The sequence below is a fragment of the Brachypodium distachyon genome, chromosome 5 (assembly GCF_000005505.3).
Source record: "Brachypodium distachyon strain Bd21 chromosome 5, Brachypodium_distachyon_v3.0, whole genome shotgun sequence".
Taxonomy (NCBI): Eukaryota; Viridiplantae; Streptophyta; class Magnoliopsida; order Poales; family Poaceae; genus Brachypodium; species Brachypodium distachyon.
In genome coordinates this window covers 17,916,657-18,052,480 of record NC_016135.3, presented here as the reverse complement: position 1 = coordinate 18,052,480, position 135,824 = coordinate 17,916,657, and the positions used below count along the sequence as shown (strand labels likewise).

At 44.5% G+C, this 135,824-nt stretch overlaps 18 protein-coding genes, 3 long non-coding RNA genes and 1 other non-coding gene across 32 annotated transcripts; 7 read left to right on the top strand and 15 right to left on the bottom strand.

Moving 5' to 3' along the window:
• Window positions 1-6,828: 6,828 nt before the first annotated feature.
• LOC100825179 lies at window positions 6,829-8,241 on the bottom strand. The gene is made up of 2 exons (XM_010241767.3): window positions 7,807-8,241; window positions 6,829-7,704 (listed from the first exon to the last, which is right to left on the bottom strand). Exons 1-2 carry the CDS (start codon window positions 7,869-7,871, stop codon window positions 6,969-6,971), a joined length of 801 nt encoding a protein of 266 aa, XP_010240069.2. The 5' UTR covers window positions 7,872-8,241; the 3' UTR covers window positions 6,829-6,968.
• A 14,005-nt stretch (window positions 8,242-22,246) lies between these two features.
• On the top strand, window positions 22,247-27,087 carry LOC100843315. Its single transcript, XM_003580008.3, has 7 exons — window positions 22,247-22,595; window positions 23,115-23,214; window positions 23,322-23,387; window positions 24,639-24,753; window positions 25,887-25,969; window positions 26,088-26,149; window positions 26,729-27,087. The coding sequence occupies exons 1-7, from the start codon at window positions 22,390-22,392 to the stop codon at window positions 26,835-26,837; spliced, it is 741 nt and encodes a 246-aa protein (XP_003580056.1). The 5' UTR covers window positions 22,247-22,389; the 3' UTR covers window positions 26,838-27,087.
• A 3,175-nt stretch (window positions 27,088-30,262) lies between these two features.
• LOC100843010 (transcription factor RF2a) lies at window positions 30,263-33,872 on the top strand. Its single transcript, XM_003580007.4, has 4 exons — window positions 30,263-31,183; window positions 31,968-32,100; window positions 32,696-32,780; window positions 33,126-33,872. Exons 1-4 carry the CDS (start codon window positions 30,663-30,665, stop codon window positions 33,503-33,505), a joined length of 1,119 nt encoding a protein of 372 aa, XP_003580055.1. The 5' UTR covers window positions 30,263-30,662; the 3' UTR covers window positions 33,506-33,872.
• A 167-nt stretch (window positions 33,873-34,039) lies between these two features.
• LOC100842400 (cytochrome b561 and DOMON domain-containing protein At3g07570) lies at window positions 34,040-36,753 on the bottom strand. Its single transcript, XM_003580005.4, has 4 exons — window positions 36,250-36,753; window positions 35,618-36,038; window positions 35,215-35,507; window positions 34,040-34,693 (listed from the first exon to the last, which is right to left on the bottom strand). The coding sequence occupies exons 1-4, from the start codon at window positions 36,421-36,423 to the stop codon at window positions 34,454-34,456; spliced, it is 1,128 nt and encodes a 375-aa protein (XP_003580053.1). The 5' UTR covers window positions 36,424-36,753; the 3' UTR covers window positions 34,040-34,453.
• Window positions 36,754-42,094: 5,341 nt separating this feature from the next.
• On the bottom strand, window positions 42,095-42,909 carry LOC100842706. The gene has a single exon (XM_003580006.4). It carries the CDS (start codon window positions 42,879-42,881, stop codon window positions 42,393-42,395), a length of 489 nt encoding a protein of 162 aa, XP_003580054.3. The 5' UTR covers window positions 42,882-42,909; the 3' UTR covers window positions 42,095-42,392.
• A 5,029-nt stretch (window positions 42,910-47,938) lies between these two features.
• LOC100841904 lies at window positions 47,939-49,920 on the bottom strand. Its single transcript, XM_003580003.4, has 3 exons — window positions 49,591-49,920; window positions 48,739-49,236; window positions 47,939-48,632 (listed from the first exon to the last, which is right to left on the bottom strand). The coding sequence occupies exons 1-3, from the start codon at window positions 49,667-49,669 to the stop codon at window positions 48,088-48,090; spliced, it is 1,122 nt and encodes a 373-aa protein (XP_003580051.1). The 5' UTR covers window positions 49,670-49,920; the 3' UTR covers window positions 47,939-48,087.
• Window positions 49,921-50,484: 564 nt separating this feature from the next.
• LOC100824265 lies at window positions 50,485-55,074 on the bottom strand. Its single transcript, XM_003581337.4, has 3 exons — window positions 54,881-55,074; window positions 51,202-51,699; window positions 50,485-51,129 (listed from the first exon to the last, which is right to left on the bottom strand). The coding sequence occupies exons 1-3, from the start codon at window positions 54,957-54,959 to the stop codon at window positions 50,585-50,587; spliced, it is 1,122 nt and encodes a 373-aa protein (XP_003581385.1). The 5' UTR covers window positions 54,960-55,074; the 3' UTR covers window positions 50,485-50,584.
• A 610-nt stretch (window positions 55,075-55,684) lies between these two features.
• LOC100823957 lies at window positions 55,685-57,408 on the bottom strand. Its single transcript, XM_003581336.4, has 3 exons — window positions 57,165-57,408; window positions 56,574-57,086; window positions 55,685-56,463 (listed from the first exon to the last, which is right to left on the bottom strand). The coding sequence occupies exons 1-3, from the start codon at window positions 57,253-57,255 to the stop codon at window positions 55,907-55,909; spliced, it is 1,161 nt and encodes a 386-aa protein (XP_003581384.1). The 5' UTR covers window positions 57,256-57,408; the 3' UTR covers window positions 55,685-55,906.
• A 2,192-nt stretch (window positions 57,409-59,600) lies between these two features.
• LOC100841598 lies at window positions 59,601-62,472 on the bottom strand. The gene is made up of 2 exons (XM_003580002.3): window positions 62,294-62,472; window positions 59,601-60,811 (listed from the first exon to the last, which is right to left on the bottom strand). Exons 1-2 carry the CDS (start codon window positions 62,370-62,372, stop codon window positions 59,751-59,753), a joined length of 1,140 nt encoding a protein of 379 aa, XP_003580050.1. The 5' UTR covers window positions 62,373-62,472; the 3' UTR covers window positions 59,601-59,750.
• Window positions 62,473-64,600: 2,128 nt separating this feature from the next.
• LOC100841292 (chitinase 5) lies at window positions 64,601-65,839 on the top strand. Its single transcript, XM_003580001.4, has 2 exons — window positions 64,601-65,050; window positions 65,156-65,839. Exons 1-2 carry the CDS (start codon window positions 64,642-64,644, stop codon window positions 65,560-65,562), a joined length of 816 nt encoding a protein of 271 aa, XP_003580049.1. The 5' UTR covers window positions 64,601-64,641; the 3' UTR covers window positions 65,563-65,839.
• Window positions 65,840-68,311: 2,472 nt separating this feature from the next.
• LOC100823655 (chitinase 4) lies at window positions 68,312-68,918 on the top strand. The gene has a single exon (XM_010241765.2). The coding sequence runs from the start codon at window positions 68,398-68,400 to the stop codon at window positions 68,665-68,667; it is 270 nt and encodes an 89-aa protein (XP_010240067.1). The 5' UTR covers window positions 68,312-68,397; the 3' UTR covers window positions 68,668-68,918.
• Window positions 68,919-69,068: 150 nt separating this feature from the next.
• LOC100840688 (protein NRT1/ PTR FAMILY 4.5) lies at window positions 69,069-73,256 on the bottom strand. 2 transcript variants are annotated; one of them, XM_024455453.1, is made up of 5 exons: window positions 73,091-73,256; window positions 72,865-72,947; window positions 70,464-70,904; window positions 70,244-70,368; window positions 69,069-70,115 (listed from the first exon to the last, which is right to left on the bottom strand). In XM_024455453.1, exons 1-5 carry the CDS (start codon window positions 73,176-73,178, stop codon window positions 69,308-69,310), a joined length of 1,545 nt encoding a protein of 514 aa, XP_024311221.1. In that variant the 5' UTR covers window positions 73,179-73,256; the 3' UTR covers window positions 69,069-69,307. The 2 variants fall into 2 exon arrangements, with proteins under 2 accessions (XP_024311221.1, XP_024311220.1); XM_024455452.1 differs by having other exon boundaries at window positions 72,730-72,947; window positions 73,091-73,252.
• A 645-nt stretch (window positions 73,257-73,901) lies between these two features.
• LOC112268533 (protein NRT1/ PTR FAMILY 4.5-like) lies at window positions 73,902-81,210 on the bottom strand. 2 transcript variants are annotated; one of them, XM_024455454.1, is made up of 6 exons: window positions 80,898-81,210; window positions 80,539-80,756; window positions 78,469-78,909; window positions 78,257-78,375; window positions 77,333-78,160; window positions 73,902-74,365 (listed from the first exon to the last, which is right to left on the bottom strand). In XM_024455454.1, the coding sequence occupies exons 1-5, from the start codon at window positions 80,983-80,985 to the stop codon at window positions 77,350-77,352; spliced, it is 1,677 nt and encodes a 558-aa protein (XP_024311222.1). In that variant the 5' UTR covers window positions 80,986-81,210; the 3' UTR covers window positions 73,902-74,365; window positions 77,333-77,349. The 2 variants fall into 2 exon arrangements, with proteins under 2 accessions (XP_024311222.1, XP_024311223.1); XM_024455455.1 differs by lacking the exon at window positions 73,902-74,365 and having other exon boundaries at window positions 77,060-78,160.
• A 9,416-nt stretch (window positions 81,211-90,626) lies between these two features.
• Window positions 90,627-95,279, top strand: LOC112269516. Of its 2 annotated transcripts, XR_002961379.1 has the most exons (3): window positions 90,627-90,941; window positions 93,964-94,848; window positions 95,072-95,279. It is a non-coding gene; the product is annotated as an uncharacterized LOC112269516 (long non-coding RNA). The 2 variants fall into 2 exon arrangements; XR_002961378.1 differs by lacking the exon at window positions 95,072-95,279 and having other exon boundaries at window positions 93,964-95,049.
• LOC104585367 (protein NRT1/ PTR FAMILY 4.5) lies at window positions 91,248-96,814 on the bottom strand. 2 transcript variants are annotated; one of them, XM_024456369.1, is made up of 5 exons: window positions 96,593-96,814; window positions 93,990-94,204; window positions 93,049-93,489; window positions 92,493-92,611; window positions 91,248-92,171 (listed from the first exon to the last, which is right to left on the bottom strand). In XM_024456369.1, the coding sequence occupies exons 1-5, from the start codon at window positions 96,678-96,680 to the stop codon at window positions 91,379-91,381; spliced, it is 1,656 nt and encodes a 551-aa protein (XP_024312137.1). In that variant the 5' UTR covers window positions 96,681-96,814; the 3' UTR covers window positions 91,248-91,378. The 2 variants fall into 2 exon arrangements, with proteins under 2 accessions (XP_024312137.1, XP_010240066.3); XM_010241764.3 differs by lacking the exon at window positions 93,990-94,204.
• A 2,689-nt stretch (window positions 96,815-99,503) lies between these two features.
• Window positions 99,504-107,008, bottom strand: LOC100822929 (protein NRT1/ PTR FAMILY 4.5). Of its 2 annotated transcripts, XM_010241763.3 has the most exons (5): window positions 105,435-107,008; window positions 102,520-102,734; window positions 101,293-101,733; window positions 100,736-100,851; window positions 99,504-100,478 (listed from the first exon to the last, which is right to left on the bottom strand). In XM_010241763.3, the coding sequence occupies exons 1-5, from the start codon at window positions 105,523-105,525 to the stop codon at window positions 99,686-99,688; spliced, it is 1,656 nt and encodes a 551-aa protein (XP_010240065.1). In that variant the 5' UTR covers window positions 105,526-107,008; the 3' UTR covers window positions 99,504-99,685. The 2 variants fall into 2 exon arrangements, with proteins under 2 accessions (XP_010240065.1, XP_024311195.1); XM_024455427.1 differs by lacking the exon at window positions 102,520-102,734.
• Window positions 100,389-103,661, top strand: LOC106866912. The gene is made up of 3 exons (XR_001408130.2): window positions 100,389-100,530; window positions 100,801-100,859; window positions 103,214-103,661. It is a non-coding gene; the product is annotated as an uncharacterized LOC106866912 (long non-coding RNA).
• A 147-nt stretch (window positions 107,009-107,155) lies between the features above and the next one.
• On the bottom strand, window positions 107,156-111,640 carry LOC100840379 (inositol transporter 1). 3 transcript variants are annotated; one of them, XM_014896028.2, is made up of 6 exons: window positions 110,915-111,640; window positions 110,339-110,421; window positions 109,924-110,259; window positions 108,893-109,000; window positions 108,632-108,817; window positions 107,156-108,271 (listed from the first exon to the last, which is right to left on the bottom strand). In XM_014896028.2, exons 1-6 carry the CDS (start codon window positions 111,060-111,062, stop codon window positions 107,600-107,602), a joined length of 1,533 nt encoding a protein of 510 aa, XP_014751514.1. In that variant the 5' UTR covers window positions 111,063-111,640; the 3' UTR covers window positions 107,156-107,599. The 3 variants fall into 3 exon arrangements, with proteins under 3 accessions (XP_014751514.1, XP_003580046.1, XP_024311196.1); XM_003579998.4 differs by having other exon boundaries at window positions 110,339-110,409; window positions 110,915-111,638; XM_024455428.1 differs by lacking the exon at window positions 110,339-110,421 and having other exon boundaries at window positions 110,915-111,637.
• Window positions 111,641-113,601: 1,961 nt separating this feature from the next.
• Window positions 113,602-114,419, bottom strand: LOC112269216. Its single transcript, XR_002960717.1, has 2 exons — window positions 114,283-114,419; window positions 113,602-114,114 (listed from the first exon to the last, which is right to left on the bottom strand). It is a non-coding gene; the product is annotated as an uncharacterized LOC112269216 (long non-coding RNA).
• A 1,860-nt stretch (window positions 114,420-116,279) lies between these two features.
• LOC100839878 (TBC1 domain family member 10A) lies at window positions 116,280-121,076 on the bottom strand. 3 transcript variants are annotated; one of them, XM_003579996.4, is made up of 8 exons: window positions 120,734-121,076; window positions 119,850-120,018; window positions 119,206-119,401; window positions 118,689-118,859; window positions 118,487-118,603; window positions 117,153-117,212; window positions 116,977-117,075; window positions 116,280-116,581 (listed from the first exon to the last, which is right to left on the bottom strand). In XM_003579996.4, the coding sequence occupies exons 2-8, from the start codon at window positions 119,990-119,992 to the stop codon at window positions 116,426-116,428; spliced, it is 942 nt and encodes a 313-aa protein (XP_003580044.1). In that variant the 5' UTR covers window positions 119,993-120,018; window positions 120,734-121,076; the 3' UTR covers window positions 116,280-116,425. The 3 variants fall into 3 exon arrangements, with proteins under 3 accessions (XP_003580044.1, XP_014750911.1, XP_024311197.1); XM_014895425.2 differs by having other exon boundaries at window positions 119,850-120,013; XM_024455429.1 differs by lacking the exon at window positions 120,734-121,076 and having other exon boundaries at window positions 116,510-116,649; window positions 119,850-120,041.
• Window positions 121,077-121,278: 202 nt separating this feature from the next.
• Window positions 121,279-121,416, bottom strand: MIR7743 (microRNA MIR7743). The gene has a single exon (NR_127030.1). It is a non-coding gene; the product is annotated as a microRNA MIR7743 (primary transcript).
• Window positions 121,417-123,873: 2,457 nt separating this feature from the next.
• LOC100839573 (probable E3 ubiquitin-protein ligase ARI8) lies at window positions 123,874-134,419 on the top strand. 2 transcript variants are annotated; one of them, XR_001404886.2, is made up of 15 exons: window positions 123,874-124,349; window positions 126,017-126,141; window positions 126,782-126,884; window positions 127,371-127,461; window positions 128,135-128,307; window positions 130,346-130,450; window positions 130,529-130,617; window positions 131,194-131,301; window positions 131,386-131,476; window positions 131,570-131,659; window positions 132,969-133,016; window positions 133,101-133,172; window positions 133,269-133,354; window positions 133,433-133,559; window positions 133,751-134,419. XR_001404886.2 is itself a non-coding variant. In XM_003579995.4 (15 exons), the coding sequence occupies exons 1-15, from the start codon at window positions 124,185-124,187 to the stop codon at window positions 134,031-134,033; spliced, it is 1,770 nt and encodes a 589-aa protein (XP_003580043.1). In that variant the 5' UTR covers window positions 123,882-124,184; the 3' UTR covers window positions 134,034-134,419. The 2 variants fall into 2 exon arrangements, 1 of the variants encoding a protein (XP_003580043.1); XM_003579995.4 differs by having other exon boundaries at window positions 123,882-124,349; window positions 133,255-133,354.
• The last annotated feature ends 1,405 nt before the right edge of the window (window positions 134,420-135,824 follow it).

Genomic DNA, 135,824 nt, shown 5'->3' with positions numbered 1-135,824 from the left:
AGCTTGCAGAACATTGATTATGTGAGGATGCAGATCAAGTGTAGGGATGTCACTCTAGTTCCTACTGTGGCTGAGGGAATGATTGGGGATGAGTTCTATGAAATTTGAGTTTACAAGGGAGATCTTCAAACCTGCTGCTGAGAAAAATGGTACTGGAACTATAGTGGGGGTTGATAATGAGGGGCATGGGAATGTTGATGGCCAAAGTCAGTTTAAGAAATAGAAAACTGCTGGGAATTCTGGATCTGAGATACCACCATCTGGTTTCATGAAGGATGGTAGAGCAAGTTATCAGAATACTTACCACACTTCAGCCTCAGTGGCACAGGTTCTTGATCTAGTGGGGAAAGGCAAAAATCATGTTACTGAAAGTGAAGAGATTTCTAGTGATAGTGATTTTGAGATTCAGGATGATGATGTGCTATCTTTGAATCAGAGAGTGCAGAACCTTGGATATGGGAATCCTGAGATTGGTGATTGCTCCACAGCTATGACTGGGTTGGTCAAGTGTCATTACAATTGTCAGATTCTTCTCTCTAAGCAAGTTCATGGCCCTGTGTTTCACTGGTTGTCTAGACTGTCTTTGCAGGGGGAAGACATTCCATTTTCACGGTCTATAATTTCTCTGCTGAAATCTGGTTTTGTTCCTTTTACTTGGTGGTCTAATCCACTCTCATCACAGCAAGCTCCTTCCCTATTATCTGAGGTAGAGAATGTGGCTGTTTCTGGGGAGAAGGATTAGGTTTGCTGGGTGCATGTGGGCAGGGACAGTACAGCCGAAATTACTGAGGCTTGTATTGAGGTTGGAGCTGATTCTATAGCAGAGGCTCAATGGCATCAGCTAAGCAGAGAGGGTGTCATTGCCAATTCTGAAGTTTTGTCAGTACCTACCAACCAGGAGATGGGATCAGTTTTTCTGGCTCTAGAAGACAAGGTTATGGGAGGCCAGCAAGCTATTGTAAGGCCAATTCGTCAAAGTGCTAGGATCCAAGCTAAGTGAGATTTTCATATTCCAATTATGCAAAAAGCTCAAAAGGCCAAGGCATCTTCTGACTTCTCAGGTACAAATCTTAATAGCCATAATTCTTTTTCTGTTTTGGATGATGAGGTTATATGTCATAAATCTTTAGAGATGGGGATTGATTTGGCAAGTTTCCCTATGTCTCATGTTGATGTGAACTTATAGTAGGGATATAACACAGGAGGACCATGAGTTGGCCCCTTCTGAGTCTGGTGTAGCTTTATTAGATTGGGGGGGGGGGGGTGTTCTGGTGAGGAGGGTTTTACACCTGTGGTTTCTAGGAAAACCAAACAGGCTGGTAAATTAGCAAGGAAAGCTGGAGTAGCTGGATCTGTTAAAAAGAAAGGAGATAAAAGAAACTCCGCTGGTAAAAAGATGTCTGTTATCTATCGCATGAGTTGCTAATAGATGGTCCTAGGGTGCGTAATCCACCTGACAGATTTTCATGATTGGGGCTCCTGTGGAATTGTAGGGGGTTAGGGAAATCTGGGATTAGTTTCCACCTTTCAGAGTTGTTGCAGGATTATCAGGTAGATTTTGTTGGGATTCAGGAAACAATGAAGAGAGACTTTTCAGACAAATTTTTGAGGAAGTTAGATTGGCAAGGAAAATTCCAGTGGCATTGGTTGCCTTCTGTGGGGAAATCAGGTGGTATCCTTGGTGGGATTAGTTCTTGGAGATTTAACTCTTTAGGAATTTCTAAGGGTAAATTCCATATCAAAATTCATGTGGAGGATTTGCAAGAGAAAATGGAACTGTTTTTGGTTTTTGTCTATGGAGCTGCGTAGGAGGAAAACAAGGAGGATTTTTTAGTTCAGTTGGCCCAGTTGTGTGAAGAACAAACTCTCTCCATGTTGATTGGGGGGATTTTAATTTGATAAGGGAGATGGGTGATAAAAATAAAAATGTTAATTTGGGGAGACATTCCAGAACTTTTAACTCTATTATTCAGTCTCATGAACTGAGGGAATTGCCTCTGAATGGTGGAAAATATACATGGTCTAATCAGCAGGACAATCCCACTTTGGAAAGGTTGGACAGAGCTTTGAATAATGGGAAGTGGGAGGATTTGTTCCCCCTAACCTCTCTCAGAAAAATCTAGAACTATGTCTGATCATTGTCCTCTGTTGTTTGACACACATCAAGTTTTAGATAGAGCACCTAGAGGTTTCAGATTTGAGTTGGCTTGGTTCAAGGAAGAAGGTTTTTTGGACATGGTTGCTGAAATCTGGAGAGAGCCTGTAGTGGCAAGAGATTTCTTAGATGTCATTGTGCAGAAACAAAAAAAAGTGAAGAAAAAACTAAAAGGCTAGGGGGTTAATAGGAGGGGCCTGATCAAGGCCAAGAAAAAGGACATTTTGGCTGAATTGGCTGTTCTGGAAGCTTTAGAGGAGGAAACTAAATTATCAAATGTGCAACTTGCTCACAGGATTGAGCTGCAAGTACAGTTTGTTTGGTATGTATGATGAAGAAGAAGTGTATTGGAACAAGAGATCAAGTGAGCAATGGTTGTTACAGGGAGATAACAACACATCTTATTTCCATAAGATTGCTAATGGACGAAGAAGGAAACACATCATTTCTCAGTTGCACGATGGTGATGTGGAGATAAAGGGTACAAAACTGTTAGTGAAACATGCTACTGAATATTATAAGGGGCTTTTCAGCAATGATAACAACTGCAATTTGTTTTTGAGAGATGATATTTGGAGTGACAGCCAGAAATTATCTGCCGCTGAATCTGCTGATCTTGATAGAAAATTTGAAGAAGCTGAAATCAAGAAGGTTGTTTTTTCCATGGCTTGCAACAAGGCAGCTGGACCTGATGGATTCCCAGTTGAATTCTTCCAACATTGTTGGGATTTTTTCAAACATGACATCATGAATATGTTTCATGATTTCCATGCTCATAAAACAGATCTTTCCAGAATCAATTATGGTAATATCTCTTTGCTACCAAAAGGCAGTGATGCCAATATAATTCAGAAATATAGGCCAATTTGTTTGCTGCCCATCCTTCTGAAAATGGTTACTAAGACAATGACTTTAAGAGTGGTTCCAGTGATGGATAAGCTGATTGATAGTTGCCAAAATGCTTTTATCAAGGGCAGGAACAATATGGATGGGATTGTCTCCTTACATGAAATCTTACATGAAACTAGGCTGAAAAAGAAACAAGGATTGATTCTGAAATTAGACTTCGAGAAGGCGTATGATAAAGTTAATTGGATCTTCTTATTCAAGTGTCTAAGAGCTAGGGGCTTCTCTGACAAATGGTGCAGATGGTTTAAATCAGTGGTGACGGGAAGGACTTTGAGTGTCAAATTCAATGGTAAAGATGGTCCTTACTTTGGCAGTTTTAAAGGAGTTAGACAAGGTGATCCCTTGTCACCTTGTTTGTTCAATGTGGCAGCTGATTGTTTGGCGGTCATGTTTCGTGAGGCACAAGCAAACAATATGTTTGTGGGCTTGGCTTCTAGTGTTGTTGATGGAGGGGTGGCACTATTACAGTATGCAGACGATACTATTATTATGGTTGAAGAAGATGTGGAATAGGTCAGGAATGTGAAGCTTCTGTTATATCTGTTTGAACAGATGTCAGACTTAAAGATCAATTTTCAGAAAAGTGAGGTGTTGATGGTGCAACAGGATGATGTGAAGTTGCAATTCTATACTAATATGTTTGGTTGTCAGGCTGGGAGTTGGCCGTTGAAATACTTGGGTGTTCCTGTGAGTGGATCTAAAATTTATGTGGCTGATCTAAACATGTTGGTTGACAAAATTCAAAAAAGATTGGACGGTTGGAAGGGAGGATGTTTATCTATTGGGGGGAGAACTACTTTAATAAATTCTTGTTTGACTAGCACTCCTATATATCACATGTCCATGTATTTGTTACCTCTGACAGTGATTGAGAAATTGGATAAGCCTAGAAGGAAGTTCATGTGGCAAGGGGGTCAACAGAGGAAAAAATATCATTTGGTCAAATGGAAACTCATTTGCAGACCTAAGAGAAAGGGAGGTTTGGGGGTTAAAAACCTGAGAACTTTGAATGTCAGTTTACTATGTAAGTGGTGGTGGAGATTCGAGGCTGGTAGTGGGATGTGGCAACAGTTAGTTAGAAGTAAATATGGAATTGAGGGCAGTATAAGGAACTTGCAGACCAGTTCTCATGATTCTCCTTTGTGGAAAAATCTGATGAAAGTTAGAGAATTATATCTCAAGGGGAGGACTATGGTTGCTGGGAATGGGAGAGCTACAGACTTTTGGAGAGACTGCTGGATAAATGACCAACCCCTTCAAAATTTATTCCCTGATTTGTTCAGGATCTGTGAAGATCAAGAATCAGTTCATTACATGCATAATAGGAGATGGAATTTTCGTTTTAGGCGTTGGTTAGATTGCTCCTTGCAGGAGCAGCTTAGGAAGTTACATGACTTGCTGTTCCAATGGGGCCCCAATGCTGACATTGATTATCCCAAGTGGAGGTGGACCAAGGCAGGCACATTTTCTGTGAAAAGTATGTATACACACCTAACTAATTGGGGGCCTGATCGTTCCTTTAAACACTTGTGGAAAACTAAGATTCCTCTTAAGATTAAGATTTGGATGTGGTTGATCTGGCATGATGCCATTGCAACCAAAGATAATATGAAAAAAAAAAGGAAATGAGAAGGTGATTATAAATGTCGGTTTTGCTCCCAGGAGGAAACCATTCATCATCTGTTTATTCGCTGCACAGCTGCTAGCTATGTTTGGAATATAGTTGGTTTAATGATTGGTGCCAGGATGACACCAAGTTGCTTCTCTCAAGTTTTTTGGTGGCTGCCCCGGCATGTTTGTGTTAGTACAGATGAGATGTGCAGGTGGCTGGGGTTGCAGCAATTTGTTGGGCAATCTGGAAATGCCATAACAATGCTTGTTTTGAAAACAAATGGATTAAACACCCTGTAGATCTTATTTGGCATGCATGTGCTTTTATCAAATATTGGGCAGGTCTTCACAAGCAACCTGACAAGGACATACTCCTAGAGGGCGCGACTCTGCTGCAGCGAGTGGCGCTGGGCGTACATGATGGTGATGAAACGAACGGAGGGACGAGGATGATTGAAGACAATGGACCAGAACTTGGGGGCTGAAGAACACAAAATAGGTGCAAAAACGACATTAAGACAGGGGGCTGGGCAATGTGCGGGGGAAATTTCTCTTGATAGGCAGTTTCTGTGATACTCTCTGTAACGTTTTGAGTCGGGTCACAAGGATCTGGGCACCTGCTGATAAGTTCAGCGCGGGGAGATGTTTCCTTATTTTCTGTCTTTTTACTGCTTTCGTAAGAGACCTGTAGAGTAATACTGCTTTATTTCTGTTTAATTCCTTGTAAAGACTTTGTGTTCTGTTCGTGCTTTTGAATGGAATGCGGCTGTCATGTTGACGGGCGGGTGGAAAAAATAAAACAAGCATCTCTCGCAGATCGCCAAGAAAAACAGCACTTCCCGCGGAAAAATGAGAACCGAAGGTAGTGCGTAGTACGAGATTTGTTTTTGTTTTTTTAATTGAAGGTGTGAGATTTGTTTTTTGTTTTTTTGAGCCAATGTATGAGATTTGTTTGTTTTTTTTTAGCCAAATGTATGAGATTTGTTAACCCGTGGCTGCAGACGCCAAATGAGATTTGTCCAGCAGCGGCCGCAGAGAGCCGCCCCCGATTCCCGGGCTACAAAAAAGCCCACGGGCATGTTATACCCAGCAGAGGGCCCACATTATAAAAATCTAGCACCTCTTCTAATTCCCAAAAGAAAACGCCGGGAGCTAGGGCCCAGTCTAGGCGAGAAACGTCAAGGCTGGACGCAAAGCATGTGAGCCCGCGCCGGCGCTGCTGCGTGGTAGCTTTGCTACTCCGTTCTACAACTTCTCTGCACACAGTCACACTATTCAGAGCTCGGGAGACACTAGCTTCTTTTGCTTTTCCAGCCCAAAAGAAGGGGAACATCAATCATGCACGCCTACTTGTACTGCAAACCTTTTGTTTAGTTTAGGGACGTAGATTAGACCTGCAGGTTAGGGAAATAGGGAGTATGTTATTTGCATGTAGTTCTTGCTTTCCCGCAGGGCCGTTTGCTCGTGATTGATATTCCAGCCATCGTCTGTCGAACCGTACCCAAAAGAAGGACATATTGTTATAACTTTTCATGTGGTGATTGAGACGGCCGAACCTTTCCAATAAACAGCACGGCAGCAGTGGTTAGCAAGCATTTCGGCGGTCCAGCATACGATCCGCCACTCTTTGCTACCCAATCGTGGCCGATCACCTCTCGAAATGGTCTTCTCATTTGACGTGCGTGCGCGTCTTTGCGGAGCTGTGCGCATTGCATGAGCTGAGACGGGTTCGCTCGGCATCCACCGGCACTGTTTAATTCCGAACGTTTGTTCTCTTCAATTTAGGCAGCGCGTACCGGCGAGCGAAGCAGGCTGCAACGGTACCCAACGGTAGGCAGGGTTCGTCTCGTATTTATCCTTTCATGCTTCGTACTACCGGATCATACGACACGCGCGGCATGCCTGCATTCACAACGATTTTGAACGGACCGGATTAATTGCCCTGCCAAAGCACTCGCCGCCGTCACGCGGGCCCCGCGCTGGCGCTAGCCGTTGCGTCGGTTGCAAGTTCGTTCGTTCGTTCGTTCGTTCGTTCGTGGGCCACACAGAGTTTCGCCCAGGCGCCGCGGGGTGATCGGGTGACGTAGCAGCCAGAAGAACCCGCGTGGTGAATCGCTAGCTGGCTGCTCCAGAATTTGTTCTCAAGCGGGACATGGACAAGCTGCACTCCACGGCGAGAAGAGAACGCGGAAACGACAAAGGTAATTGCTGTAAGGGCAGAGCGAGTGAGCGAAAGCAACACGGTGGGGGAAGAAGAAGAAGAAGTTTCACGCTCTCCTGCCAGGCTGCCACGCTACGCTAGCAACGCTACTGCTGACGAGAGGCTCTGTCCGTTTCCTTTCCTCTTCGGTTGCGTCTCCGGTGCCGCCACCTCTTCTTCGGCCTCGGCCTCCGACTCCGGCAGGGCCATCCGGCGGAGCGGGCTGGGCCCGAGCCGCCGCCTCTTGGCGGCCGCCGCGTGGCGCCGGCGGATGACGTCCATCTCGTTCCGCCTCCTGGTCGCGCCCTCGTCCACCACGAACCGCCGCATCAGGATGTCGTCCGTCAGCGACTTGCCCCTGAACACCGGCCGCTGCAGCCTCGCTGCGCCCGCTGCCGTCTTCTCCCTCTGCGGCTCGGCGCGCGGCGGCGGGGCCACGAGCGGGCTGTTGTTACTGTTGCACCCGGACGCCGATGCCGACGCTGAGGACGCGCGCGGGTAGCTGTAGCTGCGGCGCGGGGCGGCCGCGTCCCCCCCGGCCTGGAAGTAGAGCGACTGCTCGTTGTAGGAGGAGATGGGCGCGCAGAGGCACACGCGCGTGAAGGACGCCGCCACGTTCAGCGACGACGACTTGCGCAGCTTGCCCCCCGCCTTGCCGTTTGTTCCCGATGACGACGATACCCCCGCCGCCGCGGCCGCCTTCGTGGTCGTAGCACTTGCCCCCGTCGCTGGCTGCTTCCAGATCAGGAGCAGCAGCTCCACCGCGCGCTGGTACCACGGGGACTTCTTCGACAGGCCTCTCGCTTTCGCCGTGCCGCCATCTTTCGATCTGCATCAACAGCAGCATCTTTGTCACCCCCGACACGTACGAAATTCACAATTGCACCAACGGGTGATCGAAGCTAGTACTGAAATGCAAGTAAAGGAGTACCTTGCTTCGGTTGCTTGCGGTGTGTTCTTGGCCATGTTTTGCAGCAAGAGGGAGTGGAGAAACATCTCTGGGCTGGCGCGCGCGGTGGTGAGAAGACAACAGGGATCAAGTGTCAAAGGGGACTGAGGTCACATCTGGTCTGTCACATTCCTACGACTCTGCGACTGCGAGAGAGAGCATCCATGTCGTGGAGGTATGTGCTGCTAGTCCGGGGTTAGTTAAGGCCTTGAGAGTTAAGAGGGCCAGGACGAAGGGGGCAGTTTGGTCATGTTGCCTTTGGGTTGTGCTGCTGTGCTCACCGGAGCCATGTCAAAGTTCTCTGGAGGGAATGAATAAGGCTGCGGGCATGTGCATGACCCAGCGACGAAGGCTTTTCTGAGGGACCCCTTCATAGACTTAACTACGGGACACGAAGGGCCCAACAGATCAAGCATATGTACTGTACGGTGGGGGAAATGAAGCTGAAGATTTGATGGGGTATATATAACATCACGCTGAAAGTGTATTTGGGTTGGCTGTCAAACTGATCTACTCTAGCCACCGAGATTGACATATCACATATACACTATTGTACATATCATGGCCGCTGAACTGTACTGTTGATGGTCGTGGTAGGCACTTGTTGGGTGCCCCAAGTGCTTATTAGCTTGGTCCAAGCAGTGGTCAAATTTTGAAAATACTATGCACTTACTGATCGTTGCAATTAATAGGAGAGCTCCTTTTTTTAATTGACATTATTGTTAATCACGATAATTGCTAACCGGATTCTGTCTACTAGGATAACCGACTTTGATATATTCAATTCGGTACGTGCCAAATTTCTTAATGCTGATTGTAAAACAAGTTCAGCAACCGCAACTAAACATTCATATATTATATATTACCAACAAGGTATATACTAATGCATTATCCTATCCTACATCCATGATTTCGGGAGAGACTAAACCAACACTGCGGAATTCCAGCGCTACATCTCAAAGAACAACCAAAATGATAACATATATTCAGTCCTAGCCTTTTTCATCGCTGCATGTTAGCCATGCATCTGCTTTTCCTTAGGCCATGATTCCTCCCAAGCATTGCAGCTAGTACTGATTTTTAAAACCCAATGGCGAACGATGGACCAAAGCAACACTGCAACCGCTAGCTTTCTTTTTGCATGCATATGGACCTGCATGATACTGGTATCATATAAACAATCAACGGGGCAACGGGCACTAATTAAAGTACAGGAAGCTATAGCTAGTAGCTAGTTAAGGCTCGATCGCTTTAAGACCTATTGTAATCTCGTCGTGTCGGCCAAATCGATCGGGTACGTAGTACTACAACGTATCGGCCGCATCGCTACAGCATGCACATCTCTGCACTTAATTGTACGAAGCCTGCATCACTGCAAAGATCTCTTCTAGTCCTTGTTATATGTATACTCCTACTAAGGTTACTTTAATATGTTGGTACAGAAATTAATAGGTGTCAGCGTCATTTCTATGTTCTTTCTGTACCGACTCAAAATTGAAATGGTTGGGTATGCAACATCGATCACCGAGGTTTTGTTTTTCTTCGATCAACTACCTTTGAGGTAAGCAAATTAAAGCTGATCAGTAACAGCATGATGTGACTAGACTTAGGCTCTAGCTAGTGCGCCTAAGCAAGTTGTGATCAGAACGACTGTGTTGGTGGGACTGAGAGTAACGGTGTGCCCTTAGCCGACGATGAGAGGGAAACAGGAACAGGGAGGGGATAGAAAGGGGCCGGCCGGCCACAAACAGCTGTTCCTACCGTGGAGGAGCACGTACTTACATGTATATTACACATGCTCCACAATGCCAATTAAGAACTAATCAACCTTTGGAGTTATGATATGTAATCGATCGGACCTTTTTAAATCGCCAATGGATGCATGGATCGACCGACGCAGCAGGGAGAGCTAGCCATGATGATATCCATGTTGATCGGAGGTGTAAAAGAGGGGGAAGAGGGGCAAAAGGCGGGGGGAAAGGGCAATGATCGCTTAGACCTTGATGCGTTAGGCTGGCTTCGCCGCTAAAGATGGAGGATCGTATCCATCATACGGGTTCATCGCGCTTTAATTAGCCTTTAGTTTAGACCCCGCTTGCTGCCGTGCCGGCCGGCTGCCGCGCCTTGCGTCACTCACCAGTCTCTTGAACACGCACTTTACAAAAGCAGAGCGTGGGAACGGATGGATCGATGCCGGATCACTGGACGGACTCCTTATCCTGGTCCACATCTGAACCTCGATCGATCGGCAATATTCTCTGCGGGTGCAGGACGGTGCGGTCTGCATCTAGAAGCTCTTCAATTGGAACGATTTGGTAACCTGCCGCGTAAACGGGTTGATTTCCGCACAAATTAACCTTCTCTGGCGCTCATGCGCAATCGCCCGTGCGAAGCCTTTGGCCTGCATGCTCATGATTCCATGAAACCGGGAGACGAGCGAGCGATGCGCGGTCAGGATCCCAGGGCGCTGGGCTGCGTGGCAGAGGCCGGAGCATCTTCAACCTGTTCTTTCAATGCAGGCATAAAACAGAGCTGAGCCTGTCTGCAGGCTTCTCTGCCTCTGAGGTTGCGCAGCGAGCGAACTGAACGTACTTTGGCCGGCATGCAGCTGGTCTCCTGGTCAAAAGTCCGGTCAGCGTAGGCATACAGTGCTGGAGCTTAATTTGCCGGCACATCATGGGCAAAGTCCTCCTCATGCTTCGGTGTTGGTAGAGAGGGTCCTTGCGTGTTCGACCATGGAGAGGGGACAGCAACAACAACCGACCCGAACCGCCGGCCGCATACAGTAGGTCCGAAAGCACTCGAGTTCGCCGTCTCCCTCCCTCCCCCCCTCCCTGTTTTTCCTTTCTTTTTTTGAACAAGCCTGCCGTGTTGCTTGCAGTTGCAGCGAGTGAGCGAGGCGACGCCACTGTGTGTGTTCTGTGCACGCGACTTGTGATCGATCGTGTTGTGCTCAGCTTTTTTTTTTCCAGCAAAAAAGATCGTGCAGCTCGGTTACTTTACAGGGCTATATATAAATCTCAGGTCGGATCGGTCCAGCTTGAACTTGGGCTAGAAGTGCGTTTGCGGTGGAAGCCCAGCCTATTTCAGAGAAGACATAATTCAAGGCCCCTTTGTAACATAGGATATACAAAACACAAAAATTGGATGTTATGTATTGTGGATTCATATGAGAATCCATAACACAAGAATTGTACAAAACAACAGTTTGGATGCTTCACACAAATGACATCATAGGAAAATGTCATGTAGAACTCATTTCCTTTGAAATTCCTGTGAAAATACTTTGGCCGAAACGGGGCCTAATGTTTTGGTTACAACCTTGCAACACAGGCGTCTTCTTAGTGTTTGTAGGTTTTGAATGTCGTGTATGGCTCGTTGGTTCGTCGAGCATTACTTGTATACTTTACGACATTCGGTTAGCCGTAATGTTAAAAGAACCCCCTTTTCAAGAATTTTAGAACACTTTTTCTTTGAACAAATTTTTATAAACTTCAGTTAACCGAGAACCACGAAACTTCTATATCTATATCTATATCTATACCTGTCTAAAAAGTACGGACCGTTCCCTTCACCAAAAAATTTCGTCGCCTGTCAAACTTTCCTTACCTCGCCCCACGCTCTCCTCGCCTGATCCCACGCCCCAGGTCCAGCAGGGCTCGAAGGAAGAGATCAATCGGGCCCAGCACCCCGCAGGCCCAGCAGTGCCCCAAGGAAGAGATCGATCGGCACGCTCGCCTCGCCTACCAGATTCTTCCGATCGATCTAGATCAGGCAGGAACTGCCATATACAATAATCACATAACTGAATCCAATACGGCAGCGGCCATAAGCGGACGCGCGCATGTATACATAACCCGTATCAGTTTAGGTACCGCCCAAAATACCCCAGGAAGAGATCGATCAGGCACTTTCCTTCCCTCAGGCCACGCTCGCCTCGCCCACCCCAGGAAGAGATATCCATCATCTGCTTTCCAGCAACGATCCACGCCCCCAGTCCCCGCGTCTCACCAATCAATCCATCTCCAACCATAAGGTATGATCCTTTTTTCGCTGCAAGTTTTTTACAGTTAAGATGATAGCATCAAACCAGATTTTGGCAGCTTAGATCTTGAAAATACCAACAAACATGGAAGAAAAAAAACATCTTTAGTGCTTGTGTACCTCCCAGTTAGCCCAGCGCTCCATCAATTGAGTTCTTCTAAGGATTTGCTCGGCTCTCTAAAGAAGATAACATGGATTACTGCCAATCATCATTATATATTCAGCTGTGTCATGCATGGAATTCAAACTATAGAGTAGAGGCTCGTAAAGGTCATATCCCGAAATCAAAGAAGAAATTTGACCTGTCTACCATAAATAATTCCAAAGCAATTCGCCATAACAAGTATCTGCAACAAGTCATCAAAATCACCAACTGAGTGGATGAAAAATAAAAAATAAACTATTTGGTGCGTTGATTCACAGATGCTGCATTGAGTTATTCACTCTAACAGCACAGAATATACATATTTTGTTAGAACAAAATAGGAAATATGCATAGTACGAATATATCAAAAATCAGCTTCTAACACTGGAACCAGATCAGAAAATATAATTTACCTCCTGCTATATATCTGATGTAGAGAAGAGACCAACCAACTCCTGTCTTTATCTTGCTGGTAATATTGGCCACTATGCAACGTACCACAAGATAAAATTGATGACTATATGCTAATGCCACGCTGAAATCAATATACCTTAATAAGTTGATGAAAAACCATCTGCTAATTGCATCTGACTATCTATGCTAATTCTATTTTTTTTTACTTTGTTGTACCTATGCTTTAACCATCTGTTGACTCCATCCTTTTTTTGTGCTTGCAGAACATGGATCAAGATTTTGAAAACCGGCCTTTAAAGAAAGCAAAAAATTGTGAATCAAGTGTTTTGGATGATCCATTAACGTCACCTTCCATCTCAGCATCATCTATGATTTCAGATCTTCAGATAAATAGTGATCCATTGGGATCACCTCCATCAACAACCAATTCGACATCATCTGCACTTCCTGTAATCATGAACGAAGAAAAAGCTTCAGCAGATGATGATAATCAAACTGTACCTCCATCAGCAACAAATTCGACACCGTCTACAGTTTCTGAATTTATGAACGAAGAAAAGGCTTCAGAAGATGATGATAATCAAACTGTTTCAGCAAATGATAATAATCAACTAGATGAACATGAAGAAATCACAGATGATCTGACATATGACTATCTACCACAAGGTATTATTTTTACTTTTGTACCTACGCTTTGCATTATAACTACAACCAATTCGACATCATCTACAGTTTCTGAAATTATGAACGAAGAAAAGGCTTCAGAAGATGATGATAAGCAAACTGTTTCAGAACATAAAGAAATCATAGATGATGTGACATATGACTATCTACCACAAGGTAAAATTTTCTTTCTTATTATTATTTTTACTTTTGTAACTATGCTTTTCATTATAACTATCTGTTGATTCAAACTTTTTGTAGATTATGCATTGAGCGACTTAGATGAATGTGCTCATTTAATAATAAACGACTCTTCAGAAAAAGAAATATTGGTGAAGATAGATCAAGTATTTGTCGAACAATGTGAATTGGTATGCCTGCAAGATAGTACCAAATGGCTCAACGATGCTGTAAGTACCTTTACTAACAATAAAAATGTTTATGATTGTTGTTAATATATTCATTAATATAATTTTAAAATGTTTATAGGTAATCAGCGCATACATATGTTGTATAAAGGAAGTACATGTGCAAAATAAGAATAACCCTATAGTTTATTTTGAGAATCCCTGTTTCACCAGACTGTTAAAACGAGATGGAGAAATTGGAATACATGGAGCTATCTTTCTGACAGATATTGTCGTAAAGTATCTCCAGCATGACATGGTAATATCCATATCCATAATTGACAAGTTTTCTAAATTACTTCAATTACTTCATTATTATATATTTATTGTAGATTAATCTTCCAATAAACATCGAGCGTTCACATTGGTATTTAGCTTCTGTAAATGTTAAAAAGTCCGAGATACAAGTACTCGACTCATTGTGTTGGGAGCACAACCGAATTGACCTCACTAAAACGGTTAGTTGCTTATAGCTCTTGTATGTTACACTGGTCTTAAGCTTATGTGTATTATCTTTTTTAGTAACATTAATAATTTTACAGCTGCAGGGACTACAATATCATTTGGACAATCTTAAAACTCAAAAAAACTTATGTAGTCATAATTGGAAAGACCTCGATGTTACTAATTGGGCGATTACGGAACAACTCCATAATCCAATTCAGGCTGACGGGTATACATATATAACACATTTATGTTTTATAGTAGCCATATAATAAATGTTGGTTTTCATGTCAAGTGTGATTTTTTTTGTTCGAATCATGCAGTTCATCTTGTGGTCTATTTATGCTTAAATTCATGGAATATTGGAACGGACATACACTATCACAATACATCACACAGGTAACTAAATAATTCTTCTACTTGATAATATAGTGGGCGCCCTTTTAATTGTTGATAGATGCTAATAGTTGCCTATACTTCGCAGAAAATTATTACTGATTTTAGATATAAGTTAGCTGCCATACTAATATGTTGGAAAACAAACACGGCACAAGCGAGTGCAATGATTGAAAGTGATTACAGTGAGGAATATCCGAACGATGTTATGATGTTGGAAAGCCTGGACTCATTATCTTCTGTGGAAAAAAAATACCGATCACTCATATCTGTTCTTTCTAACATGAGTGTACATGAGTTACAAGGTGGACTTTGTAGCTACATCAAATCAATCACGTGTGCAGAAACTTTAGAGTAAGCCATTAATTGCATATGATTTTATTTTAATAATTAAATATAAATGACAATATACATTATCTTCTTTTCTTTGGGACAATGATTTGCAGGAAAGTATGGGTACAAAGCTCTGAACCATATCCCATTAGCTTAACTCTCAAAAAGCTGCAAGGAATGCTAAATGAAGAGTTGCCAATGAACTGTGATTGCTTCAATTTGGTCGTACGAAAGGTTATGTTTGACGATATCCAAGTAGTGAAAAAAAGAAAAGGAATGATATCGAAACATTATCTTTACATGCAATTTTGGGTATTTTCTTACATTAATAACTATATTTTTTATGGCTATAATCCATACTAAATCTTTACTTATATGTTACATATCCTAGATGATTACTGATTTTGGAAGACATCCCAAATTCCGGTAAAAGTTAGACGTGGAAAAACTAGCATATTCCGTCCGTAGCTGGCCTGGTATCAAATATAATGTTTCATCCTGCAAAACGGTAAAGCAATACCGTTCCTACATATGGTTTTAAAATACAGCTAATGTCAATCTTATTTCAGATTCATATTCCAATAAAATCCAGCCGTGAATTCATTCTATTCATACTAGACAAGGATACAAGAACTGCCTACATTTTGGACCCTACTCCTATTGATCCCATCTATCAACGCAACCCACATGCAAAATATGTGTACAGACTTTTATGGATTGCTGAACATTTGCCGAAAGCCATGTCAGTGACATGCCCTGGGTCTACATGGAATGAAAATATTTTACTATGGCATCAAGAAATAATAAATAATATTCCAATTCAGAACAGGTAACATGTTTAATGAATAGAAATATGTACGACATTTATATTTTTTACACTGATTATTAATATATATTGTAGGGAATTGTCCGGATATCTTGTTACCCACTTCATGTCCACATGGGATGACGAAAAAGTGAATTTGCCATTTTTAAAGGTCAAAAATATCATAAGCATTTAAATCATTATCTTTTTTACACATGACATGCTGATCTCATTTGTTTACAATGTATAGGATGGATATGAACTCAGAAAACAAATTTTGGGAAAGCTACTAACATTCAAGGAAAATGAATGTGAGGACAACATGCCCATCGGTGTACTTGATTTCATCAATTGTATCAGGAAAATCAAACCAAATATAAATGTGAAGAACTGAGATCAATCAGGCAGGAAGAGATCGATCAGGCTTTCCTTCCCTCGCCCCACGCCCGCCTCGCCCACCCCAGGAAGAGATCACGTGAAATTCCCCTCTTTCGGTAACTCAAAGATAAAAGATGAATAGAAAGCAAAACTCACTTTGCTGTAATGAACTTGATTATGTGGTCGTGTTAATGCTATTTACCAATTCAAAACTGTTTTTGTTCTTTTGTTTCACACATTGCTTTTTTTTATTGCATCTATGGAATGGTTTGTAACTCAAATTGAGATAGTCTATTTGTCATCTTCTCCTGCCTAATCTTTGTGTCTATTTGTGTTCTTTTGGAAATTGTTTGACATGGGTTGGAATGTAGGTAGTTGTAAACTTGTAATTCCTTGTGAAGTTCAAGTTAATGTATTTCACCTGTTAGATCTGATCAGCATTTACATTTTGACGCCCCAGCCACAGCTCAAGTTCCACCCAGCCTGATGGATGCCCCGCGGTCACCAGAGCGTACTACCTCCAAAAACATATACAACACAGTCAACACAGGTAATATTTTTCAGTTCAATTGCAAAATTACTATGACACCCAACAAACAACTAATTAAAATTCTAATGCAGGAGAAAATGTGGGATATAATACACAACAAACTCCACCAGATCTGAATGAACTTAGGAAACAACGTGCTAGAGAGCGATACGCCCAGATGGATAAACAGAAGAAGGATGATCTGAACAAGAAGAAGCGAGAAGCCTACCATCGAAAGAAAACTACAGCAGCCCCTGATAAACTTAAGAGACAACGTACTCAGCGGTATGCCCAGATGGATAAACAAAAGAAGGATGATCGGAACAAGAAGAAGCGTGAAGCATATCATCAAAAGAAGCTAATCCATCCGTTCATTCGCAAGAACCGCATTCGGTGACAGCTTTAGGTGTGCCCACCCAGATACAAAGCACACCAATTGGTATTGATTCCCAAGAGTTGGAATTGGCGACAATTTCAGGTGCTCGACAAGACCCCACCCCTTCCACAGTACATCAAGAACCCACACCATCCATACTGCGGCAAAAAAAAAAGATGCCAAACAACGGAAAAGCATGCAGGATAGGGAAAGATATGCACATATGACTACCGAAAAAAAGCGTGCAAGGGATACGGGACGATATGGAAATATGACTCCTGTGCAAAAGCAAACAAAGAAATCTCGACGCGAGGATCGACGCAACGCTCTAAACCCAGAATCCATAGCATTGGAGAACCCCTTCTATATCCCAGAGGTTGTTCATGCGCATCACGCCTCCATACCCGCGTGTGATTGGTCCATTCCTGAGGTCACCGGTACCCCTGTTTTTGTCCAAACTACTTCGGAACAGATGGAGAATGAGGAGACCTCGAGCATGGATGTCAGTGACATGTCACGAAGAAAACATGTAACGCCTGGAGAAAGGAAGAAATTAATGTGTCGCAGAAACGAAGAATTTTATGCAAGTAGTAAGAAGAAAGCAACTAAAGCTGATGGTAATTTACCTGCATCATTGTCCTGCTCTGATATGAGACATCTCTAATGCTCATACTTCCATGTTTTGCTCACAGATATTGCCTTTCCAACACCCGAGGAGCAAGTACATCCAACGTGCCCACAGGCCAATCCTGATGGTAATTTAGTTGCTTATAATTTTCATTCTGAAACCTTTTTCAAGCGTGGGCCTCACAAATTAATTGTACAACAGGAGATCATGAGTACAAATGTTTCCTGTACTCATGTTCTTATAATAAAAAAATTCCATGTTTTCCTCACAGATGTCAGCTCTCCAACTCCCGACTGCCAAGTACATCCAACGTGCCCACAAGGCAATACTGATGGTAATTTACTTTTTAATATTCCTTCATAAACCACTTTCAGACTTGACCTCTTGAATAATTGTATGACAGGGGATGATGAGGGTGTCATATTAGAGGAAGACTCTAATGACAACGAAGACTACATGTTCGCTGGACAAGGTAATTTCTCATGTTCCAAATCATCGTGAGTATATATGATGCATGTTTCATGAACTCATGTTTCTAATAACCATTTTAGAGGAGGAGACCAATGAGGACGTCATAATGGATGAGCCAAGCGATGGCTATGCTACGACTTCAGACACACCAGATCCCTATGACATGGTGTACAGCAATATGCCTCTAGAAACGCACATGCTAAAGGATGTGACAGATTGCATACACTGCCACGCAAAGAGGTTCGAGTTTGAGTCGCCTGGGTTCTGCTGCCGTGGTGGCAAGACAAAACTAGCCAACCAAGATACACCACCTGATCTCATGAGACTATGGACGAGTGCAGACCCTGATGCAAGACATTTTCGTGACAACATCAGATTTTTCAATGGCCATTTCTCATTCACCTCGCTGTACTGCAACCTTGATAGTGATACCACAAACACATCAAGAAATCCTATCTACACTTTTCGTGCCCATGGACAAATGTACCACAGAGGCCATCATCTAATTGTCGTGCATACTCAAGCACAACAGAAGCTAGAGCTTGGAATTTTGGAGGTTTCAGATTGACATCCGATGCAACCTCTGCAAGATAGCCACCAATTAATTTGCAAGAGCAGTGATTGGTATCCTCGAAGGGGATGCCGTCACATCATCCATGCATGGGGAAGAACCACCATTCGCCTAGTCCATTGCCAAGAAATGCTCAAGAATCCTGTGCACGCACTCGACATTATACCGAGTTTCCATGGTGTAACAAAAATTTGGCAGCAGTAGTTCTTCCGGGCTGTCCGCCAGCGGCTGGTGGTGGCCCTGCTGGTTGGGGCGGCAAGCCATGGCGGCCGGATTCTCAGAGGAGGAAGCACTCCATGCACGCGCAGATCGAGAAGACGGGAGGCAGGGACGGAGAGGGAGCGGAGGATGGCGGCCGTGGTGGCCATGCCGGTCGGGGCGGCGAGCGTATCCGGCAGAGGACTTGAGGCGGGCGTTCAGGGGTGGAAGTCGGAGCAGCAGTGCAGAGAGGGGGGAGAGAAGGAGCGGCGCGCGGGGCGCAGGCAGCCGCCGAGCTCGAGGAAGCCGCCGCCGACGTCGCGCGCGCCGAATCATGAGATGGGGAGGCACCGGACCAGGAGATGGAGCAACGCGCCGGTGCAGGGGATGGGAAACGGCGGCAGATCTAGAGCCGACGAAGCGGAGAGAGCTCCCACGCGACCGGACATAGCCGAAGGGGATGCATGGTTGGGGGTGAGGGAGTGACGGCGGAATCGGAGACTGGACTTTTTTTGGGGGGGAATAGGAAGAGACTGGACTGGAGTACACGATGAGAGAGCGAGATATTTAATTTCTAGATGTATCAAATTTGTTAAAATATTGATGTATCTATGTTCAAAAAACATCTAGATACATGTAATATTTCGACAAGTAATATGGATCGGAGGGCGTAAATATAAGCTAACGAATCAGAGATGCTGAATTTAAATCGTCCGTGTAAAATCTTAGAGCACAAAACATATAAAAATGTTGAGAATCAACTTATCTTTAATAAAAATTTAGACGACTTATGGAGGGCCATAAATTTTATGGGAAGTTTGAAAAAGGGCGGTGAAGAGAACGGTACAAACCGTGAAAACAAGTTCAAAAAATTCTCAAAAAAAATTACACGTTAAAAATAAAATAACCAAGTTAAAAATGACGACAAAACGGACATACGCGTACGCGACTGAAGAGGTTGGACATGTGGTAGGCCGTGGCAACGCACGGACATTTCCACTGGTTAGTTACTGTAAAAATTTGAGAACCAAAAGTTAGGTGCGGTTCTCGCTCCAGACCAACTAACCAAACAGCGTGAATTTCAGACTTAATGCATGCATCGATGCAGATTTGTGGAGTAAAAACAACACCTTTCGGAAATACAAACAATGTAAATTCAGCCCGACAAGGCAACAAGTATCGCCCATATGACAGACATACTTCAATTCTTCGGTTATTTTCAGTTAACCGGATGCAGGAACTGATCCATCCAGGCATCTGGCCAACTAAACTTTGGTTCTTCAAATATGCTATCCGAAATTTTGTTCAGCTTCTCAGCTTCGGATCAATTAGTTCTGGTTCACGTTCTTCGTTTCGGTTTTTGTTTTTATGCTTGCCTACCGTCACATCGCAATTCATGAGACGACAAGACGGTCGTGCGCGCTGGACAAAAACGGCTTAGATTCTGTTGGGCCGCGCAAAAAAGATCTCACAGACGGCCTGCACGCCAACCAGCTCTCAAAAGGGCCAGGGCGTCCGTGTGTCACGGCGCCGCAGCGTGTGGGTGCCCAAACCGACGGACAAAAAGCAGCCATCATGTCACGTCGGCTATCTACCGCGACAGAACTTGGTTGTGCGGTTGTTTTGCTGACCGCCTCCAACCGGACTTGCACGTTGGTTCAGATTCCAGAGCTGCGCGCAAGCCCAGCAGCGCCTGGGCACGACATGCATGTGTGTCCTGGCTCAGACGAAGCCTTTTGGAGCTTCTCGCCGTCCGCCGGCTGGTTGTGCTGGATAAGTATGCCGGTGCATGCGTTACGTGGCGGGCACTTTAGCGTGCCGTGTTGAAAAAAGCGGCCGCGTCCGTTTCCGTTGGTGCCCATCTCTCGAGTTTGCTGTTTCGTAGGAGTACGTTGCATCGTTCATGTACCGCACGCCGGTGTTTTCGAGCTTCTTCTTGGTCTGTGCGCTCCTTTGGTCCGGACTCCGGACCATCGATCCATGGCCGGGGGATCGTGCTTCCGCTTTGTGTGCAAGCAACGATCGCGAACCCTTATCCGTCCATTTTTTTCTGTTTCACGCTTGGAGGTACGCTTGGGTATACCAACAATTTCATGACCTTTGCGTTTCCGTGCCCTGCTCCCTCCTCCCTTTACCTCTCCAGGTCCCTTTTTTTTTGTGTGTTGGCACCTGCTGCTGGTGGAGCTCGTGAATGGAACTCGGTTCCCATGGCACGACACCTCGATATTGCCACCACGATTCAACTTGCTTCTCCATTTGTCCTCTATCAATGGACGTGTATATATTTCGAAAATTTAATTGAGGAGCATTATCATGGCACCAAGTTTCTTAATAAGGCCCCTGCTAATTAGTTATTCATAGCAGGAAAAGAAACGGTTATTACGTGCTTCTTCAAGGGGCAAAACCTATTTTAGCCAGCTACCAAAGTTCGGTCGACAAGATGGTGATCGATCCGTAATTCATATGTTGTAATTTTTGTCATAGGTGTTTATGTTATGTACTCTACTTATTGATAACTTTGGCCACGTGACCTTGCATCAATTTTATCCATCGTGGTACGAATATGAAGTTATTGGCCTAGCACATTGGATACAAGGATCCAGATTGAACTGTCGTAGAAGACGACATAAGCGTAGAATCGAAACACGTGAAATGTGGCCCATCAAACCCACAAGAATTAGGTTGCCGTTCGTTACCAGTTACCCATTACGTTATCCATCCCCGTACGTTTGGGTCGGGTATGGCCCAAAACGTTTTACCCACTAATCCTATAAAGGAAGGCTCAATAGGTCGACGCAAACCGCGTCGTTGGATCTTTCTCTTCTCTAGATTGGCCGTCGCATCCCGTTCTCCTCCTCACTCCGCCGCTCGCCTACCCGCTTCACCATTCCTATTCCACGACGGCGGCGGCCCCTCTTCTCATCCTCGGCGCGGGACGGCTCAAGGGAGAGATGACGCCCCTCCTCCCTAGGGCCCAGGACCGGCACCACGAGAGAGCTCTTTATAACTACCCACGACGCCACCCTCTCCCTCCTCGCCGCCGCGGGACGGCCTCGATCCGGGTCGCCGCCACCGCCTATTAGGTCAGAGATTTTCCTTTTTGAGGATTTTGCTTTTCTTTTCTTCTTTTTCTTCGATTTCGATTTGCATCAGAAACTTGGATTATACTTCCTCTGTCCGAAAAATGAGTGATCCAGATTTGTCTAGATTCGCATGTATCTATACACTAAAACACGTCTAGATACATATGAATCTAAATAAATCCTAATCACTTATTTTCAGACGGAGAAAGTATGTTCTTTGACGTATGGGTAATGCAGATAATGGGTAAATTTTGGGAAGATAACCATGGAAATTTCATTGCTTGGGCACCTGAGAACACATCCTCGTCGACTACGGCCGAGAAGCACCTAGGTTCAGTGTTGAAAAGCATCCTTATGCTTTTGTTACAACATTAAACATCCTCCTAATTGGCTCCTTCCTATCCCGTGAAAGAGAAACTCGATCTGACGGCTGGATGTAGGTGCAAAAATACCTATCTCCAAGGGAACGAAAGAAAAGAACGGCCGCGTGCAGTGCGGACAATCCCCAAATCGATCGAAAAGATCCCAAAAAGAATAAGAAAATCCTTTCTTTTTCCCCCACATCCACTCGTAACGGGAAGAGGAGACAGGGCTCGTCGCCAGCTCGACTCCTTCCCCAACACCAGCTCAGAAGCAGCCGCTTCTCGAAGCGAGCAAAGAAATTCCCGACGATTGGGAGCATGGGCGCTAACGGTCACCCGCCGACGGCGAGCGTCGCCGCGCAGAACGGGTCCCACTCGAGCGGCGGCGGAGCAGGAGGAGGAGGCGGGGGAGGGGGAGGAAACCCTAGCCCCCGCAGCACGGCGGCGGCGCTCCGGCACGACCCGGGCCTGTCACAGGATTGGTCGTCGGAGGAACAGGCCATCCTCGACGACATGCTTGTCAAGTGAGTCGCTGGGTCACGTCTTTAGGCTTTCCGCAATTCAGATGAGGTGGTTTGGGTGCTTGCTTCGGACATTTCTGGCTGCAATTTGTTGATAATTTCGAGTACTTTACCGTGTAGCGGGGACTTCAAGTTTCCACGGCGTTCTTTTGAGTTCAGATTAATCAACCCCCCTCACATGTGAATTATGCTGCAAATTGGAGAAGTTAGTAGTGTTCCCGGAATATATATCACCAATTTTTTTGCGATGTATTTTTCCACCATTTATTCCCTGCCCGTTTAGACTTGCTTTTATGCTTGATGCTACCACACTAGGGTAGCTATATAATTCGGTGAAATCCCTATGCTCAAGATACCAAGACCCCTTGTTGTCATCAAAATGGTTGCATGATGGGCTTGCAAGTAGCATTCACTGTTTCAACAATATTGTGCTGTAAGGGGATCTAGGCATCTGTTAACTGCGTGCACCATAACTTTTGCACCTTCACAGTTCCATTGATGTTCCTCTGTATTTGCTCTCAGGCTTGCGTCCGATGCACCTGTTATACGTTATGCAAAAATAGCCATGAAGCTGCCACAGAAAACAGTTCGGGATGTGGCCTTGCGGTGTAGATGGATGAATGTGAGTAATATAGACATGCCAGGCATCTTCTGTATTCTTATTATCATGGCACCAAGTTTCTTTTCGGGGTTTAAGCAATGATTCGATGTTATGCATTCAACATGTAGAAAAAGGAGAGTGGTAAAAGAAAGAAAGAGGACCACAGCTCGGTGAAGAAAAGCAAGGACAAAAAGGTATTTTCAATATTTTTCTATCATCCTTCCATTTCCATGACTGTTATTATCAACTGGAAAATCAATGCTGCAATAAGTTCAGAGATTCAGTATCTGGCTGCACATAGTCTGGCAAGTCATTGAATGGTTCCTCCCAATTGGCTAACTTTTCGTAGTCGTTGTTTTCCGAAGGAAGAAGTCAGTACCATCTCTTCTAAAACTCAAGCATATTACATCTACTTGTATTTGTCGGATACTAAATGAGCTGATGAAAATTATCAGCTAAAAAACCTTATAAATGACTGAGTTGCAGATGCAGACATGAACTTTATCTGATTCTATTAAACTATGTATGTTATAAATGGAAGAATGTACAATCCTTAGTAGGAGGCCAGACATCTCTCTGAATGAAACCTCTGAATAAATTCTTAGCATCGGTTTCAGTCTGGCAGAACATTGTTCATTGTTCAAGGTATAAGTTTGTTAGGCCATGGAATCATGCTTGGGGATGAAATGTGCAAGATGTATCATTTTATAAGGGATTATTTTTATTTTGTAAATGCAACTCTCCTTTGCTTTATTGATTATCAGCTCAATCAAAGAATTTAGTACTTCATAGCCATATCTGCACTTGGTGTTTTTTAGTGTGCATTTTTCATTTGATGCAAATGTATGTTTCTTTAATTCGAACCTGTGATATTAGTTCCTACAGGTCCATGTATAACCTTTTATTTCTCATAATTATGTTTTTTTCAAAAGCAACTCACGGGGATAATGGTGTTTGACTTCTTCCAAGGGTATTAACGCATTAAAACAAATTAGATACATGTTTGTAACACTGATCTTTCTGCTCTGTTATGTCATGGCCGTGTGCCTGCCCAGCCAAGCCCATCAGGAAGATTGTGCATGAGAGCAGTAGAAATCCCTTAGGTCCTGGCAAGGGCTGTGGCATTGCCGGCAGCATATCTTCAGAATTGGATGCATTAGCTTCATATTTTCTTATTAGGAAGTTATAGATAAGGTTTGCTAGTTAGTTTGATGCGTCTTTATGTTTCGGTACCGTTATCCTTTTTTACCAAGCAAGACATAGACAGAAGTTCTTAGTTCCCTCCTCCTTTGCACTTGTGGTGATGCTACTGTCAAGGCACCATCACCTCGATCAGGCCTCAGGGCCCTCGCCCAAGCACAGATATAAAAGTTGTATGCGTGGTTATGCAGCTAATGCACCTCATTTAAATTTGAATATGCTTTACATTGCACTCACTGCTGCAGGAGAAGGTTTCAGACTCTTCATCAAAACCACCTGTTCATATAGCTGGAAGGCCTAGTGTTCCTCCATACCCCCTTCCAGCACTTCCCATTGATGATGACGAGATTTCATCCAAAGGTAACTCATGTTGATGTTCCCTGAACTATTTCTCAGGCAGTCAGGCTGTTAAGTTCCGTCGAACTCTTTAGTTTGGTTCATAATCATTTCCGCTGCAATGTAGGACTGTTTGTTGCATGAGGTGAAAGTGATAACCTGCTAGTGCCTCCTCTGTAATATATATTTTCATGTTGTTGATTGTAATCAAGACATCACATTAGCCATCAATGCACCATCTAACCAAAATAAAATCAATTAGATGCATACTCCTGGTTAGATTATATAATTAACACTACTTGATTCAGTGGTCAACAGCTTGGTTGACCAACCATTTGGAGCTAGCTGCTTCCGAGCTTTGTTTTGAAAGACAAATGAATATTGTTTACTGGCATATGTAGTTCCATGTGCCTTTGTTATACAATAGTCTGTCACATGTTGTTAAAGTCTCGATCATCATTGGAGATCAGTTGTTAAAGTATTGGTTACATAAGTTTCTCATATGTTAGATGCAGATCCGTCCATTGAAAGAATTAAAACTTGATTTTCGCATGTTAGTGAGAATTATTCAATGCTTCTTCCCAAAATGATTCCTCATCTATTGTCTGGACTCCTGGAATTAGAATTGTTTGGATGAAATACTGGAATTATGATTCCAGACTCTATTCCACTATGATGGTTATATCAAGCTTGTTTTATTTATTTTCATCTTCTTTTTTTCTTGAACAAGCATGCACAGAAACGTACAGACCACAGAAAGGTGGCCTCTACCAAACAACCAAAGCAAAATGAAAATATAAGCCTGGAAACCAAAACTGTTGGAGCAAAACAGTCAGTTTCAACCAGAAAGGTCATCAGTAACCTGTTCAAGATACTCACCAGTGGAATTTTTTTCCATGTCAACTAGGCGGCCTGTACTATCTGTAGTTCACAAGATCATGGCATATCTATGCATTTCTGAATGTTGAGTCCAAAAGTATTATGGGAATAGATCTGTCTAAGCATTTATTGCTTGAAATATCTTTTTCCGTGGTATGCCTTTTTCTTTTCTTTCGAAGAGCAATTCTTCTTGAGGTTGGCAAATACCATGCCTTTGGATCGAGTGACGGCCTAGACACCAAGTTGCTGAATTTCCCACTTTTATTGCCTTTCTGCAGCAATTGGAGGTCCAACAGGAGAACTCCTTGAAACTAATGCCCAGGTTTTGAGTCAAATTTCAACAAACCTCGGCACCATGCAGGTATTTGTTTTTCAAGATGGTCTTTTTGGTGATGCTGATCCTAGTGCTTTAAATCCTGTAGTTTACCTTCAATTTCTGTTATTTTTTATTTAATTGTTCTCGTTTCTTTCCTCTCCAGATACAGGATAACATCTCTCTGCTGTGCCAAACTCGAGATAACATACTTAGGGTCCTGAAAGAGTAAGTTTTCAATCTGCCGCCTCGTTGAATTCTGAAAATTTTGAAATCCATGACAACTTCAGGCCTTTTTGTTACTATTTAGTACCCCTTTTTAGCCCTTTTATCAGTATTTAAGGAGAAATTTGTATCACATAGGAAAAGACAATAAATGTTGTCTGTAGGGTCTGTCTTTTCGTCCGCAGTTGGCAATGCATCACATGTGGCCATGTGGCCATGTGGCCATCGAAGTGTTCTGGACAATTGGTGATCTAGTCTTCAGAGTAGATGTATGTCTCACATAGATTCATCTGCCAGTCATTGTTATTACAGTTGCCACAAGGTCATGTTTCTTGTGACGAGTCTGTCCGCCTTTCCAAGGCTTAACGAGAAATTCAAGAACACAAAGATCCATCTGGCTGACCAAATCAATTCCTGGGTCTCGTCTGCTCTTCAGTCTAAAAATGTAGCTAAATGCTGTACCCTGTAAAGATGTCAATTTGTCCTATCCTATCTACCTTTCATTTGTATAAATTCTTTGTCTCAAATTTGTTTAACGATCCTAAGATTCGAGTTATAATTCTCATGAAACATGCTTTGCAGGATGAACGATGCTCCAGAGATCATGAAGCAGATGCCACCACTACCTGTGAAGATAAACGAGGAGCTTGTCAACTCGATACTCCCCAGGCCAACTGTACCTATGCAGTAGTGATAGTGAATGGAATACATCATCTGTAGTCTCAATAGCCCTTTAGATAGGAAGCTAAAATAAAGAAAACTAGCAGGCTGGTTGTGCATTTGCGTGGCTAAATTTGTTATGTCTTGGTACATTTGTGGTTTCGTGTATTTACTCTGTTAGCTTTCTGGGCGTTTTTAGGTAGACTTGTAAAATTATAGAAAAACTAAAGGAAATTATTTGGCGTTAGCTGTTTCTCAGTGAGTTTCTCTTTTTGCTTTAATTGCAAAAGTGATTTGATATTTAGTATTATCAATATATCATTCAAAGTGAAAATGATTGTAGCCAATATTTGAATGTATTAGGTTAAGGGGTTCGCTGCGTGACAACAGAAAATCAAAAGATATCATGTTACGTGTCTGTTCCTGTCAAGTTCCTCTCATCTGTTGGTGTTATCTTTTCATCAGTATTCTTTTGAGCAATTAGAATTAATTCCAAACATGATGGGTTGAACCTAATCCATCTGTCTCACCATTATTGTACTTGCATTTCAATTGCGCAATCTTATGCCTTGAGATGCTAAACCCATGCTCTTCTCTAATTATTCGCTATCCATTGAAAATTTGCTAGTGGTAAAACATATCCTCTGTCGCTAACTCTCGCCGTAGCTATGTATTCTGAATACTTGGCCGATGTATCTTCAACTTTTATCCCAGCACGCGTACGATGCACATGCATGGTGCTTTTCTTTTCTTCAAATATAGTATCACTGCGGCTGGAATTACTTGTCGAAATATTACATGTATTTAGAGACTTTTTATACATAGATACATCTATATGTGGGCAAATTTGAGACAAGTAATACCGATCGGAGGGAATATGGCTATCTGGTTTGTTAATGAAACGGGGGATAAACACCTTCTAATAGACGTGTATAGTGCACCAGAGGTTTGTGCAGTCAACAAGGTACATCTCCAAGCGGTTGCTTGCTTCTATGGAACATGTCGCCAATTATAGCGTATCATCGATTGCTAGCTTCGAGTTAGTCATCGATAGTTTGATCGAGGGACAAACCTTGCTTATTAGGGATTATTGTTTCCAGAACTGAATGATTTGTCTAGTATGTATTGATAATTGATGATGTGAGTTGGCCTTAGCTTGAGTTGTCCCGTGCAATTTTTGCTTAAAATAAGTTACCCCGCATCTACTTGTCATGGTTGAAGTCATTGCAGTAGGGAGCGAAGATCTCCTCTGTTGATGCCTAATTTTGCTATGCCTGAGAGTCTCTTTAATTTGTAGGATTCTCGTAGTACGAGGATGGAAATGCATAAAGAATACATAAATGCATATCTAAAATAGAGGATTGAAAAACGTAAAAATTATGACTTGCTTGATTTGCAGACATAGGAAAAAAACTCGGGAGTCCTGATAAGCAAAGTCAAATGGAAGTCAAAGCACCAACATTTGAAACTAGGATAAATGGGAAAATTCTTTGTTTTTCCTTTGGTTCGTTCCTGTAAATCAAATAGGTAAATGGCACCAAACAAAAGAAAGTTTAGCCCTTGCGTTGGATATTTTCCAAAGAGAAAAGTATATTTATTGCCCACCAACTTGTTGATAAGTACGCGAATGGTCTTTGGATTTTTGTGTGTATAATTTTCATCCCACAACTATTGAAACCGTACATCAACGGTCTCCCACTTTATCCAGACCGGCATCATTGCCGACATGAAGATATAATAGTAGGTGATCATGATGAGGTCACACAGGTCGTGCAACATGCTAGGACACTTGTATGCGTGTGACAATCCTCAACACGAGGAGCAACGACAACCCCACTGTTCACATCGAGACGAGACCGAGGTCCTGAAGGCCAGAAATGAGGAGAGGCTGATAGGAGAAATTCACCGGGACATGGACAAGCTCAGACAAGTTGGACGTAGTCTCGAGAGGCGAGACACACTTAACAGGAAACTCTCATGGAGGCCGCCCTCTGCTTTCTCTTGAGACTACTAAGAAGAAACTGCGCTAAAGAGGAAGAAAAGGGGAAGGTGGTGGAGAGAAAGGTGCACAAATGGTGACTGCGTTGTCTTCTCATGCGGACGTGGTGTTGTAATGCTTGCATACGGTTGGTGACCGAAGAGGGCAAATTTATCGCTTAGACAAGAGGAGGGGGATAACACAAAATTTCTGTGAATGGGTATAACTAACATTTATGCGATCATTTATCAGACACGGGACACACAAGCAAAATACATGGGTTGGGGGAGGGGGGGGGGTTGGGGGAAGAGGGGGGTGTCTATGTTTATAAGCAAGATTCTATACCAATATATTAAATTGGAGTTGGTGGTGATGGTACAGACGTAAAAAAATCATAAAAACCGAAATTACCCTCCATATGCCATCGGAAAAAATCATAAAAACCGTCCCACGCACCCTAACAAGAAAAAGAAAACAGAACATCTGCCTTGCGCCGCCGGTCGTATGTCAACATCGTGTGCGTCCGTCCCGTCCCGATTCTCTTTCCCTCCTCCGCGCCAAGGCCACCGTGCCCTAGCTCATTTCCCGCGCCGCCACGGAACAGGTCGGGATCCATCCCCGTTGCAAGGGAATCCTCCAGGCGGCCACGTCACGATGGCATCTTCAGGCGGCCGGCGGTGAGCATTCTTGATACGATCCATCCATCCATCCTCTCCCTGCTAGAAGTTCCAATCCGTGCCCCCCGTGCGCCGCGTACACGTGCTTCGCCACCGCCAAGCGTGTTGTGCCACCACAAGATCGTGCAGTGCACCGCTACCAGATCAGGGACGAGGAAGGGGATTCGTCGTCCAGATCGATGGGATTGGGGAATTGGGGAGATCTAGCTCCTGCCTACTCGTGGTCCTGGATGTAGATACGGAGAAGGGAAGAACAGGCACTGGGCCGCCAGATCGGGAGTATTTGGGGAGGGGGAGGCTTGCAACGAATGAGAAAAGTGGCAGAGTGGGCCGCCAGATCGAGAATGACACGTGGTGCCTGTGTAACAGATTAAAAAAAGTTAAATGGGCCGTGCTGCACCGGCATGTAGGCTTGAGATCGAGGATTGCGGGCCAGCACAACCCGTTTAGTTCCGTGCTTTTTGGCCCCGCAGGCTCACGGGCTTTTTGGCCTGACCAATTGGCCACCTATAGTCATGGGATGGCGCAATGTTTTCTATTTTTTTATTGATGATCAAGTTTTTGCGAGCACATGTAGTCAAAGTAAAAAAGACATCGTGTGCATAATAACAAAGTTATCTTGTTTGCGTGGGATATATTCTCCACAGTGACAAAAATTCTATTGACTTTGAGCATCAATGTCGATTTTTACATAGTTTCGTCCCTGTACATTTGCAGGAGAGAGTGTGATGGCCCATTGCAAGACACGGGTATTTTACTAATAGTTATGAAATGGGCGTTTTCTAAGTTTGATAACTAAATGAAACGGCTCACAAGTTTCATGACTAATCTTTACATTTTACTCAAATCCGAACACAATTCGAACGTAACCAGGTTGCCGACTCCCAACTCCCAAGACCAGCAGTGCAGCAGGTGTCAGATCAGGGTTCCGGTCATGCGGCACAACACAGCGGGGCATTTTGCGGCGCATTGGCCGCTCACGCGTGCCCCACCTCGTCCCCTTTTCTTTTCTTACGCTGCAGAGTCAATGCCCTGGTCAAAGCTCCGCGCGAGCATGTCTTCCTCCTGCCCCTCCTAGGCTACAGCCTCCCCAGGCCCCGTCTGCTCCCCGTGTCCCCCTTCCCCCTCTCCTCCCGTTCCCCCACCGGCGCAGGCACCCACATTCCCCTCCCCCGCCGCAGATCTCCCGGTCCCCCCCACCATGGACGTCCCATCCGCCTCGGTCTCCACCTCCGCCGCCGCGGGATCGGCCTCGCGCGACGTCGCCGCGATGCCGGACACCCCGCCGCGCCGGGCGGCGAGGCACCGCCGCGCGCAGTCGGAGATCCTCCTCGGAGCCACCGCCCTCCCCGACGACCTAACCTTCGACGCCGACCTCGGCGTCGTCGGAGAGGGCAGCGGCGGCGGCGGCGACAACTACGACGACGAGGACGACTATGAGGAGGACGAGGAGGGGAGCGGCGGCGGCGGCGGGGGCAGCCGGATGTTCGAGATGTTCCTCGAATCCGGCGGCGGGCTGGCCGAGCCGCTGGAGGCAACGCCGTACCCGCCGCCGCCGCCCTCACGGCCCCGGCACCAGCACAGCATGTCCATGGACGGCTCCACGTCGCTTGCGGCCTCCTCCTCCGCGATGGCCGGGAGGGCCGGTGCGGACGCCAAGAAGGCTATCTCCGATGCCAAGCTCGCGGAGCTCTCTCTCGTTGACCCCAAGCGCGCCAAGAGGTGAGACTAGCCTGAGAGCACAAGTGAACAAACCGCCTTTGTTAGCATACTCGGCTCGTAGGAATTTGCCAATAGGATATCGATTGCGGAGGTTGATAGGGACGTGTTGCCTCTTGAAAAAGAGGCACACGAATGTGGTGTGAAAGCGAAGAAAGTTGCGGAATCTGGAATCATTTTTCTATCTTAAGGAGCACGAATTATTGGATGTCTTACTTCTCTTTTAGGCCTTATTGATAAAACTGAATTTGCTGATGAGGACTATCTACATAGTTTCAGTATAGCTAGCGATGCTAACAAGAAGTATGCAATAGTCTTTTGTGTTCTTAATCTTACCTCTAGGCCTCTAGGGTGAGTGAGCACTTCATTTTCTGGCAATTAGATTGAATTACCCTTCTAATTGTTAATTGGTTCACTAGTTAATTAGAATCTGTCGATTATGAATATGATTAAATTGCATGTAGAAATTTATATCTGAACTTTTGCATTACCTTTGATGGAGGTAGGCCACAGGATAGCAGAGGGTTTTACCATGGCAATTTGGTAATAGCCTTTCTCACTGGTGGTAATTTAGTACAAACATTTGCACTATGCAAGTTAGTCTGCTCAAATTGTGAGAGTAATTAGTCAGTCTGATTTTTGCCATGACAATACAGATGTGCCTTCGTCATGTAATTTGCTTTGACTCCAACTATTTTGTTGCACTTAGGTTCTGTGTGCTTTTGGGGTTAGTACTTGCTATTTATATTAATTTCTCCTAATCTTTTACTCCATTCAATCATTTTAGGATCTTGGCAAACCGCCAGTCAGCTGCTAGGTCAAAAGAAAGAAAGATGCGGTACATTGCAGAGCTTGAGAGAAAAGTACAGACTCTCCAAACAGAAGCAACTACACTTGCAGCTCAGTTGTCCATGTTACAGGTTATTTATTGGGCTTTATTTTATCTTAAATTTTTGCGCATTGATATGAGTTTGGTGGTTTACACCTGGGTTTGGAAGTTGATTTGGCTAACAATTGCTACCCAATCTCAGGAATGGTTGACACAAATAGTAAATGTTAGGTATTTCAATACATGCCCGGTGTGTTAATGATTTATTTTAGCATTTAATTAGATGTTTCTACTGTTGTCATTTTGTCACTGTTTGCTTGTTCAGTTGTTGAATGTTTTGCCAATTTTATCTTGTAGAATACCACTTATGTCTGCATATGATTACTAAATTTGTCAGTTATTCCGTACGTCATTATGTGTTCACACTCACACCTCTAACTAGTGAAGCTGTTGGATATGGTGCATACCCTATTCTCACAATATCGATTTTGAGCGGCCACCACTTATGTTACTTCTGCAGGTTGTTTAAATCTGATATATTGCTACAAGTTAAGATTAAACATTTAATACGATCTTATCGTACAGCTGCATATTTGTTAGTATATTGCAGATTTGTAGTTTTTTTAAGAACTTGCTCTTAGATTTTCCATCAGTGATGAGTATTCTTTATCATCTGCATGTTACAGATAGATACCACAGGTTTAACAAGTGAGAATGGTGATTTGAAGCTGCGGCTGCAAACAATTGAGCAGCAGGTCAGGATGCAGGATGGTAAGGTTTTTGTTCAAGTTGTTCTTTTTTTACATCACAAATGCGAAGTCAATAAAATTATGTTTTGGAAAGGCATGGTGCTTCCAACTGACATCTACTCGTTACTGTTCAAAATTTACTGTCGGACTGAAAAATATTGTTCTTTTGGACCTTCTCCTGAATTTTTTTTCTTGATAGTCTAGAGATCGAACTGGCTCCTATCATTTTTGGCAGAGTTGTCTTGTGCTAGCCTTTTGGTTATGTTAACTTTCGTCCCCCTATAATCTTGACCAGGGGTGCTATCTCTTTCATTATCTTACAAATGTAGACATTGCAAGTTCGTAACTGTTCCCTTTTTACATGTAGCACTGAACGATAGACTGAGGGATGAGGTTCAGCAGCTCAAGATTGCAACAGGACAGGTCAATGCTAGCAGTGGAAAAATGGGAAACTTCGGCCTGTCCTCGTACGGATCTAATCCACAAAGTTACCAGCGCAGCCATGTACAATCTCTTCTCGCCGCCCAGCAGCTGCAGCAACTCCAGATCCACCACTCCCAGCAGCAGCAACATCAAATGCAGTTGCAGGACCAACAACATCTTGCCACGGTCCAGCGCCAGCGCCAGCAGCAACTACTTCAGGAAGCAATGCCATTTCGGGGAGACCTGAAGATGAAAGGAATTGCCATGACATCCCATGTGCAAAATGCAGCCGCTTTTGATGCCCACGCAAGGAGCGAGCCGTGAGCCCGTGAAGTGGCACAGCAGGATAGGTACATGTCAGCTGTCAGTAATAATATTGCGTTGTACTGTCTGAGTTGAGTGACTCTCATGCATATGCTAGTGCAGTACTCCGTATGTAGGTGCAGACCCCATTCAGGTGCAAGCTGTTGCAGAACTGATGAACCAAACCAAGTACTCCTTTAGCAGGCGGAGTGTTTCGTCTGGAATTAACCCTTGAGTTTGTGTCCGAAACCTTTGTCGGATATAATACTGGTAGTGGTCTAGCAGAAGTTCAAACACTGACGAGCTAAACCGAATGTTGCTTTTGCCCAGATGAGGCTGACGTATTTGTCAGTTCAATCAAATAAAATGCTCCATGGAAAAATACTCATGGCCTGGGATATCCTCTTTTCTTCTGAAAAACATACTAGCTTATTATGCTTGCCGTGTTCATGTCCTGTTATGGGGGGCTTATATAAGGCGCAGCAAGATCGACCCATATTTGCAACTTTCCTCTACATGTTCCTGCTGTTCTCAGTATGGAAAAAACTCAAGACGTGAAGCTGAAGGCATGTGCTGCCGTGTTACAGAATCAGCAAATGTTCATTGATCGATGCACAGGGAAAGGGGGGAAGAAAACTTTAGCAAGCTACCAATGGACAAAAAGGGTACAACACAACACGACGGCACCATGTAAACAATGTAGTACCAATATACAAATGTGAATCAGAGCGTCCAGCTAATTGAGCTAGAAAAACAGCAGTCACTCCAGCCCCTGCTCCTGTATCCTATACCTCAAAAAGAATTTTTTAACGGATTCTCAAATTCGCTGTCCACCCAACAGCTCCAATCAATTTGCTCACAGGCACAGCGGAAACGGCTCTTCTCTATGTAGATACTCCTGGCCTCGAGATCGGCTCCAGATATGGGCGTTGCCGTTGGGTGTGTTTTGGTGTGTTTGATCATATGGAATCAGTCGTCGTCGTCATCGTACCAGCGCTTGATCTCGAAGGCGGCGATGGCCATGACCCAGACGGCGACGAAGACACCGTAGGAGACGATGTAGGAGCTGAGCTCCTGCGCGATGGAGAGGCCCAGGAAGATGTTGCCGATGGCCAGCAGGATCGCCGCGCGGCCAATGTTGTGGTGGTACCAGTTCCAGAACCGCCGCACCTTGGACGTCTTGTCCGGCCGCGCCAGGATCGCTGTCACCTGTTCATTCATCAAAAGGCAGCTTCAGTTAGATTGTTCAAGTTCTAAAAGTGTTCAACTTCAATCCCCTGTTCTTCGGGAGCATGTTATTTCTGCCGGCTTCAAGAACATCAACGCGACAGCATGCATTGTCTAGTAGTAGGTCGCTCTCTGCTATTGTATTACTAGTCTCTAGAGTCAAAGAGCATCGAAGCATCTATCTGAATACTGACGGCAGGATTCACGGGGCATGTGGATGCTACACTTCACTAGTTCAGATTCACAGACAACCACTACTGCAAATCCAGGCTAGTGCCGGTCCATTCTGCCAGCCCAAATGACGATACACGCACATCTATCTAGGTGTCGCCAGCCAATCAAGGAACCAAAGCTGGACTCAATCAAATTTGTCAGCATTTCTAAAAAACTTCTCACCCCCCCACCCCCACCCATGTTACGGACACACATAATAATGAGACTGAAAGAGTGGTTGGCTTCTCCTTTTCAGTACTACAGTACGGTGCTGCAGCTGCATTTCGTACCTGGAGAGAGGTCATGGACAGGATGGCGATGCCGATGGCCTTGTGCACGTAGATGTTCTTGAGCCCGTCCTCGTTGAGGCGGAAGCCGAGGATGACGGCCACGATGCCGACGGCGAATCCAAGCCCCTGGATGGCCATGTGGCCGTAGAACCAGTACGGCTCCTGCCGCCGGAAGTAGCGCGCCGCCATCATGCCCACCGGCAGCAGCACGCCCCACCCCATCATGGACAGCAGCCCGTGCCACCTCTCCGCCGGGAACGAATCGGTCACGGCGTCGCCATTAGACGCCAGCCCTGACCAAAAATCAAACAGATCCGCCGTAAAAAAATGTTCGCAATTATTCTGAGCAGACGTAATTAACCAGAGAGCGTGACAGAGGGGGAGATTTTGATGTTTTTTTTACCGGAAGTGTAGTTGAAGGAGCGGGAGCCCATATCGCGGTGCATCTGGAGCTTGGAGTCGGAGGAGGGGATGAAGCCCTCGTATCCCACGGAGTAGATCAGGTGCGGCTGCGGGCGGTCCGTGTTGAGCTCGAAGGCGAGGTAGAGCCTGCCGGAGTGCGAGACGAGGGCGGACCTGTTCCTGACCATGGCGAGGCGGCCTTCGTTCGGGGTCACGTCCTCCGGGGTCCGGCCCTGGAGGTAGTACTGCTTGATGACGCCGCCCTTGCCCTTGCCGTCGCCGCCGCTCGACGCCGCCGCCCACCCGACCACGGCGCTGCTCCCGATCATCAGCCCTTTGCCGGAGAACCCCACCGCCACGAAGGTCCCCTTGTCCGGCGCCGACAGCACGAAGCTCCATTTGTTGGGCGCCGTGTTCTTGTACTGGCGAAGAAAGGAAAGGAAAGGGAAAGCAGTTCGGGTCAGGGACAGGGCACCAGATTGGTTCACCACATTTGATGCCAAGGACGACGGTTTGGCATGAATCTGTCACTCGGTTGCTCAAATTCAGACTGACGTTGACAACAATGGCATGAAAAAGAAAGAATAATGTAGAAATACTGCAAGAGGGCAAGAACAGAGAGAGGATTTTTACCCGGAGGATGAAGTCCTCTTGCTTCCAGAGGGTGATGCAGCGGAACGCGGAGGAGTCGAAGGGGACGAGATGCGCCACCTGGAGATCTCCGGCGCACGAGTCCGACTTCTGGTGGCTCACCGCGAAGCAGAAGCCGAGGAGGCAGAGCAGCAGCAGCACGGACGAAGCCCCCATTGGTGGTTGCCTCGTCTCACTCTACTCTTCTTCTTCTTCTTCTTCTCCCTGAGCCTTCTTCCCCTCCGTGCCACGGCACGGCCACCGCCGCCTGTTTCCTTCTTGGATTTGGCACCGCAGCGGTGGATTCGGAGCTCGGACAAGATTGGTGCCTGGAAAAGGGAAGGAAATGGCCAAGGAATGGGAGCCTCCCGCTGCTGGGGGCAGTTTGGCAGGTCAGAGGATGCTGCTGGTGGTGGTGCCCCTCCAATGGAAATCCCCAAATCGAGTACTGCTGCTGTCCCAGCATGTACATATATCCCCTCAAGTCGCAGTGTCCTTGCGTCTACATGTCTTTGTGTTTAGAGCTGGCGTTTTACCAAAGCAAAAACAAGGCGCACATGCGGCAAACAGTCCGTGCATCATCACAGTCTGCAGTGGATTTTCCGCTCGATTTGTTACTAGGGAAAAAGGAAACCGAGCGAACTCGTGTGTTTGTCAAATCTACGCTTGTCTGTTCGGATTTCACACGGAAACCACATCGACTCTGGCAGTACTAAATTTTGGATACTGTTAGAGTAGTGTACTGTATGTGTCGGCCCAATGAGAAAGCCGTTGCTTGTTACTGGAACCCGGTCCATGAACGGGCGCCAGAGCCAGCATGTCGGTTTGTCACGTAGAGGGTAGATAAACACAAGCACGGGCCAGAGACAAAACAAAACCGAGGAGGGGCGACGTACGCATGCATGTGTATGTACCAGCGTGCGTCCAATCAGTGAGGCTTGCACAGCGAGGAAGGGGAAATGGGGGAAAAGAAGAGTAAAAAACGGGAAAAGGCCACCGGCGCGACCACAGGGGATGGATGGATGGCGGGGCCGGCCGTGGGATGCTGCTGCTGGGACGAGCCTGGAGTGAGCGGGCGAGCACGGGGAAAGGCAGCTAGCTTGGGCTAAGCTGGTCCAGGTGATTATTGCGCTCCGGAACAGCTCATTTTCTCATTGGTCTAGCCTAGCTGCACGGATCAACTAAAGAAAGATGCCGGGCGCACATGCAGTTCTCCTCCCTCTCTTTTGTGCAGTTTGGCCTGTTTGCCTCACACCGATCCGTCGGTTTCGAACAAGGCGTCGTCCCTTGCTAGTGGCGTGCAAGTCGGAAGGAACCCTGATTTGATTGAATCTTTCCTGCTTGATCTTCCAGGATCTTCTTTCATGTCATTAAGTTTGGTCAGGATTTGTTTGGTCCCCTTAATCCTCGTGTTCCTGCCCTGAAAGAGGAGGTGAATACAGGAGTAGGTTAGTCCGTCACAAACTCACAATATCGTCCTTCATGTAAACTCTTTTTTGTTGACTACTCTTTACATTTAGTCCGTAGCTCATTTCACCCAATATTTCGCCTCATTCTATTATTTACATTTTGACCCTTAGTTGTCATAGTTCTATAATAAAATTTTGGTCGTAAATTGCACGTCATTAAACCTAACATTGCAGCCTAGAAAGTGCGTCTAAGAATATCCTATTTTCCTGACAGACATATACAAAAACAATTGCACATAGATACCTAATACATCAATAGTTCAAATTATGAATTTCTGCAAAAATCTACTGCACATACATAACGAAGAAATTACCAATCCTAAATGTTTTGCTACATATGCAGTTATGCACTTAAAGACGGGATAAGTTCATATTACAACTCTAAACTAACCATTGAGTTTAGATTACCCCCGAACTTCAATACCAGTTTAGAACACAACCTCCGACTATTCGTACCATTTAAATTACCCTCTCACCCATCCAAAAGATGGTTCACATACGTGGCAGGTTTGACCAACTCAACTAACATTTTTTCAGTCTAGAAAAATATGGAGAAAAACAAAATTCATGTTCTCAACTTATTATTAAAATTTCAGCTCCATTGGGAAAACGATCGGTAGCCTACTGTTAAAATTTGACCAACTCAACTTACCCATTATGTTGGCTTAAATTTTGAATTAAAAAAAAAGTTTCCAGAAAAAATTGGAAAAATTACAGAAAATCATAAAGTGACGTTGTTAGCTTACTGTTAAAATTTCATCGCATTCCGACTAATGATTGAGAAGAAATGTGGCAGTCAACTCGGTTAAAATCTAGCACGTATGCAAAAAAACATATTTTAGCTACAATAGGGGCTGATTTAAATGATGTAAATAGTCGACGGTTGTATTCTAACCGGTATTGAAGTTTAGGATAATTTAAACTCGGTGGTTAGTACAGGGTTATGATATGGACTTACTTCCTTAAAGACAGATAATAATTATTTCTGACTATGCGTATGTATGCATTTTAACTTTGCAAATAACCTTACTAACTTATCAAATCATCGTGGCTTTGGCGTGTAGCCTACTACCTACCTTGCAATATCAACCGGACGCGTATTATTTGTATATAGAAAACCCCGACGTGCATTTCACAAAGTTAATTCTGACTGACGTGCCACCTACCTGATGTGTGGTAAGTGTCCTTTCATAACACCCCTATGTATGTATTCCATTATGGAGCGATGTGATATCTGCACCTAACCTACTTAAGCTGCTTCCAATTAAATGCAAATTTCTATCAACGTAAACTAATGGAGCCTCATCCGGTGTCCGGTGCTGTAAAAAAAGGCGCGTTCGGTGAAACACATCTAAATCAAATATACCATACGCCGATTGTGAGAATATCCTTTTATGACTGAGGCAATTTACAGATCCTGACTTCGTAGAAAGTTATAAACTTTGTTTTCATACTGTTCATGTTCTCTCCATGGAAGGTTACCATCACGCGCCATCATCGTGAGTTTCGGTAAGGCGATGACACTACCGCGGGCGGAAAGCAAAAGGTGAAGTCGTAAATGGAAAGAAAAATCAAAAGTTTGGAGTGCTGCAGCTTTGACGTCACGATGAGCGCTTCAGCTAGCTCTCGCCGCGTGCACTGTTTCGAAAGTGTCAATTTTCAGTATGTTTCGGCTGCTCTTAACTTGCCGTTATCGGATCTTTGCTACACCTAGAGTGGTCGGTGCACCGGTGATGCACCAGTTAAAGCCTCGGCATGGTTGGAACCTCATTCGATGGTTCAGCATGTTGCTATTTTAAGAGGAGCTGGTGTGGTCAGTTGAGGCCACTGTGATCACATGATTGGATATCACTGATAAAGTAAGGAAGGTATTAAATGCAAAATAAATAATGGTAATGCCCCCTTTTTTTCTCTTCAACTCGATCGGCACCACGTTCTGATGCTATTTGTGCAGGTCATGGATATTCTCATCGACCATGCTGACTACACGACCACTGGTGATACCGCACATGGAAAATGGCAATACGATTTCGATTAACTAGGTGATTTCCCGCGTGTTGCTGTGAAAAGTTCTATATGCACATCTAGATATGATGTTATGAACAAATGATAATAATACGATTCAATGCAAAAAATATGAATATTGTAGGACAAAACGATTTATCGTTCATAATAGCTATAGGAGTAACTTTGATGTACATAAACATCAAAATATGTGTGTTTGCAGATCTTAGAAAGAGTGACATACATATCATGAAAATATGTGTATTTGGTAAAATATTTATATCCAGCGTGAAGATGAAAATCCTAACTATCAAAATATTAAATTCGAAAGGACCACCAAAATGAATTTCTAATGGGTTACAACTCATGATGTGGATGGTGATGTGGACATATTGCATGTCAAGCTTGCAAACATTTAATGAAGATGGTGGAGATCAACTTTATAGATATTATAGATACCACGCAGTACTCCGTTGTTTCACACGGAGGATGTGAGAGCTTCCGCACCAGTGCCAGTCAGCAGTGAATTCTTCATGTCTAGTAAAACACTGACGGTTCTAGGAATCATTTTTAAGCAAGATTTTGGAATCAATTAGCTCTCCGGAATTAAGTTAGCATCTCAATGCTTTCGTTTTATACTACGCAGAAATCAGAAATGAGAAATCACAAGAATGCAAGGCGTATGAAGTGAGAAAGTCTCGCTCAGTCTCGATCACATGATAGGACTGCTTCCGTATACGTACAAACATCCCTCTACGCGTGGATGTTCTCCTTTCAAGCACCCTGCGTGGGGATGGCTAATAAAAGGGAGAAGCCGAAAGTTGATCTGATGATCAACCGAGATCGATCGAGTTGAGCAAAAGGGGATCACGGAACTGAAAAGAGAAAGAGGCCAAGTGCGGATCGGAGCCTCCCATTTTCAGATTTCACCTGCGTCATTCGCTTGCCTCCCTCGTAGGCTACCTAAAGATTCTTACCCCATTTCACCCGCGTAAATTAAGCAAGCTCGTGCAGTCCACACGCCCCAACTCCGGCAGTATGACAGTCACCGCCGTATCTAGCTCAACAAGTGGCAAGGCCAACTTAACTCAGAAATTTATGACACCCACTACCCAGCAGCTGAAGTGAACTCGTGCCAGTGGCAGTGTAGTACAACTGCACAACAACAAAGGTCTGCCTCCGTACGTACGTCATAGTACATGAATCGTGCGGAGACAGGGGGAATTAATCAGCAGACGATGGCATATCACAGCATGGGAAAGAGGTATCAACAGGTCGGTCAAATGAACATCAATCAACACGAGACTAGAAGAAAAAAAATCAACCAATACGATGACGAAGCATCTACCGGGGAGCAATTAGTGTTAGCGTATCGGTCTGTCGTGGCTGACTATACTAATTTAATCGGCGAGATCGGACAATGGCGGAGACGGAGACAGATAGAGAGGAGGGCTGGAGACAGCAGGGGAGACGCAGCATGTGGGCGTCGTGGTTGGCTGCAAAAAGACGATATTACTAGGAGCCGAAGAAGAGCCCGGAAGGCCAACGCCATCGGTCTCTCTCGGGATCGCAAGTGGTGTGTGTGTGTGGTGGGGTGGGGGGGGGGGGGGGGTGGAATGAATTTTAGCACGACCCATGTGGAGCACTCGACTGCACCAGGCCACCAACCGCTACGGTACAGCGCATTCGCTGGGACAGCTGATATATTCTTCCTCCAGCTCGATCGGCTCGGCCTGTGCCTTGGGTCGGCAGGCATGCGTGTAAGCAGATGCAAAAGATGAGGAGCTAGCGTCAGCACGATATGAATGATGGATTATCGTGATTCGTGTCCTGTATGGTTCATGTTTCGTTGCCTCATTTAGTTGCGTAGGTTCGGCATGTGTATACTTGGGAACAGTGGTTCTGGGTTCTGACAGGGAATGTTGATCGTTAAGACAGATTCTTTAGGAAAAGGAACGGTTTTCTTTTCTCTCCGTGAAAGAACGTAGCTGTTCGCTTCTGCTTGGACAGAGCTCTCTTCACGACTCACTGCCTCCTTGGAGGTGTCACGGACTCACGGCGGGTGAATTAGCCTCGTGCTTCTAGATAAACTGGCTAAGTGCTGTCTGCAGCAACGTTCCCTTGTTGCGTGAAGACCTAATTTTTTTTTTTAGCGAAGCGTGAAGACCTAAATAAACTTGTTGCAGAGGTAAACCAGGCTGTGTACACCCTCTGGGCTCTGGAAGTGGCATGTTAGCACTTACCAGGCTCGGCCCATCTGAAAATGTAGCATCAAATTTGGTCCATGAACGCCCATGGCTTCAGAATTCAGGCTACCAACTGGGAGCACTTTTTTTAAATGTACTGGTAGGCTGTAGCACAATATGGACTTCATATGTTTACATCTGAAGTTCTGAATTTTTCTCCGCTGTGTATGAAACTTCAGTGGTGGCTACTCAGAAGTAGAAAGCTTCATGATTGATCCATTACATCCATCATCCATGATCCATCAAGTTTAATACTCCTATGTAAGATATGGAAGCATCAGAGTAACAAGAACACAGCAACCGGTGCGCGTCTCACTTTCTACTGACCATCACTAGTATGCAATCTCTATGCAAGAAGCTACCACGCGAAATACAGCGGAGTGGCAGAAGATTATTGATCAGATTTACGACGTAACACAGGGAAAACCTAGCCCAAGCTCAGGTAAACAGCAGCGGTGACGCCGGCGGCATAGACGGCGACCAATCTCCCGACGGCCCCGGCGCCGGCACGGGACACGACGCCCACCCCGACGATCCCGGCGGCGCCGGCCGGGGCGCGGACGAGCGCCGCCCCCATCGCGCCCGCCAGCACGGCCTCCCTGAACAGCTCGGCGGCGAACTCCCCGAACTGTTCCCGCGAGAGCTCCCCGGCGCCATCCAGCCCCGCGGCGCGCAGCGCGCCGTCGACGCGGGCGCGCGGGGGCGGCGAGGGCACCCAGCGGCGGACGAGCGGGAGGGAAGCCCGGAGCGCCGAGTGGAGGTGCGCGGACGCGTCGGCAAGCTGGTACGGGCGGACGCCCTCGAAGGCGCGCTGGGCGTCGGCCAGGCAGCGGTCGAAGGCGGCGTCGCAGGCGGCGGCGAACGCCGGCGCCCGCCGGAGCGCCGCGTCCACCCGCTTCGAGGGGCTGAGGCCCATTTTTTGGCTGGTGGATTGGATTCGGCTGGCGTGTGGACTGGTGGAGTGTGGGCTTTTCAACGGGTTTCCATTCGTGGTGCCAGTCATTAGTGGATGGGCTACGGCATTATCGATCTGGGCTCATTTGCTAGGCTTCGGTTAGTATGTTGGGTTGCTCGATGACAGGCCTAGCCCATAGCGTTGAACTCGTGACATCTTGTTAGCTCTTCCACATCGGGCGGGCCAGATAGATCACGGTCCTGACAAGCAGACAAGGTTTGTGTAATGCGTCAACATTTCCACGGAGAAAAGAGAGTAATGCTTCAACATAGTTATAACTAATAGAAAATGGTATTTCCTCAAGAAAAGAGAAACGGAATGCTACTATTGAATGTTTGCTCCTCGGTGTTTCGGAGCAAACACACGACTTTCATCGATCTAGCTAGAGATGGGGAGGGCAGAAGGGGGAGGTGAAGCAGCCGCGGATGATTATATGGATTTTGGGCAAAGTTAGAATTTTTAAGGAAATTACTATGGAATATATGGGTTGGGTGGAAATTTCAGTGTGGGTCGTCGCCCACACCCTCTCCACCTTCTAGATACGCCTTTGAGCTGAAGGAAGAAGATTAGACAATGCTCGCCTCGAGGGGCTCACCAAAAGATTGGGCTCACATGGATGATTTGGTCGTAGCTCCTACTTCCTGCCCTGAGGGCGTTCTAGTGTGTTGTAAATTCTTATTCAAGACATGTATCATTTGATGACGCTAGGTAAACCGCTAGAAACATGTGAAGTGTATGGCTTACCCAACGACAAAAGTTTCGTAAGAGGCCTAAATCATGTAACCGACAAGGCAGTGTATAGAGGATGTAGTTATGTATAGGGATGGAAGTGTGATCCCATTCCCCGCTTCGAGACCAACTTAAAATTTGAAGTCAAGATTTGAGCAAAATATTTTTGTACTAGCATGTCTCTTGTGACCTAGAAGCAGGCCATAGGCGAGATGTCTCTTGCATCCCTGGTTATGGTGGACAAAGTGGATTTAAGAAGCATTGTGGAAGTGGCGAGGTAGAATGATCGATGAAGGAGCAAGGAGACAGAGGGAGTAAAGAAGAGAAGAAGGCTTGCACAATGAGACTACTGCACGGGTTGGTGCCTTAATTAGTTTGTTTTGATCTTTACTTTTATAATTGTTAGACTACATTATTTGTTGGTTTGGCACGAATCAGCAGGACAATAACAAATATAGATCAGATGATCTAAAATAATTTCTCCTTCACATACTAAGTGACGTAATATTATATGTATTTAGAGGCTTTTGGATATAGATACATTCATATTTGAGCAAATTTGAGTCACTTAATATGAGACCGAGGGAGTGGATGATATCATACCATTTTTTTTTAAAAAAATATAGTGTATAATAGAGATTATAACATGCCAGTTAAAATAATTCGCCGAACACCTAAGGCAGAGACACCTAGGAATATATTTCTCGCTTCATACTAGTTCCGTCGATCACATCACCGACCGACATGTAATAGCTCGTATAGAAGTGCATAGGGTCAACGGACGGCTCGCGATCAAGCCCTCTAGGCATGTGATGCAGGTACGCTCGTAGGTCAGTTAATTCCGGTACTCCACGGCGCTTCTCCGGCATGAGGCGCGAGATCGCGGGCTCTTGTGTTTGGTGCTGCATGGCCTGAAAACCATGCGCGCCCACGATGCCACGACGGTGGGCATCGGGCAAGGCAAACAAGTCATTCTGAACTCTGAAGCGTACGCCCGGACGAAACTTCCATCGATCACCGCCTAAGTTTCCCAGAGCTATGAATGCAACGGCCAACAGATGAATCTAGCTAGCACTAGCTTGCCACTATTGTGCGGAGTTTTTTTTTTGTTTTGTTATGGACTTCTAAAGTGAGCGTATGGGATATCTCATCTGTAACAAGATGTATACAGTTTTTTTTTGAGAAAAAAAAGCACGAAGTATTTTTTTTTTTGAGCAAGACCAATCGAAAGTATTGATCTCCTAAACCTAAAAAAAAATAGCATTGAAATAAATTGTACTGTAGTTAATTATCAACTTCAAAACAATTTTTTGGAGTACTTGCAAAGCCCAAATGTACTAGTACCATTAACTGTTTGTAAGTGGAGTAACATCACTCTGACCATAAACTTCTCGGAAGAACTCGAAGATTCTTCTAAGATACTGTATCTATGATTCGAGCCCAAACCGATGACAAGTGGGTTTAACCAGCTGGCACCTTGCCCATGAACTTCGTCGTACGTACGTAAAGGCCGGAATGCCCACGCAGCGCCGCGAAAGATAGGAGTACAACGAACTTACTGACCTAGCTAGCTAAGTAGAGTAGGTGTAGCGTGGTAGTATTAAGTTCATGGCGCCCTACTGATGCATATTGTCCCCTCCATGGAAAGCCGAGACGAGCGATCTGCCTCGTTTACCCTGCCGCGCAGTTAACGCAAACTCACAGTCCAAAGATTCGTTGCATGCAAGCAAATTAATAAAAAGCACACCAAGTTAACAGCAACATGAGGCTTTTCTTCTTCTCTGACCGCACCGCGCGCACAACAGACAAACTAGCTAATTCTCTCGAACTCGATCCGGCCCGCCCGTGCGTGCAAGGCCGCCCGCCTATATATAGAGCTAGCCCGGCCAACCGACTCCCAACACCACCTTGCTACTACCTGCAAACTAACTACGTGCCAGTTAAAAACGTACACTGCTCCACTTAGCAATTACTCGATCCCAAGATGTCGCCGAGAGAGATCCTCGTCGTGTCCTTGCTCCTGGTGGCCGTGTCGTCGTCCACTCTCCTGACCGCCGTGGGCGCGGCGAGGGGACTGCCTGTGCCGGCGGAGCCGCAGCACAGCAGCAGCAGCAGCAACGCCACCGCCGTCGGCTATGCGCCGTCGACGCTGCACGAGAGGGCGAGGTCGCTGCTCATGACGTGGATGGCGCAGCTCACGGCAGGGCCGAGCCCTAGGGGCCCCGGGCACTAGAGGCCGCGGGTTCACGGGATGCAAGAAAAGAAAGACATGGGCCGAGAGCTCGTACGTGCATGCGCGCCTGCACGCACGTACGTACGTTACGCGTTCCGCCGGAACGCGCATGGGCCGAGGGAAGGCTCACGCGCGCGTGTCTCTCTCTACCTTTAATTTCCCTTTTAATTTTGAGATTGTCGTACTATGTGCGTACTCTTTCCATGCATGACCGTCCATTAACGTGTTGTGTTAAGTACGTTTGTCTCTGTGTACTATTTTGATCGGTGTTTGTCTCTGTGTACTATTTTGATCGGTACGGTACGTACATGTACGGAGAATAAGAGGGGCCGGAGGCTTTTCGAATTTTCGTCGCCTCCGCGTGGCTATAAATGTGATGATTATGGTTTGGTAATTTTCTCCGTATATGAAGTTTTCTTTTTTCTAACAGTGGCGCGAGTATAATTCCACAATCAGGTCTTTTTTTAGAAATTATAATCGCGCCACTGTCAATTATGTACATCGCTCTTCTGATATGTGAATATGTGATAACAGGTTTTAGATGAGTGTGTGGTACTCCTTCCGTTCCAAAATAAGCGACGTGGATCCAAGACACTTATTTTGGAACGGAAGAAGTACAATTCTCTTGAATTATTGATCACAACAGATTTTTCCCGCGACTTACTCACTTGTTAATTTTGTCACATCTTAACAAGGGCTTGCAAGTTGCTGTCGCTTAAATTACTCTTGGACCATAAATTAGCTTATACTAATTGTAATTGTCTAATTCCAAACGACACTAACATGAGTTTTGGTGTATATCTCGGAGTACAAACTTACGGTCGATTGACATGTACATAAGAAATCGTTCATGGCTCTGCTCTTTTCTTCTTCTTTTTTCGAGAGAGAGAATGCTCCGCACATGTGTTCGGGTGGGTTTGGGTGCCACTAGCCAGCCTGGCCTTGTTGGGGCAACCGGCCGAATGGGCCAAGGGGAAGGGAAAGGCCCGAGCGAGAAAAGGAATAAAATGATTGATTGTGTAATGCGGAGGAAGCGTACAAATCTTTCGAGAGTATCAATATGGTCGACTAGCCGTATATGGGAAAATTTTAGCTACTAAGTCTAGAAATGTTGGAGATCTTCTTCTCATCTTTTGCTTTCAAAACTCAAAAACTGTTTTGATGCGGACTTCACATGTAGGTTTGTGTGGTGTAAACTCATGGTGGGAAAAACTAGAAAGTTATTTAAGTCATCGAAGAACTCATAACAGATTGACTAGTGGTGCAGACTCCACTTGACCAGATTGAATTGGTCAAAATATTTGATACTAAAATTTTAGAGTTATAATTTTTAAGAAAAGTTTTTCTATGATCATTTGAAAATCCTAAATTGGCGTTTTTGCAAAGTTAATCACGCATGTACTTGTGAATAACATTCAATGTGCTCATTTGCTACGTGTCACGTGCAAAAGAAAACGTGTGAAGAAAGCGTCTACACATAAGGGCGTGTACAATAGGGTGACGTCAGTCTTCTCTTAGCGATGCCACATAGGATAAATCTGATGTGGAAGAGAGAGAAACGAAAAAAAGACACAAGCCTTCTCTTAATTAAGAGATGATCTTTTCATAAGAATGATAGGCCAAAGATAAGTTAAATTTATCATTGTACTAGATTTCATCTTTTCTTAGCATTTATTTAGTTAATTTTATTCATCTAAACATTAATTCTAAGGTATAACACTAAGATAACCCTTTGTACAACATGTTTGTCTTTTTTAATTGACGTGAAATGCCTAAGATAAAACAGTCTTATCAACCATTGTACATGCCCTAACAAGACTCCGGCATTGACAGGATCATTAGTTTTTATTGATTTCTTTTACACCAGTGTAATAAAATGCGCCGGATTATTCTTTACCATTGTAATAAAAGACATTTGCTGTACAATTTTAGTGGTGGCTAATATTAACTTCAACTTTGAAAAATTGGGAGATATATATACCAGCATCTCACTAAAAATTCACCTGTTCCAAGCAGCACTTACTAGTATAACCCCTATCAGCAAATTAAGCGGTTATAAATGAAATTAGTGGACTTGGCAATTGGCATTACTTCTGTTTCATCTTTAGCCACCTCCTGAGAAGACAAGAGGAGCTACGTAGACATTCAAATCCAGTACGTGTGCAGACGTACACCGGCCGGCCATAGTCTCACAAAACACATGCTCTACAAACGCAGCCGGCGTGGAGCGGGCACGCGCACTCCGACGAGCGAGACGTTATCGACGACAGGCCCGCACAGCGTGGCGTCGGACTTCATGTGGTGGTTGGAGCTCTGGAACACGACGCGCGTCGAGTTCCCGACGGCCGTGAACTGGAGCTTGAAGGGCTTGGAGCCGCCCTTGCCGTCCGACTCGTAGGCCGCTCTCAGGCTCGCCCCCGCCGCGTACACCTCCACGGCCAGGGAGCCCGTGCAGCCGTTGCCCGCGTCCCCGACGAAGAAGGAGAGCCTGTACGTCCAGCCTTCCACGGTGCCCACTTCCTGCACCAGCGCGCTCTCCCTGCCGGCCACCAGCTCCACGGCATAGGCGCCGTGCGGTACCGCGTGGTGCGGCGTGTCCACGTACTTGACCACCTTTGTGTGCGACATGATCATCCACCCCGGCAGCGGCGAGTGCACGTCCTCCAGGATCGGCGGCACCATCACGCCCCACGGCGTGTCCGGGAAGATGTACGGGCCCAGCTCGAAGTCCCCATTCCTCAACATGTTGCCTGCATTCGAGCAATGAATTAGATAAACTGTTACCCAAATCGATTGTATAAGTTTTTTTTTGTTTTTTTACGTGCTGGCCTTGATTGGAATTATTTATCGGAGTACCTTTGATGCGCTGGGGAAGAGCGAGGGCCTTGATGGCGACGGCAATGATTAGGGGGCCGCAGGCAGGATCCTCTTCGATGCCGGTGTTGTGGATGGACAGCGTCACGGTGCTGCGCCTGGCCTTGAAGGCCCAGGAGTAGGAGTCCCAGCCGGTGCTGGTGTACACGGTCTGGATCGGGAGCACGCCGAACTCCGGGTCGACGGACACGTTGAGCTTCTCCGCCTGGGCGCACGACCGCGCCGCCACGAACGTGATGGAGTAGTAGGCCTTGCGGGTGACGCTGAGCTGCTGCCGGATGGTGGCGTCGTTTCCCAGCCGCACGGCGTTGGCGCCCACCGGGACTGCTAGCAGCATGTCTGCCTCCTTGTGCCCGGACTCGATGTACTCCACGAACCCCGAGAGCTCCCAGTTCGGCATCGCGTGTTTCCCCGTCACTACCGTGCCGTTCATCTGGGACTTGTCCGGCCCCTGGGAGAATCTCCCATTGGGCAATAGCCCTATATATGTATGAGCAAAAGATGATCCAATTCTCAGATCAAATCCAGAGTTTCAGACATGTAAACACACAGTACGGTCAATGGGATTGGGAAAAGCACGGGGATTTGTATGACAGTGGACAAGATGATCATCGGAATGAAATTTGGTATGCACATAAAGGTTGATATTAGTACTTCTTAGATTAAAGAGTGATCCCTACTTCTTAGACCAATAAAGTCGTATCTTCATAACCATGGCCCATGAACTATGCACGTGCAGCGGTGCAAGTCAACGCTACCTTGAAGTTGACGGGACATAGAGTTGCACATATTTGAAATGGAAATGAGACTATACTAGTTTCCGAGAGTTCTTACCGTCGGTGACGGCCAAAACCGCTGGAGCAGCCATGCCAACGAGCAACAGTAGCGCCATGCAACGCCTGCTCTTCGTCATGATCCTCCTCCCCTTTCGTCCGAACTTTACTGGGGTGGAGAAGGAACGAACTGAAGTGCCCGGCTGACGCGGTGTGGGTCGTGTGGCTTTTATAAGCAGGCCGGGCGGCTGGTCAAGCAGGCACAGCTAGCAAAGGCCATCGGCCGGACGGGGCGCCGCGAGATGCGCCGGCGGAAATGGCATCTCTCGGTTCTGAGACGAGCGCTCAGACGTTGCAGATGGCCTGCCGTGCGTCAATGTTAAGGGCTGCAGGGCAGGGCAGGGCAGGGACACCCTGTCTCTGCGTGTGATCAGGTGGCAATATTTGTTTCACGTGGCAAGAAGATTCCGATTCCAGTTTCTGCACTGCCGAAGGCCGATGTGGTTCAGTGCCTCGATAGCGGTAGCGAGGTGATGTTAGGTCAACCAGGGGCGGGCCTAGCAAGGCGCGCTCAAATGCGCAGCACGGTGCCATACTGCCATTCTGTGCCTTCCCAGAGCTGCCATAGCGGCTTTCCGCTCGCACACGGTTTGTCGGCGCCGCAAGCCCGCGACTCTCGCCGGCCCGCGCGCGGGGGACAGGCGTATCGCGTCGCACAAATTTTATTGCCCCTATGGAAGTGGAGTACGGAGCACTGTAGTTTGCAGGTCCGAGGTCTCCACGAATCTCTCGCTCGAATGCCCGATGTTCAAAGCACTCTAGCACATCTGAAAGAAAAATGGACGGCACACACAGCGCGACCAGTTGGCAAGAATGGTAGTGGAAGGGAGCATGGTGGAGGAAGCCTAGTTGCAAGAATGCACCACTGAACTAAAACGCTCATCAAGATTATTCAGAAACTACTACACCAAACTTTATTCACTAGATTATTCAGAAACTACTACACCAAACTTTATTCACTGCTTTTCAAGTTTCCGTTCCTAACAAGAGTTCGTTTACATGAACAACCGGCGAGCTACGCGCTTGCGAACGCTGACGAGAGACACGTCGTCCAGGACCGGCCCACAGAGCGTCCCGTCAGGCTTCATGTGGTAGTTCAGGCTCTGGAACACCACGCGCGTCCGGTTCCCGACGGCCACGAAACCGACCTCGGCACGCCTGTGCCCGCCCACGCCCAGGGACTCGTAACGCATCTGCAGATTCTCCCGCGCCGCGTACGCGTCCACGACCATGCCGTCTTTGCACCCGTCGCCCGCGTCCCCGACGGAGAAGAAGAGCCTGTAGGACCGCCCAGGCACGGTAATAACCTCCTGGACCAGCGCGGCCTCCCTGCCGGCCACCAGCTCCACGGCGTAGGAGCCTTGCGGCACCACGAAGTGCGGCGAGTCGATGTACTTGACGGCTTTGGACTGGGACATGATCGTCCACCCGGGCAGCGGCGACGTTGCGTCCTCGTCCATCGGCGGCACCAGCACCCCCCACGGGGAGTCCGGGAAGACGTGCGGGCCCTCCTCGAAGTCCCCGTTCTTCAGCATATTACCTGCTCGAATGATCAGTTTCTTCGTTTTACGCTAAAAAAATCAAAGGCCTCGAATGATATAATCAATCTTACTCTTGGTGTGTTGCGGAGGTTTGAGGGTCTTGATGGCGACGGAGTCGATCATGGGGCCGCACGCCGGGTCGTCCTCGACGCCGGGGTTGTGGATGGCGAGCGAGACGACGCTGTGCATGGCTTTGAAAGCCCAGGAGTAGGAATCCCAGCCGATGCTCGCGTACACGGTCTGGATGGGGAGAAGCCCCGAGTCGGAGGCGACCGACACGTTCAGCTTCTCGGCTTGCGCACACGTGCGCGCCGCACTGAACGTGATGGAGTAGAACGTCCGACGCGTGACGCTGAGCTTCTGCCGGATGGACGCATCGTTGCCCAGCCGGACGGCGCACGCGCCCTCCGGCACCGGCAGGATCATCTCACCTTGCTTTTGCCCGGACCCGATGTACTCCACGAACCCTGAAACCTCCCAGAACGGTATCGAGTGGCTCCCCATCACTATGGTGCCGTTCAGCTGGGACTTGCCCGGCCCGTCCTTGAAGTTGCCGTTTGGTAAAAGGCCTGCAAACACACAATGATCGCTCACATGACATTGCTATTAGTCGTAAGATGGTAAAGCAATAGGCATGATCTTAAAGCTATTAGTCGTAACACATGACATTGCTATTAGACATGATCGTTTGACAAGCCGGATCCGGCGCTTCATCTGATCCGTTGGAGGGTGGTACTGTCGCTTTGATCTTCGCTGGATTCCATGGTGGATCTCGAAGGGAGTCAAGGATACTGTACCTCTTCTCTTCTGCGTGCTCTGAATCTTGTTGTTACTGCTCTTAGTTTAGCCTATGTCTGTGCAAGTGTTGGGATTTGTTAGGCGGTCTCATTCTGCAATAGGCAGGTGATACCATTTTCATGTTGGAATCAGAGTTTGAAAGTGCTAAAATTCGCAATTGATGCTTTGTCATTTGAGCAACTCATGCCTGTTTAAGATGTTAGCCGTTAGCTGCTGTGGTTGTCTGAGGGGGAATGGGAAGATGACCAGATTTGGGAAATTTATCAGTGAAGGGGCAGGCCTCCAACTGATCATTACCTTGTCTGTATCTTCTCACTCTTAGTGTCGTTTTAATTTTTCATAGAGCTTTGTAGTGTTGTTATGCTATCTGTCAAGAAGGATGGGAGACAATTCGTTTGAGAAGATTCTGTTAGATAAACTATTTTGGAAGCTTGATGCAAGGGGGAGGTTTTCTGTATGCTCTTTGTATCCATAGTTTGAAGAGATCTCAGTTACCTTTACCCTTTTTCTTTCTTTCTTTGGCGTGTTAAAGTTCCCCTGATGATCAAGGTATTTATATGGTTGGTCAGTAAGGTGACCTTTTAACTCGGTTTGTTTTGAAATCTAGGGGCTGGGAAGGAGAGGATGGTCACCCTGTTTCTGTTTTAGAAAATGAGACAATCGATCATCTCTTTTACCTGCTCTCTTGCTAGATATATGTGGGGATTAGTAATTTGTTGTTTTGGTTTCGCTTGTACTCCTCCTACAGTACAGGAATTGTTGGGTGACTGGTATTCCAGTTTGGTGAGGTGGAGAGGAACTTAGTTGTTGATGTTGCTGCGGTAATTTGGGATCTGTGCAAAACTCGAAACAATGCTTGATTTTGTGTTAAAAATGCCACATGATCCATCTGCAGTTCCATTTGATTTATATTCTTTGATTGATTTCTGAGCTGGTTAACACAAACCCTTTGCCAGAGGCTGTGAAGGTGCTTGCAAAGGCTATGAAGTCACGGCTGATCTCTTCAGGCGTTCGCATGGCTGAGCGCCTGTTATGCTCTGAACAAGTCTGTCGATCTCCAGAATGATTTGCTGAAGAATTGGTGCATTCTGTGGCGTTGCTGGAAGAAGCTGAACATGAAGTTGTAATCATTTCTTCCAGTTTGTTCTCACAGAATGTTGGTGCATCGAAAGCTGTATCTCATTCGTTGAGTGGAGTGTAGTCTTTTTAAGTCTTGTTGTGTTAAATTCTAACTTATGTACGACATTGGTTTCTTTTAATGAAATCGGAGGGATGCCCTCTGCCTTAAAAAAAAAGTACGATGGTAAAGCAACTGTTTACATGGCATTTGGGGTGCCTGTAATCTTCAGTGAACAGCATATACTTCAGAATTAGTAGAAGCTAATAAAAATTAGTGGGGGCCGATCGAATGGTGCAAATGAGTAGATCTATTGTGTTGCAGATTTTAAGTTGAGCATGCCCATGTACAGTACTGTACCGTTGGATTAAAATCGGGCAATTGGGGCAGGTGAGCTGGAGGGAAAATTGTAGAGATTGAGTTCTGATAAGATTCTTACTCCACCACTAATGATTGGGCATTTACACTCCATGTTCGTATCAAGATGATTAAATGTTTGTATCAGTTCCACGATCAAGAAATTAATTTAGCCATCAGCCCACCTGTGCACGTGTATGCATGCCTCCTTTTTTTCCCTTCTACGATTCCATTCTCGTGTATCGTAGAATGTGAGTCAACGCTGGCATTTGTGGGAATCGTGGCCTTGTAGGTAGCCTAAATCATACGTATGGGCAGCTTATTTCATTTGTTTTGACCCACCTCTGACCCATAATTACTTTATTAATATATAATTTATGTGACTGAAAATGATATTATTGTATCCGTGTAACAAAATACTTGCTGGTGGTTCTGAGTAGTTGAAGCATCAGACAATTTCCTGATTAATTCTGAATTACCGAACATGATGAACAAAAACATGTGCAACAGACTCCAATTACCCTGACTGGCAAAAACTCCAAACCACGTGAGCAGATAAGAATGAGCCTAAACTGGACGACCGGTTTGAACTCGATTCATGCGATCTGTGTACAGATGAGGATGAGGAGCGCCTGGTAGTAACCCCGAGTTCTCTTGCTAATGGAGAGAGAACCAACATCTCCACTGGTAAGGTGGAATTAGTCTCACTCCCCTCGTCCCATTTCATACATGGAATTTTGAGATTTTCCAATATCTAATTAGAGCTTGGATGCCTTGGCCCATTGTAGCACCAAATTCTAACTTAACTCACATGTTAGTGGATTCATTATTTTTTTTATCAGACTTAATCATCAAAGCAAATGAAACAAGCCTGCTATTTTGAAACAGGGTGAGTAGAAGATAATTTATATATTTGTTCGATTGGCTTCGCACACAAATTAATTTGTTGCCTCATGGCTAGGCGATAAATGGCATGCTGCATACAACCAATTTAGAAAGGAAAATAGAAGTTGGGCAAAGCTAGTCTACCGAACACCATTTCTTTGCGATTTTGCTATATGTAAGTTGTCTGATTATTAATTAGAGATAAGTTGATTCCTCATTGGATATGACTTGTGCTTTAAGATTCAAAATGGATGATGAAAAAAGCTGATAAAATGAGATATAAATACTAATCCAACAGTTCTGATTCGTCAAGTTAGATTTAAGTCTTTTGTTTAAAAATCAGACAACTTAGATATATATAGCCACACCTTTTTTTTCCTCCTACATGGAAAAGTAATACTGGGAAATATGTATGGTCAAATTTGTTTATTTTGTCTTGCTTATACTAGTAGTCAAAGTTCTGACGGCAGGCTCTCTTAAGTACTCCGTACTATGTAACGTAGACGCATATGTGTGGGCTATGGCCTATGAGCGACTACGAGAGTAGCACAGTACACTCAACAATGGACGCAGAGTAGTTTGTGAGATCTCACCGTCTGGGACGGCCGAGACCGCTCGAGCAGCCAGGCCGACGAGCAGGAGCAGCGCCATGCATCGCGTCCCTTTCGCCATCCGGCCCTTGCGGAATGAGCTCCCTTTCCTTCCCTAGGGAGCTCTCGATCGGTTCTTGCACTCTGAAGTCGGCAGCTTAAAATGGGGATGGATGGATGGATGGATGGAACGGTAACAGGAGCATATTAATCGGTAGTGTGGCTACAGTTACAATGCATGGCAAGTTGGCAACTTGGTAGGCTTGCAAGTGACCCCGGCCGAGACGCGCGGACCGGGCTCCAGGGCACGAGAAGGACAGCAAAGCAAACCTCGGATCTCATTCTGTTTCGTTAGCTCTACGCTTCAGCCCCCGCTCGGCCGCGGCACCCAATGTGGTTAGCTCCTCGGGGTTTACAGGGCGGATTTCTTAATCTGTAATTGTCAAGAGAAAAAATAACCCAATATGATAACGGCTCTGTTTGGATTCAGTCGTCTGAGATTGAGTTTTTCTTAGTCGACGCCTTCTCGACCGTACGATCATCTTTGAGATTCGCAATGGCTTTTCTTTTTTCTTGTTGTATTTTTTGTGACCCCTTCCTTTTACTTGCTTGGGCACAGGATTGGTAGACTGAGAATTTGTGTTTCTCGGTCGACTGAGCCGTAGGCGGACTCTAATAAATGTTTTTTTGTATGGCTTATCTAGTTGGCACATCACTATAGTCGGGTTAAGATGTGAGTGTCACCTTTTCCTCCTCTTCTGTCATGTATTGCCGTTGGATTAAGATCAAAAGGTCAAACATGGCGACTTATCTCAAACAAAAAACAGACGACTTTTCATTAGCAAAACCACTTTCTTTTCATATTTTGCTTCTATTTAACCAGCGCTTACAATTTTTGATTTCGCACCGACCCAAAACATCTCATAGGGCCCTGGTCTCCGCACGGTCATTTTCCACTTTCAAGCTCTACCGAGAAGAAGAGAAAAACAATCACTCAATTTCCATCTCGCCGTCAGCTTTCGCGAGGCATCAGCGAAACAACCGGCGAGCATGCGGGTGAACGAAGACGAGCGAGACGTCGTCGATGACGGGGCCGCAGAGCGTGCCGGTGCCGTCGGACGTGGTGTGGTAACCCGAACTATAAAACACCACCCGCGTGTGGTTCACCTCCGCCGTGAAGTCGACCCTGCCGCGCGTGCACCCGCCGGTGCCCGTGGAGTTGTGCGTCACGCTCTGGCTCCCGTGCGCCGTGGCCACCATCACGCTCATGGGCGCCACGCACCCGTTGGCCGCGTCCCCGACGGTGAACTCCAGCTTGTACGACCTACCGGGAATGATGTCCACCTCCTGAACAAGCGCGGCCTCCAATCCGGCCACCAGCTCCACGGCGCGCGTGCCGTTCGCGTGCGGCACCCGGGAGTGCTCCGAGCTGATGTACTTGACGGCCTTGGAGTAGGACATGATCGACCACCCCGGCAGCGGCGAGATCGGGTCTTCGTTCGTCGGCGGCAGCAGGACGCCCCACGACTCGGAGCCCGGGTTGATGTATGGCCCCTCCTCGAAGCCGCCGTTCCTCAGGAAGTTATCTGCTCAATTTAGGGATACACATAATTAAGTTCGATCCTGTCATTTGAACTCGTACCAAAAAAGTTTTGTTTGTAGGTTCCATTATTCATTTTCCGTATATCTGTCTTACCGTGGGTGATGTGTGGAGGGTTGAGCGTTTTGATGGAGATGTTGTCGACGATGGGGCCGCACGCGGGGTCCTCCACCTTGTCGTCGGCGTGATGGATGACCAGCGTCACGAGGCCGTGCTTGGCCTTGAAGGCCCAGGCGTACGAGTCCCAGCCGTTGTGGCTGTATATCGTCTGGATGGGGAGCTCGCCCGCGGCCACGCCGTCGGGGAGGATCGACACGTTGAGCCGCTCGTCGGCCTGGGTGCAGGTGCGCGCCGCGCTGAAGGTGATGGCGTAGTGCCTGCCTGGGGTCACGCTGAGCTGCTGCTCGATGGAGGACTGGATGCCCAGACGCACGGCGTGCGCGCCCTCCGGCACCGTCAGAGCCATGTCGCCTTGCTTCGCGCCACGCTCCACGTACTCCACGAACCCCGTGGTCTTCCAGTACGGGATCGCGTCCGGGCCCAGCACCTTCAGGCCGTCCATCTGGGACCTGTCCGGCGTGTCCTCGAAGTTGCCGTTCAGCAGCGGGCCTGCAATGTGCATGCACATCAGAACTGATAACACAATGAGTACTAGTATAAAGAGTAGTAGCTTTGAGTCTCTCTCACCATCATATTCATCGCGCGAAGCAGCCGCTCGACCAGCCGCCGCCCAGACGAGCAAGAACAGTGCGACACGACGCGCGGCGTGCAGCACCATCTCCGGCTATCCCTCCTTCCTCAGCTAATCTATGCACCGCTCGCTCCTATCCTATGCCGCTTCCGGATTAGCTAGAGCCCAGAGCTGCACTCTCGAGGTTGCACGTACCTGGGAGCTCAGCTGTCTTACTTTACTCGGAAGCTAGCTGCCCGTAGGTTCAACTTATAGGCGGTCCAGTGACGCGTCGGTGCGCGCTAGCCTATCTGGCGCCGTGGAACGCGCCGCCTCTCGCGCGCGGGCACACGAGAAGGTCACGAGAATGACACCGTGCACTGATTGGATCGGTTCAGCCTGATTGCCGTTGATTCGATCGTCGGCCGCGCGCCTGGGGAAGATGGACGCGCGTCAGTCTCGATCGATCGCGTGGGTGCACGTGGATTTGTGCTGCGTCGGCATGTATTGCGGTTGGAACACAAGGAGCGAAGGTTCCTCTGTTCCCTTCGGTCGGCCAGCGGCCGGCTGGGATTGGGCGCCGACTGGGGACGCTCCAACTGGGACGTATGTATGATCGACAAGGTTGGCAGAGTGGCAGTTGGAGGCATCTCGCCTGGGGCGGGAGGAAACAGGTAAACGGCACGGTCTGCATTTGTCTGCCTCTCGGCTGGGCAGACTTTGAGCCTCCTGCGTTAAAATTAGAACATAGACCTCCTGGTTCGTTTGCCCACACCTTTAGGAACTGGCTTGCCTATGCCCAGGGTGTGTGTAACTTTCTGAAATTGTAACGTCAAATCTTTTTAGATTGAAGGACGTTGAAACGAATTCCATTGGATCTTAATTCATACCATGGTAGTGGGATTTCGTGGAAAATTGGTCTTGCTTAAACCATATGTTTTCAAAATCTTACGAAATACGCGGAAAGCATCAAAAGAACCAATGTTGCATATGCTTATGTTTTCTTTCTTGAATGACTCTATAATTAAGTCATAACACTATTATTGTCACCAAGGAACGTCACAAGAATTATGGATGTGGACTAAGGTGTACGACGTATTTATGAGAGAAGGCTGCTGTACATTTGCAACAATCACAGGTTTGGTCGTCTCATGGGGTGCGACATAATTTCTATGTTAGACATATCGACGAAGAGTGAGTTCGGCTAGTTGATGGGGCCAGCACGTCTTCCCGAGTCAACCTTGAATCAAACTCGGCACTTTGTTGCTAGCTCAGGCTGACACGTCTTCCCAAAACCGATGCTAGGGCTCCTGGGTTCTTTCCAGACTTCTCCCCTTAAGTCTACTCAAATGAGGATGGGATGAGTTACCCTTCCCCGTGAAGGGTTTGTAACGTGAAGGGTTTATAACTTTATACAGTCTAGGTCCATAAAAAAGTAGACAACAAACCATGGATCGATACACTTTCGTTAGAGGGGTAGAAGCAAAAAATTCTAAATGTTGCAGCAACTAGGGTTCCCCACTGAGGTCGCTTGTTGCGGGGCGATATGTAAGTCGTACCGTTTCAGTGGACCATGCATGTAGTCCCTAAAAATTTCCTTAAGTTTCAGTGGACCATCACCCAAATTAGGTTTGTTTTGAGGTTAATTAGAAAGTGATATAATGAGAACCAACCATTGAGTTGGACGATTTTGGTTGTGGTAGTTAGGGGTGGGCATAAAAAACGAGAAACCAGAACCGATCACTGAAGAACCGGAAACCAAAGCCGATTGGACTGAAACCGAAGAACCGTTTAAAACTTCGGTCAGCAAAACCAAAGAACCGAAGTTTGTTCGGTTAATTCGGTCTCTTGTCTAGGTTAACCGAAAAACCCTAAAGAACCGAAGCTTGTTGCTGCATCTTTAAAATTTAATGTTTTCATTGCATGTTAGATGATATTTATTGGCTGCTGTCATTACGTGTGTCCGTGTCACACAAGATTATGTGTTTATTTTTGCGTGTAACTTAAATATACTTTCTGTTGTAAGTAGAAGATTGAACTAAATTTGTTTTCATTATTCTTTTGCCGTAAACACAATGTTCGGTTAGTTCGGTTCCAAACCGGAAACCGAACCGAATTTTCGGTTATCAAATTTTTTAAGATGACTTCGGTCCTCATATTTGAAGAACCGAACCGAAATTTCGGTTATAACCGAACGCCCACCCCGACTGGTAGTATCCCAGGCTCCCAGCCCACCTATGACCAAACCTCATGTTTGACGTCTTGTGTATCTTGTTTACGACGGGTTATCTTTTCAGTGTAAACGACATACCTTGACAACGAGAGGTGACTCCGGTCTTTTCCAGACGATGTGTGCATTGGTGCTCTCTAAATAAAAATAAGAACAAAATCGTGCAAAGTTGCAATAACCGTAAAATGTAGCACTACGTAGAACAAAAAGGCGCGCAATAATCTCCCTCGAGAAAACAAGAAACGAATGAAATGGGTACCCGGTACAAGTACAAGTGTACTGCTCTCTCAGTCTCAGCGCAGTACGCTACAGTACTGTACTGTCATACGGGTATACATAATGCATGACGACCGGCCGCCAGCCAACACACATATCAGCGAAGCAACCGGCGAGCAGCCGGCGTCGGCGAAGCGCAGACGAGCGAGGCGTCGTCGATGATGGGCCCGCAGCGGGTGCCGCTGCTGTCGGACTTGCTGTGGTAGCCCGTGCTGCAGAACACCACCCGCGTCCGGCTCTGGCTCGGCTTGAACTCGAGCGAGGCTCGGACGCTCCCGCCCGAGCCCTCGGAGCTGTACTCCACGGTGGTGCTGTTGTCCGCCGTGGACGCCTGCACGCGCATGGGCTGCTGATCCTTGGCCACGCAGTTGTCGCCGGCGTCCCCGACGGTGAAGTCCAGCCTGCAGGAGCTCCCGGGCACGGTGTCCACCTCCTGGACAAGCGCGGCCTCCCCGCCGGCCACCAGCTCCACGGCGTAGGACCCCTGCGGCGTCCGGACGTACCTGACGACCTTGGAGTTCGGGTACGACAGGACCATCCACCCGGACAGCGGCGAGATGTCACGTTCGTCCCTGTGCGGCACCAGCACCCCGTACTGGGATCCCGGGGCGATGTACGGGCCTTCCTCGAAGTCCCCGTTCCTCAGCAAGTTGTTGTTGCCCTGAGGAGCGCCGTAGAGCGTCTTGATGGCGACGGAGTCGATCATGGGGCCGCAAGACTTGTCATCCTCGTGGAACGGGTTGTGGATGACCAGCGTCACGCTGCTGGCCTGGGCCTGGAACGCCCAGCAGTAGGAGTCCCAGCCGATGCTGGTGTAGAGCGTCTGGACGTGGACCTCGTCGGGCGCGCCGCCTGGCACGACCCACGCGCTCAGCTTCTCGTTCTGGGCGCAGGTGCGCGCCGATCGGAACGTGACGGAGTAGATCGTGCCAGGGGTCACGGACAGCTGCTGCTGGATGGAGGCGTCGTCGCCCAGGCGCAAGGCGTAAGAGCCCTCTGGCACAGTCAGGATCATGTCGCCCTGCTTCTGCCCCGACGCGATGTGCTCCACGTGCCCGTAGGTCTTCCATTGAGGGATCGCGTCCGGCCCCGTGACCGTCGAGCCGTCCATCTGGGACCTGTCCGGGGAGTCCTCGAAGTTGCCATTCGGCAGTGGGCCTGTACGTAGCGCAACGTGACGTGTTAATTAGTGGCACGATTTGTAGTACTACTGCTTGTATAAGCCAAGTGAATTGGGTAAGTTCAGGTGGATCTTCACTTCAGCAATTGCAAGTTATAATTGCCAATTGGCATGAGTAAGTTTTTTTTAGGGAATTGAAGTGATTAAGTTAGTAACATGTTACCGCAAAAAAAGTCAGTGACATACTGGCATGCACGACCCTACGCATGATGCATCCGCGAAGGTGGCAGCCGTTGAAAACCGTCTTGTGCTACGAGTTTCATATAGGCATCTAGATCTCATCACGTGACAAGATTCTGCAATCTGCAGTGCCAGGTGTTGAACTAGTCGAACGCATTCCAAGTCTCTGTACTGCTTAGTACTAGTATCGTACATCAATTCGTGCGCACGTGATAACGCAGAGGCCCTATATGATTCTGTGGCGCCTTATCATGCATGGAACTACTGTAACATCAAACAGTCAACTCGCGTGTTGTAAATAAAAAATGTCAACTCGCGTATTTTGGCGAGAAGAACTAACGCAGAGCCCCTATATGATTCTGTGGCGTCTATGTCTATCTCTTCGCTTTGCTGATGTATAGTATTCTACTTCAAAAATTCATAAATCTTACAATCCCCTGTAAATGTAAGCTGCGCTCAATTTTAGCCCCCTGCTGACCTGTCTTACTAACCAAAGAATTCTCATTTTTATGTACTTCGGGGTTTCATTTTTCAAAATTTATGCAATGACATGACTACTAACATACACAAACGATTTAAGAGGCAACCAAAATGCATGGTACAAATTTTGCTGACACTTTCCTAGCTAGCAGATTAGCATAAGATCACTACAGAGCACCAAGAACTAGTATATAACAGGGCATTGCAGCAAGTAATACTCGTTCCAAATAATATCAACTTATAAGGTGTCATACCAAGATATTACGAAAATATATTTCACATTGAATCTAACGATCTTTATTTGGCATCACAGATGTTGATAGCCTTGGTTCTAAGTTTGATCAAATTTTAAAAAATTTGACGGTCTACAAAAATTATGCGTCTTATATTTTGAAACGGATGAAGTAAACAGTCAACTTTGACATTTCGGTGAGAAGCGACGCTAACGACCTCAGTTGTCGTCTATCTATGTCTATCTCTTTGCTTTGCTCAACTTCAAAAATCCATAAATCTTATCATCCTTGTAAATATAGGTTCGATTTGCTGACCTGTCTTACTACCCGGCCGAAACATTCTCATTTTACTTTCAGGGTTTTTATGTTTCAAAATTATACAATTACCAGACTGGTGACATGCACGAACGATTTAATTAACAGGCAACCAATGCATGATATGTACAAGTTTGGCTGACACCTAACTAGCAGGTTAGCATAAGATCGCTAAAGAGCACCTAGAGGCTAGAACTACATATTCCACCGAGATAACCAGGCAAAGGAGGAAGTAACTTTCGTGGCTCTCACCATCGCCAGCCGAAGCAGCTCGAGTAGCAGCGCAGACGACCAAGAACAGCGCGACGCGACGCGCGCCCTTGATCACCATCGTCTCCTCCCGCACGTATCCGCTAGCTAGCTCTGTTCTTTTTCTTCTTCTTTCTTGCGATTGGTGACTTGGTCTGCTTCCGGACTTTGGAAATAATACTCTCTAGCTTTCTACCTGGGGAGTCACCATTCCAGTCTACTTATATAGGGTATTTCGCGTTCGCCCGTCCGTTCGTATCGCACCGGGCCGAGGAATAACAGGCCGAAGTCCGAACGATCTGGGATGGATCAGCCAGATGGTGCCCGGCCAGCTGGCGATCGAGCGACGATCGGGCGCCGCGGAACGCGCCGGGTCGCCGCGCGTGGGCACGAGGAGGCCACGAGAAGTGCACCGTCCTCCTCCCTGGCCTGCTGGCCCATGATTATTCGATCGGGGCAGGGCGTGCGGTGGTATGACCAGCTGGACGACTGCAGGCCTCGATCGTGTTACTGCACGCGCAACGGCACATGCCAAGTACGGTCACGTGGAGGCAGCAGGCGCGCGGCCAGTGGAGGAATAGAAGGATTCCGCTGTCCCCTCGATCGGCCAGGCGCGCATCGCGTTCGTCGTCAGCCCTGGGCCTCTCGGGCACGGCAGTCTTCTTTGGTGTCTTTTTCTTTCCCTAGTAACGTGTGATTGAGTTGTCGCAGTTTTTTTTTAAGTCCTTGTCCGCGACGCAGCTGCAGTATCTAAACTCACGAACTAGCAATACACGTCACACACACACCATACTCACACACATCTTTAGTGTGCAAACTAGATCTACAATCTATATATACATATTACATGCACACTAGATTCACACATCCACCACGGACTCAACAGGCATGTTGCATTACCTCTAAAGAACAACGTGAGAGAGGCCAAAATAGCAAGAGAATAAAACCTCGGTGAGTGTTTTATTCCTCTCCTCCCCCCATCCGCTTGAACCTCGATTTTCGCCGGCCACCGACGGGTACAATTCGCCAGGGCGACTGCCCCATTAGCGCAAGCAGGTTGAGTGGCAGTCCATGAAGGTGAATCTTGGGACGCAACAGGTTAGAGTCGGGGTAATGGGCGGCGGCGACAAAGCCGTCGGAGTCACCAGCGAGCGGCAACAACATCTGGAGTTTAGAGGACGGCGGCGACTGGGCAAAGGTGGGACCCAAGAGCGTTGCCGAAGGTATTTTTGTAATTTTCGTGCATGTCCTTTGTTCAGTTGACTCGCGGCCAAGGAGGAGCCCCTTGATCGACCGCGGCGTCATTGTCGAGGCTGCAACGAAGAGACAGGGGGAGACAAAGCGGTTAGCTAAATGAAGCGTCAGGGGGCCTTTTTTGTCAAATTATCTCGTTGTTGTGTGTGTGGTGTGGATCTTGCTCTTAATTGTTCATTCGGGGTTTATCTTTGCTAAAAATACAAATTGGTCAGACGGACGGACGCGATGAAGCCACGTCTCTACTTAGACTATCTTGGACCTTTTTACTCACTCGTCTCAACTATTAGGCATAGTCCACCTCATTTTACAAGAAGTTGGAGTAATTTGCTCTCACATCTTAAAAAGTTGGAGACCACGTGTTATTTACCTCGTTCTAACACGGTTGCTTGATTGCACAATACATCCACCATGGATACAATCTTTTACATCAGGCACCACTGATCACATCATCGTACCAAATTGTACGCCATGCCATCGTACGTGTAGTGTTTCCGGTGGGCTAGACGAGTCCACTAACCTCACTTAACTCGTGAACTATCAGTGGGGCACCCACTTAGCAGGAATGAAGAGTCCCCTCCCACTTGCACCTTGACATATGTTCCCCAAGTGTACACACATAGTTGACGAGCGGAAGACTGGCCCAATTTTCCACACTAGTGGCTTGTGCCCACGGAAGTCTTCCTTCTAGCTAGACGTTGGTTTGGTTTTCCACACATGCCCTGAAGTCGGATCGATGCCTGGAACCGGGCACAATACACGTACCATGCGGCTAATTAATTGCGCTCCCGCGACCTGATACCGGTCCAAAGCACCGCAATTCTTTTCTTAGCATCAAGCTGGTATTCTTACGACCGGGCAGGCGAATGTAATTGGTCTCAAACTTGCAAAGCAAGAGCGTGCAGGATACGTAGAAGACTTTCACGCGAATGTGTAACGAATGCTTACTCCTGGACGTAGTGATGCGATGCCGAAAGCCGTACGTCGACAAGATCTTGTCAAGATCCACTCTATATAAACCGCGCGCCACCATGTATATATAGTCAGTCACCGAGTAATTAAACACAGCACCAGCGCCGGCGCTAGATCGGCTCGATATGGCGTCGATGCTCAGGCTCTTGGCTCTCGGGCTAGCAGCAGCAGTAGCACTGCTTTCGGCCGCAGGCCCCGCGGCAGCCCAGAACTGCGGGTGCCGGGCGAACGAGTGCTGCAGCCAGTATGGTTACTGCGGCACCACGGGCGAGTACTGCGGAAAAAACTGCAAGTCGGGCCCGTGCTCAAGCACGGGCACCATCGGTGTGCCGGTGGAGAGCGTCGTCACCGAGGCCTTCTTCAACGGGATCAGGTCCCAGGCCGGCAACGGGTGCGCCGGCAAGAGCTTTTACACGCGCCAGTCGTTCCTGACCGCCGCCCGCGCCTACCCGGGCTTCGCCAAGGGCCGCTCGAACGACGCGTCCAAGGCCGAGATCGCCGCCTTCTTCGCCCACGTCACGCACGAGACCGGACGTAAGTTATCAAGTGCTCAGATTTACCAACATACATGTAGTAAAATGAATTAACCGAGCTCTGCACAATTAAGCTTACGTATATATAACACGGTTCTATATACAGATCTGTGCTATACGGAGGAGATCAACGGACCGAGCAAGGACTACTGCGACGAGAAGAACACGGAGTGGCCATGCTCCCCGGGGAAAGGGTACTACGGGCGCGGCCCGCTGCAGCTGTCGTGGAACTACAACTACGGGGCGGCGGGGAAGAGCATCGGGTTCGACGGGCTGAAGAACCCGGAGAGGGTGGCGCAGGACGCCGTGGTGGCGTTCAAGACGGCGCTCTGGTACTGGATGAACAACGTGCACCAGGTCGTGCCGCAAGGGTTCGGCGCCACGACCAGGGCCATCAACGGTGACCAGGAGTGCCACGGCAGGAACTCGGGCGCCGTGAACGCGCGGGCGGGCTACTACAGGGACTACTGCAGGAAGTTTGGCGTCGACCCCGGGAACAGCCTCACTTGCTAGGTGGCTGGGTCGGACTACTGACATGCAGATGCCTGCGTGTCTTATATGTACGGAGAATAAATGTTCGGGCGCGTGCATACGTGTTTGAAATAAAGTGATCTTCAGGCCCAGATTATAATTGTACTAGAATACGGTACAGTACCACGTCTAGATGCTGGAAGAACTCAAGTGATTCCCAAGCCCAGAGTATGGTACTCCCTCCAATTCTAAATTGTTGTCGAAATATTACATGTATTTAGACGATTTTTAAAAATAGATACATCCATATTTGGGCAAATTTGAGACAAGAATTTATGATCGGAGGAATACATCCGAATGACGGAGTGGTAAACTGTGTGCGGTCACGGGTTTACATTTAGATGCGAGCAATTTTATGGTATCTACTCCTTGAGGAAGATGAGTGTCACTTAAATTTGATCCTCCATTTAAGACGGCACTTTACTATTTAAAAGGTCACAATTTTTTTACTCCCTCTGACCCATACTTGTCTCAAATTTTCCAAATATGGATGTATCTATGTTTAAAAAGCGTCTAGATACATGTAATATTTCGACAAATAATATGGCCGGACCGGAGGCAGTAAACAAATTCTCAGAATGTAAGCACCATTAATTTTCTAAAAGCTTATGTAAGATGGAAATGATGGCCATACGAACTCCCTGTACCAAAGCATCACAGTTGCTCATTGTTTTGTTTAGAACAAACAGTTGCTTCTTTTTTTAGGGATAGAACAAGAGATTTTTTACGGTACCCCGGTACTCCAAAAACTTATACTGGAGTACCGAACAAATCTGACTGTCCAATACTAAGGGCAAATTAGACATTTGGATGATTCCAAAAACAAGAAGAAAAACGACCTATTTGGGCCGGCCCAGTCTAGCGACAGCGGCAACCCTCTCGATCAATCTGGGGTGGGGGCTTCATCGATGCATGAATGAATCGCTCGGAGGTACGGTGATTAATCAGATTAATCAGCAGCCATTTTTAAGAGAAGATGCATGACCGGATCGATTTGTACAGATAAGGTGCATGAATCACTTAGAGCCTGCGCATATAGTCAGATTAATCAACGGCACTTTGGAAGACAAGATGCATGAATCACTTGCAAGGACCCGTTCGATTTGTGCATAGATAAGATGCGTTTGAATCACTTGAATCGTACATGCAGCCTCATTAGTCAGATCAATCAGCAGCCCTTTTGACGAAGAGAAAGGGGGGGGGGGGCATCCGGGCGGGCAGGTGCTTGCCATCTGTTCATCCTCTCCGGCGGCTTCTCAATCTTGGCTTAGCTGCCTCGTCCGCTTCGTCCGCTCAGGTCTCACTGGGTTGTTGACCTAATCGTGGCGCGGTGGTCTTTTCTACCCAAATCTTTTGTCCTTTTTTTTAATAAGCAAGATCTCAGGTCTGAGGCGATTACGATTTTGGCCACCGATTCATCGTACTCCGGTAGTTTTCGACTTGGTACTTCAGAGGATCAACGATGGAGTACCAAATAATACTGGCCATTAGATCATGTCAAATAAACGGTCCACATTAAATCGGGTACCGTAAAAGAGCACAATTTTTTTTTAGGGGATAGAACAAACAAACAAACAAGAACACACATTTGGTTGCTGTTTTGAACTGCATTGGGCTATTTCCCCATGCCCAGTTGGGCCCATACAATACCCGTGCAGCCCACTGTCTAGCAAAAATAAAACCAAAACAGAACTCATCTTCCTAACGAAGCCGTTCTCATAATGGCTTTCCTTTGTATCTTCTTTTTGGGCTGAGTTTCGTACCTAGCATGAATGAATATTGGGCTCGAAAAGCAGCCCAAGCAGCCATGATTGTTGACACCGGCTGCTGTGGGCTCCTTTGTCTGGTTGTAGTACTTCATCTTCATTCTTGAGTCTGCTCCTACACGTGTACGAACTACGATACCTGAACTCGCATTGCGTGCAAGCTTAGCTCGGTTGGTCGATAATCCTAGTCCTAGATAACCTTGGTCAGTGGCCGCCGTTCCGGACCAGGAAGGGTCATCGCTGGTGGGCGAGGCCGCTGCCATTACGGCTAACGGCCACCAATAGCGTGACGATGTCCTTTCCCACCTCGATCGAACTGACATGCGCTCGCAACGGCGCAACCGTGCGGGCACCTTTGTTCTGCAAAGGCCATTTGATTTGATAAAATTATCATGCGTGCCGTGTCTATGCATGGAAGTATCGATCTTGAGCTATAGCCAGCAAGGCACGTTCAAGGGGGGGGGGGGGGGGGGGCAAATTTTCTTTCGGTTTGCTTGGAAGAACCTGATCATTTAGTTCGCCGTCCGCAGAAGCTTTAAAAAAATAATTGGCACCGTTCAGCTGCAACTGTGCTCGCCTCGTTCGTTTGCTTTGATCGATGATCATACACCAATCCAAGTATCCAACCCAACCTAAAATGGGACTTTTCCCCTCTTAATTGCTTACATTCTACAGTAATATTCTATATATTTGATCGATGTCGAACCAGGAATTAATCGAACAGACACTTATCTGCAGAATGATGCATGAAACTAATAAGCATAATGTACGGGTACAGAATGGCGATGTAAACATAAGCAAAAATGACGCTCAATCTCGCGGATTCAGAAGTGTAATAAGCCAGCAGACGGGCGTACGTGCATCATCATTTGCAAGTGTCCAACGCCCACGTACGCCAGTCTCACTGACGTTGTGACTCCACTCCAGCCTATATAAACCATCTCAATCTCAATACATCCATGCCAGCAGCAAAACACCACCAAGTATAGAAGCAGCACACAGGACAACTACAGGGCCTTGATCGCTTAACCACTTGATCAAGCAAGTGCAGATGGCAAAATCCGCAATGCCGCTCGTTGCGACGCTGCTGGCTGTCGGGCTGGCGGTGCTCCTCCTCTCCGGCGCCGGCCCAGCGGCCGCGCAGAACTGCGGCTGCCCGGATGACCTGTGCTGCAGCCAGTGGGGCTACTGCGGCACGGGCGACGCCTACTGCGGCGACGGCTGCCAGTCCGGGCCGTGCACGGTGATGAGCGGCGGCGCCGCTGCCGCCGCTCGGAAGATGTCCGGCGACAAGGCCGTGGGGAGCAAACGCACCCCCTAAGTAACCGATGCGTCTGCTGCGTGCGCCTGCCTCAACTCCCAAAGCTAAAGTGACTATCAGAGTTCAATACAGAATAATAAGCTAAGTAATGAATTGCTGGGAATATGGCAAAGTGTAATGTAATATGCCCAATACGTACTGTCGTACTGATCTCGGTGATCAGAGCAGTATCGTCGAGATGGAAATAAGTAAGGTTTCCTTGATGTTTGTATTTCGTATGAACGAAACTACCAGAAATATATGAAAGAAAAATAACCTGAGTGATCTATTTCCTACCAAGCTCATATGGGAAAAAAAAATTAAGCGCATCGTCCCTACCACTGTTTTGCAAAATTTGGACAAATTACTTCATGGTAAAGGCGTGGCAAACGATATACGCTTTTTACAGGAGTAACCAATGCTGAGGTTATAACCGAGATGACAAATTGACAACTCCACTGTTCACAAGCGTAATATAAGTATCCACAAAACATGATATGGCGAGAGCCATTTCTTATGGAGGCATCACAAATCAACACATGACAGCAGAATACTCTAGTAAAGACATTTACATTGCTTTGCAAACTTCACTAATCGATGACATGGTGAAACAGACATCCATGTCCTTTGCTGAAGTAATATACCATGCGCATGCCATATGTCAAGGCGAATCCTGATCAGCCGGTAGCTCGGCGATGCGTGGATTGTGCTGGTACACGTACTTCTTGGCCCAGTACAGGTAGTTGAGGAAACCGAGCAATCCGACAACAGCCACAACCCAGTAGAAGAGGTCAAGATGGCTGTTGTTCAAGCTTGAACCCTCCAGCCACCCCCCCTGTTGCCCATGCCTTGTGGCCTTGTTCACAACTTCCACCAGGAATGTGGCCATCAATGAGGCAAGCCCCAGATCACACCAGAACAATGCCGTGGCAATTGACTTCATGCCCCGTGGTGCCTCACTGTTGAAGAACTCAAGGAGCCCGGTGAACGATGTCACGTCTGCCACGCCAAGCAGGAAGAACTGAGGTGCAAGCCAGAACAAGGACATCTGCACTACAGCTTCCTTTCTCTTTTTCTCAACAATGGCTGCAATGACCGAGGCAAGTAACATGGCCACAAAGCCTATACCGATGCGTTGCAAATGAGTGATGCCACCGACGTAGCCAGTGCGCTTTCGTAAGAATGGCACAATGAACTGATCATAGACAGCAAGCATTACCATTTGGAATGTGATGGGGATGATAAAAAGTGTCGCAGGGGAAACATGGATCTTGCCCAGACTTGTGTTCGTCATGCCACCTTGCTGAACAGTGAATGTGAAGAGGATAATGTTTGATATGTATCCGACCATGGAGCTGATGAAGAGAGGAAGCACACGGAGCACAATCTTCGTCTCCTCCACCTTCGTCACAGTGCAAACTGACCAGGCACCATTTCTGCCAGGGTTGATGCAAGCTTTGTCGAGGAATCTGGCAAGATCGATTAAAAAGAATTGATAATAGAGAACACTACTAAAACTCTAAAATCTCTGTTCGATATCTATACCAACTTGATAATTAGTACTCATAGAAGTCAGAAAATGGTATTAGAATCTTACTTCAGACTATTTGTTTGAGAGAGTGCGTCAATAGAACCTGTTCCTGACCCAGTATTGTTTTCTTGTGCTTCTTCCGGTTTCTGAGGTAGTTCAAGCTTCCTGTTCTTGAATGCAACCACAAGAACCTGTTGGAGGAAATATTGTGGTTAGCTAATATTCCTAACACACGCATTGAGAATTGGGATGACATTTGTTGTGTTGAGCCAGGAAGTAGCAAAACCTGCAGTATTCGAGTTAAAGGACTTCCTTCTGGTACTTGGTTGCGGTAGAAAGGAAAACCAGCAGCAACTATGAGCAATCCGAGCAGAATTAGGATGCAACACACCCCAAGTCCGATGGCCCATCCTTTGTAGTTCTCGAGCCACACTATGAAAATCAGCCCGACAAAACCTCCAAAGGAGATTCCGAAGGTATACCAGTTAAAGAAGCTGGACTGTTGGCGTGACTCAGAAGGATATTTATGGTCAAATTGGTCTGCACCAAGAGATGGCAAGCAAACACGCACAAAACCATCTCCAAAAGCAGTCATGTACAAGCCTGTGTACAATAAGGCAGCATTCCATCCATGGACCTCTTTGCAGTTATTTAGCTCTGCTTCAATATTACAAGGTGGTGGATGGAGTGAGGGCAGGTAGGCTTGCAGCGCGAGCAATCCATATCCCTGCAGAAATGCATGTTCGATTATGCTACGATAAAATAACAGCTGTCGGCAAGTGCATGTTTGATTAAGAATTACATTAATACTAGTACAATCTACACCTGTTTGAGATCATGGACATCCTTGTAAAGGGATTTTACAAACCGAGAAAACTATTGTGTAGCTTAATTTAAATCCTAAACAGTTATAGTTGCTTACATACTTAGCGTAACTGCGTAAGCCTTAATAGGATAGGACAAAGAAGAAGATGCCAATATCAACATTAAGTCGATTTCATGGTCAAAGGTATCCATACCAGAGCCATTATATCTTTGTCAGGAACTGAGCTGTATCAGCACATAACAAATTCTAAGAAAGTTCCAAGTTTCAGCATTTGCTCGATATTTTAAGAGTCCTATCGTGGTCTTAGTTATGTATATATAGATTCCATTCTCACCTCACTACAGTACTACACCCTTATAATTTGTACACGCAAAATCGTTTGTCACTTATATGGTTTTTTCTCTCTTGAGAAAACGCAAAAGCTTTGCGTCTCGATGCATTGAATAAGAAAGAGAGTTATGTACATGTCCAAGAGGACAACACCACGAAATTACAACGCCACACAACTAGGGATCCGCCGGGAGCAACGCTCCAACCCCAACCGCCCCGGCCCGAGCCCAGATCCGAGCTTCAGTCTTGATCTGATAAGCGAGGAAGGCGATATTGGGAGTCGCATTGTCGAAGACGACCGCGTCGCGATGCTTCCAAATCCACCAAGCCGTAAGCATGATGATCGACGCAGTGCCCTTTCTAGCCGTGGAAGGGGCGGAGTAGACGGATGTCTGCCACCAATCGGCGAACGGGATGCCAACGGTCGGTGGGGCACATGTAGATCGAATCCAGGAGAGAACCTCGTGCCAGAGGGTGCGGGAGAAGGGACAATCGACCAGGAGATGATTTATGGTCTCCAAGGACTGATCGCACAACAAGCATCTTAGGGCGTGAGCCAAACCATGTCGTGCTCTTCTCTCAGCGGTCCAGCAGCGGTCCTGGCAAGCTAACCAGATGAAAAACTTGACCCGTGGGAGAGCCCAAACTTTCCAGTTCAGCTTCCAAGTGTCAGAGGTGATCCCACCACAGAAGAGTTTGTGATAGCAAGACTAGGAAGAGTATTGGCCGCCGGAATTCCACCTCCAACAAAGGGTGTCAGCTGCATCCGAAAACTGCACCGTGTGGACCGTCCCCCATATCTGGATGTACTGCCACAGAGCAAGTGGATCCAAAGATCCCTGGATGTCACGGATCCAACGTCTGTCATCAAAAGCCTCGCGAACTGTGCGTTTTTTCCGGGTCGCTTATATGGTCTCTTGTTAGATGCCAAGTTGGATTATTGCTAAATGGTTGGATGCCATTTGATCTTTTATTTTCTTAAATAATCATAATGATTAGTTTCGTTCATTTAATCAGGGATCTACTCCCTTCTATATTATATAAAAAAGTATCCTTGCCACATCTCAGCTTTGCAAAAGCCTCACTGGTTAGACCACATCACAATTAGTAACGAAAACCAAATTTATGATTCTAGGGTAGTCATATTTAGCACTAATATGACGGTAGTAAGATATTAGGATTTCGTATTCACTTCTTTAACTGATATGTCCGCTTATGTTTAAACATAATAAATTAATAAAATCCACAACAGGTATCCATTGCCATCTCTAGTATTAGCAGGTTCTCCTTTAGAAAAGCAAGAGAAGATGTAAGTAACAAAGGAATAGTTCCCTTGGATCACGATAAACATTTAGAATTCATGTGGATAACTGAAACAGAAGAAGATGCATATTACCAGAAACATAAAAGGACCAAAGAGGAGCATAGTTCTAGAGCGAGTAATGTAGGAGTCCGATAGGAAAGCTCCTATTAATGCAAACCCGGATGTGGCACCAAAAAAATTAGTGGATGTAGTTGCAGAGCCCGATACCCCCATATGCATTGTTCCATGGAGATAAGTAACTAGATTCAGCAGGTTTGGGACAATAACCACGTTTGTAACCACGGTCAGAACTGCAGGGGGAAATAACATACAAAAAATGCTTCAATGTTTGAAGCTCAAGAATTTACGAATAAGGATGATGAGGTATTGTATGCCCACGCTGCCACGCATATAAACATGTCTGCAAATAAGGACTTGGTGTACAGTGACTTACCATACAGAAACCAGGCTGCTCTGACTCCACCATGTACCTCTCTGTTGATGGCGTTTCCCCTCCAATCCACAAAGCCTCCAAGTGCCATGTTGCCTCTTGTTCCTCCTGATTACGCCGTGGCTTCCAGTGGCATCCCTCGCAATAAGAGGGGTATAAATGAGCAGGTGATTCATATTCAAAGGAGTGATACATCAACAGGACCAATCAAATATTCCTGCCTATTTTATTCCGTTGTTACCAACTATCAACTCTAATTTGACTTCCCATTATTGCTGTTTCCTACTGACCCAAGTTTGGACAATATAAAAGGCCATTCACTAATATTCAAGTAGAAAAATGATTAGGGACATGTACAATGAGAGTATAGAAGTCCAGTCTCCAGAACCAACAACTAGCAAATATTTTATTAGAGTCCCATCATCCTGAGAGCGACAAGCTTCTAATCCATTTATTGTTTCGAGCAAAAGTCTTTAACTTCCTTGAGAGTAGTGCAACATGATAATTATGTACTATATCAAAACTCAGAAGTCAGAAGTACAACAAAATAAATTATCGACCAGTGTTGATCAGTGAGCACCATATTCCCTGTGTTTGGAAATGTAGGGTGTAGTTTGACTGTTTTAGTTTGACCTTTAAATCTAAATTTCTTGTACACTTCCGTTACAATCACATTATCACAATCACAAATACCTTCTTCTCGAACGTGCATCAAGTGGATGTCAAAGCGAAAAGAAAAGGAAAAGAATGAAAAAAACACAAAACCATATAATTAGCTACCTAACAAATAAAATGTACTTTTGAACATGAGTTCTTGGCATCAATTTTGTGTAACATACTAACATAACTCACATATTTTTCGAGAAAACGCAAAGCTTGCGTCTCGATGCATTGATAGAAGAGAAAGTTATGTACAAACCCAAGAAAGGGCATACACCCCTAGATACAACACAACACACTATTCGCCCGGGGACTCACAAAGGACCGTGCCGAGTCCTACCTCCCCCGCATGGACCCAAAGCCTAGCTTCCGATTTGATGGTCGAGAGTAGACCCGCCAAACCAGGACATGCGTTGTTGAAGACGACCGCATTGCGCTGCTTCCAGATCCACCAATAAGTCAGGGTGACCAGGGAGGCGGTGCAGCCCGAGGAGTGGCAAGCAAAGCGACTCTCCACCAGTCCACAAAGTCCCCGGTGCCCGACGGAGGCTGAGCGGTTGATCAGATTCATAACTCACATATTTTTGGATTAATTGTTGCTGACAGGAAAATTATGTCCTACATTTCGAAACATGGGAGGATTTTGTAACTATTAATCAGGAGCTAACATAATTAATTATCGAGAAAACACAAAGTTTGTGCCTCGATGCATTGATGGAAAGAATAATTATAAGCCCAAGAACAGTCTAAGACAACCGAGCACTCAATACAAAACCAAAACTAACGGCCGCCGGACAGACATTACAACCGGCACCACCAAACAACCACAGCCCAAGATTCCAACCACACAAACATACAGGACGCGAAAAAGCCACTAAAACTCCGCCGAAGGAAACGAGAATCCAGCTCTGAAAGGAGGCAGAGTTGGGCTGTTTCGGCTTTGGAGACAGCAAGCCGAAGGCGCTGCAACCCATTGGCCTCGTAGAACACTCAAAGGCAAGCCCACAAGGAGTCTCGCCGACCACACCGACCGCAGAGGCCTCAGGACGCCGACCGCCGCTCGCACCCCTAATGTTGCGCCATTCCGAAATGTCCACAATCAAGATGCCACAACGCGGTATCCTCCGCTAACCACAAACCTTGCCCTCCAAGATAGTTGCACAGGCACGGTGTCAGTGTGCGTAGACCAGCCCGCTATAGCCAAGGCATATGGCGCTGGTCCAAGAACAATGCCTCCAACAATGGAGCGGTATCAATGACGTCGCCATCGTCTGATCCGGCAAGCCGAATCTGGGTTTTCACTCGGAGAATTAGACCACAAGGCATGGAGGTGGATCGAGGCTCCTCCATGACACCACCAAGGAGGAAACGACGCCAGAGAGCGCCACCATCACCGGCACCGACAAAAGTCGGGCAAGGATTTCGCTTGGAGCACCACGACCAGCACTGACGTAACCGCAACAACCCCACAAATGAACAACGAAAACCTAGATGGCCTGCCTGCCACCCCGCCATCAGAGGCCACCATCCGCCGCGCATGAAGGTGCACGCGTTGGCCACAATACCAGCCGCAGAAGGTGTTGACAAGTGGCACAAACGACCTGTGCACCGGCCATCCCAGACTTGCGGCGGGGACGCCTAGATCTGCGGTAAGTCGCCCGTGCACACGCAACACCCCTGGGCTAGACCTCGGCGAAGGGTTCCAGTTGCAAACCGCGGGGTGCCACCGGATGGGACCAAAGACATGCGCCGCAACACTTGCTACACAGTGCTAGAAATGCACTTTAAGGTCATAATAAAATAAAGTTATTCAAACATCACCAATGACCATACCGGAGTAGGTCAAAGAACTGCAATCAATATTACTTGCTGATAAGGCTATTGATTAAATCCTCCAACAACTGCTACGAACAAGATCAAATCTCATTCCAGCAGACACAAGGAGAAAATGAGCTTTGTTGTATATTCATCATCCCCACACAGTTTCCTTTCCTATCCAAGTATCCAGCTCCCTTTTGAGCTTATGCTAATGTTCTGATTACAGTGGATCAGTACTTGCATACCATGGTGGTCTCATGCCTACTACTATAATGCATTTGTTTGTGACATGTGAGATCTGAATCTAAAAAGGAGTGCAGTTTTCGGGCTCTTGTTCATTTGTTGTTGTTAAACTACATACCACGGCCACCATATGCCATTTTCACGAGCCTTGTCAACTATCGGTTTAGAGAGACCAGATATGTTGAGGCTCTTACACCATATCAACAGACATACCTACTTTCCAGTAGAACCAGTTGATCTACTGTGGTTCTATGTGCAGAAACAGAACGTATCCAACAAAAGAGACGGAAATGGGTTCCTTTGCACCTTTAACAAGTCTCATAATCGTGGACTGACTAATCTCACGACTATTTGCATGATGAGGCCACATAGTGAAAAAATAGCTCCCAGTTTTCCACTAAAAGTTGAAGAATCCATACCATCCACCAGTTTACCAAGACAAGATGTAATGGAATTACGAGAATTCAAAACTTCATTTGCATTTTATGAGCTTTTGTATCAGAGGAAAATGAGTAAATTTCATAAAACCACAGTTTTTGTGCCAGTCGTGTCGCTGAACCACAGTTAACGGAAAACCGTTCACAGAACCACACATTTTGAGTCAAATTGTCTCAGTCAGCCCAAAAGCGAGTGGTTTGGCGGTTTTGCTTGATTTCTTACAGGTCGCACCCCCTGTTGTACGCCACGCCGGTCCCAACCCGAGCTAACCCGTTAGCCCGCGATTAAACCCCGAGCCCCCTTCTCACCCCCGCAAGTTTTCGAGGTCGAAGTGGCGTCCGACAGGTTGGCGAAACCACCCGGTTTCGGGCTGACTGAGACAACTTGACTCAAAAAGTGTGGTTCGGCGAAAGGTTTTTCGTTAACTGTGGTTTAGCGACACGACTATCCCAAAAACTGTGGTTTTGTGAAATTTACTAGAGGAAAAGTAACATCTTATTTCACAGGGTGCTCTATTTCCTACCAAGTGCATATGGGAAAGAAGTGCATCCCAAATGAACACCAACCTACACCACTGTTTTGAACTTCTTTGACAAAATCATTCATGGTGAAGGTGAATGATATATACTTTACAGGAGTAAGCTGCCCGAATCCTGGGATGTGCACTAACTGTGTCTTGCGTGTTTTTGTACCCGGCCTCTCTAGGCTTGTAAATACTAAATACTCTTCCACCTTTTCAATATAACTAGACACAATGCTTTTGCGTTTTCTCGAAAAGAAAAGTGAGTAACCAATGCTGAAATATGACCAAGATGACAACTTAATAGTTCACACATGTAACATATAAGTACCCACATTACATAGTGCATACTACGGTGAAAGACATATCTTCTGGTGATTTCACAAATGGAGTATTGAGGATAAATCCAACCAATCAGCTGAAAACAATCAACACATGACAGCAGAATAATGGTAGTCTGGTACAGGCTTGTACATTACTTTGCAAACTTGACTAACGCATGACATGGTGAATCATAGATCCTTATCTTTTCTAAAGTAACGTAGATAAGATGATAACGTACATACCATGCAGATGTGATATTTCAAGGTGAATCCTGATGATCAACCATTGGCTCAGTGATGCGTGGATTGTGCTGGTACACATACTTCTTGGCCCAGTACAGGTAGTTGAAGAAGCTGAGCAATCCTACAACAGCCACAACCCAGTAGAATAGGTCAAGATGGCTGCTGTTCAAGCTTGAACCTTCGAGCCAGCCCCCCTGGTTCCCATGCCTTGTGGCCTTGTTCACAATTTCCACCAGGAATGTGGCCATCAACGAAGCGAGCCCCAGCTCACACCAGAATAATGCCGTGGCAATTGACTTCATGCCCCGTGGCGCCTCACTGTTGAAGAACTCAAGGAGCCCAGTGAATGATGTAACGTCTGACACACCAAGCAGGAAGAACTGAGGTGCAAGCCAGAACAGGGACATCTGCACGACAGCTTGTTTTCTCTTTCTCTCAACAATGGCTGCAATAGCCGAGGCAAGTGACATGGAGCCAAAGCCTATACCGATGCGTTGCAAATGAGTGATTCCACGGACGTAGCCTGTGCGCCTACGCAAGAATGGCACAAGGAACTGATCATAAACTGCGAGCATTGCCATCTGGAATGTGATGGGGATGATAAAGAGTGTCGCAGGGGCGACATGGATCATGCCCAGCCTTGTGTTCGTCATGCCACCTTGCTGCACGGTAAATGTCAGGAGGATAATGTTTGATATATATCCAATCATGGAGGTGATGAAGACAGGAAGCATAAGGAGCACAATCTTTGTCTCCTCCACCTTCGTTGCAGTGCAAACTGACCACGCGCCACTCTTACCACGACTAATACAAGCTTTGTCGAGGAATCTGGCAAGATGAATCAAAGAGTTCACAATTGGTAACACTACTTGATAAGTAGACTGCACAGAAGTCAGAAAATGGTATTCTATCATAGAATCTTACTTCAGACTATTTGTTTGAGAGAATGCACCAACAGAACCTGTCCTGCTGTTACTTTCCTGTGTTTCTTCCAGTTTTTGAGGAAGTTCATGCTTCCTGTTCCTGAATGCAACCACTAGAACCTGGGAGATGCAAGATTGATGTCAACTAATATTCCTGACACATTTGTTGAAGCATTATGACATTTAATATTCTGAGCCAGGAAGTAGCACAACCTGCAGTATTCGAGTTAACGGACTTCCTTCTGGTACTTGGTTGCGGTAGAAAGGGAGACCAGACGCAACTATGACCAATCCAAGAAGAATTAGGATGCAGCACACCCCAAGTCCAATGTCCCACCCTTTGAAGTTCTCGAGCCACGCTATGAGAATCAGCCCTACAAAACCTCCAAAGGAGATTCCAAAGGTATACCAGTTAAAGAAGCTGGACTGTTGATGGGACTCAGTGGGATCTTCATGGTCAAATTGGTCTGCTCCGAGGGATGGCAAGCAAACACGGATAGAACCATCACCAAATGCACTCATATATAAGCCTGTGTATAATAAGGCAGCATTCCAGCCATGCACCTTCTTGCAGTTGTTTAGCTCTGCTTCAATATTGCAAGGTGGTGGATGGAGCGAGGGTAGGTAGGCTTGCAGTGCGAGCAATCCATATCCCTGCACGAATTCATGTTCGATTAGACTACAGTGCATCACATGACATATACAGTTGCCTACAGAAGGTGCATGAAATAGATGACAGCCAGAGTACATTTGATAAAGAACTTCGCAGTGTTAAAATCTAAGCCTGTCTGAAACGATGGACATCTTCACTCCTATAAAAGAGTGAGTCAGTGGCAGCGGTCCGTTACCTCCTTCTAGTGTTAAAAAAACTCCTGGCCTCCTTCTAATGCAAAAACTAAATCTATTGCAAAAAACTAGATGGTAATAATGTTTACCACCAAAGCTGGGATAAAATTACTACTAACCATTAATATACAACAGTGTTTTTTAACTTATCTTAAGTGAGTAGTCTAATTTGTTTTATCTGCAGCAATGCACAGATATTTAGAAAGTCCTTATAAGCGGACTTTAGAAGCTAAGAAACCTTTTGTGTAGCATGATTTACATTTACCTCCTAAACAGTAAAAAAATCTATGTAAATGTTGTGAAGGATGTTAACAGAAGCCTTAATAGGGTAGGACAAAGAAGAAGATGCCAATACTAGCATTTTACAGAAAAATATGTCCTTTCATATCAGCATTAATTAGGTTTCGTGGTCAAGGATATGTCAGAGTAGGTATTCAATCTTTGTCAAGATTGAACTGTATTAAAATATGACAAGTTATAAGGCAGTTGTAAGTTTCAGCATTTTCTCTATATGTTAAGAGGCACATAGTTGTCTTAGTTAGGTACTTAGGTATATATGTTTAGAGTCCATTCTCACAATCTCACCTCACCATGCCCCTTATAGTTTTGTACTCCCAAAATGGTTTGCCGCTTATGGTGTGTAGTTAGATGCCAGGCTAGACTCTTGCTAAATTGTTGGCTGTCACTTGATCTTCTATTTTTTCCGAACAATTATAGTGGTTGGTTTCGATCATGAAATCGAGGATCTATCCCCTTCTATATATAAAGAAGTATTTCAAGTACATTTCAGCTTTGGAAAAGTACTTCAGCAATGTGGATAACAGTTTTCCTCAATGTTAGTGCCTGGTGAGACGACACGACAATTAAAATTAAAAAAAACATTTTATGATACTAGGGAAGCCATTTTACAACTGATTGGAGGGTAGTAAGATACTAGGATTTCATATTCACTTCTTTAACTCATATAGTCTCTTATGTTGATGCAAGAGAGAAATCATGAAGGTCTGTGATTCCTGAGTATCCTGTCTATGTGGAGTATCTGCTGTCAACGCACCAGTCGAGTTTTGTATGTAGCTGCCCCTAATCCCCAGGTCTTGGTCGATCGGTTCTGATGCGGATCTTTGGAGGTCGCCCCCCCCCCCCCCCCCCCCCCCGCGACCATAAACATAAACTCTAGTCTGGCCTCTTCCTTTGCTTTTTGTTTCCCTTTTTTTCTTTTCTTTTTCTGTTTATGCTGGTCATTATAATTAGGGCACTCTCTTTCACGTGGATTTTCTTTCCATACCGAGGAAAAATGTTTAAAAATTAATGGAATAAAGCAAAATAAGATGCAACTTATTGCTATGCTGATGTAACTTTAGGGAAAATAGTTCCTTGGATCATAAGAGAAAAATATAAATTTATGCAGATAACTGAGCAGTCAAAGATGCATATTACCAGAAACATAAATGGACCAAAGATGAGCACAGTCCTAGAGCGAGTAATATAGGAGTCTGAGAGGAAAGCTCCTATCAATGCAAACCCAGACGTGGCACCAAAAAAATTAGTAGCTGTAGTTGCAGAGCCCGAGACACCCATATGCATTGTTCCCTGGAGATAAGTAACCATATTCAGCAGGTTTGGGACAATAACCACGTTTGTTACCACGGTCAGAACTGCAAGAGGGAAGGTACAAAAATGCTTCAATGTTTTAAACTCAGAAACTTGAAAGCAAGCACGGTGAGATGTTGTTTGTTGCATGACCATGCATTTATGTAAACATGTCTGAAATAAGGACTCGGTGCATATCTACTTACCATACAAAAACCATGCTGCTCTGACTCCGCCATGCACCTCTCTATTGATGGTGTTTCCCCTCCAATCCACAAAGCCTCCAAGTGCCATGGTGCTTCTTCCTCCTGATTATTGCCCGTGGCATCCGTCAGAATAAGAGGGGTATAAATTACAAGTGGATATTCATATTAAAGGAGCGATAACATCAACAGGACCGTTCAAAGATTCTTGTCTATTTTATGGCATTGTTACCAACTAGCAACAGTAATTTTGACTTCCAATGTTGCTAGTTGCCACTTCCTACTGACTCAAATTGGACACTACACAAAGCATTCACTATCGAAGTAGAAAAAAAAAAATAGACATGTACAAAGAGACTTAAAGTTCAGTGCCCAAACTAGCAGATATTGCAATCAGTGCGCAGGCGGAGTTAGGTTCAGGCCACACCTGCTTTGCTCAGCTTGACAGTATTTACTAATGACTTTTTGGCATTTTTAAGTACAACTTGTGAATGATTTTTGTTCGCAGGCCTCAGGCTACAGCTATAGCAGCCTCAGGCCTGTCTCCCCCTGTGCATGCCATCATCCTGAGAGTGACATTTTGTAAGTTAGCTCCTAGTTTTTTCAAACACAAGTTTTTTACTAGCTAACTTTTTTCAAATCAATGCGCCTAAATTAACTTATGAACTGGAAAGCTTGCGTCTGAAAGCAACATGTTGTTGAAGAAGGGGGGCACAAGTGAAGGATATGAGATGTTGTCACTACAGGATCCAAAAAGTCAAAAAGAATCCATACTGAGGCCATCAGTGATACGATTGATTAGATCAATATGGCAACAATCCCGATAAATGTCTGCACTCCTTGTTTATGTCTAGCTTTATTAGCTGACACTAAGTTGGAGTATTACAAGCAAACAAGAAATGCGCACAAATCTCGGTGCAGGGCACCTGATGGCAACATGGCCGGGGACAGCTATCCCCCTGGGTAGGAGACTATTTCGGTACTTAATGCATATTAAAAATCAGAACTAAAACAAAAAAACTTATCGACCAGTAATCAACACATAGGTTCATAAGACAACCATATTCCCTCTGTTTGAACATTTAGGGTTTAGTTTGAACATGGAATGGAAGTTTCATGTGCATCAGATCGTTAATAGTTACAAGATACAAAGCATAACAAAGTACTTTTTTCTCGAACAGACATTCCGCATCAAGAATGTGTTCATTTTGTATTAGAATAAAGCACGTCCAAATGACATAAAGCAACCGCAGACAGAACAAAACCAAAAGCCAAAAGAAAGGCGACAACAAAATTAACTAACTACCTAACTAAGAATGGAAAAGTAATTTCAAATATGGGTTCGATGGTACCAGTTTTGTGCCACACAAATGTTATTGGATTAAATTTGGGCAGTCAAATTCAGCTCTACATTTCAAACCGATTGAGTATTTTCTGATTTTTAATCAAGAGCTAACGTAATTAATACATTTGCTAGAAAGGTGCGGTTTAAGGTAATAACTAATAAGAAAATAAAGTTCAAATTCAAATGTCACCATTGACCATAACAGAGTAGAGAAGTCAAAGAACTGCAATCAATATTACTACTTGGATACCTATTGACTAAATCCTTGCCAAACTGCTAAAGATCAACACCAAGTCTTTCCAGCACACGAGGAGAGAACGAGTTTTGTGGTATATTCACCATTCCCACATGGTCCATTCCTATCCAGCTTTCTTGTAAGGTCATGGTGTATTGATGATGTCCTGATTGCAGTTTATCAATACTTGCAGTCCACTATGTTTTCATGCCCACTGCAAGAAGTCCTTTTCTTGTGACATGTGAGAACTGAAGGCAAATAAGAAAGGTTTACCCTTTTGGGAATTTATTCATTTCGCTCGTTAAAGTACATACGGCAAGAACCTCTGCCTTGGCAATCATAAGTTTAGACGAATCAGGCATGTAGATGTTTCTCTAACTCCATATAGGCATACTTACTTCTCAATATAAGTAGTTGGTCTATAGAGGCTCCATGTGCAGAAAGTATCCAACAGAAGAGACCGAAGTGGGTTCCATTGGTTCACTTAAAAATCCCTCACGTAGTCATGGACTAACTGATCACACAGAAGATTTGTACGGTGGGACCACATACTGAACAAATTGCTCCTGATTTCCCGCCAAAAGTTGAAAAATCCATACAATCTACCAGATTTTCTTGACTAGAATAATGTTTAGATTCATTCCAGAGGATAATTCTGAAAGAAATAGATGCAATCAAACCAAACATTCTTAACCTTTTCTGCAGTGACATGCTCTATTCCACTGAATCTCAAATTCCCAACTGGGGTTGCTACAGATGTTCCTTGCAGGCTAGCACGATGGACCATGATCACCTTAAAGAAGCTGTCATGTTGAAGGTGAACTGGATTTCCACTGAAATAGGCAAAAGGTGTGTCATCTCCAATACAAGTGAACTCCCACTGAAATAAGAAAATAGCTACTGTCAGCTACCACGCAAAATATACAAAGACGCAATAAGTGTTAGCAAAAAAGCCCAACAATAGAGAGAACCATGTTCATAACATGTCCCGGTTTAGAACAATGCACGTAACATGTGCACTTATTTTTGACGAATAACATGTGCACTTTTTTCAGAGCAGTATATCTGCAGCAACATTTTGCTGAACAACAAGATGCCAAAAAGGGAACGAGATCATAGGCAATCGCCTAGAATTAGAGGATTCCAAACATTTGAACTTCCGAAGAATAGTCTGCTCCCTAGGCTTGGGGGGTTATGGTGCAGGTGATAAGGAATGAACATTAAAGCATCCCCTCCCTGCTTTCTCCTAACACTTGAGCAACCAGGTATGAAGATACATTAAGTCAAGGCATGTTTCCTACTCCATCCGATCCATAATACTCCCTCCGTCCCATATTAAGTGACTCAAAATTTTCCAAATATGTATGTATCTATGCTTAAAAAGCATGTAGATACATGTAATAGAAAGTCTGGGACGGAGGGAGTAAGTGTCTTGGACTTAGTAGTTAGTACAATTTTGTACTAAGTTAGTATAAAATCCGAGACACTTATTATGGATCGGAGGGAGTACAATATGCAAAGGAAATTGTAGAGAAATACCTAATTATTAAACTATTGCAAAACTTGTATCGTTTTGTCAACTCTAAATAAACCACCAATGTTTCAGACCTAAGTCAAAGGGATTGCATAAAAAGATTGGGAAATACACATTAGACATATCGATATAAACTGCACATAGCCAAAGAAGAATCACCAGAACCTCAAACGGACGCCTATACTGCTAAAAGGATAAATGCAGTTTTCCCTAAAAAGGGGAAAGAATAATTCCTGTCCTTGCTCAATCTGTGAGCAATGCATTTCTAGTTTTAAGAAGAATCAGCTATGTAAACTAAAGCGCATGAAGTAGATACCACATCTCCGCCTCAATCTGGGCTCGCATGGAAGAGTATCGGAACCTCAGAGGCGGGCCTAAGTAGCGGTGTCCCCCACGGCTGCCGAGGGCCCGAGGATGGCGACGCCATGGTTGATGGTGAAGCAGGAGATGAACTATCCTGACGGTCTGACGGGGATCTCCCCGGACTTCTTTATTTTTTTATTAGGAGAGGCAAAAATCTCTCCAGACGGCCCTAATTAAAATGTGAATTTCCATGGATATCCGGCCGACAGTGGGTACGAAACGGATTCTCGCTTCATGAATATCCACGAATGGATACCGTCCATCTGTGGAGCAGGCACGAATATCACATCTGATCCATTAGTATCCATGGGTACCCGATATTTAATAAAATAAATAAATTATTGACATGTGGGCCCATTATTTAGCTATATGAGTCATATATAAATAGTTCTCTCCCCACTCAACCCTAACCCTAACTCCGTCCTCTTCCTCAGTCCCACCCCATAATACTGTTGTTTAAGGCATTTTATGTTGCTCCAAGCATTTTAAGGTGTATATAATGTTGTTTAAGGCATTTTATATTGATCCATGAAGCTCCATGGATATCCCGTGGATATGGATATGGATATTGTTTTCGCTCCACGGATACTTTCGTGAATGGATAGTGTATTTAGAGATCGACACGGATATGGATATGGATGTGATCCGCCGTCCAGACCCGCCCCATTGCCATCCAGAACGCCCCCCCCCCCCTTTGTTTCTCAACTTTAAAGCACAAGCCAAATCAAAAGATATCAATTGATTGATCTTGACTAAAACTCGAACGATTTGTTACTCGGACGCGTTGGTTTCTAAAAATCTTTTGGTAGGAGCTATTTTTATGGGATATCGATAAAAACATGATTGCATTGCCACGTTCGCTTGAGTTTAAATTTGAACCGAAAATTACACAATAATTGTATACTTATACATCTATACAACTTATAAAAGTACGACTTAAATCAGATCCCTACGATCTGAACCATCCATACATCTGCATCCTACGCTCCATGACCGCTTCTAATGATGTGTATTGTGATCCCACGACCATCCATCAAATCAATCAAAATAGAAACCCGCTTTAATCACCAATGGCGTCTACCTCCTCGCGTGTTTAACATGACACAACATTCATCGTTAATGTGGATAGACTTATAATTATGCATTGCATATTTCATTAAAAAATTGCAAGTCTTCTTCTAAATGTGGTTAAATTGTACTTTAATGTATGCTTTGTTTTGTTTCTTTTTTATATTATTCAAATGTGGGTTACATGTGCTTATAACTGGTCTACATCAATTCTTCACAACCGCTCAATAATGTGTAGCGTAATTCCTCTCCAGTCTCCTGATACCCTAGTTATTAATCAGAATAAAAAAGTCACCCTAATCATCGACCACCTCTGATTACTAATCAAATAAATCATCGTCTGAACTACCATAATCATCGACTACAAAAAATAAACCAACTCAATTATCAAGGAAACATGTCGTAATCGGCGGTCAAGTCTACCTTCTCGCGGGCTTAGCGAAACACCAAATGTTCGTCGTAACAGGCTAATGAGGATATAATTATGCGTTGCATATCTTGTTAGGAATTTATCTAGGCCTTCTAAATATGGTTAAATTTGTATTTTTAAAGTAATAAATATTTAAATGATGTGTAGACTAGGTCGAGGTTTCATCCTCAGTTTCTGTTTTTTGTGTATATGTGTACCATGTAAAGTTCTCCTTTGATTTTTAATACAAGCGTGGTAGGAGCCTCTCCTGTTGTTTTTCCCCGTCAAAAAATAAATCTTTAAATATGGATTGTGCATGCACTTTATTTGTTTATATTTTATATTAGTAAAATATGCATTGTGCATGCTTTGATTACTACTCCTTACGTCCCATATTAAGTGACTTTGTACTGCATGTACCTAGACGCTTTTTATGCACAGATACATCAATATTTAGGCAAATTTGAGACACTTAATATGGAAAGAAGGAGTAGTTAAAAAGTATTACAAATTATGAACAATGTAATTGCTCATAAAACAAATAAACTTAATACTCTGTTTTGCTTCATATTAATAGCCCCGGAGTTCTAACTCAAATTAAACAGAAGGCATAAAAAACATCCAAAGACCAGAGGGGGCTGACACTGTCTAGTCCGGTGGTCCGGCCCAACACCCGGCATCACCAGCCCAACGCCACTCCCTTCTTTTTACCCTGACATCAACACCTAGGGACACCCGATATGCAAAAAAGAAATTCCTTGTTCTAAAAAAATGCAAAAGAACACGGGTACACGGAACCCTAGCGCCCCGCGAGCCGCTTACTCACGGGGCGACCTCCCGCCACCCTAACCTCCCTCTCTCCACGGGGCGACTCTCGGAGCATTGGTGTGTGGCCTGATGTGGTCACTGGTGTGGCGTCGCAGGTTGTGTGACGTGCGCCTTTGCACCCATCTGGCAATACTTCGGGGGTTGCAGCGGGCGCTTCGCCGGGCTCTAGCTCGGGGTGTGTTGTGTGCACTGCCTGCTAACTTCAGATTCGTTGCGGGTCTGGGTTAGTCTGTGCACAGGCCGTTTGGGCCATGTGCCAACGCCTTTCGGGGTTGGTATTGTGGACGGTGCGTGCGCCAAGTTGCACGGCGTGTGGTGGCCTCTGAAGGTGGGACGGTGGGCCATCAGGTTCTTGCACTAGTGCAGTTGTCGGCGTTGCTTAGACTTTGCCTTGGTTGCATCTAGTTTGCTCGTGGCGCTCCGGGTGAAAGCCTTGCCTAACCTCTGTCGGTGCCGCCACCGCCGCCGACACTCTCGGGCGTCGTTCACTCCTTGGTGGCGTCGTCAAGGAGCCCTAGCTAACCTCCATGCCCTGTGGTCCAATCCTTCAGGTGAAAACCCAAATTTGGCTTGCCGGATCGGATGACGGCGACGTTGGTGACGTCGCTTCCTTGTTGGAGGCGTTGTTCTTGGAGGATAACCCTTGGCTGGAGTGTGTTCCGGTGGCACACGCCTTGGCTTTAGTGAGCAGATTGTGGGCACACCGGCATCGTGCAAGTGCACCACCTTGGATGACAAGGATAGTGGTTAGCGGATGATCCCGTGCTGCTGCATCTTGGTTGCATGGGTGCACTCGACGGGTATCGACCGACGAAGCTGGACGTTTGTTGTGACCAACAGAGGAGCGGTGGGATATGGTGGAGCATTGTTCGGGACGAGCACGGTGATCGGCGGCCCGAGGCTTCTGCAGTTGACGAGACGCCTCACGAGCTTGTCTTCGAGTTCAGCGAGGCCGGCGGCGCGCGGCGCCTTCTTCGCTATCCTGTATTTTTGTGTATTTAGCATTTAGGGCTGCGGTTGTTTGGTGACGTTAGTTGTAATGTTAGTCTAATGGTCATTGGTCGTGTTCTTGTTTTGAGTGCTCGGTTGTATGGACCTGTTCTTGAGCTTGTAAATACATTCTTTGTATCAACGGAGAGTCTAAGTGGGCCACGTGCCCCACCTAGTCTTACCATGCGGCGCCCATCGATCCCTTCCCCTTTTGTTTCGGTCTTCCCCGAGGCCCCTGGCGACCTCCTTTTTTTTCTCTCCCGATCTCCTCCCCAGATTTCGCCTCTCCATTCCCCAATCTTCTCCCCAGGTCCCCTATTCCTTCCCTCCCCTCCCCATCTCCTCTCTCTGCCAAACGAAACCCACGACCACGAAGATGCGCCAGCCCGTGAGGCGAGAGCTGGCCGGGCGCGAGGCAGAAGTAGGCGAGCGTTCCGGCGGCTACGGCGAGGCAGAAGTACATGGAGACTACACCCGGCGGCGACGGCGGGCTCGCTCAGGTAGTCACAGGCGGAGCGCGGCGCGAACTCCCCTCCTGTGGCGGTGTGGTGGCGTGGAGACGGCGTCGGTCGGAGCTGCTGAAGCGGCGTGGTGGTGCGGAGCAGGGCTGCCGGCGTCGTGGGTGCGCTCAGGCAGCATGGGGGCGAGGAGCCGCTGCAGGACAGGTCGGACACGGCGTGCCAGGGCTCTGCTCTTCTTCTTTTTTGACAGTTGCTAGAGCTAGCTCCGTGAAATGTACAATGCTCATTTGGTGGTTGTTTGTACTGCTCGTACTTCTTCTCTCCCTGATTCTTGTTCATGCCGACTAGATTAACCATGCATGGTGATATTGGCTTGGTACATTGTTGTGTCGTTGCCATCCTTTATTTCATCTTGGTCACCGTGCCGTGCGCTACTAATTACCGTGCCGTGCGCCACCTGGTTATCATTATCTTTGTTTTTATCGTGAAATTGGGTCATAATTGTCATGCCGTGTGCTACTAACGTATTTTGTTATGTATTACCTAGTTGACATATTATTTGATTATAATTGTCATGTTTTATGGTCATATTTGTCATGTCGTGAGCTGCTAACTACCATGTCATGTACTCCCTTCGATCCATAAAAAGTGTCATAGATATATACAACTTTATACTAAGTTAGTACAAAATCTGAGACACTTGTTATGGATCGGAGGAAGTACTATCTAGTTGTCATGTTTTTTGGTCTTAATTGCCATGTTGTCTGGCCATAGTTGCCATGATGTTGGGACATAGTTGCCATGATGTTCGGGCGTAGTTGCAATGCTTCGCACTACTAACTAAAATGTCGTGCAATACCTAGTTGTCATGTTGTGTGGTTTAAGTTGGCATGCCGTCTGATCATAGTTGACATGATATTGAGTCAGAGTTGCCATGTCGTGCTGTACTAACTAACATGTCGTGTAATATCTAGTTGCCATGTTGTATAGTCGTAGTTGACATGTTGTCTGCTCATAGTTGTCATGTTGTGTGCTACTAACTACCATGTCATCTGATACCTAGTAGCCATGTTGTATGGTTCTATTTGCCATGCTGTGTGGTCATAATTGGCATGATGTTGGGTCATAATTGGCATGATGTTGGGTCATAGTTGCCATGTCGTGTGGTACTAGTTACCGTGTTATCTGCTACCTAGTTGCCATGTTGTGTGGTCCAAGTTACCATGTTGTGTGATCCTAGTTGCCATGTTGTCTGGTCATAGTTGACATGATATTAGGTCATAGTCGTGTGCTACTAACTACTCCTTCCATTTCACAATACAACGTGTATAGATTTTTCTCATTTGTTTCACAATACACCTCATTTTTCTATTGGTACCCGCACCCAGCCAATAAAACTACTCATATTGATTTATTATTAACACAATATGAGTGGTCGCGCACTAGAAACGAGAGTTGCCTTGGTTCAAGTGCACAAATCTATATGAGGTGTATTTTGGAATGGAGGGAGTACCATGTCATCTGCTGGTACTTAGTTGCCATGTTATTTGGTCATAATTTTCGTGTTGTGTGGTCCTAGTTGTCATGATATTCGGTCAGAGTTGCCATGCCGTGCACTACTAGCTAACATGATATGTCGTGTAATATCTAGTTATCATGTTGTATAATTCTAATTGCCATGTTATGTGGTCTTAGTTGCCATGTTGTCTGGCGATAATTGCCGTGATGTTGGATTATAGTTTCCTTGTCGTGTGTTACTAACTACCATGTCATCTGCTACCTAATTATCATGTTTTTTTGTCATATTTGTCATGTTTGTTTGGTCATAGTTGTAAATAATATTAGATCAAAGTTGGCATGTCATGCACTACTAATATAACTACCAAGTCGTGGTAAGTAGCATTGCTAAACTAGCAAGTAGACACATTTAACTTGACAAGTATGCATCTTTAACTTGTCATAGTTAATTAGGCAAGTATGTGTGGATAAACGGAAAGCAGGCTTCAATAAACATGTACAAATATACCAGTTGGTATGACTTCATGGTATGTCGAAAGTGAGGCTGCTTTTCCAAGAACTCTGATGTATATTGATGAAGGGATCAAAGTCGGCCAAAGTTCTATACAAGATGAAAAATAGCAATATTTGGAAAAAAAGAAAGAAAGAAAACTAAAGCAAATGGCTTCGAGAGAAGGCATTGTCACGCTGCTAGACTAGGCATAGGCTGCGCTAGGGCATGTGTTTGGGTGTGCCACGCATGTGCCGTCAACGTGGGCTACACAACTATCCAGAGCGCAGAGCTGGGGCGTGGGTGGCTTGCGCGCATACGAAGACTGTTCAGAAGGAGCTTCGCGTGCATGCGGGGAGCGGTCACGCGGGTGATGCGCCGCTGCCCAGGCGTATGTGGGGCACGCCGCTGCGGAGTCAGGTCCTTCTATCGGTGCATCGAGACGCAAGATTTGCGTTTTCTCGAAAAAACAATGAAAAAAAGAAATTCCCCTAAAAAAGTAAAGAGGAAAAAAACACAAAGAAATTCCGCTCCTCCCTCCCTCTCCCTCCCACCGACCGCCGTCTCGCCTCGCCACCCCCGCCGAGCTTCGTGAACGAATCCCGTCAAACTCCGCGCCACCCTCGACTCTCTACTATCGCACGCGCACCGTGAAGGAAGGATAAGCCCCGCGGGCCGGCGGTCTCCACCTCGCCGTTTCAGTCGCTACGGCCGTGGCAGAAGGCGGCGGCGGAGGCGCGTGCGGTGACCCTCCCCACCTATCCCGATCCTCCGGTCCCCGCGTGCTTCTCCGGTGACTCACCACGGTACGTTTCCGGCTACACGCGTCTGAACTGCTTTATCCCTTTTACTTTCCACAACCGAATTTCATTGACTAGGATGGCATGCCAACCACGGCGCCGAGGTCTCCAGCGACCAGCGGGAGGCTGCACGGTAGATGCGGGAACATGAATATGCTTGACCATCTCTATTTTTAATGGTCTTGGTGTGATGCCGCATTTTTTCCCCACTGAAAGACGACCGTAGCAGCATGCCTGAATCTAGAGAACATTGGTTTCAGACTTCAAGTGTATGACGCATCTTATAGATCAATAATGCTATTGAGCTACGAGTAATTCATGAATATTGTAGTATTTCTATGTTACAAATCTGCATAACATAGATAGACTATCTAAGGCGAATTCATCAAAATTCTTTGGTCTCCATGACCTAACCTATCATCGATATATCTCACACTGTTTGGCTATCTAGTTTCCTGATCTGTCTCGACTAATCCAACAGCACTGCTCCGTTGCTTGTTGGCATATCTCCTTGCCCAGAAAGCATAGTTGATCAGTGCCACTAGTTCGAAGGCTGCAAGTAACAAGAAGAAACGATCAAGGCGTGCCCTGTTAAAGTTTGCTCCATCCAACCAACCTCTTCCGTTGTTTCCATACTTTGTCGCCCTGTTCACTAGATGTATGAAAGCACATGCCAACCAGGCTGCTATTCCAGCAAGAATGGATTGCACTGCCGGTGCTATCAGCTTCATTTCTGGAGATGACTCATTCTTTATGAACTCAATCAGTCCAGTGAACGATGCTGCATCCATGATGCTTAGAAGGAAGAATTGCATTACCAGCCACAAAACGGACATTGGGACAGCTGCTCCTGTCGATGATAGCCCATGCTGTTCTGCGACTGTCAGTCTTCTTGTCTCCACTAATGTGGCAAGGCATGCTGCTGCTATCCCGCATGCGGAGGCAGCACCAATACTCTGCAGTGGGGTGATTGCGTGTGTGTGACCTGTGAATCTCTTTAGCAGTGGCGTCAATATCCACTTGTAGCATGGTTGCATAAACATGTGAAATGCTGTTGGGATTGCAATGAGAGAGGCCGAGGATATCTGGATCGTGCCTATCCCTTTGTCCATCGTGCTGCCGACTTGTATGGTCAGTGTCCTTAGCAGCGTGAAGGGCAGGTAGATGAGCAAGCAGCTGATGAAGATTGGAAGCATTCGGATGATGGCCTTTGTTAACTCGTCGACTTCAGTGGTGCTGCAGAATGAATATGGATTGTTATCACCAACAGATATATTCAATATTTTTCCAAGAATATGCTAGAAATATTATAATTGTAGTACCACGGTATTGCTACATCTGACCCATAGTATTTTGATTCTTTATACTCCCTCCGTCCCAAAATAACTGACTGGATTTGTATAAGAAATCCGCGTCAGTTAATTCAGGACGGAGGGAGTATTTTCCATGTCCTAGAAATGGAAAATCTCCTATGCTTCTTTAGAGTTATAATTGCAGCAACAATCTGCTAAACATGAAAGTAAGGTTTCAGGAACATTTGATCACTAAGGAACTTACCCAGTGATCTCACTGTTGGGTTTATCTTCCCCATCAATACAATCTGCTGCTCCAATCTCTTGCAGCTCGATAACATCCACGGTAGCAGCCTGCCTCTTCTTTGATGAACTGACAAGAACCTGAAGCGGATAACTTGAAAGTTGAGAACCATGTGCATGTTCAGTTTTTCTTGTTTTATCTTAATAGATGCCACATGACTATATGAGATACTTTCAAATCTTGTTTTAGCTTGACATGTGGAGAAATAGCATGTCGATTCCTTTATTGCTTGATGAGTAATTATTATGCCAGTTAGGGATAGGTGACGGTGACCTTTCAGGATTAAAAATGGAAGAGCAAGTAATGCAGTACATTGTGAATTGCGATAAAGCATAACTCTATTCAACTGTGTTAAAATTTGGACCTACTAATCTAGAATTGTGTTCCACCAAGTTTACTTGGAGTATGAAAGATAGCGGGCTAACTGCATGCCGGAGCCTTTATAACTAACACGGATACTGAGTTACTGACACATGCATATGCAATATGATAACTGCAGTTATCATATGAACTTTACCTGCAATATTCTCTTTCGAGGACTTCCATTAGGCTTCTTTGTTCTATAGAAAGGCAGTCCACTGGCTGCCACAAACAGCCCTACAAGTACCAAAACTGCAGATATCGCAAAACCAATGGTCCAGCCCACATTGTTCTCGATCCAAACTAAGAATATCAAACCGATGAGTGCTCCAAGGGAATTTGCAAACTTGAGCCAGCTCAGGAACATGCCCTTGAGCTGTGTTTCGTTCGGATCATCATTGTTGAACTGATCTCCACCGAGGAATGGTATGCAAGCATTCATGCAGCCCTCTCCAACGGCAAACATTAATAAGCTCAATAAGAGCAGTGTTAGGTTCCAACCTTCAGTTGTCTCACAGTTGTTTGGTTCTTTTATTATCTCACAGTCCGGAGGATGTAGTGAAGGCAGGTGTGCCTGCAATGCTAATAACATATAGCCCTGCAATGTGGAACAAAATAATGTTTAGAACTTATAATTCTGTCAGGTATCTTTTAACCTCAAAATCACAATTAATCTGAAGGCAGTTAATACTTAATATCATGTACATGGGGGCATTATCATACACTGACGCACATGGCCCATATTTTCCAAGTTGTTGGCGCATTGCTTATGCAATGGACCATCACACTATTGAATTTGGTCAGTTACTGAAACAGAAGACTATTAATCTTTGGGCACGCTTTTATGTTTTTTGTTGGAATAGATTACTGAACCATATATTCATATCCTATCTTATACCAATAACTGCAGTAGTCTGTCACAAGAAGGGAACTCAATTCTAGAACGTTTTACTACAGAAGCTCTACTTCAACCTGGTAGTGAAAACAAAAACATGACAAGCCTGAGACAAACATAAGAGTTCTCACAACTTCGTCAGTAGGCTTATTGTCTTAATTGACATTTATCTTACAGGAAATTTAATGGGAAAGAAGAATTACCAGGACCGCAAGGGGGCCAAATACAAATATAGCAGTGGTTCGCTGGATATATGCACCCGAGATGAAGTTCATCAGGACAGCAAAGAACGACACGAAGCCGACCAGATAGGTGATCGCAGATGACGAGGTCACAATATCCAGATGCATTATCCGATGGAAATAGGCCACAATGGTGAGGTTTGCGCTGCTAGGGCAGCTTCGCAGCACAGCCAAAACTGCAAATGAACATTAAATTCAATTCCAACAGTTTGTGTTTTGCTGGTTCAATATGGATGCAACTCTGTTATTCCAGAATCAAGAGGAACAGATACGTCTGTGGTTAGTTGAAACCATCCATGAGAATCGTTTAGTTTACCCACCTGCTGTAAATGACCTTACGCAGTGGGGCCCAGACTTTGCTTGGCCAAAACTGACTTGCTGGTAATAACATTTCAGTTTGTCTTATGTCACAAACGTCTTATCAACCAGGTATTCAGTGTGGAGTTATTTTGCACTTGCAGCATTCAGGTATGGGAGCTCTCTGGAACTCTACAAATTGTTCGCTGGTGCAGAGTCAAAATTTTGTGTCAGACTTGTACCTTTGCCCGAAACCCAAAATATTAAAAATTTGCAGTTGCATGGATGATCTGTATTTATCAGATGCGGTGTCTTTTGGTTGTATTTCAACATTTATGATGTCAAAGTGCTTCATGCTTCTCTAGCTGCATTGCACTAATCACAAGGCCTTTTTTTTTCAGACCAAGTGTAGGATAAATGTCAAAGACTCTTTGATCAGCTATGAAGAAGAGAAAGAACATCGTTTTGGCAGATGTGTCTTTGCTAGCTAAGACGAGAAGAGTAGGAGAAAATCCTGCCAGATGTAATATCATCTACATGTCACCTGTTATTCGAGTGTTAGTCATGCTCATAGATGCGAGAAAATGGCCTATGATGTGCCACTTTTAGCCAGTTACTGCATGAGTGAGAGAACATAGATTATTTCTTTGCAGTGTACCATTATGCTTGGAGGCTTACTTTCTCATTTTAAATCGAGCACTGCCACGTTGTCTTTTACTAATAAGCTGCAACTGTCTCTGTTGTAGGTGTGCAAGTGATGGGAATCTTCTGAAAGTTACAAAGTATTTTATTATGCAAGCTTGATATCTGGTGATATATGATCGGTTTTGTTTAGGACGAGAAGTGAATCAATTCGGTTATATAGTCCTGGAGGCTGGAATCGGAAACAGAATATTTCAGATGATCACGAACATGAGTGCTGTCATTTTCCATATAATTTTTTGAGTCTCCTTAGCAATTATTGAACGGCTACATAATAAAAACTCGACCTGCAAAGGGTAAGCCACCCCCAGGTTTGCATTAAGAAGAAGACCTTCTCATGTAGGTCGAGAAATTCTCAAACTCCTGACTCACACCGTACACAGTGGCACCGAAGCCCGTGTGAGACCGGACGGGCCTTAGGTATGTGCTTAAGGCATGGGACATACGAGGGAATTTTTTAATTCTAGCCTAAAATTCGTTTCACAAGGAGTCAAGCCAGGACCTGAGGATTGTTATTAGAGTTGTTCCCTTAGTCATTACGCCAAGGTCTCGTTCACACATTTACATTACTTTTTTTTTGGCACGCAATAGTACAATGTTTATATTTGAAAATGACTCTACCCTCTATAAGTTGAAAAAAAAAATACTCCGGCCAGGCTTCATGACAGCATGCAAATTAATGTATTTTTTTTAAAAAAAAGTGGCTGACTGGCTGTAAACCCTTTTCAGAAATATAGGTGTATCACTAGAGCTCGATCAATAGCTTTAACTGAAAATATGTACTTCCTCCGTCCCATATTAAGTGCCAAAATATTACATGTATCTGAACGTATTTTAGTATATAAATACGTTCATATTTGAACAAATTTGAGTCACTTAATATGAGACGGAGGGAGTAGATGTATACATTTTAAGACCAAATTCAAGCACCTCATATCAGGTGCACTGATTGTTCATGTCATCTTCATGACTTCATCCAATGCAAGTACCTTAGGTTTGTAGGTGCTGTGATTGTGGAGTCATCTATCTATTTTTTAGATACAGTTATGCGCATAATTAAGCACCCGTGTACTGGTTCATGTAATGAAACGCCGAAACGAACCGATTTCTTGCACCAGATTAATTGTCCTATGTAGCAAGAACAAAGAACGAGTTATACTTATGTTGTATTACCATTTTCGTGGTAGCTAGCCTCGCTAATTAAGGTAGACACAAATATTGGTACTCCGTACAGAATTAATGCAGAAGTAAGGCACGTACTGCTGGGGTCTATAACTCTATATATAAGCCATGAAACACTACACTACGTTACATTCTATCTCCAACACATGTCAGCCGAACCCATGGAGCTGATCAAGAGAAAATAAAAGAGGCGTATAACAAGAATGATCACAAACGTGATGAGGCCAGCTGCCAAATATATAGAGAGATTCACAAACGCATCCCAGTGCACCAAATTAAAGGATGCATATGCAAGAAGATGCACCTAGCTAGCTGAAAGTATGAGAGAAGAAATGGCTATAGTTGCTCGAAAGAAAAGAAAACGGCTATAGTTGCTTGCTCACCGTAGAGAAAGAGAGTTGCCTTGATGCCTCCATGCTTCCTGCCGTCCACAGCATTCCCTCTCCAATCTACCCACCATTGAGGTTCCATAAGTACGTAATAGCTAGCCCAACCTAATTAATCAGCGAGTACTCCGCAGAAACTAGTTTGTTAACCCCTCTCTCATCCACGCAACCACGCACGCAACGGGGTCGATCACTCCATAATTCTGGTTACTGGCTTACTGCTTGTGGCACAACACGAAAACTCCTGGCTAGTCAGCTCTATATATAACGGCCAGAAGACTCATGAACAGTGTTTCTTTGGAGGCACAAATTAAACAAGTGGTGTCGCTGCTACCTGTAATCTAAGCTACCGTTCACGTGGTCGCGTCTGCGCGCTACCGTTTCTCCGTGCGCACGACACGGGGCCGCCCTCCAGCTGGGATCGATCCCGTAATCGTTTACCCTGGAGAGCCAGGCTGCAATGCACTGCAACCATTTTAATGAGATCCTTCTATATTTGGACTTTGGGATTACCCAGCTATGCCATGGCAGATTCTAGATCTTGTGCAAAATATGCAAACATGGAGAGGGCTCCTTTTTTTCGGAGCGAGAGAGCGCGAGAATTATTACTCGACAACAAGGCTATGATCGGTGGTTCAAGATGGCATCCCCCGGTTTCGGAGGTGGGCGAAGCCACTAGGGTGTCAAGTGGGATCCTATCAATATCTCACATCTAATTTAGTTAAAAATTTAAACCAAAAAATTTGAACCGGCAAATCCCTAAAGAACTGAAAGTAGGACTTAAGTGAGATCCCACTTACATCCCTAGAAACCACTGGAAACCCGTGCACACTCTCACTAAGCTTACCGTCACCCCTACCTGTCTCCGGAATCCGTCATTGGGTATAATCTTTTCCACACCTCAACCGACAGTGCAAACGGGTACCTACGGGTTAAGATATCCACTTATCTAGCGACAGGGTTGGGCTAGCTAGGGGTCCGCATGACGTGCTCCTTCTCATGGTGCCCGTCCCCCTCAAGATTTGAGGTTTCCGGTGTTTTTCAATTTAGAATGGATAATACGCTAAAAACACACCAAAATACTAGTACCAAACAAGACCTTATGGGTTGCGGCACCGAAGGGGTTCAGGAACGGGAAAAAAGACAGGTTCACGTTTTTCAAATCCCGCCTGTGTAGATATGTATATGGGTATATACTTTTAACATTTACGTACTCATGGGTAAATATTGGTACCAAACCTTTACCCTAATATAATAGAAATCCAGTACGTGGGTAATTGTACTCATTGTTATCTTGCTCGGCGGTAATCAACTGCTGCAGAGAGACACAGTGCACTCACCCACCCTAACAAATATTCTTCTACAAAAGAGAACATGGTGTTCCCGTAATTTATTAAGAACTAAGATTCTACCAAACTTCTATATGAAAATAGGTGATGTTCAGGCGTGCTTGCAAATACATGTTGAAGAGATTGTCAAGTATTCCGTATTGACGTGCACTTGCTGCGTACGACATGATACAATTGATTGGTAAAGTTCGTTCAGCGTAAGGGATGATGCACATGGCACATTCAACTATCTTCTCCGTAGACTTTAAATTAGAGTACTCAGTAGTCGGTACTAACTGGCACATGACCCTTCATTTAACAAAGTTTTTCTGCTGCGCACGCGCTAATATTTTAGTTCAGGAAATCTATTCTTCATTTGATTAATGAAATATTTGCTAGTTGCTAGTCGTATGTGCCTGTGATGATAATATACATATTCAGCAACAATGGTTTTCTTTTATTGGAAGATTCGGAAGATCATCTGAATAATTGTTGCTCCAGATAGACACATGGTACCTGCAAAATAGAGGAAGAAATAGGTGGAAGATTACTACGAACCCTTCTTTCTTTTATAAGTTAAACACGAACGTTTTGGGGATGGTCGAGCAGGAACCAAACCCAAACAAAAAAGTTCATTTCAAACTATGAACTTGGTGCTTGGCTTTCTTTGAACCTAGGGCCTATTTGATTCGCATTATTTCTAAAACACGGGAATAGAAAACAAATACATAAATTATAAGTACTTGTATCTACTTCCTACTTCGCCCTCTCCTATCTTAGTTCCTCTTTGTTGCTAAATTCTGGTTCTGCCCCTGGACACAACATATTTTGTTTTTTTGAGAGGAACCTGGATTTTTTTTTTGAGAAAAAGGAACCTGGATATAGGAAAGAAAGAAGAAATGAAAAGAAAACAGAACCATCAGCCCAACGACGGCACACTCCATTTCCGGGTCTAGAGTCTAGACCGGCCCAACACCCAACTGGCCCACAACCACACCCGGCTCCCTCCTCGGCGTCCGTCCCCTCGCCCTGTATCCGCGCCGTGATCTCGTCCTCGACGCCGCGCCAACCAGCCCGGCAGCCCGGCAAGACTCGCGAGCGAATCCCCGCTCACTCCGTACAAAATCCCTTGTGAACTCTCTACTCTCTCACGCGCACCCAGAAGGAAGGACAAGCCCCGCCGGACGGCGCTCTCCACCTCGCCGTTTCAGTCGCTACGGCGGCCGTGGCAGAAGGCGGCGACGGAGGCGCGTGCGGCGACCCTTCCCACCCACATTGTCGTCCGTTCCCCACGATTCGCCGGAGACCCGTGGTAGGGTTCCCAGCTCCGCGCCTGAACTGGTTTATCCCTTTTACTTCCGACCATCGCATTTCGTGACTAGTATGGATGCCAAGGTGCCCTGGTCTCCTGTCTCCAGCGAGGGACTTCAAGGCTAGTGACTTGGGAACCCATCTAGCACTCCACGGTTCCATCATCACGCATTTAGGCTTGATCAATCTCTGGATCACTTGGCGATGGCACATCTTTTTTCCACTGAAAGACAGCGTAGCTGCGTGCCTGCATCTAGAGAAAACATCAGTTTCAGTGTATCACACAGTGTATAGATCATTTCTTCATTTGTGCTGCCAAGCTACTGTTGATTGATGGATACTATAGGTTTTCTGTGTTACACTGTATGTCATAGATAGACTAACTAAAGCAAATTCATCAAAATTTCTTTGGTCTCTATGACCTATCGCCTATGTATCTCTCACTCTTAGGCTATTTAGTTTCCTGATCTGTGGACGATAATCCAACAGCTCTGCTCTGTTCCTTCTTGGTGTATCTCCTCGCCCAGAAAGCATAGTTGATCAGTGCCACCAGCTCGAAGGCTGCGAGTAACAAGAAGAAACGATCAAGGCGCGTCCTGTTGAAGTTTGCTCCGTCCAACCAACCTCTTCCGTTGTCTCCATTCCTTGTCGCTCTGTTTGCTAGCTGTATGAAGGCACATGCCAACCAGGCTGCTATTGCAGCAAGAATGGATTGCACTGCCGGTGCTACCAGCTTCATTTCCGGAGATGACTCGCTCTTTATGAACTCAGTCAGTCCAGTCAAAGATGCTGCATCCATGATGCTTAACAGGAAGAATTGCATCACCAGCCAGAACACGGACATCGGGACACCTGCTTTAGTCGATGTTAGCCCATGTTGTTCTGCGACTGTCATTCTTCTTGTTTCCACTAATGTGGCAAGGCAGGCTGCTGCTATCCCACATGCAGAGCCAGCACCAATACGCTGCAGTGGGGTGATTCTGTTTGTGTGGCCTGTGAATCTTCTTAGCAGCGGCGTCAATATCCGCTTGTAGCATGGTTGCATAAACATGTGAAATGCTGTTGGGATTGCGATGAGAGAGGCGGATGATATCTGAATTGCACCTATCCCTCTGTGCATTGTGCTGCCAACTTGTATGGTTAATGTCATTAGCAGCGTGAAGGGAAGATATATGAGCAAGCAGCTGAGAAAGATTGGAAGCATTCGGATGATGACCTCTCCTTCCTCTTCAGCTTGAGTGGTGCTGCAGAATGAACAATCGTTATTATCTCCATCGCATATATTCAAGGTTTCAGGTTTGTGAATATGTTCGAAAAACTATAGTTGAGATACTATCATGAATCACGGTATTGGTATGTCTGACGAAAATATATATCATTTCTTTAATTTCCATTCCCTAGAAATGCAACTCTCCTCCATTCTTTTCAGAAATATATACAGAGTATTTAGTAACAATGAGACGCAAGATTTTGGGATCTTTTTTATCACTAGGGTACTTACCAAATGATCTTGTTGTTGGATTTATCTTCCCCATTAACACAATTTGATGCGCCAATCTCTTGCAGCTCGATAGCATCTACCACGGCAGCTTGCCTCTTCTTTGATGACGCTACAACCTGGAGAGGTACCAACTATAACTTGAGAATCATTTGTATTTTCAGTTTCTCTTGTTTTATCTTGATAGATACGTAATGAGCTTGATGACACATCCAAACTTTATTTTAGTTTGATATGTCGAAAATGTGTTATGGTTCCTCCATTGTTTGATGGGTAATTAATATTCTTGTTCAACCCTATAAGGATATGGCATAGTGACCTTCAGGATTAAGCATGGATGAACAGTCAATGCGTGATCAAGCATAACTGAATGTGATCCTGAAAAACTCTGACAGCAGTAGTCTACAAGTCTAGAGTTGTGTTCAACCAAGTTAAGTTTTGGTAGGAAAGATGAAATGGGACTATCTGGTTGGTATATAATCAGATTATTCAGTAATCACATGCTGGAGCTCTTCATTAACATGCATATTGACAAATGTATGTGCCATGTGACCTTTTACCTGCAATATTCTAGGCAGAGGACTTCCATTAGGGGTGTGTGTTCTGTAGAAAGGCAGTCCACTTGCTGCCACAAGCAACCCTACAAGTACAATAAGTGCGGGTATCATAAAGCCAACTGCCCAGCCCAAATTGTTCTGGATCCAGACTAAGAACACCAATCCGATGAGCGCTCCAAGGGAGTTTGCAAACTTGAGCCATCTCAAGAAAATACCCTTGAGCTGTGTTTCTTTTGGACCATCATTGCTGAACTGATCTCCACCAAGGAATGGTATGCAAGCACGCATGCAGCCCTCTCCAATGGCAAACATTAATAAGCTCAAGTAGAGTAGTGTTAAGTTCCAACCTTGAGGTGGCTCACAGTTGTTTAGTTCTTTGTTTATCTCACAATCCAGAGGATGTAATGAAGGCAAGTGGGCCTGCAATGCTAGCAATATATAGGCCTGCGTGTTGAACAAAAAATGTTTTGACTTCAGATTTATCTCATCTACTTTCACAACCTCAAAAGCATAAAAAAGAATCTGAAAGAAGGTACTGTTATTTGCTCTACTCTACTTCAAGAAAAGTTGGTCTTTTTTAACTTTTCACATTTTCCAGTACAAGACTTTGACTTTGATTTCCAATATAACTGTGTCCAGTTTCACAAAAGCATTACGTTATGGACATTGACATGGTCTACAAATGTACCTTTGGCCTCTAGTTTACATTGTAGTATATGTATAAAATCCAAAAAAGAATATTCCAAAAGTTCCTTTCAATGCAAACATATAATACAATTTCAAGTATCAAATCTGAATAGTTAAAAAGATAATAGTGGTCAAAGTCGTAAAAGTTTGACTGAAGCTATCTCCAAAATGTCATTTTTTGTTGTTGTAATAACTGGAGGAATCAGTATGCTATGAGAGACAATGGAAGTATAATGTGAAGAACTTTGCAAGAGAAATCAAATTGCCTTGTTTTCGTATAGTCAATATATATACTTTCACACACACTAGGACGACCTACATTTCTGAACAGAGGGAGTATATGGGAGCATGACCGTACACATGGTCTTCTACAAAAGCTCTACTTTAACCTTCTAGCCAAAACAGATGCTTGACAAGCCAGAGACAAACATAAATATGCGATTTGTTTGATAGCACCAACAACAGAAGTGCTTTCAAAAGAATGTAGGGTCATCACTAGACTTAATTTTTCTTAAAGGGAGCTTAAATGGAGAAGCAAATTACCAGGACCACAAAGGGGCCGAATACAAAGATGGCGGTGGTTCTCTGGATATATGCATCTGAGATGAAGTTCGTCAGGGCAGCAAAGAATGACACAGCGCCGACCAGATAGGCGATCACAGCTGACGAGGTCACAATATCCAGATGCAGTATCCCGTGGAAATAGGCCACAATGCTGAAGTTTGCGCTGCTAGGGCAACTTCGCAACACGGCCAAAACTGCGAATGGGCATGGAATTCAGTTACAGCAGTTTGTTTAATTCGTGTTGAAAATGTATGCAAGATGCAACTATATTATTCAATCATCAGGATTGTAGGAACAAATATATTTTTTAGTGAAGGAAATCATATTTTCAGTATAAGCTAAGCTATTTAATTCCTACGAACAGACCTGTTCGGACCTGTGAGATCCACTCAGGGCTATACACAACCTTGCAAAAGATATATCAGGCTTCAATAAACATCATAGCTGCCCGGATTCAGTTAAGCCCAGACTTTGCTTGGCCAGAAACTGAATTTCTGTTAGTACCAATACGAGTGTGCCCCTATTTCAGTTTTTTTCCCCAATTACTTCTGCACATGCAGCATACCACGTTCAAGCAAAGGGAGATTGTTCTTAATTCTGATCAAACATTTAAGTACCGGAGGTGATTTCTTACTAGCTTTCTGAAACCTTACAAATTGTTCATATATTGCAGCGGAACTACTCTTCCGCAGGTGCCGATATGTGTGGGAGCTCGTGATTGAGACGGCACATGCGGGAGCCTGCTTCTCTTGTTTATCCCGCAACAGCCCTCTTTAGTCTTGTACACCTTTATGTCTGAAATTGCCCGTAAGACGTGCTCTCACAAACTAGCAACCCCTCTGGTGAAGAGTAAAGACTTGTACCGAAGCCTTGCATGGATAAACTGTGCCTAATACTTTGTTTCTATGTCAATTTTTGTGATGACAAAGTGTGATTTCTGCCTTCTGTAGTTGCAATGCACTAAATGTAAGATCTTTTTTTTTCTGTTCCTTTTCTTCTTCGAGACCAAGTGTAAGATATCTTTGGTCAGCTATGGAGAAGAGAAAAGGAACATTGATTCTTGAACACGAGATTTTGTCAGATTTTTTCATGGTCCTGATAAACAAGGATTTGGCTGGTTCCTTAACTTTCTCACGGTCTCACTAATGTTCCTAGGCTTGGAAGTCATGAACTATCAATTTATTTGTCCCGAGGTTTCGTTTGATAAAGAGTAGGAGAAAACCCTGCCGTAGACTGCCAGATGTAATATCTTGTACTCTCGTTATTTGAGTACTAGCTAAATGTTCGTGCTTTGCTACGAAATTAAGAATCTGCTTTTCTACGAGATTAAGAATCTGTGGATGTGGCTCATATTTTTTAAAAGTTCTGATAAATAAGAATTTCTTAAAATATTATTTTTGATTTTTTTTATCTTGAAAGTCATCAAAACCAATCAAGAATAGTCAAAAGATCATGATACGTATAAAATGAGTGGCAATTAGATGAGTTCGTAGCCATTAAGGGGTAGTATTTTTGGAGTGAACTTGCGACCACCAACTCAGATCTTTATAAGTGTAAAGATAAAGATTAGTCATGCTCATGCATGGAAATTAAGTCTATGAGGTAACAGTTCTAGTTACTACGTACACCTGCGAAAGAACATAGAATTGTTTTCCATCATAGTTATACTTATCTGAAGATATTAGTGCGGCTTTCCATAAATTTGGTCAAACTTGTTAAAGTTTGACTTGACAAAGGCATAAGTGCATAACAACTTACATTTAGGAATGGAGTGAGTACTCTTTTTTTTTTACCACAAAATACCTCTTTTATTCATTTCAAACAAGAGTTACATCCTCAATAAGGAGAGGTACAATGCTAGGGGGGATTAGAGAACCAAGAGCTAATGGGCTGATATTTTGCCAGCTGAGCTAATTCATGGGCAACCCTATTTGATTCACGGCAACAAAGACCGATATCAAATTGGACAAACTCCTCAAGGAGGCTAAAACACTCCTCATAAATTGCCGTAGAAGCACCAAGGGGTTGGGAGGCCGCCGAGAGAGCTTGCACAACATCCGTCGAGTCGGAATTGATCACCGGCAAGTTAAAAAAATGAGCACCGGCAGAGATCTTTTTTTGAAGTTAGAATTGTTCTATTGTGCAAGCTTGCTATCTGATGATACATGATAAGTTTTCTTTAAGATGAAGTACTATAAGAAAATCTATTCAGTTACCGAAGGTATGGAGAATAAAAGATTTTGGATTGATCCTGAGTTGGGAGGATAAAAGTTTTTGGATTGTCATTTTGCAGCTTTCAAATTTCTTGCTTCAAACACTTATAAGTACTTCTCCCGCCAAAGAAAAGAGAGTAAAAATTACTTCATGCTTCATGGCAGCATCCAAACGTGATGATCCTTTTTAAAAAGGGAGTGTTTATTTCTCAGTCGTCTAAGAAATAGTTATTTCTCAGTCCACAATCGTATCCATCCAATGAAGATTTTATTATCCATCGGATCTACATTAATCTTACACGAATCTCAATGATTGAATCAAAAGGATGTTATCATCGACTAAGAAATAGTTATTTCTCAGTTGCCTAAGAAATAGCAAAACCGTTTTAAAAATTGCATAAGGCTCGTTCGCCAATAAGGCAAATATAAAGCCAGACACAAATATTGGTATATGCATTATAATACCAATGCACCCACTATATAACCCGTGTTGATCGAGAAGAAGGGAGAGGCATAATTTTTTTCCGAAAAGGAGTCATAAAAGAAGATGTAATATACTATTTTTTGTTCCGAGTGACTTTACCACAAGGAATAAACCATATAACTATATAAGCATCCCCCTAAATAACCGTCCTGAAAAAATAGCAGACAACAGAAATGGCTATATAGATAGTTGCTCACCATAGAGAAAGAGTGTTGCCTTGATGCCTCCATGCTTCCTTCCATCCACATCATTCCCTCTCCAATCTACATACCCAGCTTCAAGTTCCATAAGTAATAATGTATATATATGCTCTTCAATTAGCCCAAGCTATAGCTAATCAGCATATAATGTATATATACTCCCGCAGAAACTTGTTCATTTGTAGCTAGCTCTCTTATATATGCTCACTGGAGAATGGATGGCACAACACAAACTCCTGGCTAGACCCGGCCGGCCTATATATAGAGCTAAAAAGTTTCTTGTAGAGGCCTCACAAAATGAAAAAGAGAAGCTTCCCATGCCACACTCCGGAAGTCAAGTGATATGGTAATCTAGAGATCTTTCACGTGGCCATGTCTGCGCGCTTAATTGTGTCTCCCGTTTCTCTAGGTGACGCCGCGTATAGACCGCGCGGCGTGGGCGTGGCGGGTGATTAGTTTTATCGGCCGCCTTCAGCTGGGATCCCGCAAAGCGTTTACCCCCTGGGGATTGTCCAGCTAAGATGGAGAGCCAGCACAGGCCTGAATAGCCTTTGTCCCTACAGGCCAATTTGGCAATTTGATGATGAGATCCTTCTAGCTAATTTGGACTTGGGGATCACCCACGACCCACTGCACGTACGTAAATCGATCTCGATCTATATATGTATCTCTGCCTTCAGCCTGCTATGTCATGCATCGCTGGCAGGTGTTCCCGTAGATCTTGTGCAAGATGCAAGCAAACATCATGAGATTTTTCATGTATATATGAAAACAGAGATAATGTAGGGTGCATGCATGCGTGCTTGCAAATACATGTTTCAACATGCTGCAGGTTGTATTATATATATACTGATATATATATATATATATATGGTGTACGACATGATAAAGTTCTTTTAGCACAAAAGGACGATGCACATGGCATATTCAACTATCTTCTGTTTAGATTTTAGTTAATAATTAATATGATTAGAGCACTCCCTGGCACAGGATCCTTCGGCAATTTTTGAATTCAGAATATGTATTACTTCACCGTTCCATATTAATTGTCACGGATTTAGTACATTCTGCCAGTTGATCCTATTTTGCTCATTTGCTCTCGTGAACTCGTGATGAATATATATTTTGACCAACAGTTAATGATTTTTTCCCCCTGTCTGAAGCTTCAGGAGATCTTCTGAATATTGCTGCCCATGATAGTCCGGGAAGACAGATATGCACACTCATGGTCCGTATGCAACTACGAGAGCCTTCATAAAAAAAAAACAATCATGAGTCGCGTTGCAGTTAATTTCAGTTCACGAGGCCGGCGCGCGGCGACCGTGCGCTTTACGGTACACTACGTTACGGGAGGGCGCGCAAACGCGGCCTTTCGGAACTTGGCGAGCCACCTGACTCGGTGGCCGCGTCTGCGTTGACACGGCGCGGGTGCATGTTCCATGCCTTTGCTTCCGGATTGCCTGATCTTGGTCCAAGCTACACCACGTCTATACGAGCGGCCTGGCCTTGGCCGATCGTGGTAGTAGACTATATTACTCCGGTAACATTTGATTGGACTTTGTGCATGCAAGCTGAGTAGCCCGGGTGGCGCAACAGAAATACAGAATGAAAACGATCCCTCTGGATGAGAAATCTTGGCTGTCATCTCCTGGCACGTCGAGCACCAGGAACAACTGCACGCTTAATTTTACACGGCAGCAACGAGGCCCGGCTTTGCAGAAAGCAAGAAAAGATCGATTTAGCCATTTAGGGACATAGAACCGGCAATTTGGGGTACCAGTTCACGAGTTACAAGCAGACAACACAAACAACAGTACTACTACTATATAGACTGCTGAAGACACCAGTTTTGTCCGTCCACTTGTTCCTGCCAGCTAGCGTAGCTCTTTGTTCTTGGTATCATCATGGCTGTACACTTGGTCCGCCAATGCAGAGAAAGATTCGGCGTGAAACACACGACAACAAAACATACACCCACTCAACCAGGTAACAACATAAAAGCGATATAGAACACTAACGTACTACAGGTTTGTATCTGCATCCAATCCAGTTCTTTTCAGGACTTACCTTCCGGGACCAACCTGGCATGGCGCGGCGCACCATCTTAAAAGGGAGGCACCGCGCCACTGCACCGCCGTGCAGGATGAGAGCTGGAGAATTGTCTACGGTGCAGCACCCAAGAGACTCTCGCGGTCGCCCTGGTTTCCCCAAGCTCTCTCCTTCCACATCAGCTCGACCTGCTCGAAGCTCAGGCCCTTTGTCTCTGGCACGTACAGGGCCACAAAGATGAAGGCCAGCACCGCGATACCGGCGATGATCAGAAATGTAGGGCCGGTACCGACCCACCCCACAATCGAGAGGAACGTCTGCGCCACGATCAGGTTGGAAATCCAATTGACAGTGGCTGACATGCCCCCGCACATACCACGGTATGCCTCGGGGTAGATCTCGGAGTTCACGGCCCACGGGACTGGCCCCATCCCTGGAGAAAAGAAGGCGATGTATAGAGCGAGGCCTGCCACTGCAAACCATCCCAGCATGCCTTGGCAAGAACCAAGGAACATGCTCTCACAGAGGATGGATGATGACTGCAGTATGAAGGCCATGGCGAGAATGACAAGGGAAATCACAACGCCAGCTAAGCTTGTAAGGGCCAGGCGGCGGCGGCCACAACGATCGATGAGGTAGATTCCGACAATGGTTCCACTGGCATTCATGGCAGCGATGATGAGGGAAAGCAGCAAGGCCAACCTGTTGGAAGTGAATCCGGCCATCTGGACGATCGTGGGGCTGTAGTACATGACAGTGTTGATGCCAGTAAATTGCTGGAAAGCCTGCAAAGTTCAATTAATACATGTTAGAAAAAATGCCATGCATTTGCCTACTTGATGATTTTACTGTATCATGCATGCAGGACGCTCAACTATCTGCATCCGATAGGTGAACCTCAGAAGCCTTTTACAATCGATTGGAAACACTAAGTTGGTAGCCCTCTCAAAAGGATTCAGAAACAGCAGTTATTCTTACTGACAATGCAAGAACGAAAAACATGTCTGCCTTCATTCCTGAAAGCATGATAAATAAAGAAGGTGTGTTTCCAGCGTAGATGACCACACAAGTGTGTAAATTAGCAGTATTTGTCAATTATCAAATGGTACTGAATCATAAGGCAGAGGCAGACACCCCAGACATACCTGAAGACCAGCTCCCGCAAAAAAAGCTAGCCTTAGTTCCTTCGACTTGAATATGTCCAAATAGCTCCCAGTACAGTTAGACTGGAATTCATGCATGGAAGACGAAGCAAGCATCTCTACCTCTTCCTCTAGACGATCGGAGTCATAAATCTGCTCCAGGACTGCAATAGCCTTTGCCTTCTCATCCTGTACAGGAAATTAATATAAGGAAAGAAAAGCGGACCAAAGAGATAAGACATAACTGAACCAAACAGCCATTACCTTCCGGTAAAGCCAGCGGGGAGATTCTGGCAGAAAAAGCATCAGCACAAACTGTATGCATGCTGGCACAGCAGCAACTCCGAGCATCCAGCGCCATGTTCCAGGAACCTAAGGCATTTAGCATGCATATTATGGAATCAAAATAATGGTACAAAGCAGCCTGTAAATAACTTCACTGGAACTCTTTTAGCCTTAACAAAGATGGTGCCATATGACCACTCCCCCTTTTTATGTATTAGACTTATGTATAAACATATCATTTTCTTTTTTGTGAGAGAAGATAATATTTTCTTTAATGCAGGTGCTATTACTTAACAATAGTCACACAATAACAGTTTCCTATTGATCATTGCTATGGATGCTTTATTTTACTCCCCGTCAGCAAACAGAACTATAGAAGCTATCCTATTAAATGTCTTATCAATTTATTTTTTATTTTTTTGCGGGTGTCTTCTCAATTTTCATCATCCACATCCATGTGTGTAAAGTAATACTTCAACAAAAGACAGTGAATGGGTCACAATATATGTGTCAGGTGATGGTAAAATGTGTATTTGACAGAAATATATAGCGGTGGTGCAGCTACTATAAAAAAACTTTCAAGGAAGAAAGGTGGAGTGTATCACCAACACAAAAGTTGCTGCACACCAAACAGCACCTTCTATTGTGGCTGATGGAGGAAGGCCGACTCTTGTTCATTGATAGTAAAGGGTGTTACATGATTAACTAGCATCAACAAGAATGTTAACGGCATAAAAGATAATATACATAAAAGGGTGAAGGTTAGGATGAACTTGTGACCATGCTGAAAGCTTTCTCAAGAGAGTTCATCTTTAGTACAACATAACAGACTGAACTTTTGACATGGTTCTTCTGCAGGAGAAAAACACAATCAACTGTAGTATGCAGTATCATCTAGATTGAAATGGATCCATTTCTAGTTTTTTCTATGTGGAAGAGACTATTCCTGAAAACCATTTTCAAGTAGGCATTGGAAAAAAGGGTTCTAATTAAATGGGGACTAATATTACCTCAGTAAAGCCAAGATTGACCAGGTAGGAGAAGAATTGGCCACCAGTAATCATGAGGACATTAGTTGACACCAAACCTCCCCTAATTTCTGAAGGAGCAGCTTCAGCAATGTAAACTGGAGCCGTGACAGATGCTATGCCCACACCCAACCCGACAAAGAGCCTTCCAAGAATCAGAATGTAAGGACCGCCAGCAGCACACATAACAAGTGAACCAAGTGCAAACATCATGTCAGCAAGAAGAGTAGACTTCTTACGACCATACACATCATTTATCCAACCACCTCCAGCTGCTCCAAGCATGGCTCCAAGTAATGCCATGCTAACAATTGTCTCCTGAGGAAGAAACCAAACTCAGTAGCTATGGAAGGTATACCATATGTTAATGACCAGTAATTGGTTGAGCAGATTGAACCTGCAAGAATAAATTGTCTTTGACAGCAGGGAATTCGTCCCGAATATACAAAAGAGCTCCAGATATGACACCTGACAGTAGAACTGTGTTGGTTAAGCATCCAAATTATACTGTTATTTCAGTCAAGTTCACAAGCTCTATCGAAGCTTTCGAAGAATGTTTATTCATGGAAACTAAAAGGCATCGCGCAAACATTAGCTTCAGGCCATCCAAAGATGGAATATAATTTTGTTTATGATTCATGGTACATGTTTCAAGTCTACAATACCCATAAAGTCCATTTCACAGCAAAGTCTATAAAAAAGATTAATCTAAGCAGCGAAGTCTATAATTTTCCATCATCGATAAGATTGTAATAATATTCATTATATAAATTCAACAAGATTTCATGCGAATGTTTTCAGAACTAAATAGCGCCAAATTGAAGCAGACACAAACTGTCGCCTCCTAGAAGGCCAGAAGGGGAATAGTTCTTAGACTCATCAACAACACCAACCACGCAACAACCGCCGTTACACAGCATAAAATGTTCAAGCAAAAGTCACGAATGAAACGACGGATCCATGCAATCCATACCTGTGTCGTACCCGAAGAGGAACCCGCCGATTCCCGCGACGCCCGTGAGCCCAAGCACGTATCGGTTTCTGAAGAAGTTCATGTCCCTCCTCCCGGCGGTGTCCAGCAGCCCGGAGCTGCCGGGCATGGTGGACAAATCAATCGTCATGCTCGCTCTCACCGATTCGCCTCCCAAAATCCAACCTCTAGCTCAGCGGGCACCCAAGCAGGAAAGCGCCCCTAGGAGATCGCTCAAAAGATCTCAATCTTTATCTGCCAGGACGCAAGCCTGGACTCCAAAATCCCAACTTGAGGCGGCCAGGACGCGGCGGGGCCGGGCCAGAGAATTCCAGAAGCAGGGAGAAATTTCGGGAACCGGCCGCGAACCGGAGAAATTCCTCAGGCAATTAAGCGAGCAGAGACCAGCATTTGAAGACCGGGCAAGCCAGCGAGCCACGACTTAAATAGAAAAGTCTTGTTGGTCATGCGGCATGGGAATGATCGGAGGAGAGGGCAAGGAAAGTCGATTGCTGAAGCTACCACCAAAAAGAAGCAGAATTTGTGCCTCCTTGAGAATCGGGAGAGAACAACCCTCGTCGTCGTCAAAGATTATTATGCTATGCGACTTCTGCTCGTGCTTAAGATAAATGTAGAACACGAGTCTGCTAGGTCCACCCCATATTCATCTCTCTTTCTTTGTGCATCCTTCTTTGCATGGCAGATATTGGGAGCGATTTTTTCCCCATGGCACGTGTTTGGCCGATAGCATTTGGAATGGAAAGAACATGTAAAAATCTTTAAAAAAAAGTAAAGAAAACAACATGCCTTGTCATTGTGACATCTCCTCTCCTTTTTATCCATCAAGTATTGAGATTATTTGCATTATACAAAACAAAACCGTATTGTACTTCTTATGTTGGTCTATGTGGATATATAAAATGTGCAATGCATTAGCACGGTGATTTTTATTTTAAATTTAACGGATGCATCTTGCTCGTTGCTTAACGGATGTTGCTTGGTGAAATGTTCGATGCGCCAATTGATGCACAGTGATTGGGTAATGTAACGGCTCATGTTCTGACCTCGTCGGTGGAACATGGCATTTCTGATCATTGTACTATGTAACTAAACTAACTCTTTACTATGAATGCAAATTAATGAACGTCATCCTTTACCTTAAAAAAATTTATCGCTCAGCCAATTTTTTTCTTCCAATTTTCTGTTTCATGGACGAGTGCTTTAAAAAGCAAAATCACGGTCAACCTCGGCGTGTTGCTTCTTCTTTTTTTGAAATTGCGTGTGCTTCATCTTCTGTCTGAGAAAGAGACGAAGAGGATAGAGAGACCACGACAGCACCAATGACCAATTAGCGTTCGTTAAGGTCTTTAAGGATCGGAACGGTGAGGTGTCGTCGGCCAGAATAGGAGATTGGAGTAGAATTGGACGCATCCTGTGATACACTCGAGCGGGCCCATCTGGTTGTGACGCTCGACCTCACGTCTCGTTGGGTCTATTATGCCAGTTTTGCCCTGCTTGCGGCTGTTGGATCCCTCTGCGGTGCACATTTTTTTTCTTCTTGTCTTGCTATATCTAGGTCTGACTTTTAGTTAGGATATTTTTCAGCCTTGATATATATGATTTGTGTTTAAGATTCAAAACGGATAATGAAAAAAAAGGAAAAACTGAGATCTAGATATTAATCCAATGACTTTGGTTCTTCAACTTAAAAACCTTTTTTCTTAAAAATCAATCAATTTAGATATAGCGGCACCTTTTTTTGGGGGGGGGGGGGGGGGGGGGGGTGGGGGTGGGGGGGACCGGGAGTTATGCAAAGCAGCTGCACAGAGCACGGTCATGGTTTACCCAATTATCTGACCGACACCAGGCAAGACGGCAAGACGTAGTGAATATGAACGACGTCAGTGCAGAGCAACATCAAAGAGCCACTCTGCCTCCGGGCTCGATATAACTTGGAAAGATTCTCTCTATCATCCAAGAACACGAAAATTGTAACGCTACAGAGAAAGAGGTTTCCATGATGCATGAGCAATACAAAAGCTTCGGCAAACAGAATGTAGGGATTATTTAATGAATGTGTATATATAGACGGCAAAGCATAAGTAAATCAAGTATGAACTTAAGAAGATTATGCAATTATGGAAGTATATTCTTACAATTGGAGTCCCACATCTCATATATCACTTGTACAAATGTGTTATACTCCATCCGTCCCAAAATAAGTGACGTGATTTGTAGATTCTTATGCAAATCCAAGTCAGTTATTTCGGGACGGAGGGAGTAACAATTTATGTGAAAAACAATAATTCCAAGGTAACATATCGAAAGATAAACATATTTACAGGTTTGTCTCCAGCCCCGAACAATAAGATTTCGATGACATATCATTGTCAAATATCTCAGGAAGTAAGATGGTCCAGGATTGTGTGCCAAACTGCCAATTTTATCATTTATGCAACAACCCATAAAGTATACACACAGAGTCACAAACATAAAAATGGTGCTGCACACATGTGCACTCAGAGGCACTTGGAGGCAGTATTAACCAGCATAAAGGATGTTGTGATCCAACAAAATGCATAACTGTGTGCCAAACTGCCAATTTTATCATTACCTACCAATTTCGCACAACCCATCTGACAAGTTCAGCTCCATAAACAATTGGCAAGAACCCTGAACACTCATAAATCAAGATATATGATACATCATGTAACAAACAACTAACGACACCTAAGAGTACAATTATTGCTACTATTACATTAACCACAAGGTTAGAAAAGGCTGGTTAATTTACCCCTGCTTCCAAGGTGGTATGAAAATTTACTTCATAAGTTTATGTACTAACAGACGCAAAAACAAAGAGCTTTCTCTTCAACAGTTTCCATTGCATCCTGAATAAACTATGTACCAAACATTTATATCGAACACTAGAAAGGGGGCAAGATTCAGATCCTTTCAACAGATCGCGCCATGTGCGCCAAGATAAAACTACAACTGGCACCAACACCACATTGGACAATTACAATGCTCTCGTCGTTGCAATCGACCAATGGCACAGGTTTAGGGACGAAACCAGATACCAGAATCAATCTACGGAGCGCGTACCGCGAGGACGAAGCCCCAGTTGGCGACGGGGCCCCAGAAGTGGGTGGTCCTGGGGCCGACGGGGCTGTTCAAGAACGCCTTGAACGTCGTCGCCATGCCTGCCCATGTCAACACCGTATCGCATCAGTACCGAATCGATTTTTTTTTCGGGTAGTACCGAATCGATTTCGACAGCCGCATCAGCAGCAGCAGGGAATAGGGCGTGGAAATTTTGAACAGCACGGCGGGATATAATCATAGGGCTTGAGGGGCAGAGAACCAGGGACCTCGCGAAGATGTATCGACTGCGGCGTGCCGGAGAGGGAGGCCGACCGACCGGCTGACGAGCGAGGGCAAAGGCGAGTATGGGGGAGAACAGATGATTTTGTTTGCAGTGGATGCTTCTCTTTAATCCGACGGCCTGGATCATGTGAAATGCAAATATGGGAATAGATGCGTCAAAGTCTGCCCCTTCAAAACTGTAGTTTCCATGATCACATTATTTTTTTCAGTTTCCGTATTGAGATTGATCTTGAATTTGGCAGAGTTTTATAATGTCAAACCATCTGTGAAATCATAGGTGATGTGTAACATTAGCAAGTGTTTTAGGTGAAACATTGATGTGGATATTTTGGATAATATGGATACTTATATGATGACTTGTATCTTGTTTGAACTTAGTGCTTTGCTAGTGGTGCGTTTATCCATTAGTTTCTTATGTGAAAACATGGCGTGAGTTGTGTGGAACTTACCTTGAGTCAAGTCATGAACTTGTGATCGTACTGGTTATTTGTGTGTTCGCTTTCAGGTGTTGCCGGAACTAGAGGAACGTGGTCGATGACGGGATCGAGGGACGAAACTTGGGAGAACCTGAGGTCGAGGGATCAATGTCATGCGGGACGTTCGTACGAAGGAACAATGAAAGTGAAGACTACGATGATCCGGAAGGGCACCGGTTTGTCGTACGTTGTTTATACTGAAGATGTACGGTATTGGAAATATTCGATACGTGATGATCGAGTTTTGAAAACATCACAAGAAAAGTGGATGGCATGGAGTGGCATCGACGTGAAGACATGTAGGTCCAGCCGTGGCTGGATGAGATCTGTTTAAAAATTAAACAGTAGCGTCATCAAGATGGGCGTCCGATGGAAAAGTGGTCCACATGAAAGTTGTGCGCGTCGTCGAGACGAACAACTTTACTTTTGGAGTAATCTCAATCCGAGGTCGTCTGTGAGCCCCACGGGCAGAATAACAACCGGAATAGAGGAGTTCGTGTTGGATTCAGACTCGGTTTAGGGTCGCGAATTTTCCCTAGTTTTGGAGTAATCTCAATTCAAGGTCATCTGTGAGCCCCACGGGCAGAATAACAACCGGGACAGAGGATTTCGTGTTGGATTCAGACTCGGTTTAGGGTCGCGAATTTTCCCTTTTATATAGAGGCCGTCCTAGTTAGGGTTTTAGCAACGACGTGAGGGATCTCAGAGGTTTGGATCTAGATCAATTCTTGGAGAGTTCCTGGATGCATGGTTGTATCTTTTGTAATCGATCGACATCGTTGCAATAAAGAAATTCGTTGGCGGTGTCATCTCTGTTCTTCTCGGATCTTCATGGATTCTTCGTGCTAGATCTTTCTAACACTTTGCTGCAGATTTATCACGAGTTCATAATACTTTTCTGCAGGTTTACCACGAGATCAAGCAAAGATCACGATTACTTCATTTTTCTTGTTATTTCTTGAAATCGATTATAGATTAATTCTCGTAACTTTCTGTCAGTTGTTACTGCTTTGATCATATCTTTTGATTGGTAAGTCCAATTGAGCTAATTCTTGTTGCTTTGGTTAGATAATTTTAATACATTTCTTTTGCATACTCATACGTATTTTTTGATTCATCCAATCAAAAGTTACGGCTGTTTTACTATCACGAACAGAAAGGTGATTTAGGGTTTGAACTTTCAGAAAAAGTTTTTATTTACTTCCGCACAATCATTCAACCCCCCCCCCCCCCGCCCCGTTTGCCTATCTCGATCTCACAATATCCCTGATGACATATGCATAATTTAGAGTAAAATACGCTCGCGGTCCCTTTTTTTTCATAAGTGCTGCCATAGCAGCACGAAGGTGACCCGGTTACCCATTGTGTGGGTCCAAGCCGACATGGCATGGGCCGAAGGTTGCCAACAAGTCAAAAGAACCGAAACACACATAGAACATGTCGTGAACCACTAAACATAGTTTAGCAATTCATAGTACATTTTCAAAGATATTGGACTTGGCACCTTTGAAAAAGAATTAGCACGGTGGGTGCATTTTACTCAAACTAAGAGGTGAATACTTGAGAGTTTTCTGTTATTTTTACAGCGCACTCTATACAACACACATACAACAAGTGAAGGTGACTCTTTTTACGGCACAAGAGTTTTCTGTTATTTCTTACCAACACTTAGGTTAGACAAAGGCTGGCTGCCGGCCCCGTTCATCGTCGATCTGAGAGGCTGAAGCCGCTTATTACTTGAGCTTGCATTGGGTCCCTCCAATCTTTTCCGATAGTCTTTCTCAAGCTCCTCGAGATGACTGGACACCTGTAAGATACAAGTGTGCCTCGGTTATCACTTATCAGTATCTATCTTGTGCTGCAAATTTCAGTTCTCTGATCATCACCAATCATACAAGTGTATTAGTCTTTGTACCATATATAATACAGAAACCATGGACTGCCAAATAGTCAAATAGTAGGGAATTCTAAGAATAAAGATACTCAAAGGAGGCACATTGTTGTTACCGAAAAGGAGAAAATAGATTAAAAAAAGCAATTCAATAAATAGTACTGTACATCATAGCTTTGAATCTTGCCATCATAAGATAAATAGAAGAAAATAGCGGTGCAGATAAGAGCAGGTTATCCCACAAGCAAGAACTCACAAAAATATGGTCATACTAATATACTATCTCATTTGCTTCATAAACAGTTCATCACCTTAAATGAAAGGGCAAGTGGCAACAATGTATCTGGATCAGTTGCCTCATCTGGAAAATTTCTCAAGGAATGCAAAAGTTCCTCGAAAGGCAATTTCACCTGACAAAAAGGTAACTTCAGCATTCTTCAAACTATGTCTTCCAATTGAAAGCAGTTAAATACACCAAGAAACTTACCAGGTCATCATGGCAGAATCTCAATAGAGCCAATCCAACTTGGAACACAACCTTCATACTCTGTAAGTAGGTCAAGTCAATGATCGGCAAAAGAAAGTAAACTAGATACGATCCATTTTTATACTTGGATTTAGAAGATTGGTAGATTGATAATCTTACAAGGATACAGCCGCATAAAAGAACCATGAAAATTCATGTCAAAATTCTGATTGGACATAAGTATAATAGAAGTGGAAGGACAAGCTCTTGTATCTTATTAGAAAACGATTTCGGTGCAACTACCTTATTACATTTCTTTTGAAAAAGTCCTAAACGTAAAACTGTGACTACCATATATGAAGCAAACATGCTTGAAAATTCAGTAAAACACAACTCATAAGCTCAGATAAACACCGAAGAAAAAACAAATATGGATGGGCAAGATTCTAACCTCATAAAGGAAGACATCCCAAACTCTAAGAGTTAGATGAAATGGAAAGGAATACGAGAAAACCGTGATAAACCATTGACTTGCATACATGTTTGGATTTATCATTTCTTCAAGAAAATGTTGTCCCAACTTTGGCATGTGCTCTACTACTAATTTTTCAAATTGAAACAGATATTGTTGCAGAAGCGGATGAACAGTAACATTTGTTAAACAGTAGCTCAGAAAGGGTAATTCAAAGTGGCGCCCATGAGACATGAGCGCGCTCCCAGATGAAGAAAAAAACAAAATTGCGATGTAAAAAGAATCAGATCAATTCACACATGCACATGTCTGTGTCTTTTGTGCTTGCAAATTTCATGGAAAACAGATAAGTGTTGCATCTTATGTAAAAAAACAAATTTACTGCTTTAAGAATTGCTTTTTAGAGCATCAGAATTATCTTCCCTGTCCAGGGCGCAAAATGTTTTTTTTTTCATGAAAATTTACAGGCATACCAAGGACATGAGCTTGTATATGTGTAAAAAAATCAGATAGTTTTGCACTTCTAAATGTATTTTCACTTTTACTGTTCATTCTATGAACATGTCCAAATAAAAGAATTTAATCCAGAAAATGCTCCTTGAATTTTGTATGCACTCCATTACTAACTGCTCAAACTAAAAAAAATCTGGAAAGCAGCAAAACATGTTCAGACGAAGACTAAACAGTTTTGTTTTAATAGTTTAACCTATCCAAATGAATGGCAAACTATAGTACGAGAAGATGATAAGCACGAAACAGACACATTGCAATTATTGAACCAAAAATCTGAAAGAAAAGGCTCTTATTCATCATCCTGGAGCTTAGGATTCAAAAACTTATTTGAGTTGTTTGCTACAGGAATACACTAACGAAGTTCAGTCACCTGATACAAGCCTTCCATTGGTGCATGGACAGCTCCTTTTAGCAAAGCTACTATTAACCAAAACGCATCCTCCTCACTCATATAAAGAAGCAGCAACCCAGCTATAAATCCCATTCCCTGCATCATGATGGAGCAGAAGTAACAGCATATTACTCCACAGAATTATTCATCCCCATAATATGTTCACAGGCTGAACACAAACCTGCACATATCCAACGTCTCTATCATAAACAGAGTACGCTTTTAAAACATTATACAGGGATCTTTGACCTGTCCCATGTCTCTGTTGGAAGAAAATATGAGATGGAAATGTACGCGATATGTCCCGAATTATTTCCAATTCTGATGTTGATGTCTCGTATATGACCAACGTCTGTCCAAAGAAAACATAGGCTACATTAAAAAAAATACTCAAGTCCGAGATAAGTACAATAGATGCAAGTGCACAATGTGCAGAGAAATATGAGCTTGGATATGACCTGCAGTGAATAACTTATAAATAATCTGCAGAGTTTAGCTATCTTATTTTCCTCACAGCGCACATAGGTTATATGAAAATATACAAATTATATAAGGTACACCTATGGAATTCTGTGATTTTCCCCTTCAAATATAGTTCAAGAAGAATCAGTATGTTTGTTATGAGTTATCACTATTAAGAAATTCCAGGTAGACCAAAATATGCCAAATGATTCAAATAGGAGGATGATTATGGGTACCTCATAAACCCCAGGATTCATTAACAAGAGGTCCCTGCTGCCCGAAATCAACTGCCAAACAAGTCCTCTAAGACAATCAGGAATTCCTTTCCTTATTCTTCTTTTAACCACATGAGGATTCCTTCTAACATAATGCTTCCAGTCGCTACCACCAGCACCTATCATCTTTCTCCACTTCCTTATCCTCCTTTCCTCCCTACAATAACCCAATTTATTTTTTGCCCGCAAGGCAGATTGCTTAGAGAAAAGAAAAGTTAAAAGCTGATTCAGATAAGTAAACTAGCATGATACATGGCAAAATGGAAACACAGTAACATAGACAGTATAGTAAATATGAAGTATGATTTATCATCCAAGCAGTAAGTAGTGTGAGTGAACTCCCAGTCCACCAGTGTTCCAGGCCTGGCCTCTCCATTGCAGCTCATGGTCTTTTTTTTTGGAAGACGCTCATGGTCATTTGTTCTTACTATAAAAAGCCACAGAGCTCCTCCCCCGTAGATCTAGTTTTGTTTAATATATTACTGCATCACACAGGAACGAACTAATATGTTCATACAAACAGATAAGGTAATTACTCAAGAAGATTTGCTGCCTGTAACTTATCAAATAGTCAAACATATGGCAACCGAGACTTCTGGTCATACCTTCCACATTCATGTGCGGGTCTGCTTTTCAAAGTTCCCTCAGGAGAGTTACTTTGTTCTGTCTTTATGAAGCCAACTCTGTCCAAAGACCGAGAAAGAGCTGGTCCAGGTTCCATGTCATCGACTTCTTTCTTCTTATCCATTGTAGTGAGTACTTGAGGAACCTTTACTGTGCAGCAAGAAATATATGCTATCATTTGGAGTATTTCTCAAATAACTGCACATGACTGTAAAGTACCGGACCTATAAATTCGACATGGAATAAACTTGAGTCTGCATATAGCGTCGACCATACAAAATAAACGGCAAATAAAAGTATACATCATATTACTACATCGGTTTTCAGAGTCAACATTAATTAATGCACAATGAACATTCATGTCCAGAGCTTCATATAGCTACACAAAGATGTAACTCCAATGGAAGTTGCAACAGATCAAATGCTCAGCTAAACAAGGAATGTATGAATGTTACTGAGCCATCCTAGTAATCACTGTCTGAACAAAAATCAAACTATAGTAGTAAACAGTTCTGTAAGTACAAGCAATATCTTTCCACCAGGTGAGGATTTAATGCGGGGAATGGGGTCAGTTGAGTCCTCTAAATGTTGAGAATAAACATGCTGATATATAAGCAGTGTTAGTTGAGGTTGACAGTTGCGCAATTTTTTTTATTTTTTTTGAGGCTGACAGATTACACCCCCAAATACAGTGCACATATTCCTATGAATGGAGATTGGGTCACCTGAGATCCAACAAACAATGGATTAGATTATGAGTAAAAAAATCCGCCCGCATCGAACTCGATTGCTCAGAAGTCAGAAGGGAAATAGAGACCAGAACAATATCTTAGAAATAACTTTATGCAACAGGGAAATTCCTTGCCTTCGGTGGAAGGATCGTGACTGGTGAGCGAGAGCCTTCTTGTTGGCGAGTGGCGACGGACCGGGGAGGAGATGGACACCGGAATCTCACAGGTCAAGGGATCTGGGGTTGGATGAGAACAAGGAACCCTGGTAGTGTTACAGAGCCTCCGCCCGCGTCAACGACGGGGAGGCTGCCCAGCAGGGGCTTAGAGAGAGACCGAGATGGTGAAACGGGAACCCTGGCTGTTGAAGTTGAGCGGGCGGTGGCAGTTCGCCGGTGAGCGGCAGCTGCCTGTGGCGGTGGAGCCACTGGCTGTCCGGCTGGGAAATTTCAAATATTCTGAAGGGAAAAAACTCACATAGTCGCATATACTCCGATATTTGTAACGAATCCGGAAAAAACTAAAGAATAGAAAAACCGTAGTATTCAAATACCATGACATGTTAAATACCAGTGGAAATGCCCGTCCGCTGTCATGGCCCAACGCACACGTCATGATCACTTTAAAAGATGATCCCGTGCACTAATAAATCATCATTCAAATTCTGTACCAAATTTTCACATTCTAACCAGAAAAGATCCAATACAAAAGTTCAAAACATAGAGCAAATTTGTATACATCCAAAAGTCTAGAACCCATAGAAAGAATATGCTAATTTCCAAACATGCAGTCAAACTATCAGTAGATGCTAATTTCCAATCACAGCATGCACGTGGTAATCATTCGGTGCATGGTAGAACACTAATTTATCTATTATTCATAGCAGCTACTATCAATCAGGTTGGGAGTATGTCCTAATTAGCTATCAAAATTATCCGTCGATTAGTGCAAAGCACCGTAACAAACGAAAACAACAAGGACTCGCCGGATGATTGAGCTATGGTTGGCCACCTACTAGATCTCATGCGTGGATGGCGGGTGATGGCCACTTTCTGGATCACGCGTTGGGACTGTGGACAGCGGTCATCGGGTGGATCTCGCGTGGGGTCGGTATGCTTGGAGTGGCCAGGCCGTGAACTGCAGCGAGAAAAGCAGTGATGTCCAGACGAAGGAAGGAGCAGGAGGTCGGGGAGAGAAGGAGGCGGGTGGGGTGGGGGGGGGGGGGGTAGCCAGAGAGGAAGGAGGATGAGGCGGTGGGGGCGATGCAGCAGGTTGGGTGGGGCGTCGGGAGGGGATCGAGCAGGTTGGGCGCTGGGGGCGTCCGGGTCGAGAGAAATAACGAGTGGTGGCATGTTGGCCGTAATTTTGATGACACGACGTACGGCGGCGGTTGTACCATCACCACCAACTCTAATTTAATATATTGGTATAGACTCTCTCTGTCTCATATTAATGACTTTCTATAACATATATTTAGACGGTTTTTAGGAATAGATACATTCGTATTTGGACAAATTTGAGTCACTTAATATGGGACGGAAGGAGTACTGGTAGTACATGATATAAAAACATAAGAATTATTTGAAAGAGGTGTGTGGATGCTACACAAAAATCTAGTACTCCTCCTCCCGGGTTAATAAGGTATGTATTGAATTTTGTGTCAAAATTTGACTAACAATTACACAAATAATATTTAATACAATGATATAAAACTTATGTATATCACTAGAAAGAGTTATTCTATACAAATCCAACGATATCTCTTTTGTGACAAAATGACCTTGTATTACCAATTTAATTTTGGTAATACAGAAATCGTACATGAAGTACAAAGGTCGATGATCAAATCATCGTACAAAGAGTGGACGCAGGAGGATCGTACATGAAGTACTCCGTACTTCCGTAGTTCCGTTACGAGTACCATCTACAAAAATCTTCTACATTTGCATTTGAATTGGGTCAAGATTTTTTTTAATCTTTCAGGTTTTCAAAATCCAAGATTAGAACACTTTATACTTTACAGTGCATGTTTTTATAGGTGTTCTACTTCGTTTTTATTTTGCGTTTGATGTGTAAGGCTGTTTGTTTTTGAGGAAAAAAACTCTGGTACTCAATGAGTAAAGAGCAATATGACCAGAGACTCATAACAAGCTAAGTATGGAAGACTGCTAACACGATGCATCTTGAGAGCTCTATCCTTATCATTTGTTAGGTCGATCCGGCTACTGATACCACCACCACTATAGCCACTAGAGGAGAGAAAAAAACATTGCAGCGTCGAGATCGACGGGAAGCCATATTTAAAACGACCAAGTGAATGGATATCAACGAGGAAATTACACCGCAGGTCCATGAACTTGGCAACGATGTTCAGTTTCATCCATTAACTTGAAAACTGTTCAAATGACTCACTAAACTTGATAGCTTTGTTCATTTTAATCCAATTGACCAAAATCAGATGAAATTCGGCCACGCGGGCATGTGTCGTGGACCTGGCCGGCGTCTGAGGGGGCTTTTCACAATTTTCTGGTTATGAACCTTTTCTGTTTAACCCCCTCGAAACTCTAGAATGGGGAGACGCTGCCCTCGCCGGTGAACCCACTTCGGGCCGGCATACGCGGTGTCCAAGCGAATGGCTTCGTCGATGAGTTCGGCGGTGGCTACTTGAACGGTCAGATCCACGTCACATGCCATCATGACCGAATTTCGCTCGAATCTGACCATTTGGACTAAAATGAGCAAAACCGTCAAGTTTAGTCAGTCATTTGAGAGGTTTTCAAGTTAATGGATGAAACTAAACATCGCTGCCAAGTTCGTGTACCCGGAGTGTAGTTTCCTCAATATCAACTGAAGTAGAATTCAAACTGATAATTTTCACAATTGTAACAACGGACGATACAACATTTTTGCTAAGTACTCTCTCTTTTATTCATAATAATTATCTCAGATTTAGGGTAAAGTTAATATTAAGTGACAAAATATTACATGTCTCTGGACATTTTTTGGGTATAGATACATCCAGATTGGGTAAATTTGAGTCATTTAATACGAGACCGAGAAGTATAAAGTTGTACTAAATGTAACGTAATACACTTGTTTTTTTTTTTGAGAAAAAACATAAGACACTTGTTATTGTTATATTATTGATAGAAGGAAGTAATAAATCGGTCTAATAAAACTCAAGCCATTTAAAACAACGGACAGCTAAAAACACGGATTGAATTGAAGCAGAAACTGTCAGAAAAACTACGCGCACAAGCATACGGACGGAGGGGATAACTGAAAGCGAAAGGAGTAGAGAACGAGAGAAGAAACTCGCATTCGAGGTTCGAGCTGTTCCTCACTCCTCACTGTGTAGCCGAGCGAGCGAATCCACCCGACACACCATTCCACCACCAATCCGTCCTCCCCCATTTCATCCTGCTCTTCCCGTACTCCTCTCCGTCCCCGACCGCGCCCTCGAATCCGCGCGGGGCGCCCCGCGCACCGGGCCCGATTGCTCCCTCGTCGTGGTGGGCGCCGCTCCGATCCGCCCGATCCGCGCTGCTCCTGAGGCTCCGGCGCGCGGAGGCGAGTGGCGGGGCGGCGATGGACTCCGAGGATGACATGCACGATGCTAACGACTCCGCAGACGACGACTTCTACAGCGGCGGGGAGGCTGGGCTCGCCGCGAGCGACGACGGCGACGCTGACTACGACTTCGCTGACCACGAATCCGACGACTCCGCCGAGCTCCTCTCCCACCGGCAGCAGGTGATCTCGGTTCCCCGCCTGGGGCTATGTGTGTGTGTGCTTGGAGTGGCCCGGGACCTAGTTTGTTGGAGTGGCCTGGGGCGCCGGAATGCGGGGTTTGCAGGGTTGTGAATCTAGACGATCGGTGAGATGGTTGTTGCTATGCTACGGTCATAGCATTGGTTGTTTAGTAGAATGGGCTGGGGCGAAAGTCCTTGCCCTTGCATCAGCCTCTCATCCTTAATGAATGCGTTGGTGCAAGCTAGGACCTCCGGGATTATTAGTAGGGCAGACAACATTGTCGATGAATGATACTTTTGGCCACTACACTTTTGATACTTTGACATAGACAACTAAATACTCAATCCATAAAAAACCGCAGTAAACAATGACGATGTTGTGAATTACAGTGGTAAAAAAATTCGGGATGTAATTAATAAATTTACACTCAAGTTTATTTACGGCAAATCGTAAGTCATGGTGGTTTTAGAGAATGTCATGATGGACTAAAACAGGGGACGCTCTATGGATGTATGCCTGTACCCCACTAATCAAATGCCAAATCACTGAGTATGCACACAATGTGAACCGTATGTCCATTGTCAAGTTCTAAGTTACCTACTGAAGTGTAGTGCACTTAGAACTTGACAATGGAAAAAAAATTACTCACCTGCTGCACCAGAGTCCAGAATTAAATGGACCTCACAAAGTTTGTGGATCTTACCGAATAGTTTTGACCATCTATGGACGGCCAAACTTGATTATAGATAGGACATTGCTATGTGGTTGATGCTGACAATGCAATTTCTGTTCAAAACAGATCCCAAATACTAGTGACTGTTTGTACTTACTGCTACTTCTTGTGTCTTTGTATGTCTACAATCTTGTTTTAAACTTTTCATGGATAAACTTCCTAACTTGAGTAGCTTACCAGATTTGTACTCTTCCCCACTTCTCTCCATCCCACTACCTTCCTTGTTTGCCCTCCAACACCGACTTTCTCATCGCTTGCCAGTTGTCATCATCTCCTCCGTTGAACCCGTTGTCTGGCTCCTTTCTGGCCATTGGTGTTATCCATTGCCCTGGCCATTTTCACCACTAGTTGCTGGCACCCTACTTTCTTTACTCTAGCTGTGCACATAGATGAGTTGCACTTCCATCTGCTGATCCATCAAGTCCATCAAGGTTTCCTGTCATTCGGTCGGCCCCATCCTGCCTTGCCCACTCATCTAGTTCTTTTCTGAAGAAGTTTCGATTGCCTTTTGGTCTCAATCTCTGCTTTCATTGCTAGATGTGTTGGGGTATAAGAATGTTCTATGCACTAAAAGGATAACCAAAGAAGTTACTATTCCTTAAGTGTACTGTTGCTTTGTGCTTCCGACTTCACAAACATGACAACATACTTAAAAAATATGTACTCTGCAAGCCAAATTCCATATTAAGCAGCTTTTGGCTTTCTCACAAATACTGGCTCTTTCAGCATTAGCCTGTAATCTTAAAATTAAAAATAGTTTCTTACAGAAGCTACATCCGGGCCAATTTTGTTCAACAATCCAGAAAGTTCATAGAAGCTCATTAGAAAAATAGGTTGTCTGCAAAATTGAACAGCACTGTTCTTCCTCCATATAATCTGTTAGATTTTCATGACCTGCTAGTCTTATTGTTATTCGCCTCTTTTTATGCCCCAGCAAAATTACTGCATTTTGAGTGAAGCTGGTATAAAGCAGCGCCAAGAGGATGACATAAATAGGGTTTCAACTGTTCTTTCAATTACGAAGTCACAAGCATGTGCTCTTCTTCGCAGCTACAACTGGTAATAGCCATCACCCGCTTAAGATTTTTATATTGCTGTTTAGTGATCTGCTCTCCTTTTTTTTTTGTATGGTATTGAATATTGTAAAGGCTTTTAGATTCTTGTACTTGAGATAGTTATCTTTACCCTACATTTCTGTATGGATATAATTATGTTTGCCCAATCTGAATACACAAGGTACATGCATGCAGCAGGTTATTAAGGTGCAAAAGTGTTGCAAACCAGGTTGCAAATTATCCTGGAATCCATGAATGCCAAGCACGGATATGTTTTACCATCCTATATATGTTAAAGAAAATCTGAATTGGCCCCATAAGTACATCCATGCAATATATTTCCATTATATGTAGGTTTTTTGGTTTGGGAGAGCATATTATGAGAAAAAACCAGCTGTCAAACAGTGGTACATAATAGACAGTATCATTGTCCAAACCAACTTTTATTTGCAATAGTTCATGTGTGGAGTTTTATTTGTACTGGTTTTGGCAAATGGAAATGCAGCATAGTTGTAAGGTCAAATGCTACTTGCTCATATATGCTACTTCATTTATTCATGCCACCTGGATGCAGCACAGGGTGGTGATCTGCAATTTATGTCGGCTGTTAATTCCACTTTCTGACTTAATGCTTTTCTCCACAGGAGTGTTAGTAAGGTGCATGACGAATGGTTTGCTGATGAAGAACGTGTTCGTAATGTTGTGGGTTTCCCGGAGAAGTGCATTGAAATGCCTAATGACAGAGAAGTACACCCTGACCTCAATTAATTCAACTTATTCTTTCACTTGACTAATCTCGTTTTGGTTCTTTGAATCATATAATAGTTGTTGGAAATGACTGGTACATTCATATCTGTAGGATGGGTAGTGACTGTGGAAAAAGTGTATGTAAGGCGCACATGCCATTGTCAGTCAATTTTTTTAATCAAGGCTTGCATACTTGTCTGTTGCCAGTATCTTAAGCACCTACTTCTACTTATTTCTGTATGCATGACTACCAGCTCAGGTAGTATGGAAATAAAGCATTGGGTAGCATGCTTTTATTGTTAGGTTTGCAGGGAACATGCAATGACACACAGCTTTGCACTTTCTATGCACTGTAAGCAGCACGTGCATCTGCCATTTTTATGCCATTTCTCTTGCCTATTTTCAGTGGCTTCTACAAAACCTTACCTACAACATTTGATGCAGTTAAATATTCAGTGCTTATACCTTTTGTTTACTTCATAACAGCTTACTTGTGGAATTTGTTTCGAAAGTTGCCGTCGTGCGTCAATGAGTGCTGCTGCATGTGGGCATCCGTTCTGTAGCACATGCTGGAGAGGTTGGTCAATCTGTACTTGAAATACTCCTTTTCATATGGACCTTTAGATTCTTTGTTGCGTGGAATCACACTTTTCATCTTCATATTATAACAAACCATGGCAACTGGCATTTCCCTCTAGCCTTATACTGGGGTGGTGATAGTCAATGATAAGCTGATAACGTATTTCGTAGTTATATTATATGTTTTCTTCTGCAACCATTTTTCTTGTTTTCATTCTCTTTCGTGCACTCTTTTTTTTAAATGATATTTAAACAAAAAGGTCATGATGCGTAAGTTCTTTGAAATGATTAGCATTACTTACACATTCATATTGTAAATGAGGTACATCCTTGTGGTGAGATTTGTCATTCTTTCCCGGGGTAAAAGGCCCACCTTTCTTGTGGATGTACCAATGTAGTCCAAAATGAAGAAACATGTTACTTAGGGACTAGACAAACAAGTTTTACTACCATAGATTTGTGGTGCTCCTATGTTCCTTGGTTTGCTGTTTACCGTTTTACCCTTTAGCATCCTGATTTTCTTTTTTGAGATTACACGGACTCACATTCATACACACCACAGACACCGTCACCCTCATCAGCGCATCATGAGCAACGAGCTCAAAATAACTGCAGCATTGACTTATGCAATATTATGATGCCACTGCTTAAAGTTTGCTACATATTGGCAGGTTACATTAGCACTGCTATAAATGATGGTCCAGGATGTTTGATGTTGAGATGCCCTGATCCGTCCTGTGCTGCCGCAGTTGGACAAGATATGATCAATTTGCTGGCTGATGATGAGGATAAGGAAAAATATGGGCGATATCTTTGCAGATCGTACATCGAAGATAATAGAAAGGTAAGTTGCTATAGCTTGATATAGAGGTATTGGCCACAATACCATGAACAATGAAAAGCTGTGCAGCTGATATTCAGATTTACTCACTTTTTTCATCTAAGAAACTTATTTATTTGACAACATGAATCTTACACTTTGGTACTCCCTCCGATCCATAATCAGTGTCTCGAAGTTAGTTTACTAAGTTAGTACAAAATCTGAGATACTTATTATGGATCGGAGGGAGTAGTGTTTATATTTTTCAAAGATTAATCTATTACCAATACGAAGAAGACGATTTAACTGGGATACTTTTGATCTCGGCGTCCAATTTTTAAAATCTAATTTGTTGTTATATTTTTCAAAGATTAATCTATCACCAACACGAAGAAGACGATTTAGCTGGGATACTTTTGATCTCAGGCATCCAATTTTTTTAAATCTAATTTGTTGTTCTTGCGTCCAACGGCTGGAGAGGAAAGTTACGGCCTCACCCCAATCATTCCTATAGCACTTGTCTCTCCTGATTACTCCCGATCTAAAGCCCGTGTTCCAGTCCTTTCTCCACCCTGCTGACATGTTTGCTGGCTGCTTTGCTGTGTGCCTGTGTGCCGTCTTAGCCGTGCTCCTCCCCAATCTCTGTCGCGCCTACATCATCCGCCTGCCGCCGTTGTGAACGCCCTGAGGTTGTGTTGACTCAGGTGCTAATGCCGGAGATGTTCATGGAGTTGAAGTTTGAGCCGGACCTGACCTCTCGCTCTGTTACTGTTGTGTGCTGAAGGACCACGGAGGCTGAGTTGGCGCTGGGGTGCTCCTTTTTGACATCTCCAACCAAGAAATAAAGGCACCCCGTTGCTGCAATGCACTGAGAATCAATCAAGGAATCATTTATGATTGAATTTCTATGCTTCCTCCAAACATTGTAAACAAGCACCCAGTATGAGTTCTGAATTCAGATTTAGTAATGCTTTGGCTACCCAGTTGTGAGCTATGGAACTATGGAAGAGAAGAGGAAAGAATTAGCATGTGGCTGAAACTTGCACCCAGTTGTGAACTATGGAACTATGGAAGAGAAGAGGAAAGAATTAGCATGTGGCCGAAACTTGTACCAGACAGGATAGGAAATAGAGCTGTCAGGCCTGCAACCAACCGTAATCTGACCCAACCTCTGCTTAATCCCCGCCTGAATAGGTGATGGAAACTGAGACCATTAACGATGAAAGCAGAACACCGCCAGGAATCTGTCCGCTGTGAGCAAATGGCAGGGAGGTGCGGCAGAGGTTGCGCGCCGTCGTGTCGCTTGATCAGGGTGCTGGTCAGGTTGGCTTTTTTTGTTTTTGACAGGAAACTGCAGGGGAGGCCCTGGCAGTAAAATTTAATTACTAAAAAGACATAATTACAAGAAGTTAAAGCTGCAAGCGGGAAGAATAAACATGGAGAGGCTCGGGGAGGAATATACAAAAGGCAGGCTGAGGGGCTGATGGGAGGTCCTTTTCTTAGATGAATCAATCAATAGCTCACAAATTTAGTTGTGATAAACTTTGCAAATGCTACTCTAATTGCACATTAATTAGGGTTATGTGATTATTCTGGCCCGTGAACAGCTTTTTTTTGCGCAAACTGGCCCGTGAACACCTGAGGTGATATGGTAGATTTTTAGTATTTCTAACCATGCATTATGTGTTTTGTGAGTTCTGCGATTTTCACGAATATTGTGTTTTGCGATTTTATAATTCTGCTGAGGTTAATTAAATACAAGTGGTAAGCTCATAGTTCCCATTATTTGATAACTGTTTATTTGCTAGGGCTATAAAATGTACAATAGTAGGCTAATGATTTGTTGGTTCATTTGTGATGTACAATATGGAATGTGCAATGCACGTACACTGTTGCTACTGTTCTTATGTGCAATTATTTCAAAATTTAGATAGTCCGCTGTTAATTGTTAGTTATTGCGAATGACACAACAGAATGATCAGCTGTCATATTTTGCCAAATCTTGAGTCAATAACAAATATCTTGTGTTATCCTGTTGATTAAAGGCATTTCTGTGGAACAGACAAAGTGGTGTCCTGCTCCTGGATGTGAATATGCAGTAGAATTCGTCATGGGCAGTGGCAGCTATGATGTTAATTGCAACTGTTCGCACGGATTCTGTTGGAATGTGAGTATTTGAGTATTTGACCGATCAATCAGTTTATTTCATAATCGGCAGAATATAAACTTGAAATAAAATTTGCAGTGCACTGAGGAAGCTCATCGTCCAGTAGACTGTGCCACTGTTTCAAAGTGGATCCTCAAGAATAGCGCCGAGTCTGAGAATATGAACTGGTATAGTAGGATACACCTTTTTGCTACTCCACTGGCTTTTTGCTTATTCTCAATCCGGAATTAAGATATTATGTTCAGCACTTGGCATATCAACCAATGATAAGTCTTCACCCCACGCCCAAGTTGCCAGTACTATATATCAGCCTTCAGCACCTTTGCATCCATTTAGTCATTTTAATTTTTGTGCACACTTTGTGCGTGTGCACACATGTATTATTATGATTGTTATTATGAGTTGGGTTGGGTTGCAGATTTTATAAGCTTTAGCTAGATAACAAAGGTTGTAGCTTTTTATGGTAGTTGGACGACTGTCCTGGTGGGACGCACTGCAGCCTGCAGTGGCGATCATGTTGGCCAACAAGGTAGGAGAAGAGATAGAGCCGAGGAAAACCTTTTAGCTTGACTGTCATTATTTTAATGGCATCGTGATCTTCTAAAACCACCACTGTTTTGATTTGGAAAAATTCAAAGTATTTGCCAGTTGTATGATGGATCTGAAGAATTATATGTTCTTTAGTCTCGATTATATCAAGTGTGAAATGTATTGTTGACTTCCTGACTGTTATTTGGTTTCAGGATACTAGCTAATTCAAAGCCTTGCCCTAAGTGCAAGCGCCCTATTGAGAAAAACCAGGGATGCATGCACATTACATGCACACCTCCATGTAAATTTGAGTTTTGCTGGTATGCAGTCTTCCTTTTTATATTCTAGTTTTATTACTTGTAATCTCATCTAGCTGAAATTATATCTGTGCTATTATAATCTAGGCTGTGTCTTGGTTCATGGTCGGAACATGGAGAGAGGACCGGTGGATTTTATGCGTGTAACCGTTATGAGGCAGCAAGACAAGAAGGAGCGGTAGCTATTCTGAACTGAGATGTTTTCTTCATTACCTAAACATTATGATGTGCTGAATAATGTCATGTTCTATCTGTTTTCTTGTGGTTACAGTATGATGAATCTGAAAGAAGAAGAGAAATGGCAAAGAACTCCCTGGAGAGATATACACATTATTATGAACGATGGGCAGCCAATCAGTCAGTAAGTTACTCCTTGTACAATGTGGCATGTACAGACTTTACTAGGATTAATCTTGACAATTTTTACTTTTCAAATGGACAATTGTCCTGTCGAGAGAAATTCGAGTGATACGACACATTGTGGTGTTACCATGTTAGCTACACACAGTAGCACCACCAAACATTTATGAAAAATTCTGATTTTCTTCTATAGCATTGCAACAAGATGTATTCATCATTTCATAAAATTTCAAATCCACATTACATCAACATATTGGGTACAAAAAGAAAAAAAATTTAACTGTGAAGAGTAGTTTGGAGAGAGAGAGAGAATGTAAATTTACTATTTACTGCAGAATGTGTAGATTATGTTGCAATCTATCCTAAAGATTTCGTTTTCAATTTTTTTGAAGACTATTTGGTGGTGCTACCGTGTGTTGGTAGCACAGCAGCACTAGAACTTCTATCTTGTTCTGTTAGGAGTAAAAAATGAAAGCATACTCCTACTATCATTAGCAATTTGCAAGTTAGTCCCAATTTACAAAACTGCATATTGGGTGCCAATATTATTTAAGTTGTTCATTGCACGCCCTCAACAGACCAGCGTGGCGTTTTGACCATGGACACATCGGCATTGGGGCTTTGCCTGGAGATTTCCAGCTGTTGGCAGTTGGGTAAATGCTGCAAATAGCCCCCTACAAATGGTCATGCTTCACTGTTCTCATCCTCTATTTTCCACTCGTCTTGACCATGCTCTCCTCAGACACGGCCATTGGTGAGTTGCCCCATGCACCTGAAGGACCATCGTTTGTGTCATTTCCAAAACGGTGCTGATGCGCAGGAGGATCGTTGGGCTGTCGCTGTGCAGGGGCCACCTCAATGGAGCGCTTGCCGCCATCCAACCTGCTCGCCAATGCGGCAACTCTACCCCGCCACTGGTCGCCTGCCATCGCCGTCAATGAGACTGCATGTGGGGAATGAGGAGAGGAAACGCCAATGGGATTCAGGGACTAGTGGGGAGGGGGGGCATATTATTCTATAATCCGGCTATTCCTCTGATGCGTCCGTGGTCAAGGTACCACGCTAGATGGTCAGCATCATTTAGGTCTGTTTGGGGCCTGCTATTAACAACTTAAAGAATATTGGAACCCCAAATATGCAGTTTTGTAAAATTAGGACTAAATTGACACCCCGATAATAATAGTAGGACCGCACATGAATTTTTACTCTTCTGTTAGCTAGGGTTGGTCATGTTTCAACTCAATGCTTGGTTCAGTATGTAGAACATGTAGTATGGTTGCTTTGACACTTTTTTCTTCTTCATGTTGTAGTCAAGGCACAAGGCATTAGGAGACCTTCAGAGTCTGCAGAATGACAAGGTATTCATTTCACTGCCTTTAAAATATCCTACCTTCAGCTTGTCCAGAACTCCTAAGACAGTGACTTTTACTATTCTTTCTCAGCTTGAAAAGTTGAGTGATATACAAAGCCAACCTGAGTCACAGCTCAAGTTCATCATAGAGGCATGGCTACAGGTATTAATTCATGACTGCTATTATCCCCAAGCTTAGTTCCCAGTGACTTTTACTCCATGACTGGGTTTAATTTGAAACACAGATTGTCGAATGTAGGAGGGTACTGAAGTGGACATATGCATATGGTTATTACCTCCCAGAGCATGAACATGCCAAAAGACAGTTCTTCGAATATCTGCAAGGTCTGTAGTTTGACCACCATTAATACTTTATAAGCATATGCTGCTTATCTGATTTTACATTTATTTGTATGTATCTAGGTGAAGCGGAATCAGGTTTGGAGCGACTGCATCAATGTGCAGAGAAAGAACTCCAAATATACCTTGAAGCAGAATCCCCCTCAAAAGATTTCAATGAATTTCGTACCAAGTTGGCTGGATTAACTAGGTAATGTAGATGACTTTTTCAGTGTCCTCTATCCTTCGATGCGATGTTTATACATCCTATGAAGTCATTGCTTCATTTATATCTTTACTGGTGACCCTTTTGGTCATCCATAACTGTGAACCTCTGATCACTTAAACTCCTCCTCTTGCTTCTATGTTTTCATTTTGACATTTTTTGAGGGTATTCTACAGCGTGACTCGCAATTATTTTGAGAATCTCGTCCGGGCTTTGGAGACTGGATTAAACGACGTAGGACCTTCTACTAGCCATAGCACAGTTATCAAGAGTACTTCTTCCAAGAACCTTGGTGGTAAGAGCAAGAGTGGCAAGAACAGGGCATCCAGTGCCAGCTCCAAATCAGGCAGCTCCAGCCGGGGTGTGGATGATAGCAACATTTGGACTTGTGATCAATGTACATATATAAACCCCAGATCTGCTAAGACCTGTCAGGCTTGTGACCACCAACATCGATAGCATTAGTTAGTGTTTGTTTAAGATCCCTAAAAAAAAGATCCGTGCTCCGTAGGTCGGGAACCCTCTGGTCATTCATCAGAGGAACACAACACACGCAGAATTGAAGCTGTTACAGATATGTGGGACTGATTAAAGGAGGCCTAAGCAGAGGAGATGTTCGTGCACCTCATTTGTCTGTCAACTGACTGCACCTTGGCCTGGCCACAAAATTCTCATCCACCATCCTAGCTCATCGTGTATATAAATTATAATTTGTGACTTTTGTTTCGACGATTTAGGGTGTACTAAGAGGTGTGCTCCAGCAATGGAAGTTTTCGTTGTAATGATGTTGTATTCTTGAAATAATACATTGAATTGGTGCCATCACGTCTGAGTTACTAACAGCAGAGGCGGCGTCTCACCGTGGCTGGTTGTACCTCTCCATTTCCCGATGTCTGTTGTGCATCGAACGGAAGCTTTTCCTAGTTTGTTGTACTTTTGCTACATGGTTTCTGAAAATTTGAAATTAGACCGAAACAACTATCAATCTTGAGCGATATTTTTATGAATTGTAAACATAACAACAATATTTTTAAATTAGATCCAAACAATTTTAAACAAGTTTCAGTTGAACTTCACGAATGTTCAGTTGAGTTAGATTCATAAATGTTTCAATTGATCTCCAAAATTTGGAACCCATGGGCTGACGGTAAATTTTGACGAAGTGCAAGGCTATAAATGTAAATTTCAGCACCAAACATGGATTGTAGGTCGATTTTGATAAAATGTGAGGTTGCAAAAAGAAGAATCATTGGATGTGACATGGATGGCTGAAGATTTAGGGGGAGGGCTCATTTGGGTGCGAACAGGAATTCTCTCACGGGCCCTTGCTTGCATATGAAAGGGAGAAACCTTGAAGTCATTTCAGTGCTCAAAGGGACTCCTACCTAACATATCCAACATTCTATATAATTTTCACGTCACTAAGTTGATCTATACTAAGATTTAATGTTTGCAAACTCAACATGCAAAATATCAACGTCATCATCAACTCAACAAGCTCATAGCAGCTGCATAGCCCAATAAAAATTCTCCATCGTATTCCGTGTGCCGCAGAACATAAAGTCTTCGTCTGAAAGCACTCTAATCATAACAATTTATCTGTACGACATCACACAATTCACTAGATCATGTCCTCTCACATTTGTCATTCGAGTAAGGAAGATCATGTGAAATATACTGATGTAATTCAAAAACCGAGGGATAGTAAACCATCACTGTTGTGTTTAACTTTTAAAAGCATGTCTTCTCAATTCACATCCCAAACCAACTAAAATGTGATCATCCATTTGTCAACATTAATTACTTGAAAAATGGGTCACCACATCAAAATTATTCTTATGGAATAAGCAACTCTGAGCAACATCAACATATAGTTTAGCCTGGATATATTTATTTTTCCAGTCACACAAGAAATTAGTAATGAAGATAAACAAATTTGTATACTCCTATAATGTCTTAAATCAATCATTGCATCCATGAGTTAAAATACTCCTATAATGTCTATTTTGCTTCATTGCAATCCATTTTTCTTTCGGGTATGGAAAGATGTTTTGCTTTTTGAGCTCCACGGCACCACGCCGGGTATCCACTATTTTGTTTAACATATGTGCACACGTTTTTAAAATTGGCGGATGGCGGCCCAAGCTCGGTTCACTTCACTTCTCGAAGGAGCAAAGCCTTGGACTAATCGTCTAGCACTGAGTGTCGCAACATTGTCTAGATACACATGTATGTACACACTAAAACGCT

Excerpts from the sequence above, each read along its gene's own strand:
- LOC100825179 (XM_010241767.3), bottom strand. The coding sequence starts at position 7,871 with ATGTTTCTCCACTCCCTCTTGCTGCAAAACATGGCCAAGAACACACCG. Across the intron at positions 7,705-7,806 it reads CCGCAAGCAACCGAAGCAAG|ATCGAAAGATGGCGGCACGG; the intron begins GTACTCCTTTAC and ends CTGTTGATGCAG.
- LOC100843315 (XM_003580008.3), top strand. The coding sequence starts at position 22,390 with ATGGGCGCTAACGGTCACCCGCCGACGGCGAGCGTCGCCGCGCAGAAC. Across the intron at positions 24,754-25,886 it reads TGACGAGATTTCATCCAAAG|CAATTGGAGGTCCAACAGGA; the intron begins GTAACTCATGTT and ends GCCTTTCTGCAG. Across the intron at positions 25,970-26,087 it reads CAAACCTCGGCACCATGCAG|ATACAGGATAACATCTCTCT; the intron begins GTATTTGTTTTT and ends TTTCCTCTCCAG.
- LOC100843010 (XM_003580007.4), top strand. The coding sequence starts at position 30,663 with ATGGACGTCCCATCCGCCTCGGTCTCCACCTCCGCCGCCGCGGGATCG. Across the intron at positions 31,184-31,967 it reads GACCCCAAGCGCGCCAAGAG|GATCTTGGCAAACCGCCAGT; the intron begins GTGAGACTAGCC and ends CAATCATTTTAG. Across the intron at positions 32,101-32,695 it reads CTCAGTTGTCCATGTTACAG|ATAGATACCACAGGTTTAAC; the intron begins GTTATTTATTGG and ends TGCATGTTACAG.
- LOC100842400 (XM_003580005.4), bottom strand. The coding sequence starts at position 36,423 with ATGGGGGCTTCGTCCGTGCTGCTGCTGCTCTGCCTCCTCGGCTTCTGC. Across the intron at positions 36,039-36,249 it reads AAGAGGACTTCATCCTCCGG|TACAAGAACACGGCGCCCAA; the intron begins GTAAAAATCCTC and ends TTTCTTCGCCAG. Across the intron at positions 35,508-35,617 it reads CTCCTTCAACTACACTTCCG|GGCTGGCGTCTAATGGCGAC; the intron begins GTAAAAAAAACA and ends ATTTTTGGTCAG.
- LOC100842706 (XM_003580006.4), bottom strand. The coding sequence starts at position 42,881 with ATGGGCCTCAGCCCCTCGAAGCGGGTGGACGCGGCGCTCCGGCGGGCG.
- LOC100841904 (XM_003580003.4), bottom strand. The coding sequence starts at position 49,669 with ATGACGAAGAGCAGGCGTTGCATGGCGCTACTGTTGCTCGTTGGCATG. Across the intron at positions 49,237-49,590 it reads GGTTTTGGCCGTCACCGACG|GGCTATTGCCCAATGGGAGA; the intron begins GTAAGAACTCTC and ends ATACATATATAG. Across the intron at positions 48,633-48,738 it reads TCTTCCCCAGCGCATCAAAG|GCAACATGTTGAGGAATGGG; the intron begins GTACTCCGATAA and ends GCTCGAATGCAG.
- LOC100824265 (XM_003581337.4), bottom strand. The coding sequence starts at position 54,959 with ATGGCGAAAGGGACGCGATGCATGGCGCTGCTCCTGCTCGTCGGCCTG. Across the intron at positions 51,700-54,880 it reads GGTCTCGGCCGTCCCAGACG|GCCTTTTACCAAACGGCAAC; the intron begins GTGAGATCTCAC and ends GTGTGTTTGCAG. Across the intron at positions 51,130-51,201 it reads ACCTCCGCAACACACCAAGA|GTAATATGCTGAAGAACGGG; the intron begins GTAAGATTGATT and ends TCATTCGAGCAG.
- LOC100823957 (XM_003581336.4), bottom strand. The coding sequence starts at position 57,255 with ATGGTGCTGCACGCCGCGCGTCGTGTCGCACTGTTCTTGCTCGTCTGG. Across the intron at positions 57,087-57,164 it reads TTCGCGCGATGAATATGATG|GCCCGCTGCTGAACGGCAAC; the intron begins GTGAGAGAGACT and ends TGCACATTGCAG. Across the intron at positions 56,464-56,573 it reads CCCTCCACACATCACCCACG|ATAACTTCCTGAGGAACGGC; the intron begins GTAAGACAGATA and ends TAAATTGAGCAG.
- LOC100841598 (XM_003580002.3), bottom strand. The coding sequence starts at position 62,372 with ATGGTGATCAAGGGCGCGCGTCGCGTCGCGCTGTTCTTGGTCGTCTGC. Across the intron at positions 60,812-62,293 it reads AGCTGCTTCGGCTGGCGATG|GCCCACTGCCGAATGGCAAC; the intron begins GTGAGAGCCACG and ends CGCTACGTACAG.
- LOC100841292 (XM_003580001.4), top strand. The coding sequence starts at position 64,642 with ATGGCGTCGATGCTCAGGCTCTTGGCTCTCGGGCTAGCAGCAGCAGTA. Across the intron at positions 65,051-65,155 it reads CGTCACGCACGAGACCGGAC|ATCTGTGCTATACGGAGGAG; the intron begins GTAAGTTATCAA and ends TTCTATATACAG.
- LOC100823655 (XM_010241765.2), top strand. The coding sequence starts at position 68,398 with ATGGCAAAATCCGCAATGCCGCTCGTTGCGACGCTGCTGGCTGTCGGG.
- LOC100840688 (XM_024455452.1), bottom strand. The coding sequence starts at position 73,178 with ATGGCACTTGGAGGCTTTGTGGATTGGAGGGGAAACGCCATCAACAGA. Across the intron at positions 70,905-72,729 it reads TTGGTCCTTTTATGTTTCTG|GGATATGGATTGCTCGCGCT; the intron begins GTAATATGCATC and ends GCATTTCTGCAG. Across the intron at positions 70,116-70,243 it reads TCTCAAACAAATAGTCTGAA|ATTCCTCGACAAAGCTTGCA; the intron begins GTAAGATTCTAA and ends CGATCTTGCCAG.
- LOC112268533 (XM_024455454.1), bottom strand. The coding sequence starts at position 80,985 with ATGGCACTTGGAGGCTTTGTGGATTGGAGGGGAAACACCATCAATAGA. Across the intron at positions 80,757-80,897 it reads AGCAGCATGGTTTTTGTATG|TTCTGACCGTGGTAACAAAC; the intron begins GTAAGTAGATAT and ends TCCCTCTTGCAG. Across the intron at positions 78,161-78,256 it reads TCTCAAACAAATAGTCTGAA|ATTCCTCGACAAAGCTTGTA; the intron begins GTAAGATTCTAT and ends TCATCTTGCCAG.
- LOC104585367 (XM_024456369.1), bottom strand. The coding sequence starts at position 96,680 with ATGGAACCTCAATGGTGGGTAGATTGGAGAGGGAATGCTGTGGACGGC. Across the intron at positions 93,490-93,989 it reads TTGGCCCCCTTGCGGTCCTG|GGCTATATGTTATTAGCATT; the intron begins GTAATTCTTCTT and ends TCCACATTGCAG. Across the intron at positions 92,172-92,492 it reads CCCAACAGTGAGATCACTGG|CACCACTGAAGTCGACGAGT; the intron begins GTAAGTTCCTTA and ends TTCATTCTGCAG.
- LOC100822929 (XM_010241763.3), bottom strand. The coding sequence starts at position 105,525 with ATGGAACTTGAAGCTGGGTATGTAGATTGGAGAGGGAATGATGTGGAT. Across the intron at positions 101,734-102,519 it reads TCGGCCCCTTTGTGGTCCTG|GCCTATATATTGCTAGCATT; the intron begins GTAATTTGCTTC and ends TTCAACACGCAG. Across the intron at positions 100,852-101,292 it reads CTCTGCCTAGAATATTGCAG|GTTGTAGCGTCATCAAAGAA; the intron begins GTAAAAGGTCAC and ends GTACCTCTCCAG.
- LOC100840379 (XM_014896028.2), bottom strand. The coding sequence starts at position 111,062 with ATGACGATTGATTTGTCCACCATGCCCGGCAGCTCCGGGCTGCTGGAC. Across the intron at positions 110,260-110,338 it reads AAGACAATTTATTCTTGCAG|GAGACAATTGTTAGCATGGC; the intron begins GTTCAATCTGCT and ends TTTCTTCCTCAG. Across the intron at positions 108,818-108,892 it reads CCCGCTGGCTTTACCGGAAG|GATGAGAAGGCAAAGGCTAT; the intron begins GTAATGGCTGTT and ends TTTCCTGTACAG.
- LOC100839878 (XM_003579996.4), bottom strand. The coding sequence starts at position 119,992 with ATGGATAAGAAGAAAGAAGTCGATGACATGGAACCTGGACCAGCTCTT. Across the intron at positions 117,213-118,486 it reads CAATGGAAGGCTTGTATCAG|AGTATGAAGGTTGTGTTCCA; the intron begins GTGACTGAACTT and ends ACCTACTTACAG. Across the intron at positions 117,076-117,152 it reads GATTCTGCCATGATGACCTG|GTGAAATTGCCTTTCGAGGA; the intron begins GTAAGTTTCTTG and ends CCTTTTTGTCAG.
- LOC100839573 (XM_003579995.4), top strand. The coding sequence starts at position 124,185 with ATGGACTCCGAGGATGACATGCACGATGCTAACGACTCCGCAGACGAC. Across the intron at positions 131,302-131,385 it reads TGTAAATTTGAGTTTTGCTG|GCTGTGTCTTGGTTCATGGT; the intron begins GTATGCAGTCTT and ends ATTATAATCTAG. Across the intron at positions 133,560-133,750 it reads AAGTTGGCTGGATTAACTAG|CGTGACTCGCAATTATTTTG; the intron begins GTAATGTAGATG and ends GGTATTCTACAG.